The 144,179-nt window shown below is 36.2% G+C and overlaps 1 protein-coding gene across 1 annotated transcript; it reads left to right on the forward strand.

Moving 5' to 3' along the window:
* The first annotated feature begins 6,402 nt into the window (after positions 1-6,402).
* On the forward strand, positions 6,403-110,192 carry LOC147355118 (uncharacterized). The gene is made up of 3 exons (XM_086349364.1): positions 6,403-6,685; positions 94,556-94,631; positions 104,164-110,192. Exons 1-2 carry the CDS (start codon positions 6,403-6,405, stop codon positions 94,624-94,626), a joined length of 354 nt encoding a protein of 117 aa, XP_086205490.1. The 3' UTR covers positions 94,627-94,631; positions 104,164-110,192.
* The last annotated feature ends 33,987 nt before the right edge of the window (positions 110,193-144,179 follow it).

The following is a 144,179-nucleotide window of genomic DNA, read 5'->3' on the forward strand; positions in this document are numbered from 1 at the left end:
TTGTGTATCTGCTCAAGAATATAATGTACACTTGAGAAATTTCCAGAAAATCCTAATGCAGATATTTAATCACATATTTTTCAAGGAAACACTGGTCTTTTTAGTTTTCTCTCTCTCTCCCTTTTTTTCCATCTTTCATGCCTTCCTTCCCTCTGTCTGTCTTTCTCTCTTTCAGTCTACACAAACATGGCTAATTAATTTTGGACAAAGAATCAACAGAAATTTAAAGTAAAAAGAATAGTATTTTAAACAATCCTGAAGTATCTGGACTTTCATTTGAAAAAATAAAAAGAAACTCAACCTGTGTCTCAAACCTACATTTCAAACTTTATACAAAATCAGTTCAAGTAAGATTATAAATCTAAATGCAGAACACATAATTATAAAACTTATGGCAGAAAACACACCAGGAAAATCTTTGTGACACTGGTTATATTAATACAAAGTGCTTTAAGGTACAACTAAAGAATGCTATACATAAAATAAAAACTGAGAAACTGCTCTGTAAAAGAATCTGAGAGGACTAAAATATTAAAACACATATTACAAAGAAATATTTGCTAATCACATCTTATAAATGACTTGTATCTAGAATATATAATGAACTCTCAAAACTCAACAATAAGAAAAAAAAAGTTGTCACACTTGACCAAAAACTTCATGAGAGAAGATATACAGATGGCAAATAAGCATATAAAAAGATGCTCAATATCATTAGTCTTTAGGTAAGTAAGTTACAACCATGCCAAAATTCCACTTAACATCCACTTAGAACGAGGGTGAAAAACTCACTGTACCAAGAACAAAGAGCTAGAAAATAATTCAAAACTGGAAATATCACATATAACTGGACTTCACAGGTGTTTAGTGGTAAGGAATCTGCCTGTTAGTGCAGGAGTCATGGGTTTAATCCCTGGGTCAGGATGACCTCCTTGAAAAGGGAATGGCAACACACTCCAGAATTCTTGCCAGGGAAATCCTCCATAGACAAGAGAAGTCTGGTGGGCCACAAAGATTTGGACATGATTGAGCAACTGAGCACACATATGGTGGTGGCTTAGTCATTAAGTCATGTTCGACTCTTGGGACTCCATGGACTATAGCCTGCAAGGCTCCTCTGTCCATGGGATTCTCCAGGCAAGAATACTGGAGTGGGTTGCCATTTCCTTCTTCAGGGGATCTTTCCCACCCAGGAATCAAAGCCAGGTATCCTGCATTGCAGGCAGATTCTTTACTGACTGAGCTACAAGCACACATATAATTGGCTAATACATGAAATGATACAGCCATTGGGAATAAACTGTGGTAGTTTCTTATAAAGTTACACATGCACTTCCTATACTTTTCATCCACCTTACTCCTATAAATTTATCCAAGGGAAATAAAATTCTATATTCACAACGATATTTATATCTGTATTATAGCTTTGGTTAAATCACCAACATCTGAAAACAATCCAAATGCTTTTCATCCAGAGAATGGATAAACAAACAGTGGTAAATCAATAAAGAAATGCTACTCAGTAATAGAAAGAAACAAACTGTTCATACACAAAAATTATCCATAGTCATAGATTGCAGGTGTACTTAAGAAAAGATAAGAGTGATTTTCAAAACTCATCATAGGTTCAAAGATATTAACTGCTATGGGAATGGAATTGTATAACATCAATTAATGAATATAAAGGGTCACAATACACTCAATAATATATAACTCTATGGTAAGGTAATAATCCTTTTAACCCCTAATTTAAAAATTCAGAAAGAGATATTTCAATTTTCATAATTCTCCAGAATGGAGATCATAGAAAAAGCAAAAGAATTTCAGAAAACCATCTACTTCTGCTTCATTAAAACCTTTGACTGTGCAGATCATAACAAACTGAAAAATTCTTAAAGAGATGGGAATACCAGACCACCTTACCTCTCTCCTGAGAAATCTGTATGCAGGTCAAGAAGCTACCGAGAAAACCAGACACGGAGTAATGGACTGGTTCCAAATTGGGAAAGGAGTATGCCAAAGCTGTATATTGTCACCCTGCTTATTTAACGTATATGCAGAATACATCATGCAAAATGCCAGGCTGGATGAAGCACAAAATCAAGACTGCTGGGAGAAATATCAATAACCTCAGATATGCAGATGACATCACCCTTATGACAGAAAATGAAGAAGAACTAAAGAGCCTCTTGATGAAAGTAAAAGAGGAGAGTGAAAAATCTGGCTTGAAACTCAACATTCAAAAAACAAAGATCACGGCATCTGGTTTATCACTTCATGGTAAATAGATGAGGAAACAATTAAAACAGTGACAGACTTTATTTTCTTGGGCTCCAAAATCACTGCAGATGGTGGCTGCAGCCATGAAATTAAAAGATGCTTGCTCCTTGGAAGAAAAGCTATGACCAACCTAGACAGCATATTAAAAATCAGAGACATTACTTTGCCAACAAAGGTGCATCTAGTCAAAGTTATGATTTTTCCAGTAGCCATGTATGGATGTGAGAGTTGGACCATAAAGAAAGCTGAGCGCCGTAATTGATGTTTTTGAACTGTGGTATTGGAGAAGACTCTTGAGAGTCCCTTGGGCTGTAAAGAGATCAAAGCAGTCCATCCTAACGGAAATCGGTCCTGAATATTCATTGCAAGGACTGATGCTGAAGATGAAGCTACAATACTGTGGCCATCTGATGAGTAGAACTGACTCACTAGAAAAGACCCTGATGCTGGGAAAGATTGAGGGCAGGAAGAGAAGGGGATGACAGAGGATGAGATGGTTGGATTACATCACTAAATCGATGGACATGAGCTTGAGCAAGCTCTGGGAGTTGGTGAAGGACAAGGAGGCTTGCGTGCTACACTGTATCAGGTTGCAAAGAGTCGGACACAACTGAGTAATTGAACTGAACCGATAACGTTAAACGACAGCATAGCTAAACATGAAAACTAAGCACTTCATCCATGTCCCACATCAGAAGTGGCAGATACTCCTGGTTAATCTCCAATTATCACTCAGAATATAATCAACACCATAATAGTCATAATATCCACCCTAAAAATCCCTAAATTGCTACCCTCTTAGACGTAGACTTACTTGTACCCTCATTAACAGAACAGTAGGAAACATATAGTACTATGTATAAGGTTCTGTGAAAAAGGCATTAACATTATCCAATGTAATATATATATTGTCTTTGTGCACAAAATGTATTTTCTATTTTTAAAATGCAAAAGATGAGGTTCAGATTTTATCTCAGTCAAAACCACATAGCTAGTAATTGCTAGAGCTTAAAACCTCCTTTTTTTTTTTTTTTGGTCTATATCTCAGAGACTATCTCCCTCCAATTTGAAGACTCTTAAGAAGTATCTGCATAATGACCAAGCAGATAGATTTTTGTCAAGGTCATGTAACCTAGTGGGGGGGAGCAGCAGAGAGGGATGAAGAAACTTCTGACAATCTATAATAGGAATAAATTTATAACAACACAATCATTTTAGAACTGTTTAGCTAAATTATACTGGTAAATTTAGGCACAGCCAATGTAATCTACAAGAAAAAAACATGTAAATACGTAAATATATTTTTAAGATCAAACACTCAAACACTATATTTTCAAGCCAACTCTTCTTCAATTCATTGGATGAATTTCAACAAAAAAATTGGAGTAATTATGAGTAATCAACACTAAAACTATCTTACTTAATTTTAGAGTATTCTATTTTTTAAATCTTGTTTCACCACATATTGCTGATGTCTGTCTCTTTTTCATAGTGAGAGACTGAACTGGCTGCCAAGACAGAGAAGACAGATTACAGAAAAAAAAGAGTCTTTATAGTCTTATAAACAGCATTTATAAGCCTGAATTTTAACATTACAATAGAGTAATTACCTATTGGGAATGGAAAGGAGTAATAAAATATGTCAAGTGATAATTCTAAGCTATTACATCTCCTTTTTAGAGTTTATATAATATAGTTTAGCTAGTTTAATTTTTTATGTAACTATTCACGATTAAAGGTTAAATCAGCCTCTACTTGTGGATGTCGTTTAAAGCGCATTTAAGAAGGCTGTTTGGAATTCAGGCACAGTGAGACACCTAATATTGTTAGGTCCACCACACAATTGAAATATTTTCATTCACCAAGCTTAAACTTAGCTCTTTTCTTAAGCAACAAAAGTGACAGGGAAGATTCCAACATGGAAACTCTGCAGGGAAAGTGAACAGATATTTGCTCCATGAGGACAAAAGGAAGAAAGTTTCAGCTCAAGGCTTGATAAGCAAGTGTAAGGTAATGATGAAATACTAAAGATACCTGAGCACTGAGATATTCCCTTCAGGTAACTGCAGAACTTCAACAGCGAACAGGAAGATTAGAAGGTTTTTTCTTTTTTCTTGAAAAACTCTTTTGCAATTACCACAGAATTCTAAACTCCGTCAAACACAGCTAGCTTTACTTGAATTTGGCAATTCAATCCACAGTGCAGTTAGAATAGAAGCCAAATTTTGCATACCAAGATTGGCACTACTTATTTTGAAATAAAATTCATACCTTATGGCAAGACAAGCACAATTTAAACATAAACTTTTTTTTTTGCCTCTGTCCTTTGGCCTCTTCTCTCTTCTCTACTGTGCATTGTGTATCAGCTTTATGCATCAACCAAACCTCCTCATCCTCAGAAATACTATTTAAATATAAAGAGCAACATTCTCCTAGCACCAACAAGACAACTCCTTAAAAGATAACATTCTTGTTTAATCTTATAAGAGGCCAGGATGACCCATTACCCACTACTTGCCAGGCTGTGTCAATAGTACATCATTTAATGGACAGTTGAAAAAAAAAAAACAAAAAACTTTCGTAAAACTGTGTTTTGACTTCTAATGGGTGGAACAGTTCTCAGAGCTTTCTGAGATGCTATTCCTAGAGTTATAATCCTCAGTTATAACTGGTTTATTATATATTTGGTATATTATATATAACTGGTATATTATATTATTGGTTTATTCTTAGATCAATCGATTAATTTTTCACCAAAACTATCAGCTGGCTGTCTTCATGAAAAATACTTCTGTAGTCAATTGATTTATCTAAGGATTTTTTTTTAAACAATTAAGAGTTGGACATGACTTAGTAACTAAACCACCACCACCACCACCACCACCACCATTAATTGAATCTGTTCCCCAACATACTTTTGGAGGTTTGACTTCTGTAAAACCTAGGTTAGAAGGAATGTTCATCCTGACTTGAAGCTACCTTTAAAAAAAAAATCATTTTCAGATAAATGTTGCTTTTGCTATGGACGTGGCAGCTTGAAAGAGGACATAGTCCACTTTATTCCATTCTTTATTTTTTAACCTAGTGACTGACTCTAAAGCCATAAAGATGTTTATTCCTCGCCAAAGACGCAGGTGGCAGCTAATTACCGATCACAATTTTCATAAACTTTTCCCACCTGTATTCAACTATGACTTCCATAGAACCAAGTAAAGAACCCAAATATACTTGCAAACTTCAAATGGTGATGTTGATTTCCTATATAAATACTACATGCTCTGCACACTGGAGTTGTCCAATAGCAAACAGGGAAGGTGGTGCCATCATAACTCTGCCCACTTTCTCCAGCTGAGCCATCACTTCTGGGGGCCCCAGTGTATACAGATAGGGTAGGGGGTGTCCATAGGAAAAGAACTGCTGCTGCTGCTGCTAAGTCACTTCAGTCGTGTCCGATTCTGTGCGACCCCATAGACGGCAGCCCACCAGGCTCCCCGGTCCCTGAGATTCGGAAAAGAACTAGATACAGTTTTTTGACACATGAGAAGAGGTAAGCAATTACATTTGTGATCCAAACCCAGACACAATGCTTGCCCTTGAACAGATCCTACGATAATAACCTTAAGAAAACAATAAAAATAATTTCATCAGGCAAGAGAAGTAACAATAGCAAAGATATTAAGTTTTAAGGACCCCCCAGTTCCGGTTTAGCCTGAAACACTTTATTGACATATTTTGCCGAATTTAAAACCCCTTAAGCTCTCAACCACCGGATCAACCAGAACTAAAGAGAAGATGGTGAAGACTTTTCTGACCCTCCTCACTCAATGAACTAAAGCTTGGATTCTGTCAACTTCTGTCCCAATTTGGTGTTGAATTCTCCTCACCTCAAGCCCCTTCACAAACACACATATACCTTTAGCTTAAAACATCCACAGTTTTGCTATTCGAGGAGACACTGCTTTAGGAAAGATCCCGCGTGTTCTCCTTACTTACTGCAAGTAATAAATCCTTCCTTCTCCAGCTCTTTGTCTTAGTTGTATGTTTTGACTTGACAGCCTTTGAGCCGCGAACCCTGTATTGGGGTAAAAACAATGCCACTGCCTCAAGGGGTTCGCTTTAAGGATGCACATGCACATGCGCAGCACCAGCACCGCGCTGCATTATGGGAACAAACACAGTGGCCTGCCAATCACTAAGGCAGCATTCTCTGAGGGGCCAGCATACCTGCAGTGGAAGGTGTTACAGCCATATGGGGCTGGCTTGGCCTGGGTGGGCCACCAGATTCATGGCGACATGGAAGGAGACAGCAAGGGCCGGCCGGCTGCTTCCCTGGGCAAGGGAGCCCTCCATCCTGTGAAAGCCAGACCAAGCGACTGGCCTAGATTGTCGGCCCAAACAGCAACAGGTGTGTACTCCTTGTTATCAGTTTATTTCTAAGTAAATCAAATATTATATGAACTCTGTTGCTCTGGGGAATATGTATTCACACTTGAATTCACGTGTGAGATTTGCTTGATTCCAGCATCTTGGTTTCTCAATTCTGTTCTTCAAATATAATCCAGCGGACCTCCTGACACTTTTTACGTTTTTAAGTTTTTTTTTTTTTTAATTGAAGAATAATTGTTTTACAATGTTGTGTTGATTTCTTCCCTACAACTATGTAAATCAGCCTTTAGTATAAATCCACTCCCTCTTGAGTCATTATCCCACCCTCCCCGCCATTCCACCCCTCTAGGTCGTTTCAGAGATCAAACTGAACTCCGTGTGCTATATGGCAGCTTCTCATTAGCTATCTACTTTACACATGAAATGGCAACCCACTCCAGTATCCTTGCCTGGAAAATCTCATGGACAGAGGAGCCTGGTGGGCTGCAATCCATGGGATCGCAAAGAGTCCTGCACGACTGAGCACTTACTTAGGCTCCCCTGGTGGCTAAGCTGTAAAGAATCCACCAATTATAATGCAGCAGACAGCAGGTTCCATCCCTGGATAAGGAAAATCCCCTGGAGTGGAAATAGCAACCCATTTTAGTATTCTTGACTTCCCTGATGGCTCAGGCGGTAAAGCGCCTGTCTACAATGTGGGATACCTGGGTTCACTCCCTGAGTCAGGAAGATCTCCTGAAGAAGGAAATGGCAACCAACTCCAGTATTCTTACCTGGAAAATCCCATGGACAAAGGAGCCTGGTAGGGTACAGTCCATGGAGTTGCAAAGAGTTGGACACGACTGAGTGACTTCACTTTTCTTTCTTTTAGTATTCTTGCTTGGGAAATCCCATGGACAGAGAAGCCATGGGCTATAGGGTCCATAGGATCACAAAGAGTCAGACACGACTGAAGCAACTGAGCATGTAGTGTGTATATTTCAGTGCTACTCTAGAGACACAGACATAGAGAATGGATTTGCAGCCACTTTTCAATGTAAGATTCTCAAAAGTTTCTTCAGATGCCTCTCTTCAGATCAGATCAGATCAGTCGCTCAGTCGTGTCCGACTCTTTGCGACCCCATGAATCACAGCAGGCCAGGCCTCCCTGTCCATCACCAACTCCCGGAGTCCACTCAGACTCACATCCATTGAGTCAGTGATGCCATCCAGCCATCTCTTACATTAAGCTATATTTTCTAAATGTGTAAGTTTTTATTTCATAGAGAGTATTTTAAAGGTTAGCAATGACTCCACACTTAATTGGATGAACAAATCTCTTCCCATCTCATAATTATACTGCTAAGGCAACTTATAGCTCTAAAAGAAATTTGGATTATATTCCACATTCACACAGTTTATCATGGAAGCCAGTTTGAATCTGAACTTCTTGCCTCAATGGGCCCTTTTCCAGTTAACATTATTAATGAACAACAACAGCGACAATACCACAAATATAGATAAACATAAGAAAGCATGCTACTTTTTTTAAAGATGATTCTTTAAGTGGAAACAGTTAAGTGGATGATAGATAGCTCTACGAGAAAAGTGCTCCACAGCTTATGACACTAGAAGAGACGCAGAAAACAGCATTAGTGTGGTTCAGTGAAGTAACCTTACCTGGCCCTCTTGACCACCGCAACCGGCTGCACGGGTCAGTGTCTCAGCACATCTCAGCACACCTAGAACCAGTATGATACAGATTCAGCATGCTTTTTATACAGGCATACCATTTATTAAAGTATTAAAATTTCCTACCCCTGTGGTAAATAACCAGTTTCCCAAATGGCTTTGAGTGTCCTCCCTACCACATAGGTGTCTCCCGTACAAAGCATCTCGATTTCCCTTCCGTACAGCAACAAGAAGTAAAGCCTAGGTAGGAGGATGCCTCCAGGGCCCTGTTTCCTTGCTGATCCTCTGCCTGTGACCCAGCATTGTGTCCACATGCACTGGCTAGACATAGCAGTCTTAGAGATTTTACTTTAACTGTTTTAATTTTTTTCTATAAACATTTAATTACTTATTTGCTTTGAATTTCGAGTAGATATTCCAAGATAATTAAATGCTCCTGGAAGTTGTTAGCTAACCACTGAGTTTCTCTTAATAATATAGTAATAAGTTATGAAGTATGATGGATGTGATTTTTTTAGTCAAGTATTATAATAAATTACTATGTGTGTGAGCATTGTTGGGAGGTACAGTATGGATTTTCAAATCACAGGCTATAGACCTGGACAGATACAAGTTTGAATATTACTTCTATACCAATCTAACTATGTGGGATGAAAAGTCTTCTAAACTTTCATTGCTTTACTTATGAAATTGAGGTTATATTCTTAAATGCCCCTTTCCTCATCCCCATGTTATGTCACCTAATGGATCCAACACCACAGAATTTATAGGTGACATCTGACCCTTTAAATTTGAATAGAATTTTACTGTACATTTTGTTTTCATTTTTGATTTAAGAATTTTTTAACATTTAAAATTCCTCTCAATAAAAGTATATTACTCTTAAATCTTTCTGGAAAAAATTTGGCTGACAGTGTTCTTTATTGAACATTTCAGGAGAAACTTTGTCATCTTAAAAAACAAAAAAAAAACCCTCAAAGCCCTAAGACTATGAGCTTGAAATATTTAGAAGACAAAGTATTTCATTCGTTCATTCTTCCTTAAATTAAATCTATTGTACTAAATAAAAACAGAAAAGTATGCATGTTGGATTAGTTGTGAATAGTGTCCTATTGTTACTTTTTTTCTGAATGCTTTTCATGAACGATTGTTCTAAATTGTTAAATAAATAAAACAACTGCTATTATATCCAGTGAGGAAAATAATAAATAGGTTGTTTTACATTGCTATGTCATCTATTTCTATCAGTACCAATAATAAAATATAATGCCAGTATATTCTGGGTTTTTTCAGTATATTTTTGGGAAAAAGCTGACATTCATGAAATGTCTCTTTTTATTTAAAATTATGTTAATATATATCACAGAAAAGGAAACCTTTTTTTAAACTAAGATGTTTTTGTTTAAATGTTATGGGGTCAAAAATGTCTTTCAATAAGGTATGATAAACATTTGGCATTTTCAGGGTATGAGCTGATAAATCTGCTTACACACTAGAAAAAACTTGTTTAAATTTTTAAAGCATGTCTTTAAACAATTAAAAATCACAAACAAGAAGACAAAAAGCAGAAAGCAGAGATGGCAACACAAACTACAAATGAGAAAAGATTAAATTTGTAGAGAATACATTAAAATGAAAGGGAGGAAAGGGATTTTAAAAATCATTTTAAAATGGACTTAAGTTTAATGTGGACTTAAAGTTTGGAGAAGGCAATGGCACCCCACTCCAGTACTCTTGCCTGGAAAACGCCATGGACGGAGGAGCCTGCTGGGCTGCGGTCCATGGGGCTGCTGAGAGTCGGACACGACTGAGCGTCTTCACTTTCACTTTTTACTTTCATGCATTGGAGAAGGAAATGGCAACCCACTCCAGTGTTCTTGCCTGGAGAATCCCAGGGACGGGGGAGCCTGGTGGGCTGCTGTCTATGGGGTCGCACAGGGTCAGACACGACTGAAGTGACTTAGCATAGCATAGCATAAAGTTTAATACAATTTTAAAATTAGCACTTTATTTATGTTAAATAGGAATTTAAAAAATTATCGACTGAAATGTGTTTTTTGTTTATTTTTTAATTGAAGGATTATTACTTTACAGAATGTTTTTGTTTTCTATCAAACATCAACATGAATCAGCGATAAGTATACATGTATTTCCTCCCTCTTATACCTCCCTCCCATCTCTCTTCCCATCTCATTCCTCTAGGTTGATACAGAGCCTCTGTTTGAGTTCCTGTGTCATATAGAAAATTCCCATTGGCTGTATATTTTACATGTGGTAATGTAAGTTTCCATGTTACTCTCTCCATACATCTCACTCTCTCCTTCCCTCTCCCCTATGTCTGTAAGTCTGTTCTCTATGTCAGTTTCTTCATTGCTGCCTTGCAAATAAATTCATCAGTACCATCTTTCTAGATTCCATATATATGTGTTAGTATACGGTATTTATCTTTCTCTTTCTGATTTACTTCACTCTGTATAATAGTCTCTGGGTTCATCCACCTCATTAGAACTGACTCACATGTCTTCCTTTTTATAGCTGAGTAATATTCCATTGTGTATGTGTGCCACAACTTCCTTATCCATTCATCTGTCGATGGACATCTAGATTGCTTCCCTGTCCTAGCAATTGTAAATATTGGCAAGAACAGCAAGACTATCCAATGGGGAAAAACTAGTATTTTCAGCTGATGTTGCTGGTACACTGGATTTATGTGTGTAAGAATGACATTGGACCTTTACTTTACCCACAAACCAAAAAAAAAGAAAAAGCTCAAAAGGAATCAAATACCTAAATATAATAACAAAGAGTAAAAGATTTTGAAGCACATTTATAGGAAAAAAATTACATGACTCAAAAAAAAAATTACATGACTCATGGTAAATTAGTGAATAGTAATTGAATATTCTGGTTACTGTTTTGTAGTAATTTATACAAATAAATAAAAAATAGTCTTTCTTTGATATTTTCATTACATTTTTAACATGATTTAGTTTTATGTTCATATTAAATGTTCTTATTCTAAAGAAATAAATATTGTAGTTTTACATAGTTGAATGTCATATGTTTTGTATGCATACTAAACTCACAGTAGATACTTTTCTTGGGTTTTTATGTGAAATAAATTATTTGGACACATAAATTTAAAGATAATTTAAAAACTGTAACTGTTGTGTCAATTATCTCATGAACATCTTTCCAATATTTGAAAGACTGGAAGAATGTGCTGCTAAGATGAAATAATATCTTTTTAAAAAAATATTATGTATTAAGGAACATCATCTAAAGGTCAATGACATGCAAATAATTTCACTTATTTCCTTTTAATTATTAGTATATGAGGGAGTTTTGCTTGTTTTCTACACAGTTGTGACCATCCTACATAAAGAATTACATCTTGTTTCCTTAAACCAGCATTTCTCTTTACATCAGCAACAATTTACTTATTAATTTATATTTCTTCCAGATTCCATTGTAAGGTTTTTCATACTAATATTGGCATGTTAAAATTCTTTTATGGTTAGCAAACAAAAATTAACGTGTTTAAGGCAATATAAAGAAAATCATTAGCTTAAGACCTTCAGAGTTAGGCACAAGAAATATTTTCTCTATCCTTTGTAGTGACAGCCTCATTCACAGGTTCTCCCATTGATTCATCAACTTTCCACAGGTGACTTGTAACTAAAATGGATGTCTGACTACCTAATGTGAAAAAATAACCCCAACTGCATCATAAACTTAAATATAAAACTAGGAAAAAAAATAAAGGAAAAATAAAAGGAACTTAAGAATCTAGGGGTAGATAAAGAATTCTTAGACTTGATATAAAAACTGTGATTCATAAAAAGAATAATTGTGATAAGTTGTGCTTCATCAAAATTAACTGATCTGCTCGGTTGAAGACCCTATATGAAATCACAAATTAGGCCCTGGGAGAAAATATTTGCAAACCACTTATCCAAAAAAAAGACTAGTATCTAGAAAATATACAATGCTCAACTCAATAGTAAAAAGAATGAAGGAAAGGAAGGAAGCAAGCAAGAAAAATGAAAGAGGAATCCAAACAGAAGATAGGCAGAAGACATTTCACTAAAAAGAATATAAATGGTAAATAACCACAAGAACAGATGAATAAGGTCATAACCTAACAGGGAAACATAAACTAAAATTTCAGTAAAATAACACTGCTGCTGCTGCTAAGTCACTTCAGTCGTGTCCGACTCTGTGCGACTCTATAGACGGCAGCCCACCAGGCTCCACCGTCCCTGGGATTCTCCAGGCAAGAACACTGGAGTGGGTTGCCATTTCCTTCTCCGATGCAGGAAAGTGAAAAGTGAAAGTGAAGTCGCTCTGTCGTGTCCGACTGTGTGCGACCCCATAGACAGCAGCCTACCAGGCTCCGCCGTCCCTGGGATTCTCTAGGCAAGAACACTGGAGTGGGTTGCCATTTCCTAGATACCTTTATAGAAAGGCTAAGATATAAAATAGTGCACTACTAAATGCTGTTAAGGTGCAAAGAATATTGATTATTCACACATTGCTGGTATAAATGTGAAATGATATAGCCACTCTGAAAAACAGTTTGGCAGTTTCTTAATCAAACTATGTTACTACCATAAAAAATCAGCAATTGTACTTTTCAGCATAATGCCAGAGAAATAAAAAAATTATGTTCATCCAGAAGCTTGCATTTGAATATATATAGTAGCCTTAGTTTATTTTTAAATTTTTATTGGAATATATTTAATTTACAATGTTGTGTTGTTTCTACTGTATAGCAAAGTGAATCAGATATACATCACTCTTTTTTAAATCCTTTCCCATGGAAGTCATTACTGAGTATTGTAAAATTCACTGTGCTATACAGTCAGTACTTACTAGTTATACATTTTATATATAGTAGTGTATATATGTCAAAACAGCCATAGAGTAGAACCACCTCAGATGTCCTTTAATGGATGAATATATAACACAAACTATGGTACATCTATAATATGGAATACTATTCACCAATAAAAATGAATGGACTACTGATATGTACAGCAACTTGAGTGAATCTTCACAGAATTATGCTGTGGAAAGACCAATCTAAAAGGTTATAAACTTTATGATTCAATTTATGTAATTCTTAGGTTGACAAAATTACAGAAATGGAGAGCATTTTAGTTAATGGTTGCCAGGGGTCAGGATTGGTGTCAGAGAGCTTGGATAAGAGGGAAGTTGGTGTGTTATAATAGGATGTCAAAAAGCTTTGTAAAATGGAACTGATTAATAATTTAACTCTGTCAATGTCAATTTCTTGGTTGTGATATGGTCTTTTTGTAAGATATTGGGGGAAATTAGATAAAAGGGATGCAGTGTTATGAACTGAATGTTTGTGTCCACCCCCTCAAATTTGTATGTTGAAACTCTAACTCCCATGTGATGGTATTAGGAGGTTAAGCTTTGGGGAGGTAATAGAATTAGGTCATGGGGGTGGGGCCGTACTGAATGGGGTTAGTGCTGTGTAAGAGTCACAAGAGAGCTTGCTTCCTGTCTCTGCGCTTTGTCACATGAGGATAAAACCAGAAGGTGGCAGTCTGTAACCTGATAGAGGAGTCTCACCAGAACTCAACTGTGCTGCCACTGTAATCTTGAGCTTCAGCTTTTAGAATTGTGACAAATAAATTTCTTTTGTTTATAAGCACCCAGCATATGATACTTTGTTATTGCTAAGACACACGGGATCTATTATTTCTTATATATGCATATGAACCTACAATTATCTTATTAAAATTTTAATTAAAAATGTCTCTCTATCAGACCTCATATCTTTTAACTATAACGGCATTCAGTCCTGTCTAGTGGAAAAGGAAAATGACTTTTCCTTCTTTTGAAGCCCTAGTAATTATCTTTCAGAGCTATATTGGCTCTAGATGGCTTCTTAGTTAATTTGTGAGCTAATTACTGGTTCAAGAAGAATGGAATATGCTGATTAGTTTAAGCTGATGAAGGTCCACTCCTTGAGAGGGGGGCCTATTCCTTATAAACCATGATGGTAAAAAGGGAAAAATGTTTTCAGGAGAATACATTTTGAAAGTAAACACAAATAGCAAATGACTAGTGCTGCCCTAATGCATTTACCTGATATCCTATATTTAAACTTGTAGAATAGTGTTACTATAAATACTATTATGTACCTATATTTTCTACTCTTGGGATTACATATTTTAGATAGGGTTCTAGAATTAATAATATTGTGCCAAATATTGCACATTCCATGAATTTTGATTGACTCATTTTTTTCAATAATCAAGTATAGTTGTACTTCAGATACCCAAATGAAGAAACTTCATTTGGAAAAAACAACTGCCTGTCTGCAGTGCAGTGCTGTAATTGGGTAATTATAAGTTGCTCTGGAAACTAGCCAGATGTTTGGCTATCTATCAGTAATGATAGAGTGATTGCTGTCAAAACTGAGTCCATGTCTAGGATGCTTGGAGGTCAGTCACATGAAAGGAAGCATGTTTTGCGAAGAGAATACCTAGGCCAAGGTTAAGAGGTAAGTGAGAACATGGGCAGATGGAAGGTTCTGGAACTATAGAAAGGGAGATGGGTTGAAGGACAGGGAAAAGGGAAAATGAAGTTGGATAAGTAATTGAACAGCAACATAAAAGTGAATGAAGTGTCTGGAAAACATATTAATCAATTTGACTTTAAGTAAGGGCAAAGAGATGGCTATAACAATAGTTTTAAATAGAGGAGTGACATGATCAAAATTGCTTTGTGGCTGAAAGAAGAGAATGCATTAAGGGAAATAAGACTGGGGCCTGAAGGACAAAATAGAAGGTAATGGTGGGAATTCAGGTACCTATGATGTTAAAACTAAACTGAAGTGGCAGCTGTGGGCGTTGGAGAAGAGTAGAGATTAGAGAGAATGGCAGAATGAATTCTATTTAACTACTGCCCAGTATTCTTGCCTGGAGAATCCCATGGACAGAGGAACCTCGCGGGCTACAGTCCATGGGGTCGCAAGAGTCGGACATGACTGAGTGACTTTCACTTTCACTACTACTACTGTTTAAAGGGGAGACCTAAGGGTAAGGAATAAAAAAGGATTCTTAAATTTTTAAAATTCTTTCAAAACAATGTTGTCCTTTAGTTATCATCATTCAAGATTTTATTGTAAAAAGTGTTTAAAAATGGCAATCTCATTGTTGGCTTAATTTGCATTTCCTTATTTTGACATTGATAGAACATCAGAGAACATAAAATACTTTCCAATACGTTTGTCAGTTTTTTCTATTTTTTTTAATATAACACAAAATACACTTCCTGCTTATTAGTGAATGTCTGAAATGGGAAAATGTTATATAATCATGTATTGTTGAAGATATTTTCTCTTAAATATGCTTATGACTATTTTCTCAATACTATTACTTGTCTTACAAATTTATATTTTCATTTTGATCTTATTTTCCTTAGATAATAAAATTAATCTTTTGTTTCAGATATTTTTGATTATGTCACACCAAAGAAAATCCTATAAGGCTTAATTTGTATTAACTCTTTAATTTACACAATCAGAAATTATTTAATTAGCATCCATTGTGTGACGGGAACTGTGCTAGGCCTTTGGAAAGACTTTCTCTACTCCTAAATAAGAACTCTTATGCACAAAGTAGTCCATCATTCCACTGTCATAGCAATATTAATGATCCTTTCATTTTGACATTAGTCTGTTTAATTAAAATAATCACCTTACTTTTCTACCCACTGCTTTGGGGAAATAGAAAGCTGGTGATAAAGTAGCTTTTACTCGCTCAATAACTATAGTAGAATTGTAGTTTGTATCTGAAGCTCTGTGTTTATTTCAGTCTTTTCAATTGTTTTCAGTGTTCATGACCAAAATTTCCCCATCATAATGACTGCTCTCAGTAACATCAAATTTTAATTTATCTTCCAATGAAATATAAAAAAAAAACTTACAATGAGACTTGTATACTTGATCTGTTTTTTTTTTTTTTTTTTTGCTTTTCTAAATATTTGAAAAACTAATTTTTGTTAAAAGTGTTGGTTGAAAAATGCTAAACTCAAATTTCTGTGGATGCTGCTCTAATTTGGTAGCTCTAATTGTTTAGTTGCAATATTGACAATTACCAAAGAAAGACTAACTTAAATAAATAAACAAAGAATTTTTATAAAGGAGAGTAGTATTGCCAAATTCAGACTCAAATTGAAGAAAGTGGGGAAAACCACTAGGTATGACCTAAATCAAATCCCTTCTGATTATACAGTGGAACTGAGAAATAGATTTAAGGAACTAGATCTGATAGACAGAATTCCTGATGAACTATGGATGGAGGTTTGTGACATTGTACAGGAGACAGGGATCAGGGCCATCCCCATGAAAAAGAAATGCAAAAAAGCAAAATGGCTGTCTGGGAAGGCCTTACAAATAGCTGTGAAAAGAAGAGAAGTGAAAAGCAAAGGAGAAAAGGAAAGATATTCCCATCTGAATGCAGAGTTCCAAAGAATAGCAAGGAGAGATAAGAAAGCCTTCCTTAGCAATCAATGCAAAGAAATAGAGGAAAACAACAGAATGGGAAAGACTAGAGATCTCTTCAAGAAAATTAGAGATACCAAGGGAACATTTCATGTAAAGATGGGCTCGATAAAGAACAGAAATGGCATGGACCTAACAGAAACAGAAGATATTAAGAAGAGGTGGCAAGAATACACAGAAGAACTGTACAAAAAAGAGCTTCATGACCCAGATAATCACAATGGTATGATCACTCAGCTAGAGCCAGACATCCTGGAATGTGAAGTCAAGTGGGCCTTTGAAAGCATCACTAGGAACAAAGGTAGTGGAGGTGATGGAATTCCAGTTGAGCTATTTCAAATCCTGAAAGATGATTCTGTGGAAGCGCTACACTCAATATGCCAGCCAATTTGGAAAACTCAGCAGGGGCCACAGGACTGGAAAAGGTCAGTTTTCATTCCAGTCCCAAAGAAAGGCAATGCCAAAGAATGCTCAAACTACCGCACAATTGCACTCATCTCACACACTAGTAAAGTAATGCTCAAAATTCTCCAAGCCAGGCTTCAGCAATATGTGAACTTCCAGATGTTCAAGCTGGTTTTAGAAAAGGCAGAGGAACCAGAGATAAAATTGCCAACATCTGCTGGGTCATCGAAAAAGCAAGAGAGTTCCAGAAAAACATCTATTTCTGCTTTATGGACTATGCCAAAGCCTTTAACTGTGTGGATGACAATAAACTGTGGAAAATTCTGAAAGAGATGGGAATACCAGACCACCTGACCTGCCTCTTGAGAAACCTGTATGCAGGTCAGGAAGCAACAGTTAGAACTGGACTGGTTCCAAATAGGAAAAGGAGTACGTCATCCTCAGCAGTCCATGGTGTCTCCAAGAGTCGAACATGACTGAGCGACTTCACTTTCACTTTTCACTTTCATGCATTGGAGAAGGAAATGGGAACCCATGCCAGTGTTCTTGCCTGGAGATTCCCAGGGTCAGGGAAGCCTGGTGGGCTGCCATCTGTGGGGGTCTTACAGAGTCGGACATGACTGAAGCAACTTAGCAGCAGCAGCAGCATTAGGTGTAAGAGTAAGAAGTACCAAAATCACCTTCTACCCCTTTTTTTTTCTGGATTCATCTGTTCAAAGACTTAGCATTGTGGCTAAAGTAAGGAGAGCAACATATATTGTCATGAGTATAGGTTATATATATGATAATTGTGCAGAAAAACCAACTTCATGGGATGTTGTCTCTCTTGGAGCTAGAGCTGAATCTACATTATTTTTTAAAAATCAATTACTTCTATCATTGGGGCAGCAAAATTAATGGTTGTCAATGCATTGTTTCTTTTACTTCAGGGAAAATTCTTAATTGGAGGCAGTGCATGTTGAATAGTATGTTAATTTATGAGGCATTTAGGTAATCCAAGGTTAGTGGTCCCTGACCAAGCACAATTAGTTTTTTTTTTTTTTTTTTTATGATTAAAATTTTTTTTAAATTTTATTTTATTTTTAAACTTTAAAAATTGTATTAGTTTTGCCAAATATAAAAATGAATACGCCACAGGTATACATGTGTTCCCCATCCTGAACCCTCCTCCCTCCTCCCTCCCCATACCATCCCTCTGGGTCGTCCCAGTGCACTAGCCCCAAGCATCTAGTATCGTGCATCGAACCTGGACTGGCAACTCGTTTCATACATGATATTATCCATGTTTCAATGCTATTCTCCCAAATCTTACCACCCTCTCCCTCTGCAACAGAGTCCATAAGACTGTTCTATACATCAGTGTCTCTTTTGCTGTCTCGTACACAGGGTTATTGTTACCATCTTTCTAAATTCCGTATATATGTGTTAGTATACTGTATTGGTGTTTTTCTTTCTGACTTACTTCACTCTGTATAATAGGCTCCAGTTTCATTCACCTCATTAGAACTGATTCAAATGTATTCTTTTTAATGGCTGAGTAATACTCCATTGTGTGTATGTACCACAGCTTTCTTATCCATTCATCTGCTGATGGGCATCTAGGTTGCTTCCATGTCCTGGCTATTATAAACAGTGCTGCGATGAACATTGGGGTACACGTGATCTTTCCCTTCTGCTTTCTTCAGTGTGTATGCCCAGCAGTGGGATTGCTGGATCATAAGGCAGTTCTATTTCCAGTTTTTTAAGGAATCTCCACACTGTTCTCCATAGTGGCTGTACTAGTTTGCATTCCCACCAACAGTGTAAGAGGGTTCCCTTTTCTCCACACCCTCTCCAGCATTTATTGCTTGTAGACTTTTGGATCGCAGCCATATGATTATCTCAATAGATGCAGAGAAAGCCTTTGACAAAATTTAACATCCATTTATGATAAAAACTCTCCAGAAGCAGGAATAGAAGGAACATAACTCAACATAATAAAAGCTATATATGACAAACCCACAGCAAACATTATCCTCAATGGTGAAAAATTGAAAGCATTCCCTCTATAGTCAGAAACAAGACAAGGGTGCCCACTTTCACCATTACTATTCAACATAGTTTTGGAAGTTTTGGCCACAGCAATCAGAGCAGAAAAAGAAATAAAAGGAATCCAAATTGGAAAAGAAGAAGTAAAACTCTCACTGTTTGCAGGTGACATGATCCTCTACACAGAAAACCCTAAAGACTCCACCAGAAAATTACTAGAACTAATCAATGATTATAGTAAAGTTGCAGGATATAAAATCAACACACAGAAATCCCTTGCATTCCTATACACTAATAATGAGAAAAAAGAAAGAGAAATTAAGGAAACAATTCCATTCACCATTGCAATGGAAAGAATAAAATACTTAGGAATATATCTACCTAAAGAAACTAAAGACCTATATATAGAAAACTATAAAACACTGGTGAAAGAAATCAAAGAGGACAACTAATAGATGGAGAAATATACCATGTTCATGGATTGGAAGAATCAATATAGTGAAAATGAGTATACTACCCAAAGCAATTTATAGATTCAATGCAATCCCTATTAAGCTACTAACAGTATTCTTCACAGAGCTAGAACAAATAATTTCACAATTTGTATGGAAATACAAAAAACTTAGAATAGCCAAAGCTATCTTGAAAAAGAAGAATGGAACTGGAGGAATCAACCTACCTGACTTCAGGCTCTACTACAAAGCCACAGTTATCAAGACAGTATGGTACTGGCACAAAGACAGAAATATAGATCAATGGAACAAAATAGAAAGCCCAGAGATAAATCCATGCACATATGGACACCTTATCTTTGACAAAGGAGGCAAGAATATACAATGGATTAAAGACAATCTCTTTAACAAGTGGTGCTGGGAAATCTGGTCAACCACTTGTAAAAGAATGAAACTAGAACACTTTCTAACACCATACACAAAAATAAACTCAAAATGGATTAAAAGTCTAAACATAAGACTGGAAACTATAAAACTCCTAGAGGAGAACATAGGCAAAACACTCTCTGACATACATCACAGCAGGATCCTCTATGACCCACCTCCCAGAATATTGGAAATAAAAGCAAAAATAAACAAATGGGACCTAATTAAAAGCTTCTGCACATCAAAGGAAACTATTAGCAAGGTTAAAAGGCAGCCTTCAGAATGGGAGAAAATAATAGCAAATGAAGCAACTGACAAACAACTAATCTCAAAAATATACGAGCAACTCCTCCAGCCCAACTCCAGAAAAATAAATGACCCAATCAAAAAATGGGCCAAAGAGCTAAATAGACATTTTTCCAAAGAAGACATACAGATGGCTAACAAACACATGAAAAGATGATCAACATCACTCATTATCAGAGAAATGCAAATCAAAACCACTACGAAGTACAATTAGTCTTAAAAGAAAATCCACATCTTGAATAAATTTCTGTCTGTTAAAGAAAATTCTTTACCATATTCCTCACCCAGGGAAAAATTCTAATGTAAATATCTTGAAGCCACCTTGTTGCTGGCTAGCTGTATTGAGGAATAATAATTATATATTTTTGTTGGAAATTGCACATTTATATGGACAGAGGAGCCTGGTAGGCTACAGTCCATGAGGTTGCGAAGAGTCGGACACAACTGAGCAACTTCATTTTCACTTTTCACTTTCATGCATTGGAGAAGAAAATAGCAACCCACTCCAGTGTTCTTGCCTGGAGAATCCCAGGGACGGGGAAGCCTGGTGGGCTGCCATTCATTGGGTTGCACAGAGTTGGACACGACTGAAGCGACTTAGCAGCAACAGCACATTTACAACTATCTGTTGCTTGATCACCTTGAGGAGAGGAAAACTATATTTTTAAAGTTCCTCTCTGCCATCATGTACAGTTTGATTGTGAATTCATTATGCAAGTTGTGGGCTACCTGGGAAAACATTTAGCTGACATCTAAGAATTCTATTATCTTATATGCCTGATTATTAGTGTATCTTTTCTACATTGGGGAGAAAATATTTTCATGTTCTGGGCCAATTCCCAGAGTTCCAACTACAGGAACTATAGGTTTCTTGAAAAAAAAATTCTCAGGATAAGTTATTTATTTAAATTATTTGACTTTTTATTTAATAATAACATACATTTAGGATACTACAGACCATCTGGGCACAGCTCAATGCATTTTCACAAATTGGACACATCTGCACAGACAGTAATGAGATCAAGAAATAAAATATTACACATATTTTAGAAGACACCCAGTATGCTTTCTTCTAGTCTCTATAAACACAAGAGTAATAACCCATCTGATTCCTGTTGCCATAGATTGATTTTGCATGGTTTTGAACCTTATATAAATTTAATCAAATAACAGCTTCCCTTTCATGCCGGACTTGTTTAATTCAACAGTATCTTTGTGATATTCCTCCATATTATATTCAGTGACCCATTATTTAAACATTTTCTCTTCAAGTTTTCCAGCTAAACCATTATCTCGGAATCAACATGGATTTTTACCATTGGCATGACTTCATCTAGACCTAGTGAATATAGAGTTCAGAGTTCTGCCTCTTATAAGAAGTTCCCTTCTCCATTCATGGTCACAGCCACTCCCAAGAGTGATAGTTTCCTGACTGTAGATAGTGCTGGTGTATGTAATATAAACACACAACATTATGTATTATATTTGCAAGTTTTCATTCTTCATTGTCTGGTTATTGATAATCAGACAATGAAGTTTGAGGGAGGAAAGATATTCTAACAGAATATGGTACCATGAAAGTGCAAGAAACCTATTTACATTACTCACTTGCTCCTTTGGGTCATGTGGACTGTTTTGTATATATTGCTACCATATAATATTGGAGTACCTGGGCATGCCTAAGTTTACAGTTAGGCAGATCAAAAAACACTGAGAACACCATATAAACTTATATCCACAGGTTACTTATTATCCCAAGTACACATACTAAGTTCTTCTGATAGGTCAAAGTATTATTTTTGCTTTCATTTTGTTTCTAAATATCCCTTATTAAATTAAAAATATTCTTATTAAAGAGATATTTTAAAAATAAAAGCCTCAGGATTACTTGCCATGATTCTTTCTTTAAGAGAAATATAGTTGACTTATAGCATCTTAGTTTCAGGTATCGGAGAGGGCAATGGCACCCCACTCCAGTACTCTTGCCTGGAAAATCCCATGGACAGAGCAGCCTGGGGTGCTGCAGTCCATGGGGTCGCTAGGAGTCAGACACGACTGAACGACTTCACTTTCACTTTTCACTTTCCTGCATTGGAGAAGGAAATGGCAACCCACTCCAGTGTTCTTGCCTGGAGAATCCTAGGGACGGGGGAGCCTGGTGGGCTGCCGTCTATGGGGTCGTACAAAGTCGGACACGACTGAAGTGACTTAGCAGCAGCAGCAGCAGTTTCAGGTATACAACATGGCACCTGAAAATTTGTATAGCTTTTACTCCATTTGAAATCACCACAAAATAATGGCTATATTTCTTTGTGCTTTACAATACATCATGTAGCCTATCCATTTTATATATACAAGTTTGTAGTTCTCAGTCCTCTACCCTTTCTCTACCCACTGGAAACCACCGATCTGTTTTTGTTTTTGTTTTTTTTTTTTATATATATACCTGTGAGTCTGTTTCTCTTTTACTATATTCATTCATTTCATTTTTTAGATTCGACACATAAGTGTTAACAGCATTTTTCTTTCTCTGTCTGACTTATTCACCATAACATCTAGGTCCATCTGTCTTGTTGCAAATGGCAGAATTTCATTTTTTCTGATTGAGTAATATTCCATTGTATATATCACCACAACTTTATCCATTCATCTGTTGGTGGACACTTCAGTTGCTTCCATATCTTTGGAGTCTTATAAAGAAGTCTTATAAATAAGACTACTGTGAACATTGAGATGCAGTTATCTTTTTCAGTTAGTGTTTTTGTTTTCTTCAGACATAGGCTCCAAACTAGAATTGCTAGATCATAAGATAATTTTATTTTTAGTATTTGAGGAAACTCTGTACTGTTTTCTATATTGGCTGAAACAATTTACATTCCTACCAACAGTGTACAAGGCTTTCTTTTTCTCCACAACCTTGCCAAAACTTATTTGTAGACATTTTAATGATAGCCATTTTGACAGGTATGAGGTGATACCTCATTATGGTTTTGATTTCCATTTCTCTGAAAATTTAGCGATGTTGAGCATCTCTTCTCATGTCTATTGGCCATCTGTATATCCTTTTTGAAAAAAGACTATTCAGGTCTTCACCCATTTTTAAATTGGGTTGTTTGTTTGTTTTTTGCTGTTGAGTTGTATGAGCTGCTCATGTATCTTGGGTATTAACCCCTTATCAGTCATATCATTTGCAAATATTTTCTCCTATTCAGTAGACAGGCTTTTTGTTTTATTGATGGTTACCTTTGCTGTGCAAAAGCTTTTAATCTTAATGATGTACCATTTGTTTATTTTTGCTTTCTTTTTTCTTTTGCCTTAGGAGACAGGTCTAAAAATATTGCTGCAATTTATGTCAGAGCAGTCCACCCATGTGCCAGGAGGTCTATGATTGTGATTTTAGCTCTTTAATCCATCTTGAGTTTATTTTTGTATATAGTGTAAGAACATGTTTTAATTTCATTTTACATGTAGCTGTCCAATATTCCCACTTTAGCACTTACTGAAGAGATTGGCTTTTCCCCTTTGTTTATAATTTCCTCCTTTGTCATAGATTAATTGACTGTAAGTATTTTGATTTATTTCTGGGTTCTCTATTCTGTTCTGTTCATCTGTGTGTCTGTTTTTGTGCCAAGATAATGCTGTTTTGACTATTGTAGCATTTGACTAAATACTGTATTTAGACTCTTGTAGCTTTATGTGAAGTTGCTCAGTCGTGTCCAACCCTCAGCGACCCCATGGACCGCAGCCTACCAGGCTCCTCCATCCATGGGATTTTCCAGGTGACAGTACTGGAGTGGGGTGCCATTGCTAGCTTTATAGTATAGTCTGAAGTCAGAGAGCATATTACCTCCATCTTTGTTATTTTTTCACAAGATTACTTTGGCAATTCAAGGTCATTTGTGATTCCATATAAGTTTTAGGTTTATATGTTCTAGTTCTATGAAAAATGTCTAAGATATTTTGATAAGAATTGCATTAATCTGTAAATTGTTTTGGATAATATGATCATTTTAATGATATAATTTCCAATCTATGAGTATATAATACCTTCCCATTTATTTTTATCATCCTCAGCTTCCTTAATCAGTGCTTTTTAGTTTTCAGTGCATAGTTTTCAGTTTTTGATGAAGTTTATTCCTAGGTATTTTATTTTTTTGTTTGGATTTTAAATAGGATTGTTTTCTTGCTTTTTCTTTCTAATAGTTAATTATTAGTGTATAGAAAAGCAACAGATTTCTGTATGCTAATTTTGTATCCTGAAAATTTACTGAATTCATTGATGAGCTCAATTTTTTTGGTAGCATCTTCAGGATTTCCTATGTATCTTATATATCTTCTGCAAACAGTGACAGTTTTATGTTTTCCTTTTCAATTTTGATTTCATTTATTTTTATTTTTCTTATCTCATTGCTGTAGCTAGAACTTCTAATACTATATTAAATAAAATTGTGAAATTCGGGATCCTTGTCTTGTTCTTGACCTTAGAGGAAGTGCTTTCAGCTTTTCACCACTGAGTATGTCATTAGCTGTGAGCTTGTCATATATGGCCTTTATTAGGTTGAGATGTGTTCCCTTTGTGACCACTTACAGTGGCGTTTTCATCATAAATGAATATTGAATTTTGTCAAAAGCCTTTTTTTTGCATCTTTTGAGGTGATCATGTGGTTTTTATTCTTCAAAATGTTAATATGATGTTTCACATTGATTGACTTGTGCTTTCTATTCTTCTACATTCAAGTGGTTGTTTTCTTCAATTCTGATTGGTTCATTTTTCTGTTTTTAGTTCTTTTTTTCTTAATTCCTGCTTTGTTCACCTACTCTTTTCCCTAATTTCTAATTATTTAGATTTCTAAATATTTAATATTTAGATTTCTAAATATTTAAATTTCTATTTATTCTAATTTTCCCTAATTTCCCTAATTTCTAATGCTTTGAACACATTACTTAGCAAATTTTCACTTCTGTTTCATTAGTTGTTTCAGGACTTTTTCTTATTCTTTCAATTGAAGCAAATTAGTCTGTCTTCCTATTTCCCTTAACTTTCTCTGTCCCTATGAAATCAGGTGGAACAGTTACCTATCCTAGTCTTGAAGTGGTGTCCTTGGGTGGGAGCATCCCTATATAATCTATATTTGCTCAAAGACTTTGATCGGGATTCTTATGCTTAGGAGTCACATCTTCCCCCACTATGTGCTGGCCGCTATCACCTTGGCAAGAGGTGGGGCTGGAGGTGGGGGGTCTAGAGCCAGATCCAGGTGTGAGTCATGGCTTCTCCTCTGCTCTTTGACCAACACCACCCTACTGGGAGTATATCCCAAGTTGCTGGTGCAGAAGACTTGAGGGTTGGGTCTGAGTTGACTTTTGCTCTAAGAGTGTGATCTCCTGGCTCCCATTACTAAAACCCTCACACCCAGAGGATAAGAGCCCTGGTGCAAGAGGGGCTGGATTGGACACTCTGTGTATCAGGATGTAGGCTTTGGAAGTCCCAGCCCTAGTCAGGGTGTTGGACCACTCTAGATGTGCTGTTTCTGTAGGTGCCAGTAATGGCTGACCACACCCCTTTCAGATATGCTTCCAGATCTGAGTTGGCTCTGTCCATAACAACAGAGCCTTCCTACTGGCTGTGGCAGTCCTAACCCTAGTGTCACAGAGCAAGTGGAGACAGAGTGGGCACGCCAGGGTGATCTCTACAAACTAGACAGAGTCCTGTGCAGTTTCAGTCTACTTCCTTTAAGGAGTGAGCAAGTGTGTGCATGCTCTTCATGAGTGGAGTCTAGGTTTCTTACTACCCCCAGGTTAATTCCACTGGTTTTCAGATCAGGTATGGGTTCTCAACTTCTCAGTGCTGGACTAGACAACTGGGGCAGTGCTATACAGTAGGTACTTGTTGGTTTTCTACTGTATAATAGTAATGTGTCTATATAAATGCATTTTTTATGTGTTCATGGGGGAGGTGAGCTCCAAGTCCTCCTACTTCACCATATTGATCTCTTCTACTTGCTATTATACTCTTATCAGTGTGTTCCTCATGGTATTGATCTGCCATCAACATTTTCAGCTGTTTCTGTGGACGGAAATTGTAAGTGTGAGATATCACTGTCATTCTGTGGCAAAAGTGTGAGCATAACCTAATCAGATGAGACATTTAAAAGTAGTTTTCTCTGGCTGAATACAGGGAAACAGTCTGAGAGATGTTTTCCTTATAGCCTTAAGGAAAGCAGTAGCCAGGTTGTGAACTGCTGATGGGGGCCATGTGGCAAAGAAGTACAGGTGGCCTATAGGATCTATTAACAGTAATATCTAGCAAAAAAAAACAGAAACATCAATTATATATAAGGAGATGATTTCTTCTGAAAACTGGTGAGTTTAGAAGAGGACCCTGAGGTTCTGATGAAAATGACATACTCTCTAGACACCTTCCTTTCACCCTGATAAGATTTCAAGCAGAAGACCCAGAAAAGCCATTCCCAGACTTCTGACCCATGGAAATGGTTACATCCTATATGTGTGTTGTTTTAAGCTTCTGGGTTTGTAGTAATTTGTCACACAGCATCAGAAAAGTAGTACACATCACTAGACCACTGAGAGTACTTACATTTTCAAGAAATATATCTTCCTTTTTCCCTCATGTGTGTATTTGTCAAGGCATGAAGAGAGTTTGCTAACCATGCTTCCACTATTAGTTATCACAGTGAGTAAGTGTCTAGCTTGGTTTCAGACTATCTGAGGCTAAATCCCACTCAGCTCCTCCTTAGCTGTGACTGGGGGCAAATTAAGAGTGCTGTGACTCTCCTGTATTATAAAATGAAAAATATAATCATAGCTCTTTTATAAGATTTATGCTGAGAATTGGCAGTAGTAAACAATTTGTATTAATTGGTGTCACTGTTAAAGCTTTAGATTCTGTCAACATGATATTAACAATATAGTAGAATAGTATGACATCCTACAGAATGATGAATCAGGTAAAATTCCTATAAACTCAATTATGGCACAGAAATAGAAGCCTGGTATATCCTAGAGGTAGAATATTCCTGAGGTGGTTCCTATCAGGTGCAGGCAAGTTACTGTTTTAATTTGTGTTCCATTGCCAATGTAATTTCTAGATCAGTAAAAGCAAACCACTTGCCAAGTGATATATTTGTATTCTCTAATAAGAAGACATCTGAGTGTTTTATGCACAGTTGGATATATAAAATGATAACTTTATAGTAATTATTAAAATTTATCAGTTTTCTTACAGTAATCAAGGTAGTCAAAAGAATAGGGGCATGCTACAAATCATAGGCCATCTCTCAAGTTTTTGAAGTTTACACAAAGCTTCAAGTCCCTCAGGGATAAAAAATGGCAAAAATTTGTTTATATTATTATGAGCATGAGTGGATTCATCCTATCATATTGACTAGACTCCTAATCAAGTAGCCAAAGTCTAAGTCCTTTTATGTGTCAAATATCCCATTCCACTTATAAACTCAGGGATTGATAAAAATATCACATTGGATTTAGAAACTCAATGTAATTAATGCAAGACAAATTTTGTTAGAATATAAATTTTCACCTTACTCCTCACAATGCCCATTTTATACAGTGAGCTTCACTTAAATTTTGTCTTCCTAGGAATTTGTATTAACTTAAAGCTTAGCTATAACTGTCCTTTTATGGTTTTCCTTTTTTAATTACATGGGATAAAGATCCCTTGTTTTATTTTGTTTTTGAGAAAGATACAAGGTAGACTAAAGAGGGACTGAGAATATGCATGCATGTGTTCTTAAATTTTATTTATTTTTTAAATTTTTGCTGTTTTCTGTTTATTCATTTGTCTTTCTCAAAGTTTGTGTCCTCATACTATTTGTCAAATTCTCCTTTAAAAGTATAAAAATTTTGTGACGGTGACTCTTACGAATACTCAAATTAGGGCTTTATGGTATTTGAGCCAAAGTCTGTAGGAGGAAATGAAGTAAGCCACAGGCAGCTGAGATGGTAAAGAATCTCCTTGCAATTCAGGAGACCTGTATTTGATCCCTGAGTTGGGAAAATCCCTTGGAGAAGAGACTGGCAGCCCACTTCAATAATCCTGCCTGAAAAATCCAATGGACAGAGGATCCTGGAGGGTTACAGTCCATGCGGTTGCAAAGAGTTGGACATGACTGAACAACTAACACTTTCACATGGATAGCTGCAGATAAAAACTGTCTGGATTATCTGACTGATACCTAGATTATCTTTGCTCACTTACAATCAGTCTTATTGACAAAAGAGTCCTAACAGGTATTAATAAATTGCTAGTCTGTTTTATAGAAAACATACCTACAGAGTCAGTAAAGCAGATTTTGGCAATTAACAGTTTCCTTGCCTAGTGCTATCAGTATTGGCTTATTATTATATACTCCCGGATTCTGTTTATGGTCAGTTTCTATTTTTTGATCTCAAGATTGATAAAAAAAATATTTTCACTGTTTATAAAATTTTCTGGGAATTATAAGGTAATTTCAGAGAATGGGCTTTAAAAACTTGCCTGCAAATTGTCTTTATTTCTCTTAAGGTAAGAGAAACTGAGAATTGTAAATTGGCTCAATATGTTTGTTGAATAGTATAGTAAATGCCCTAAAGATTTATGTACAACCACTGGTTTAACTTCTAGAGACAGATGGTATCATTCTTTCTCGGAAATACAGGTAGAAAAACATGGACAAATATACTAAAAAGCATGTGCAAGTCAGGACAAGAGGAACCAGAGTCCCAAAGAGTAAGGAAACAGACTGACAGAAGCTCAATATTTTTTGGTAATTTCCCTCAAGATATTTGCCAGTTAAATGTGGCATGGAATCAGTGACTAAAAGGTTGAGCAGAATGTAGCATACAAGAGACTGAGAAAATTTGTTGAACTCTTAGCAGCAACGTAGGTCTGAGCCAAACTTAGTGTTTATATCTACTGAGGCAGCTAGCACTTCAAAGACCATGATTCTTGAGAGAGAGTGCATTAAAGTGATTCCAACCTTCTCTACTACCATCAACTTCAAAACATCATCCAATCATAAGCATCCAAGAAAATAAGAATCAGAAAAGAAAGAACCACCAATATGGCACATGAATCTGGTTAGATGAAAATCAGAAGTCAAGCCAAGGAAGAAAAGTTATATTAAAATGCCCAAATAGAGCCTTAGAGAAACATAGTAGGAACAATCACAAATTAGAAATAGAAAAAATTTCAAAATAATTTTACTCTGAACTCTAAAAAAGAATTAAGTGATGTTTCTAAAACTAGAAAACAAAATATTACCTAAAATTAAATGTTGAAGAAAAGGCTGAAGAGGATATTGGAAGCAATAGAAAAGAGGATCTTAGAATACATAATGATGAAAAATTTTCAGATGGAGGCATGGATAAAAAATATGAATCAAAAGAAGTTGAATATAAAAAGCAGTTAGTGTTAATATTTATTTGGAAACCCAGAAGGGCAGTAGTAAGAATGTGTAAAAGTGGCAATGTGAGAAGAGAGACCTGCCCAAATTCTCTGAAAATGATGAAAAATGTTAATCCACAGATTCAAAAAGCTCAATATATCCTCAGGTAGAAGAAATACAAAGAAAAATGTCTAGATGCATTATAATAAAACTGTAAAAACCACCAAAGACAGGAAAACTATCTTAAAAGCAGGCAGATTACAAAAAGGACATAGTATCTTATCAGAGCACAAAGAAGACTTAAGGGTATGAGTTCAGCAGAAACAATGGAGGAATAAAACAAAACAAAATAGATGTCTTTAAAGAGATAATATTAAGGGTGCTCATGAAATTACATTACCTGTGAAGTAAAAGCCATACTATGTTAAACTCCTTTAATTCAAAGACTTGTGTTAAAATTTCTGAAATAACCACTAAAAGAATAACACTCACAAACTAAAAGAGAATACAGATTTGAAAAAGTACTTCAATAAAACAAAAGATGGCACTAAAAGAAAAGAGACATAGAATGGGTGGTGCAAATAGAAAACAATAGTAAGGTGGTAAATTCAAATCCTTACTTAAATATATCATTGTCTACATTAAATGCAAAACCAGTACTGAATTGCAATATGGTAAGGAGTAAAAACTCAAGTAACTTTCAAAATGTATTTCACAAAAAGTCCAACTACATGCTGCTTACAGGGGAAGGCAATGGCACCCCACTCCAGTACTCTTGCCTGGAAAATCCCATGGACGGAGGAGCCTGGTAGGCTGCAGATCATGGGGTCTTGAAGAGTCAGACACGACTGAGCGACTTCACTTTCACTTTTCCCTTTCATGCATTGGAGAAGGAAATGGAAACTCACTCCAGTGGTCTTGCCTGGAGAATCCCAGGGACAGGGGAGCCTGGTGGGCCACTGTCTATGGGGTCGCACAGAGTCAGACACGATTGAAGCGACTTAGCAGCAGCATGCTGCTTACAAAGTAATATGAAATATGAATACAAAAAGACTAAAAATAAAAATATAGAAAAATATTCCATAAAATAAACAGATAAAATGATACAAAAATATTCTTTAAAATGTTAACCAAAAGGAAGGTGATGTAGCTATAGTAATACCAGATCAGTACAATATAACCCAAAAAGCATTAAAGACAACCAGAAACATTTTTAATGGTAAAGGAATAACCCAGTGGAATATATAAGAAACCTACTACATTTTTTATGTATATTTAATATAACCTTAAAATGTATGATGTAAATCTGACAAAGCAGAAATAGATACATCAAAAACCATAATAAAAACTTTAAGTCAGCTTCTGTAGTACATTACAAAACAGAAGAAAAGTAGGTAAGGCTAAATAAGCTAATGGTTGGCAGATTGCAAACTATGGGTCAAATCTGGCCAACCATCTGTGTTTATGTGACCCACAAATTCAGAATGGCATCACAACATTTTAAAGCAATTTTCCTCCAATTAAAAAATAAATTAAAATACTAAAAATATTGAAAGAGTAATAGTACATTGTGAAAAATAAAAATCATGAAACTCCAATAGCACTGTCCATAAATAAAGCTTTATTGGGGCAGTCACCTGACTTATTTACCTAATATCTATGCTGACTTTCACACTGCAATGACAGAGTTAACTAGTTATGACAAAGACAATACGGGTTATTCTCATCACTTCAAACATCCATGGAGAGCACTATAATTACAGTGATAAGGGTTGTAATTAATATTTAATTCTTGACACTCAAAGTCTTATTGCTTGAATATTAAGCTCAAAAGCATGTTTCCTGTATTTTTCCCAAATCTAAAGTAAATTTTAATAATTTTATATTGAAATCTTACAGACTATGCCATTGTATCATTGTGAAATTGAACTAGAAAAAATGCAAAATGACAATTTTTTTAAAAGTTTGTAAATTAAGCTATGCATTTCTAAGTATCTCTTAGATCAAGGAAATAGTTACATCAATTAGTAAATGTGATTAAACTATGCTTTAACAGAAATTTGTGCCCTTAAATACATATAAGAAGAAAGTGTAAAACCTCACATACCGAGAATCTAGCTGAATAAGTTAAAGTACAAATGATAATTGAAATTAAAAAAAAGAAGAAAAAAATAATAAAGTATAAGCAGAAATGTATAAAATAGAAGATAAGTATATAGCAAAGATAATGAATATAGTAGTCTCCCTTTATTTTCTGAAATTTTAATTACCTGTGGTCAACCTCAGTCTGGAAACATTAAATAGAAAATTCCAGGAATAAACAATTTGTAAGTTTTGAATTGTGTACCATTTTGAATAGTATGATGTGGTTGTGCTAAGCCCACTCCATCCCAGTTGCAATGTGAATCATGCCTTTATCTAGCATATACTGCCCATTAGTCACCTTGTAGGCTTCTGCTTACACCATTGACTGTCACAGGATGCAGTGCTTATATTCAAGTAATCTTTATTTTACTTAATAATGTCCCCAAAGCACAGAAATAGTGATGCTGGCAATTCAGATAAAGAAAAGCTGTAGAGTGCTTCCTTTAAGTGAAAAGGTGAAAGCTCTTGGTTTGATAAAAAAAAAAAAATTTTTTTTATGCTGAGATTGCTACAATCTGAAGTAAAAATGAACCTTCTATTTGAAATTGTGAAGAAGGAAAAATAAATTTGTGCTAGTTTTGCTATGGATCTTCCAACAAAGATAGCTGGAAAAGCTATAACCACAGTATGTGTGGTAAGTGCTTAGTTAAGATGTAAAATATATTTGTACAGCAAGATATTTTGAGGGAAAAAGAGAGATGACATTCACATAATTTTTATTATAATATGTTATTGTTCTATTTTACTGTTAATCTTACCGTGTCTAATTTATAAATTAAACTTTATCATAGTTATGTTTGTATAGCACAACACATAGTGTATATAGAGTTTGGTATTATATCTGAGGTTTTAGGGATTCCCTGGAGTTCTTAGATCATATTCTCTATGGATAACGGGGGACTACTATACTACTAAAATTAGTTATTTTAAATACTGAAAAAAATGTAAACTGCTGTCGAGTGATTAAATATTACGGGGAAAAAAAAGCATCGCTACAGCTACTATAGTCATTAAAATTGTAAGCATAATATTTATATAACTTTTTGGCTACCTCATGCGAAGAGTTGACTCATTGGAAAAGACTCTGATGCTGGGAGGGATTGGGGGCAGGAGGAGAAGGGGATGACAGAGGATGAGATGGCTGGATGGCATCACTGACTCAATGGATGTGGGTCTGAGTGAACTCCGAGAGTTGGTGATGGACAAGGAGGCCTGGCGTGCTGAGATTCATGGGGTCGCAAAGAGTCGGACACGACTGAGCCACTGATCTGATCTGATCTGATAGTGATAAATTTTCGGAGAAGGCAATGGCACCCCACTCCAGTACTCTTGCCTGGTAGGCTCCTCAGTCCATGGGGTCCCTAAGAGTCAGACACAACTGAGCGACTTCACTTTCATTTTTCACTTTCATACACTGGAGAAGGAAAGAGCAACCCACTCCAGTGTTCTTGCCTGGAGAATCCCAGGGACTGGGGAGCCTGGTGGGCTGCCATCTATGGAGTCTCACAGAGTTGGACACGACTGAAGGGACTTAGCAGCAGCAGCATAGTGATAAATTTTTAAATTTATATAAAATTAGCTTTTCCTAGAAAAACAGAACTAACAAAGAAAAAAATAATATGGCTAATCCAATATTAAAGAAATTGAAGTTCTTAAAAATCTCATAACAATAACCCGGTGTACGAGACAGCAAAAGAGACACTGATGTATAGAACAGTCTTATGGACTCTGTGGGAGAGGGAGAGGGTGGGAAGATTTGGGAGAATGGCAATGAAACATGTAAAATATCATGTAGGAAACGAGTTGCCAGTCCAGGTTCGATGCACGATGCTGAATGCTTGGGGCTGGTGCACTGGGACGGCCCAGAGGGATGGTATGGGGAGGGAGGAGGGAGGAGGGTTCAGGATGGGGAACACATGTATACCTGTGGCGTATTCATTTTGATATTTGGCAAAACTAATACAATTATGTAAAGTTTAAAAATAAAATAAAATTAGAAAAAAAAAAAAACGAAAAAAAAAAATCTCATAAATAAAACTCAAGACTCATATAGGTTTACTCATGATTTCAAACAAACATTTAAGAAATAGTAACTTCAATCACATAAACTCCTTTATAGAAGAGAAAAAAAAATACTTTCAATGCATTTTATCAAACCACAATTTAGTAGCAAAACTGACATTGATATAAATGATATTTATTTATAGAGATTCACAATTAATTTAAAAATTAGCAAAACAAATTTATCAGTATATAAAAAGATCATATACGATGTCAAAATTGAGATTTTTCCAGAAATTTTAAAGATAGCAATGAAATTCATCACATTAATAGATTTTAAAAAATCATGTTATTTTTAATAAATGCTTTAAAATGATTTAATTATTGTAGTTTAAACTAACAGAGAATAAATATTAAAATATAATAAATATAAAAATCCTTAGCAAATAACTAGTTTAATCATAAAATATTGAAAACTTTTTTAATTGCCATACTTATTTCTATTCAAAATTCTACTGAAATGTGACATTGTGTTTCTTAATAGAAATTTATATTTGATCTTCATCCCAATTTTTGGTACAGAGCTCCTAAAACCTTTGGAATTGAATCTCCTAGTAAGAAGAACAATAAAGATGGTTTTTGTTATGTTAATGAGGTGACTTGGACTCACCTAAATATGGAGGCTGTTGATACTTTCCTTCCCAGCCCCTCACCTCCAGGGAAAAGAAGTGGGCCTGTAGGTTGTAAAGGTTGAATCAGTTATCAAAAGCCAGTTTTCAATCAATCATGCCTGTGTAATGAAGTCTCCTTAGAAAACCAAAAAGATAGAGGTTCATAGAGCATCCCAGTTGGTGAATTTGGGGACAGTGGTATACTCAGAGGGCATGGAAGTTCCATGCCTTTTCCAGAAATCATGACCTATGCATCTCTTTTATCTGGCTATTCTTGAGTTATACCCTTTCATATAGCTAACAAATTAATTGAACTCAAGGAGAAGGTCCTTAGAACCTTTGATCTATAGCCTGATCTAGAGTTGGTCAGAAACACAGGTGATAACATGGATTTGCCACTGGCATCTGAAGTGGGGAGTGGAGGAAGAGCAGATAGCCTTTGGAATCTGAGGTAGTATGAGTAGAATTGAATTGTTCTACAATTCAATTTGGAGAAGGAAATGGCAACCCACTCCAGTATTCTTGCTTCAGGAATCCCATGGACAGAGGAGCCTGGCATGCTGCAGTCCATGGGGTCAAAAAGAGTCAGTCACAACTTAGCAATTTAACAACAAAAGTGGAAAGAAATAAAGACATTCAAGAAGAAGAAAAAGAGGAGAGGAATAGGGAAAAGAGAAGGGGAAAGGAAGGGAGAAGTAAAGAAAGGGAAGAAGTGAGAGAAGGAGAAGGAAATTTGAGACATACACCACCACATATAACATATTTTTAAGAAACTGTTGTAATTAAGATAGTGTCATTGGTATAGACTTTGAAAAATAGAGAAATGATAAAAATTTAGAGTCCAAAGACAGGCATCCTCTAGTACACAGACACTTGATCTAAGACAAAGGTGAAACTTACAGAAGTGGAGAAAGTATGGCCAACTCAGTAAGTGATTGGGTATATCTACACAGGGAAACCAAAGTTATCTGGACAAAGAATAAAATCTAGATTTTACAAAAAGCTGCCTTATGAGAGCTGAAAAGCAGAACTTTAGGATTTCTGAATAGCAACATTATTTACATTTTGGACTGGATAATTATTTTGTGCGACAGCCCTGTGCATTGTAAGACATTAACTGAGAGCACAGACAGCCAGTGTGACAGTCAAAAATGTCTCCAGACCTTGCCAAGTGTACTTGAGGTTGTGTTGAGAACCACTGTTCTAGAAAATAAGAAATGGGAATTTGATCCTGATTTAGAGCAGGTAAAGATGTCTCCTGGAATATGGGGGGGGGGGGGAAGATAATGGAAAAGATTAGATATAGTACATTAAATTTTAAGAAATGGTCATCAAAAATCTCCATTGAGTCAGTGACCAAGCAAGCTACAAAATAAAGGAATTTTTAAGAATACATATATATGTATATATTTCCAATATTCAAAGCTATAGTTCTTCTAGTAGGCATGTATTGATGTGAGAGTTGGACCATTAAGAGGGTTGAGCACCTAATTGATGCCTTTGAACTGTGGATTTGGAAAAGACTTGAGAGTTCCTTAGACTGCAAGGAGATCAAACAAGTCAATCCTAAAGGAAATCAACCCTGAATATTCATTGGAAGGACTCATACTGAAGCTTCAGTACTTTGGCCACCTGACTCATTAGAAAAGATCTTTTTTTGTTTTTTTTTTGTTTTTTTTCAGATTTCTTCTTTTTTTTTTAAATTTTATTTTTAAACTTTGCAGTATTGTATTAGTTTTGCCAAATATCGAAATGAATCTGCCACAGGTATACCCGCGTTCCCCATCCTGAACCCTCCTCCCTCCTCCCTCCCCTCCCCTCCCTCTGGGTCGTCCCAGTGCACCAGCCCCAAGCATCCAGTACCATGCATCGAACCTGGACTGGCAACTCGTTTCATACATGATATTATACATGTTTCAATGCTATTCTCTCAAATCTCCCCACCCTCTCCCTCTCCCACAGAGTCCAAAGACTGATCTATACATCAGTGTCTCTTTTGCTGTCTCGTACACAGGGTTATTGTTACCATCTTTCTAAATTCCATATATATGCGTTAGTATACTGTATTGGTGTTTTTCTTTCTGGCTTACTTCACTCTGTATAATAGGTTCCAGTTTCATCCATCTCATTAGAACTGATTCAAATGTATTCTTTTTAATGGCTGAGTAATACTCCATTGTGTGTATGTACCACAGCTTTCTTATCCATTCATCTGCTGATGGGCATCTAGGTTGCTTCCATGTCCTGGCTATTATAAACAGTGCTGCGATGAACATTGGGGTACACGTGTCTCTTTCCCTTCTGGTTTAGTCAGTGTGTATGCCCAGCAGTGGGATTGCTGGATCATAAGGCAGTTCTATTTCCAGTTTTTTAAGGAATCTCCACACTGTTCTCCATAGTGGCTGTACTACTTTGCATTCCCACCAACAGTGTAAGAGAGTTCCCTTTTCTCCACACTCTCTCCAGCATTTATTGCTTGTAGACTTATGGATTGCAGCCATTCTGACTGGTGTGAAATGGTACCTCATAGTGGTTTTGATTTGCATTTCTCTGATAATGAGTGATGTTGAGCATCTTTTCATGTGTTTGTTAGCCATCTGTATGTCTTCTTTGGAGAAATGTCTATTAAAGACCTATATATAGAAAACTATAAAACACTGGTGAAAGAAATCAAAGAGGACACTAATAGATGGAGAAATATACCGTGTTCATGGATTGGAAGAATCAATATAGTGAAAATGAGTATACTACCCAAAGCAATTTATAGATTCAGTGCAATCCCTATCAAGCTACCAACGGTATTCTTCACAGAGCTAGAACAAATAATTTCACAATTTGTATGGAAATACAAAAAACCTTGAATAGCCAAAGCTATCTTGAGAAAGAAGAATGGAACTGGAGGAATCAACCTACCTGACTCCAGGCTCTATTACAAAGCCACAGTTATCAAGACAGTATGGTACTGGCACAAAGACAGAAATATTGATCAATGGTACAAAATAGAAAGCCCAGAGATAAATCCACACACCTATGGACACCTTATCTTTGACAAAGGAGGCAAGAATATACAATGGATTAAAGACAATCTCTTTAACAAGTGGTGCTGGGAAATCTGGTCAACAACTTGTAAAAGAATGAAACTAGAACACTTTCTTACACCATACACAAAAATAAACTCAAAATGGATTAAAGATCTCAACATAAGACCAGAAACTATAAAACTCCTAGAGGAGAACATAGGCAAAACACTCTCTGACATACATCACAGCAGGATCCTCTATGACCCACCTCCCCAAATATTGGAAATAAAAGCAAAAATAAACAAATGGGACCTAATTAAACTTAAAAGCTTCTGCACAACTAAGGAAACTATTAGCAAAGTGAAAAGGCAGCCTTCAGAATGGGAGAAAATAATAGCAAATGAAGCAACTGACAAACAACTAATCTCAAAAATATACAAGCAACTCCTACAGGTCAACTCCAGAAAAATAAATGACCCAATCAAAAAATAGAAAATATCTTGATTCTGGGAAAGATTGAGGGCAGGAAGAGAAGAGGGCGACAGAGGACAAGATGTTTGGATGGCATCACCTACTCAATGGATAAGAGTTTATGCAAATTCTGGGAGATTGTGAAAGACAGGGAAGCCTGGCATGCTGCATTCCATGGGGTTGCTAAGAGTTGGACATGACTGAGCAACTGGACAACAACATAATATATATTTCCAATACTTACAAATTGAATAAAGAATTTCTACGGATCATTGCTTGTAAGAGTATGTGTGTTAGTCACTCAGTCATGTCCAGCTCTTTGCAACCCCGTGATCTATAGCCTGTCAGTCTCCTCTGTCTATGAAATTCTACAGGTAAGAATACTGGAGTGGATTGCCATACTCTTCTCCAGTGGACTTCCCCACTTAGAGATTGAACCCAGGTCTCCTACATTGCAGGCAGAATCTTCACCATCTGAGCCACTAGGAAGGTGAGAAAATAAATTGATAAAATGACTTTGGAAATCTCTTTGGAAATATCTATTTAATCTGACCTTATAGCTTAGCGATTTTACTTGTGTATGGATATATACAGAACTGAACACTTACAAATAGGCAAGAAAGTTCATGTACAAGAATTTTTGCAGCAGCATTACTCAGATAGAAACTAGAGAAAGCAGAAAATCCCTTCAACGATAAAATGGCTAAATAAATAGGTATATATTTATGTAATGGAATACACGAGCAATTAAGATAAATTCTAATAAATTTAATGACAAGTAAATCTCACGAATACAATGTCAGTCAAAAAACCTAACATAATAGAACACAATAGTATAATTATATCTATATCAATTTTGATAACATATTACCTATCTAAGAGATCAGAAATGTGTTTACCTTGGGTGGGAAGTTGTGTAGTAACTATAATGGGACAGGAGGGTGAATTCTGAAAAGCTGAAAATGTTATGTATTTTGATACATATGGGTCATTCCATGAATATATTCGGTTTGTATAAATTTGCTTAAGATTTTTTTCACTTTCTATATGTATATTGATTCAGCAAGTTCATTAAAAATGGCCCTGGAACATCATGCAGACTTTGAGATAAAATGAGATATTTTACAGAAAGGTCATCAAGAAATTTTGTTTGAAAAAATAATGACAGATAAATATATAATAAAACCTATTTTGCATATAAAGAGTTTTGTACATGCACATACAAATGTAAATAAATGCAATGGTAATGACTTAAAATGCATAATAAGTAAATAGTTTCTGGGGAAGTTTGCAAAGGTGAAAGAAAACTGTTAAGTCCTTTAGAATTTATTTGTTATGCTTTTGATTAAATATATATAATCTTTTATGAAAGTGTTTTAATTTATTGTATTTTGAAAAGGGGCTGGGGTAAATATTCAACAAAACCAAAATTATTACATTATCATGGCAGGAGATTTGCCATTGTTTGTGAATTAAACTGCTAAGAGGACATGATACAGAAACATATGTTACCTAGATAAATCTCTAAAAAATTGTGAAAAGCATAATTTAATGCCCAAAGTAATGTCTCAGTAGCACCAAATACCCACTGACTATAAAATAATTATCATCAGCTCACTTTGGGCTGATCTGGATAAAAACAACATTCTTATTGACCTGTCTTCAAAACCTATTAGACATGTTGCTTCTATTTCACATGCTGCCATTCATATAACTTTGACAACTTAATTAAACCGATGAAAATAGAAAATATAAAGGCTACAGCATTCTTTTAAAACCTCATTTCCTTTTGTTTATATTTCTTTAAATTTCACTATTGGAATGGTTAAAATCAACCTTTTAGACTTTTGCTAAATATCCAATTGCATTACAAAGTGTAATACCAAGAGATAAATTTTATAAGAAAAATAATGTTTTAAAGTCAGATTTCCTGGTTAACTCTTTTTGATTTTAAATTTCAAATTCATTTCTATCATTCTGACTTTAACAATTATAGTCATACTTAAATAAAATAGTATAAGCCATCAAATTGTAATTGCTCTACTTCTTCCAAATTCATGGCTACAGAAGTATTTGAGGATTTAGTATTCTTAATTTGTTTCTATCAGTAACATGTGTACTAGGTCTAATTGTTCTCAGGCAATATAGTCTTTTAAAAAATAATGAATATTTTAATTCATTAATTACTGTAATTTGATGAAATAATAAAGTTAACTATTTTACCTTATACTGCTTTGTTTGGGAATTTTTCCTTTAGGTTAAAATCAGTATATAATAAATATTATTAATATTTAAAAGCATATGTTTCTTGAAGTAGTTGCTATTTGCCTTGGTATTCAATTGGCTTATTTGGGGTCAACAATGTGTCTCTGGATTATTTTAAGTTTAAAATATAAAACATTAAAAAATTTTGGTAATATTACACATTGCCTTATGCAGAATATTTACATAATAAAAAATTAAATCAGAGTCTAACTGGCTATATATTATTCCTTTCATTAGAAACTTGCTGAGTTCCCAATATGTAATTTACTTGTAAAGCACTTCAGTAGAAAATACATTAAAATTATGTCTATGTCAATATTTTACTTTGTGGTCAAAATATAAATACTCAAAATGCTTTTCATATAACTGTATTACAATAAACTTATATTTTACAAAATATATTATAGAGCTCTGTGGGTCAATTCAAATGTTTTAGCTAAATGGTTGCAATGTGAACTTAATTTTAGGTTTTTCATAAATACATTAGGAGGAGCGATTTAAAGCAATTATGAATGATGTTAAATAATTTTCTGAGGAAAAAGTCAATCTAATCTTCCATATGTATAACTTATTTTTCCTATATTCCTTTCTTCTTGATTCATGCATAAATGAAATGCATAAGTTTGGTCATAAAAACATTTTAGCATTAAATATTCAAATACCTTAAAGATGTTTAAATAGTATGTAATTATTTAGCAAAGAAGTTAGCAAAGTTAGGCATAGAAATAGCAAAGAAGGCATAGAAAAATGTTTTTTTCTTTAATGCTAAACAGAATAATAAATACAAGAGATATTATTAAGAGATAATATACTGTGTAAGAGATTATCTACAATAAAGTAAGCAACAATTTGATGTCATACAGACTGGTGATATAACTATGTGACTGCATGATAGCTCTCAATTCACAGTGCTAATAAGCCAAAATAGAGCTATTACATGAAACTCAATGTAATGCTGAATTATTAGAATTTATATTTTGTGATATGCACACATTTGTTTGAATTTATTTTTGTAGGAGAAAACTGGTGCACAAATTCCCAAATTCATAAATCAAATGGATTTTTATATTATATATTTTACAATTTTGAATAAACACTATTTTGAGTTATTCCTGTATACTAATAGAACAGCAGCAGTCTAAAGGTAATATACTTAAAATCTTTTCATGTGAAATATTAACTGATTTCTTCATTCCTTACTTAAAAAAGGTACAAAGTATTCTTTTCCAAATGGTCATTATTACTAAACTAAATTTAGAAATTTTAAATATTCAAGAAGTATTGTCCCACTACAAATATATAAATATAACACAGAGCCCATTTGTTTTTATAGTATTTTTAAAAATAAAGTAGTAAAAATATGAAATTCTTCAAGAACAAAGTATGTACATAAAGATGAAAACTTCTCATTAAAATAGAAATAATTGAATTAATATACAATTACCAGAATTTTAAGCCACTATTTAAATGATTAAAATTTGTATTTTACATAAAATCTATATGAATAATTACAATTGTAACTACAAAGTAGATGTATTATTTTAACTGCTTTCAACATTCACTACCAAATATTTTATTTGAAACCAATCACAATTTTGAGTCCATTATGGGACCTTGTTTTAGTTATCTATTACTGAGTAGCAAGTTATTCCAAAATTTTATAGCTTAAACCACTGAACATTTATTATCTCACATGTGTGAACAAAGAATCTAGGTGCAGCTGGGCTAAGTACATCTCACTCAAGATTTCTCATCATGTCTGCAGTCAAATTGTTGGCCAGAGTTTTAGCTATTGGAAGATCGACAAGAGCTGAAAAATTAGCTCCCAAAGTCTTTCACATGGGGCACATATTTGTTCCTTTCAGGCTTTTGGACTGAGCCTCATTTTTTCACTGTACCACCTGGGCTTCTCCATAGCCAGAGATCTACTCACAGAATGACATTTGTTTCATTTAGCATAAAGGATTCAAGTAGAGAAGGCATAGTCTTTCTTAGCCTAATCTTGGTAATGATATAACATCATAACTGCAAGATTTTTTTCACTCAATGTGTGTAAATCCTGTGTACACTTGATGGGAGGAGGTTATACAGGAGTAGCAGGAGGCAAACAATTGAGACTTTCTAAGAGACTGTCTTCAGTCTCCTTTGCCTCCCAGTCTCTAGGATTTTAACATTTTTCTAAAGCATAGAAAAATTGCATAGTTCTCTTGACCTTAAGTATCTGAATGTGTGATTTAGTGGCTTTCAAACGATAAGAAAAATTTAGATATAAAAATTTTAGTGACATCATTTTCCAAGAAAAATCTTAAAAATATTCTTTATAATATTCTGTCCATTCTGGGAGACATTCTAAAATTTGTATTTTTCAGCACTGTATCAGTTCTAATTATCATTGTTTCGACAGTCTTGATTTTTGCTAGTCCCCCATTTTTTATAATGTTTATAGCCTTTTGGCCTACTTTCACTACATTCTACCATTTGAAGTGACAAAATCTCTAATCTTTTCTTAGACTTAAAATCAAATTCTGACTTACAGAGCATAAATTCTTTAACTATCATTTTTGGCATGTCAGTCTTACATTCAGTGAAAATACTTTTCCAGATTCTGATATTAGGTGCATTGTCAGGATAGTTTGTACTGATATATTTTGATATATTCTTCTTCCTGTTGTTTATACATAATTAGTAAGTATTTTAGAGTGTCATTTCAGACAGTATTTTTAACAATAACTATTTTTTTTATTCTTTGTAACAAATGTTTCTTCCATAAGAAAAGGAAGTGTAAATCAGTGTTTTCTGTGTATTTGTTTCTATGCTGTAAGAACTGGAAAATTTTGAATTCATTTATTCCCATTCCCTATGTCTCTCTATTAATGTAATTTTAAATAGTTATATTCACATTTACTTTGTCAAAGTGTTACTATTGCACTTTAATGAGTTATTAACTTCTTAGAATTTTAATTATTAATAACACCATCTCTGCCTTAATAAGTACATAAAGAACTTTATTTCACATAAAAACACATATTTTCTCATGAAATAAAACAAAAGGATACCATGGAAAAGGAAGTATATATTTGTATACACTTTCATCTTAATTCATGGTATTGTTTCTCCTTACCACATCCCTGACATATCCATTGCCCCTGAGGTCAACTGTTCAAGAGGCTTATCTCACATCAGATATAGGAGAAGCTGAAGCAGAAAAGGTTTAATACTTTTTACTTTATTTAATTTATTTAATACTATTTACTTTATTTAATACTAAAATACTTAAGAAAAACATAATTTATAGTTGCACTGCAGGATGATTTTTTAAAATCTTAAAAATAAAAAATATATGTATAAACATGGATCTTAACACAATTTGAACATTATGCCTTCTCACTGTGTTTACTGTGTTAGTTGCTCAGTTGTGTCTGACTCTTTGTGACCCCATGGACTGTAGCCCTGCCAGGCTCCGCTGTCCATGGGATTCTCCAGGCAAGAACACTGGAGTGGATTGCCATTTCCTTCTCCAGGGGATCTTCCCGATCCAGGGACTGAACCCAGGTCTCTGGCACTGCAAGCAATTTCTTTACCCTCTGAGCCACCAGGGAAGCCCAAGCTTGGGGTCAAGCTTGGTCACACTGTGTTTAGTTTGTTTCATTAAACCTGATACTGAACTATCTTAAAAAGAGGTTTCAGAATGCTATTCTACTGTGAATAATTTTTAAGGAGAAGTCAATAGCATTCTGGCTTGTTACCTGACCAGAGAAGCATCAGACATAAGTACATTGTCAGGAAAAACAGCTGAAGTAGGGGAACCACTAGGATGCACATATAGTCCCATTAACGTCCCAGAGGGGTAATAAACTTTACTCTGAAAAGTGATAGAATAACCAAGATAATGCTGTATCAGCAAAAAAATTGTGTAATTTAAGTCACAGTTGTCTTTGGTAACTGGAAATGTGCAAATATCCTACAAAAACTTAGTTAATCATGCCAAAATACTTTATATCACTCCACATATTTTACTCATGTTATAATTAGATCTGTGGATTAAAAAAATATCTTTCTCACATTTTTATTGTGGCAAATAGAAAACTATATTAAAGGTGTTTTTTTTTTTTAATGTAACATATTCAAATATATTTTAATATTATTTTCAGTTCAGTTCAGTAGCTTAGTAGTGTCCAACTCTTTGCGACCCCATGAATCGCAGCACCCAAGGCCTCCCTGTCCATCACCAACTCCTGGAGTTTACCCAAACTCATGTCCATCAAGTTGGTGATGCCATCCAGCCATCTCATCCTCTGTCGTCCCCTTCTCCTCCTGCCCTCAATCCCTCCCAGCATCAGAGTCTTTTCCAATGAGTCAGCTCTTCGCATGAGGTGGCCAAAGTATTGGTTTTAATTTGTACCAAATAACATTTTTCTTCACTTTATGCCTGCAACTTATAATTCCTTAATAATTGTAGTGGATGTAAAAGCAATGATATTTTGTGAATCATCTACACTTTGCCAGACACTAGGGCAGGTGCCAGTGTTTTATAACATCTTCATGAAAACTTTATATTATTGCTGTCTTAGTTCATTTTCCAAAGAAGGAAATTGACGCTCACAGACAGTATGCAAGCTGACAAAATGAAATATGTAATAAGTGGCTGGGCTGAAATTTAAATCTCAATTTAGATTTAATGGGGATTATGGAGGTTATGAACTACTTATATAAATAGAAGTTATGACCACTTTTATAGAAGTGGTCAAATGGAAATATCGACCATTTCTATAAACTTCCTACAAACAAATGTGTATACTTATCACATGATTTCCAACCCTGCATGGAAAAACCTGTCATTTATCTTTCTGTGGTTTGGAGGTGTTATAAAAAGACTCTGCTGTTCAATGTATCATAACTATTTAGTGTATGATAACTTCATTATTGGTACAAAGGATGGATGCTGCAGTAGATCACAAAACCAAGGGAGTTTGCATAGAGGTTGGGAATGATGACAAGGGATAGTTGGGGAGAGGACTTCAAAAGTTCATCCAACTGGTGTTTTTAAGAGTCATCATAAACATACAAAAATGTTATTTAAGCAATTGCAATTGCCTTCAATGGTCATGTGAATTAGGAAGGGCAATGAAGACTAAGGGATAGCAATAAACTGTATGCTTTGTCAGTGATTACAATATTTACAAGCTGGTCAGTTACCATGGTTTCTTTTGTTAAATAATGATTCTGAAAATTCAAAATTATTTAAGCATAAATGACATATCTATCTATTGAATTGTCAACAGTTCAAAAACCATGCCATATATTATCTGCTTTATGTTTCGACCATCGCTTGATAATATGATATTTCTTTTTGTCCTACTGTGGAATTTCAGTTGACTTTTTCTTTGTTAAGAAAAGAGATGTTTTATTCACCATATTATGAAAATTTTCCAGAACTTGACTTTAGTATATCTAGTCAGTACAATTATTTTATTGTACATTTAAAAAACAAAATTATCTATCAGTTACTTTCTTGTTCTAATTTAGAAAGATTACTTTAAGGATTATTTCAAAGCTGTCATCCTCAGATTTTGTTTCATTGTATTCCAGATCAGGTGCTCTATCTTTGTAATACATGTGTTCTGCTTTCCAGTTTTCTCGCTTTATGAAATGCATCCTATAGAACTTAATTACCCAAGCCTTATGTCTAAAGATATCTTCATTGGGACATATTTGATTGTTAATTTTGACTACGTTTATTGACCTGCAAGTTCAAAATAACTTTCTCTTAAATCATTAGTTCATTTTTTTTCCTGTTTGATTTGTCTGGTATCAGGTCTGATGCCATTCCAATTATCATTTCTTTTCTATATATATGTATATGTATATATATTTCCATCTCTGAGGATGTGATGATGTTTTTAGTTATGTATATTTGGAAATTTAGATTTCAGTATGTAGAAAATATTGATATTGTTTAATTCATCATGATAGATACCAGGCTGTATTGTTTTCCTACATATTCAAATCTTTCTGTGACTTGGAAAATATTTTTTCATTGTTTGCTTGATGATTTTGTCTCAGTTCAATTCAGTTGCTCAGTCGTGTCCAACTCTTTGAGACCCCATGGAACTGCAGCACGCTAGTATTCCCTGTCCATCACCAACTCCCAGAGCCTATCCAAACTCACGTCCGTAGCACTGGGGATGCCATCCAACCATCTCATCCTGTGTCGTCTGCTTCTCCTCCTGCCTTCAGTCTTTCCCAGCATCAGGGTCTTTTCCAAAGAGTAGGTTCTTCGCATCAGATGGCCAAAGTACTGGAGTTTCAGCTTCAGCATCAATCCCTCTAATGAATTATCAGGACTGATTTACTTTAGGATTGACTGGTTGGATCTCCTTGCAGTCCAAGGGACTCTCAAGAGTCTTTTCCAACACCACAGTTCAAAAGCATCAATTCTTCTGTGCTCAGCTTTCTTTATAGTCCAACTCTCACATCCATACATGACTACTGGAAAAACCATACCTTTGACTAGAGGACCTTTGTTGGTAAAGTAATGTCTCTGCTTTTTAATATGCTGTCTAGGTTGGGCATAGGTTTGCTTCCAAGGAGCAGTCACCATCTGCAGTGATTTTGGAGCCCCCCAAAATAAAGTCCCTCCCTGTTTCCATTGTTTCCCTATCTATTTGCCATAAAGTGATAGGACTGGATGCCATGATATTAGTTTTCTGAATGTTGAGGTTTAAGCCAAATTTTTCACTCTCCTCTTTCACTTTCATCAAGAAGCTGTTTATTCTTCTTCACTTTCTGCAATAAGGGTGATGTCATCTGTGTATCTGAGGTTATTGATATTTCTCCTGGCCGTCTTGACTCCAGCTTGTGCTTTGTTCAGCCTGGCATTTCACATGATGTTCTCTGCATATAATTTAAATAAGCAGCATGACAGTATACAGCCTTGTTGTACTTCTTTCCCTTTTTGGAAATAGTTTGTTGTTCCATGTCCAGTTCTAAATGTTGCTTCCTGACCTGCATACAGATTTCTCAGGTGGCAGGTCAAGTGGTCTGGTATTCCCATCTCTTTCAGAATTATCCACAGTTTGTTGTGATCCACACAGTCAAAGGCTTTGGCATAGTCAATAAGGCAGAAGTAGATGTTTTCTGAAACTCTATTGCTTTTTTAATGATCCAACAGATGTTGCCATTTGATCTCTGGTTCCTCTGTCCTTTATAAATCCAGTTTGAACATCTGGAAGTTCATGGTTCACGTACTGTTGAAGCCTGGCTTAGAGAATTTTGAGCATTACTTTGCTAGCGTGTGAGATGAGTGCAATTGTGTGGTAATCTGAACATTCTTTGGCATTGCCCTTCTTTGGGATTGGACCTTTGTGATTGGACCACAGGACCTTTTCCAGTCCTGTGGCCATTGCTGAGTTTTTCAAATTTGCTGGCATATTGAATACAGCACTTTGACAGCATCATCTTTTAGAATTTGAAATAGCTCAACTGGAATCCCATCACCTCCACTAGCTTTGTTTGTAGTGATGCTTCCTATGGCCCACTTGACTTTGCATTCCAGGATGTCTGGCTCTAGGTGAGGGATCACACCATCGTGGTTATCTGGGTCATGAAGATCTTTTTTGTACAGTTCTTCTGTGTATTTTTGCCACCTCTTCTTAATATCTTCTGCTTCTGTTAGGTCCATACTATTTCTGTCCTTTATTGTACTCATCTTTGCATGAAATGTTCCCTTGGTGTCTCTAATTTTCTTGAAGAGATCTCTAATCCTTCCCATCCTCTTTTTTTCCTCTATTTGCATTGATCATTGAGGAAGGCTTTCTTTTGTCTCCTTGCTATTCTTTGAAACTCTGAATTCAAATGGGTATATATATCTTTCCTTTTTTCCTTTGCCTTTAGCTTCTCTTCTTTTCTCAGCTATTTTTAAGGCCTCGTCAGTCATGTCTGACTCTTTGAGACCCCCTTGGAATTCCTTAGGCAAGAATACTAGAATGGATAGCTTATCCCTTCTCCAGGAGATCTTTCTCATCCAGGAATCAAACCGGGGTCTCCCACATTGTAGGCAGATTCTTTACCAACTGAACCATCAGGGAAGCCCTTGATTTTGTCTAGTGTACACTTCCTGTCTTCTCTGGGACTTCTTTTAACTATATGTCAGATTTTATAGCTTTATTCTCTATTTTACGTATTTGCTGATATGCTATTTATTTTCCATTTACTCAGCATTCTTGGAGATATATATAATATCTCAGGCTTTCTCTTGCTATTTTTATTATTGTTTATTCTTTTTTTAATGTAACATATTTACAAAAATTATAACATCATTCAACTGATAAATAAACCTCAAAATGAACTCTTGAAATACCTAATTGAAAATAGAAATTATTTCCTAGTGTACCTGTTAATGTGTGCAAATTTTAGGTTAGATTTTACAGATGATAACATAATATATTTTAAAAGTTATTCAAGTTTTAGAAGTAACACATTTTAGAATTATCAAACCAGACTACAAAGAACAATTACATGAGATTTATCAATGAAAAAGTAATCTTGTGGGCAAAAGTGTTTTGGAAATGTGACCCCAGTATACCCCTTTTGTAGATATTCATAGTTGATACTATAATTTAAATATGAAAAATATTTTGGCAAATAATCCATTTGTTGTGGTTAAATATTTTGCAAAAATTATTTGGTTCCGGATTATTTTTCAATACTTGCTAATATTTCTGATCTACTGGATTGAACAATTTGAATACTATTCCCCCAAAGTAAGAGTTGTAAAGAGTGAATACAAATCCAAGTAAAATTGTATTGTAAGAGTATATGTGATATTGTAAAAGATAATAATAAAATAGAAGCATTTGTGAATAAAATGATTTATTTTTAAAAGTGTTTGTTAAGCTTCATCATACTTTCTAGAAGCATTTAGAAAAGTAATTTTATCCCGTGTTTTAAAATATAGAACTTTGTTTCCTCTCTTGGCAATAGAAAATATTTAACATATTTCAGAATAAACAATAAGATATGAAGTTATTTGACAGAGATATTAAATATTGAGTACTTTGTCTCACTGAAAACTTAATGAAAGAGAGTGCAGGTCAGTAATTCTCAGAAAAACAAGCATAGTTGTGACCTATGAGACAGAGTTCAGGATGAAAGGAAGAATTCTCTATTGAAGAGTTGATTTTGTAAGTTAAATATATATTTATGCTAGCAATCAGCAAGTGTAGTGTGTTGTATTCACTCTTCTTCATGAAGTAGTGCTCCATAATCATTCACTATCAATAGGCAATAATCTGTTTAGAATCAAAGATATGACCAAGTTTAGTCATATGTATTGATTTTTGTATAATGGAAACAAGTTACTCTAATTGCCTCATAAATTCTTTCAGTGAACATGCAACAAAGTAATCAGAGCAATGTGAATTTGCATATCTGAAGTCCGTATTTGCTCTTCAGGAAAAAAAAAATGTATGTTAGCATGTTAGATTGTACAGTTTTACCTAATTTCTCCTGATGAGATTTTTAATTTTATGCAAGTGTTTGCACTTGTGTATTTTATGAGCTAAATGTAGACTGTTAGTTTATAAGGCTAAATTTGATGCAGTTGCTTATTATTATTGTCAAATTTACATCTGTTTGTTTATAAATCTGATTGTGTATGATATTAGCTCAATAATTCAAATGATTTTTATTCTCTTACATATATTGTGTAAAAACAAAGCAAAATATTTGAAATATTTATTTTTTGTTTTTCATGAAAGTATTTATTGAAAATATTAATTGTCCAGAAGAAAAAAGCATTAAAGGATGTGAATATAACACTTTCGTCCCTGGATTTTTACCAACTCACTTCCTTAATGTTTAATTTTCTCAAGCCACACTTCTCTCTCTGTGTTAGCTCTGAATTTTCTGAATTTGGTATATGTACAGTTGATGACATTTAATAATTGTGTTTTTGCTGAGCAGCCATTATAAAAAACTTGAAATTGTCTGCATATATATGAAGTTAGCCATAGTATTTTCATTCTTTTTTTCACTTCAGGTACCTTACATGCAATTTTTACTACATAATTTTGGATTTAATTGCTCTTTAAATGTCTTATGGAAAATGATTGGGCATTCAAACCAATAGTGGGTATACATAAAGTGTTAGTCATTCAGTAGTGTCCAATTCTTTATGACCCCATGGACTGTAGCCCACCAGGCTCCTCTGTCCATGGAATTCTACAATCAAGAATACCGGAGTGGGTTGCCATTTCCTTCTCCAGGGTATACATTAAGTAATGGGGAAAAAAGCAACACTATATAATTTGATATATTAGTAAAGAAAATATCAATACATGCCAATGGATAATAAATACAATTCCATATTTACTTGCAAAGCAACAGTATGGTTTATAGAACTTAAAAAGGACAATATTAAGAAGTAGTTGAAACCATTGTATGTTTTGTTACTGACATGCCTCTAAAGAGATTGGACAGAACATGCCAGGCAATCAAATTGAAGGCAAAAAGATAGACAAATTCTCAAAAATCTTTCGCAAGTAAATTTGAAACAACATTAGTCTGGAGTGAGATATCTTGAGAGTTTAGGCGTTCTGTCATTGCTTAATTGGCAATGTGTGTGTGTGTTCATATATGCAAGAGTGATGCATTTTTCAATTGAGGTTGTCTTGCTTCTATTGCTAAGTCGCTTCAGTCGTGTCCAACTTTGTGCAACCCCAGGGACTGCAGCCTACCAGGCTCCTCCGTCCATGGGATTTTCCAGGCAAGAGTACTGGAGTGGGTTGCCATTGCCTTCTCCTAAGGTTGTCTTAGATTTGATCAAAAAAATGTGATAGTCCCTTATACATTGCATTTCTAAGAGCCTCCATTTATTGCTTTCATCTTGCAAATATTTGTGGCATGTACATTTTAAAATACAATGATTTAATATCTCTTTTTAATGTCTATTTAACTGTGCTTATCCCTCACATCATGAATTACTTTAAGTGAAACACCATCTCTAGTCATACTTTGTAACAAAAAAAATAATTTTAACCATATACATAGGCATAAAAGAAATTAGGTTACATATACTAGAAATTTAATATAATCTAATGTTTTGACTTTATTAGGTTAACATTTGTTAGGTAGAGCCCCGGGCGTCGGATGGTAAGCCATTTTAACATAAAAGTGCAAGGCAAAGGAAATAGAGACCTTTGTTATTCACACCTCCTGTAGGAAGAACACTGGCACAGCACCCACAGTGAAGTAAGGGCAGAATTCAGGCAGAGAGAGAGAGAGTTCCAGGACCTGGGGTACATGCCTTGATTAGGGCCCAAGTGTGGAGTGCTTTGGCATTTCCAGGCTAAGGCTGGATTGGTTAATTCAAACCAAATAGAACGGTGCTTGGTAAATTGGAGGGTTTGGTAATCTGAGGCGGGCAGAAAGGGAAGGTCCTGTGCCTTAGGGGTAGGATGCATATGACAAGGGCAGTGGGAAGTTAGTTTAAGGGATCCTTGGCAACAGCTTGGCCGCACAGAATGGATGCCAAGGTGCGTGTGATATTATGGAGTAGTTTAGCTGCCTTCTCATATCTCTCTTCCAATTTATTTGTAGAAATGTAAACTTGGTTTCCCTGGTGGCATAGGTAGTAAAGAATCTACCTGCAATGCAAGAAACCTAGGTTCTATTCCTGAGTCAGAAAGATCCCCTGGAGATGGGAATGGCTGGCCCCTCCAGTATTCTTGCCTGGGAAATTCCATGAACTGTATAGTGCTGCACTCAATATTCCAGCAAATTTGGAAAACTCAGCAGCAGCCACAGGAGAGCCTGATGGGCTACAGTCCATGGATTCAAAAGAGGTGGACATGAGTAAGTGACTATCATACATATATAAACTTGAGAAAGTGAACATTGAACATCTTTTTCCTCTACACTTAAACTGTAGCAGTCAGTTCAATTTAATAACCAATGAATACAGCCTAGTTTTTAAACTGATATAAAAATTTCATTTTAGTATCTTTTAATCTTTTGAAAATATTTTTTTTCAGTATTAAATGAGCTATTTCAAATCGTAAAAGATGATGATGTTAAAGTGCTGCACTCAATATGCCAGCAAATTTGGAAATCTCAAGCAATGGCTACAGGACTGGAAAAGGTCAGTTTTCATTTCAATCCCAAAGAGCAATGCCAAAGAATGTTCAGAGTACCACATAATTGCACTCATCTCACATGCTAGCAAAGTAATACCCAAAATTCTCCAAGCCAGGCTTCAACAGTACATGAAGCATGAACTTTCAGATGTTCAAGCTGGATTTAGAAAAGGCAGAGGAACCAGAGATCAAATTGGCAACATCTATTGGATCATTAAAAAAGGAAGAGAGTTCCAGAAAAACATCTACTTCTGCCTTATTGACTACGCCAAAGCCTTTGACTGTGTAGATTACGACAAACCGTGGAAAATTCTTAAAGAGATGGGAATACCAGACCACCTAACCTATCAGCCTTAGAGTTTCAGATGAATTATGGCAGGAAGGGAAAACGTGGACATGGAATGCTCTGAAATGGTTACTGAATGAGAGCAATGTGATTGGAGGACCAAGAGGAAGAATGGAAAGCAGGCAAGGTTCAGATATACTTAAGAGCTAGCCTAAGTAATTAGAATTTTTATTCATTGGACAATGGAAAGCTACTGAAGGGTTTTAAGCAGAAGATTCATACTGTGTAATTTGCATTTAAAAAATAATTCACATGACACAGTGATTGTAATGGAATGCCAGTCTGAAGTGGGTTTTTCCAATACAAAATAAAAAAACTTTGGTGTCAGTAAAGGGCAGTTGAAAAGAACAGCCATGCCAATGTAAAAGGATTTAAATTGAAAAGCAAACAAAATGCCCAAAGCTTATTTTTTAAAAAAATTCCAGTTGTTTAAATGAAACATTATCCCTAGTTTTAAATGACAATGAGTATATCTAATGGAAAAATTAGGAAAAGCAGTTGGAACTCTTCCTTATTTTAATATATGTTTATTTATTCTTATTTATCACTGAAATGTTTACATTTTATTCCCTTCTCTTTTAAAATGACTGAGTCACGTGGTCATGTTATAAGATTCTAAGGGTGCTTCAGATTTTGTTTCATGGAGTGATTTATAAAAGGCCCAGGGCTATCTCAGGCATTTGGAAGTATCCTAAAATGTTTGTTAATGGCCTCATAAACTATGCTCATCCTGTTTTGCTGCTGAATACTTGGCAGTTGGATAAAAGACACTCCGTTCATTACTAGATGAGATCACAAAATATTCTGTAAGGTTCTGAGGGTCAATTCCTAGGCAGGTTGATAAGAAGTCCAGGGGTCCCCAAGGAGATAGGGGTCTGGAATTCTCAAGGAGAAGGAAAGGACAAATGTTTGTTTTTTTTCCTCTACATTCCTTAGGATTATATAACAATAATGTATCCTGCTTGAGGGCAGTTTCTGGCAAAAACCTTCTGGCTAATCCTGTTATCTTAAAATGTAAATTATGGGAGTGGGTCTAGTAAGCTCTTTACAACCTCCAGACTTTCTTTTGATTCATTGTAATAGCTAATTAAAAGTATATAACTCCATTGCTAACACTAGTGAATGGGACACTCTTTCTGTCCCCTTGTGATGTCTATGTCAGAAGCTTTCTCTACCCCTTTTATACTTTAATAAAACTTTATTACACAAAAGCTCTGAGCGATCAAGCCTCGTCTCTGGCCCTGGATTGAATTCTTCTCCTCTGGAGGCCAAGAATCCCGGCATCTTTTGTGGTTCAGCAACTAACTTACAGTTCTACTTACTAATTTCTGATATATGTATTTCTGATATGTATATATATGTGTATATAATAAGTTTTTTAGTCATCAACAAACTTTAATGTATACAGAAAATCACTTGAGTCTGGGACGGAGAAGGCATTATTTTCATGTGTCTGTGCAAAGTTGCTTCAGTTGTGTCAAGCTCTGCATCAGTTATGTCAAGCTCTTTGCAACCCCAGGGACTATAGCCCACCAGGCTCCTCTGTCCTTGGGATTCTGCAGGCAGAAATACTGGAGTGGGTTGCCATGTCCTTGGCCAGGGGATCTTCCCCACCCAGGGATCAAACCCAGGTCTCTTATGTCTCCTGTGTTGGCAGTGGGGTTCTTTGACAGTAATGCCACCTGGGAAGCCCATTATTTTTATATCTACAGGTTAAGATAATTGTTAAAGACAGTCATTGGCTATTTTCAAATACATTTTCAGCATTTGTTTATTTAGTAAGTGAAAATCAATTTTATATAACCATCGTCCTCTTATTTCAATAAAATGAACTTTTTATAATTTTGCTCAACTAAATCTATAGATATGTATATATGGAAATAATTTTGATACTTTATTTTTGTCCTATTGTTGGTTGTCTGGATAGCTATATCATAGATAGGCAATTAATTAAGCAAAACAAATGAGTTAGTCCATTTTTAATACTTTAAGCTAGTAGGCAATATACCATGGATACAACATTATGCAAAAGTTAGTCTCTCACATCATTGTTAGGTCTGCACCTAATAGTGCAGCAGATTTAGAGAAGACTTTGGAAAACTTTTCAATTAATCAGAAGTACTATCTAAATGATAGATATATTTAGAATCACAGGGGACTCAGAAACATCATAAAAATAGTGATATGTTAATTCAAGTTCTAAAAAGTGGTTTTTGTTTTCTGTATCTAATTTCTACTTTATGGATTTTGGACATACATAATATAATAGGGAAAAATGTAGAAGCATTAAAGAATGTTGCAACCAATGTTGTTTTTTGTTGGATAGAGAACAACTATCCAATTACCATAATCGATACATATTTTAAGTTGGTATTATCAAAATATATATTCTAAATTTTCTGAGCATATTTTTCCAAGAATCCTGTTAGGTTTTTCAAACTATTAGTCTGTCTAGTATATTGGAATTATTTTTTAAAATATTCAGCCTGAGATAAATGAAACTATTAGCTTGAAAATTAACTTATTCCTAATGCTTATAATGAAGATAATGGTGGCCTCCCTCAAAAGATCCCATGCATGTACTCAGTGCCCCCAACCCTGAAGCAGGCCACGACTGACCCACGCCTCCACTGGAGACTCTAGGACACTCGTGGGCAAGTCTGGGTCAATCTCTTCTGTGGTCACTGCTGCTTTCTTATGGGTCCCGGTGCACACACGGTTCTGTCTGTGCCCTCCAAGAGTCTGTTTCCCAGTCCTGTGTAAGTTCTGGCAGCTCTGTGGTGGGGTTAATCACGACCTCATCCAAGAAGGCTTATGCCATACCCATGTCTGCTACACCCAGAGCCGCTGTTCCAGTGGCAGTCCACTGTTGCCCATACTGCCACAGGAGATGCTCAAACACAGTCTGTCTCAGTCTCTGTGGAGTCCCTGGGTCCTGGTGCACACAAGGTTTGTTTGAGCCCTATGAGTGTCTCTGGTGGGTATGAGGTTTGATTCTGAATGCAAATTCGCCCCTCCTACCATCTTGCTGGGGTTTCTCTGAACGTGGACATGGAGTATCTCCTTAGCACAGATAAATAGCAGGAAAGGAACACAGTTCCACCCATCAGCAGAAAATTGGATTAAAGATATACTGAGCATAGCCCCGCCCATTAGAACAAGACTCAGTTTTCCTTATTCAATCTCTCCCATCAGAAAGCTTCCATAAGCCTCTTATCCTTCTCCATCATAGGGCAGACAGACCGAAATCCACAATCACAGAAAACAAACCAATCTGATCACATGGACCACAGCCTTGTCTAACTCAATGAAACCATGAGCCATGCCATGTAGCACCACCCAAAATGGATGTCTCATGGTGTGGAGTCCTGACAAAATGTGGTTCACTGGAGAAGGGAATGGCAAACCACTTCAGTGTTCATGCTTTGAGAACCCCATAAACAGTATGAAAAGGTGAAAAGATAGGGCACTGAGAGATGAACTCCCCAGGTTGTTACGTGCCCAATATACTATTAGAGATCAGTGGAGAAATAACTCCAGAAAGAATGAAGAGATGGAATCAAAGCAAAAACAACACCTAGTTGTGGATGTGACTGGTGATAGAAGCAAAGTCCAAAGCTATAGAGAGCAATATTGCATAGGAACCTGGAATGTTAGGTCCAAAAATCAAGTCAAATTGAAAGTGGTCAAATAGGAGATGGCAAGATTGAACATCGATATTTTAGGAATCAGCAAACTAAAATGGATTAGAATGGGTGAATTTAACTCAGATGACCATTATATCTACTACTGTGGGCAAGAATCCCTTAGAAGAAGTGGAGTAGCCATCATAGTCAATGAAAGAGTCTGAAATGCAGTACTTGGATGCAGTCTCAAAAACGACAGAATGATCTCTGTTTGTTTCCAAGGAACCATGCAATATCACAGTAGTCCAAGTCTATGCCCCGACCAGTAACGCTGAAGAAGCTGAAGTTGAAAGGTTCTCTCAAGACCTAGAAGACCTTCAGGAACTAACACCCCCAAACGATGTCCTTTTCCTTAGAGGGGAATGGAATGCAAATTAGGAAGTCAAGAAACACCTGGAGTAACAGGCAAATTTGGCCTTGGTGTACAGAATGAAGTAGGGCAAAGGCTAACAGAGTTTTGCCAAGAGAATGCCCTGGTCATAGCAAACACCCTCTTCCAATAACACAAGAGACTGTACACATGAACATCACCAGATGGTCAATACGGAAATCAGATTGATTATATTCTTGCAGCCAAAGATGGAGAAGTTCTATACAGTCAGCAAAAACAAGACTGGAAGCTAACTATGGCTCAGATCATGAACTCCTTATTGCCAAATTCAGACTTAAAGTGAAGAAAATAGGGTAACCACTAAACCATTCAGGTATGAACTATATCACATCTGTTGTGATTATAGAGTGGAAGTGAGAAATAGATTCAAGGGATTAGGTCTGATAGAGTGCCTGATGAACTATGGATGGAGGTTTGTGACATTGTACAGGAGACAGTGATCAAAACCATCCCCAAGAAAAAGAAATGCAAAAAAGCAAAATGGCTGTCTGAGGAGGCCTTACAAATAGCTGTGAAAAGAAGAGAAGTAAAAAACAAAGGAGAAAAGGATAGATATACCCATTTGAATGCAGAGTTCCAAAGAATAGCAAAGAGAGATAAGTAAGCCCTCCTCAATGATCAGTACAAAGAAATAGAGGAAAACAAGAGAATGGGAAATACTAGAGAAATACTAGCTCTTCAAGAAAATTAGAGATACCAAGGGAACTTTTCACACAAAGATGGGCCCAATAAAGGATAGAAATGGTATGGACCTAATAGAAACAGAAGTTATTAAGAAGAGATGGAAAGAATATACAAAGGAACTGTACAAAAAATATCTTCACTACCCAGATGATCATGATGGTGTGATCACTCACCTGGAGCCAGACATACTGGAATGCAAAGTCAAGTGGACCTTAGGAAGCATCACTACAAACAAAGCTAGTAGAGGTGATGGAATTCCATTTGAGCTATTTCAAATCCTAAAAGATGATACCGTGAAAATTCTGCACTTAATATGCCAGCAAATTTGGAAAACTCAGCAGTGGCACAGGACTGGAAAAGGTCAGACTTCCTGGATCATCGAAAAAGGAAGAGAGTTCCAGAAAGCATCTATTTCTACTTTATTGACTATGCCAAAGACTTTGCCTGTGTGGATGACAAAAAATTATGGAAAATTCTTAAAAAGATGGGAATACCAGACCACCTCACCTGCCTCTTGAGAAATCTGTATACAGATCAAGAAGCAACAGTTAGAACTGGATATGGAACAGACTGGTTCCATATTGGGAAAGGAGTACATCAAGGCTGTATATTGTCACCTGCTTATTTAACGTATATGCAGTGTACATCATGAGAAATGCTGGGGTGAATAAGCACAAGCTGGAATCCAGATTACTGGAAGAAATATCAATAACCTCAGATATGCAGATGACACCACCCTTAGGGCAGAAAGTGAAGAACTAAAGAGCTTTCTTGATGAAAGTGAAAGAGGAGAGTGAAAAAGTTGGCCTAAAGTTCAACATTCAGAAAACAAAGATCATGGCATCTTGTCCCATCACTTCATGGGAAATAGACGGGGAAACAGTGGAAACAGTGACAGATTTTATTTTGGGGGACTCCAAAATCACTGCAGATGGTTACTGCAACCATGAAATTAAAGATACTTACTGCTTGGGAGAAAAGTTATGACCAACCTAGACAGCATATTATAAAGCAGAGACAGTACTTTGCCAACAAAGGTCCATCTAATCAAGACTATGGTTTTTCCAGTAGTCGTGTATGGATGTGAGAGTTGGACTATAAAGAAAGCTGAGCACCCAATAATTGATGCTTTTGAACTATGGTATTTGAGAAGGTTCTTGACAGTTTTGGGGCCATAAAGAGATCCAACCAGTCCATCCTAAAGGAAATCAGTCCTGAATATTCATTGGAAGGACTGATGTTGAAGATAATACTCCAGTACTTTGGCCATCTGATGCAAAGAACTGACTGATTTGAAAAGACCCTGATGTTGGAAAAGATTGAAGGCGGGAGGAGAAGTGGACAACAGAGGATGAGATGTTTGGATGGCATCACCAACTCAATGGACATGAGTGGGTAAACTCCGGGAGTTGGTAATGGACAGGGAGGCCTGGCATGCTGCAGTCCATAGAGTCGCAAATAGTCGAACACGACTGAATGATTCAACTGACTGAATGCTTATAAACACAGGATTGTAGTACTTTAAAAATAGTTAAGGAACCTTTAAAGCTCCCAAATTGGAAAAACATAAATGGTTCAAAAGTCCTTTTGTTCATTTAGACAGCTAAGTTTTATGAAGTAGCACAACTAGCTCAGATTTTTTTTTAAGAAATCTAATCTCTTAATTGCATCTAGTTTTGTTCATTTAAGTAATCTAGAAATCATTTTACTTGTTTACCTAAAGACCAAAGGATGTAATTATAAAAGTAACATTCATTTTATTTCTATTGTAAGAGTCTGCCTTCAATTAGATGAAGTAGATATTTTTTCAAGTAAATAGGAAAAATAGTATGTTATACATATGTAACCAAACCCAACAATCTAACATTTAAAGACTATAAGATAAATAAAACTGGGTAATTGAACAAAAAATAAAGGACTAGAGATTATTTCATAACTGTTTCCTCAGTGAAAAAAGTTAGTGCTACCACGATGTAACTCACTACAATAATTTCTTGTCAGAATATCAAAAATATCTTTTCAAACTATTTTGCAGCTACACTGAGACTCTTTCATTCATATTTAAATGACCATGTACTCCTTATTTACTCCTTTTTCTCTCTTTAGAAAATGCATGTAGAAACTGAAATGATTTGATGAAACTGTACTGGGTCATGTTTTATGTTATATGTTTTTTTTATTGTGGTATAGTTGGTTTAGTGTTGTGTTAATTTCTTCTGTATAGCCAAGTGATTCAGCTATACATATTCTTTTTTATATTCTTTTCCATTATGGTTTGCCACAGAATATTGACATTGCTCCCTGTGCTATACAGTAGGATCTTATTTATCCATCCTATATATAATATTTTGCATCTGTTAATCCCAAAACCCCAGTGCCTCCCTGCCCCAACCCCTGCCCCACTGGAAACTAAAAGTCTGTCCTCTATGTCTATATATCTGTTTCTCTTTCATAGCTGTGTTTATTTGTGTCATATTTTAGATTCCACATATAAGTGGTATCATATGGTATTTGTTTTTCTCTTTCTGATTTACTTAGTATGATAATCTCTTAAGTCCATACATGCTGCTGTAAATGACATTATTTCATTCTTTTCATGGCTGAACAATACACCGTTTTATATATATACACACACACACACACACACACACATATATATATATACATGTATATATTACTATGTGTGTGTGTGTGTGTGTGTGTGTGTATATATATATGTATATAATATAAATTCTTGGCTGGGAAACCCCATGGACAGAGGAGCCTGGGAGGCTAAATCCTTAGGGTCTCAAGAGTTGGACACAACTCAGTGACTAAACCACCACATATATATATTATACCAGATCTTTTATACACATTTGTCTGCTGATGGACATTTAGATTGTTTCCATGTCTTAGCTACTGTAAATAGTTGGGCCATAATTTTATGGAAGTTAGTGGAATGACTTACCTAGAAAAATGTACAGAAATCCCTGCAAGGGAAGACGACTGCTACATGGAAAGCACTGAAAGCAGTATTGATGGAACACAGAAGGAGCATGCAACAAGATAAGGTGGGCACTACAGGTGAGGGCCAGAGCATGAAAGGCCCAGGTACTACACTTGAGCAATGAACAATGCCAGTTAAGTGTAGCATTTAGAGTGACAGAGTCAAAATTATGATTTATAGGGTCTCATTTTTGTATAAACATATATTTTGGAGACTATGGAGCTATATTTAGAAAAGGAGAAAAGAGTAGAAATTATAAGCATGTGAGACTATTTATGGAGACTGGCATAGATATATTATTGATTTGAATGGAGAGACAGAGAGAAGTTGGTATCTTTGGGGGAAATTGGAGGTTATAAGACCAGGATTTTTCAATAGGATAGAGATTGTTGCGAAGGAGACTATGATTCTAAGCTATATATAACAGCTTTCTGACAGTGGTTCTCCATGGACAGTAACAACTATGAGGATTCTAACATTTTTATTTCGAGGTCAAAACACTGTTCACACTTCCAATTTCTGTATGTAACTGATTACTCAACATCTACACTTAACTCTCTCCGAGTTATCTTGAATTCATTAAATGTATATCTGAGTTATCTTGAATTCATTAAATATATACTGATCTCATGGGCTTCCCTGGTACCTCAGCAGATAAATAATCCTCCTGCAATGTGGGAGACCTGGATTTGATCCCTGGGTTGGGAAGATCCCCTGGAGAAGGGCATGGCAACCTACTCCAGTATTCTTGCCTGGAGAATCCCCATGGACAGAGGAGCCTGGTGGGCTACAGTCCATAGGGTCATAGTCAGGCATGACTGAGCACAGCACAGTGGCGTACCAATCTCATAGTCTTTAACATGTTGCTATTTCCCTCTTTTTCTTTTCTGAGTAGTAAGTGATATTTATTTGTATTTAACACAGACTGAATACCTCTTCTCCTTGATTTACTGTGATCAAGTACAGTTGTCTCTCTGTATCCCTGAGAAATTTGTTCCAGGACCCCCTCAGATACCAAAATTCAAAGATGCTCAAGTTCCTCAGATGGAATGTTGTGGTATTTGCATATAATCCACACACATCATCCTGTATATATATATTTTTAATTATAGTTTGCTGTACAGTATTATATGTTATGGGTGTACAATATGGTTTTTTGCAGTTTTAAAGATTACATTCTGTTTATCATGATAAAATATTGACTGCATTCCCTTTGATGCACAGTATATACGTAGCTTATTTGTATATAAAGTTTGTACTTTTTAATTACCTTCTTCTAAATTGCCCCTCCTTGAGTCCCATTCCCCAGTGGTAACTACTAGTCTGTTCTCTGTATCTGTTAGTCTGCTTCTTTCCTGTTATGTTCACTAGTTTGTCTTATTTTTTAGATTTCACATATAAGTGATATCATACCTAAATGTAAGCCCAGAAACCATGCAACTCCTAGAGGACAAAATAGGCAGAACACTCTTTGACATAAATTGTAACGATATTTTTTCCAGCTTAATCAGTGATCCCTATTTCAGTACAATATTCCCTCTCCAACACACACCACTCTTGACTGCCTTCACTTGTAATATGTGAGAATGGGGAAAATATAAAATTATTATTTTTTTCTATTAAAGTCCTCAAGGACACTTAGCATTAAGCACATTTCTTAGATCAGACAAAAGGAGTGGAGCCTACCTTGGACATGATGGGCATAATGCATAGGAATAAACTGTATGGTGCTGACATTTAATCTGTTTTTCAGACATTATCAAATGTTAATCTTTTCTGTAAAGTTACTAAGGGCTCATAGAAAAATGCTCATTGTATATTTTTTCATGTGTGATTATATTGAGTCTTTTCAATTAGTTAATGATTTTTGTCCTTTCAGCAGGTTAATAATTTTACCAAAAAAGAATTTCAAGTAGATCCCTTTTGCCCTACAAAAATATTCTTGAAACAACAAATTACATTGTAGATTGGGGCTTGATTTATCCCAACATCTTAACAGAAAGACTGATTTTATATGTAAACAGTGGGAAGCCACAAATGAGACTTTACTGACTTGTTGATAAATGCCATAACCTACTTTCCACTGTGTCTGCACTAATGATAACTATGGTGGATGGTGTGCAGTAAATATAGAATTAATATCCAATGGTATTAATATCCAGTGAGTTCAGTATATAAAGTATCAATGTGCAGTTAACAAGAATTAGATTTTGGAGAGTAGGAATGTTTTTATTATTAAAAGATGTTTACTAACACACAGTTTCTCTAATAAGTGACATTTTAAATCCCCTGCTAAACTTACATTTTCCTGCAAAATAGGCATTAATGCTGAAAGATGAAGAAAATGTATCTTTATTTTGAAGAACTAATCGAAAATCCTTTTTTGTTTTGGGATTGTTAACTAAATTGTGTTGAATTTGAGAGACTTTAAAAGAGGGTGTAGAATTGAGTATGCTTTCAACAGGAGGTATGTGATCTAAAATGTTGAGGAATGTTAATGTAGACAGCAAACCTCTATAGTAACAGCCCAACATCTATAAACAGGACAGTTCTTCAGAGGAAAAGGTTTGGGGATTAATATGAGTTTAAGGCTGTTTTCACTAATCACTTTAGTCATACAATCATTCAAGTCAGACAACCAGTTTGACTGACTTTTTGACCTTATTAACATGATATTTGACCAAATTGATTCAACTGTTCAGTTGAGGTGGCAGGATCACAAACAGTCTTAGGCTCTGTAAATGCTATCCGTAATTTCAAGTCAATTGGACAACATTCACTGTGTGCAGAGGGTGTATATAATCCAATAATTATTTTAAACTTCTTCTCCTCTCCTAAACCTGCTAGTCCTGCTCTTCCCCCTTTTCTCTCAAGAGATCACCTTGCTTTGTACTTCAAGAGAAAACATACCACAAAAGTATATGACTACATGCCACTTGCACAAATCTCAACTGACAATTATGGTCTCTTTTGATGAATACCTCTGCCTTTCAGAGACCTCAATATGGTCACACCCTGATAACTTTATTCTTTGTTGTTACTGTTGTGATTGCTTTCATTTGAAACATGATATGTGAATTTTACTCAGCAGAACATTCTTTTGAGGAAAAATATTTCGGTATTTCCAAGCTCATTGCACTACAGTAAAATTTTTCTTTTCTGAATCCAGTTCTCTTCTGGACAATATGTCTTTTTATTATGATTTTTTAAGAGAACTTTTTATTAAGCAAAAACATTTAAGTGAGGTTAGCAAAACTGGGCAATATTTTCTTATGTGTACACAGTCTTTTAGTTTCAGTTGTTGTTTCGTCGCTAAGTTGTGTCTGACCCTTTTGTGACCCTGTGTCTCCCCATGGGATTTATCAGGCAAGAATACTGGATTGGGTTGCCATTTCCTTCTTCATCTTTTTATTAATCATTAATAAACATTTATCCAGTATTTCTTAGGTCCCTGACTTAGTGACTGCATGATTATAGAATGATATTCCTAATTCTGTTTATTCTAATTTTAACAAAAATAGAAAGATAGGAAAAGACAAAAAATTTAAAACAAAAAATTATTTTGTAATTTTTTATGCTAGATTTCTTAACAGGTAATTTAGCATCTGTGTAAGGAGTAAGTAACGTTAAAAATGTAGTAGGTACTCTTATGGACAAAACTTCTAACATGCCAGTTTCTAACTTTAAGTTTCTTATTTCAGTAAAGAATAGGCTATAATTCCCAGTTTATTTATAGAATAAATTGGTAACTAATTCCACATTTGCGTGATTTCAGCACAATTTTTGGATTCTTTCATGGAAATACTTCTTTATTCTTGACAGAAAATAATATGCAAGAAAACCTATTTGAATATAATATATTAGGTAGAGAGATAGGATAGTTACAATTTGTAATCTGGAAAAAAATAAAATTGTAGCTATAGTCATAGCATCTTTGTTCTGGGAAAAGCCAGCTACTTCTAGAATAAAGAGAACAATGGTGTTCATCAGATTATTCTAACAACACAAAATGAGCTGTTCTATGAAATTCTCTCGATAGAATTCACTCAGCCAATCAAAGACATATTTATTTTGCATTTGAAAATGTTAATACTTTAATAGGAATGTCTCATGAAAGGCATGAAAAGTAAATACACATAAAAATGTTTATTGCCTGCATATTTGAATAAATCATGCTATTCAGTTAATGGAGGAAAAGTAGTCCTGTCAACTTTGATTTAATTGCCTCCTTGTGTTTTTCAGAAGAATGAAAGTCAATAAAAACAGTAGAATTACTCACTAAATACCAAATTAAACAAATCTTCAACCATAAACCAAAACAAAACTTAAAAATATATAGTACATTTTCCCTAAATAGTAGCTGGTTTTATTCAATGCTTCACATCTTTAAAAATGTTAGTGATGTTTGTTTATTAATATGGAAAAGGGAAAAAATTCCCTTTGCCTCTTTTCCTCAAACACAGACAACTGTTTTTATTCTTGGCCCTGAAAAAATGGTGGTGTTACCAGTAGCCTTCTACCAGGATACACTAACAGGCCTAGAACTGGGACTTGGGGTCATGATGTGCAACTCTACTTCTGCACAATACTCTCTAGGAATTAATTTATTTTTCTCTCTCACTCTCTCATTTATAAATGAAGAATGAAAAGGTCCAACTATCTGATTTGAAGATAAAATATATATAACATATTTTTATAAAATGAAACCATCAAAATATAGATAGTCATAACACTTTTCCCTTTCAGTTCAGTTCAGTTCAGTCGCTCAGTCGTGTCTGACTCTTTGCGACCCCATGAATCACAGCATGCCAGGCCTCCCTGTCCATCACCAACTCCTAGAGTTCACTCAGGCTCACGTCCATCGAGTCGGTGATGCCATCCAGGCATCTCATCCTCTGTCGTCCCATTCTCCTCCTGCCCCCAATCCCTCCCAGCATCAGAGTCTTTTCCAATGAGTCAACTCTTCGCATGAGGTGGCCAAAGTATTGGAGTTTCAGCTTTAGCATCATTCCTTCCAAAGAACACCCAGGGCTGAACTCCTTCAGAATGGACTGATTGGATCTCCTTGCAGTCCAAGGGACTCTCAAGAGTCTTCTCCAACACCACAGCTCAAAAGCATCAATTCTTTGGTGCTCAACTTTCTTCACAGTCCAAATCTCACATCCATACATGACCACTGGAAAAACCATAGCCTTGACTAGATGGACCTTTGTTGGCAAAGTAATGTCTCTGCTTTTGAATATGCTACCTAGGTTGGTCATAACTTTCCTTCCAAGGAGTAAGTGTCTTTTAATTTCATGGCTGCAATCACAATCTACAACGATTTTGGAGCCCCCCGAAAATGAAGTCTGACACTGTTTCCCCATCTATTTCCCATGAAGTGATGGGACCAGATGCCATTATCTTCGTTTTCTGAATGTTGAGCTTTAAGCCAACTTTTTCACTCTCCTCTTTCACTTTCATCAAGAGGCTTTTTAGTTCCTCTTCACTTTCTGCTATAAGGGTAGTGTCATCTGCGTATATTTCTCCTGGCAATCTTGGTTCCAGCTTGTGCTTCTTCCAGCCCAGCGTTTCTTATAATGTACTCTGCATATAAGTTAAATAAGCAGGGTGACAATATACAGCTTGACATACTCCTTTTCCTATTTGGAACAGTCTGTTGTTCCCTGACCAGTTTTAACTGTTGCTTCCTGACCTGTATATAGGTTTCTCAAGAGGCAGGTCAGGTGGTCTGGTATTCCCATCTCTTTCAGAATTTTCCACAGTTTATTGTGATCCACACAGTCAAAGGCTTTGGCATAGTCAATAAAGCAGAAATAGATGTTTTCTGGCACTCTCTTGCTTTTTCGATGATCCAGCAGATGTTGGCAATTTTATCTCTGGTTCCTCTGCCTTTTCTAAAACCGGCTTGAACATCTGAAGTTCACAGTTCACATATTGCTGAAGCCTGGCTTGGAGAATTTTGAGCATTACTTTACTAGCGTGTGAGATGAGTGCAATTGTGTGGTAGTTTGAGCATTCTTTGACATTGCCTTTCTTTGGGATTGGAATGAAAACCTTTTCCAGTCCTGTGGCCACTGCTGAGTTTTCCACATTTGCTGGCATATTGAGTGTAGCACTTTGACGGCATCTTCTTTCAGGATTTGAAATAGCTCAACTGGGGTTCCATCACCTGCACCAGCTTTGTTCATAATGATGCTTTCTAAGCCCACTTGGCTTCACATTCCAGGATGTCCAATTATTAAGACAGAAAGGGTTTAAAAGGTATTTACAAATTAATGAATTACTTTCTTTTGTCACTTTTTTGAAGTGGTTTTATGGTTGTTGCATGTAGGGACTTAAATAGAAAAAAAAACACACTGGGAGGGACTTTATCCTGCATTGCAATGGTATTGATAGAATCCACAAACCAGGACAGTGACCAGAGAGGGTTTAAATTTGACCCTTTCCTTTGTGTTCTTTTGTCATTTAGACCAATCGTATACACTCAGACCTGTGCTGTGCTGTGCTTAATCTCTCAGTTGTGTCTGACACTTTGCAACCCCATGGACTGTGTAGCCCGCCAGTCACCTCAGTCCATGGGCATTCTCCAGGCAAGAATACTGGAGTGGGTTCCCGTGGGCTCCTACAGGGGATCTTCCCGACAGAGGGATTAAACCCAGGGCTCCCGCATTGCAGACAGATTCTTTGCCATCTGAGCCACCAGGGAAGCCTATACTCAAACCTGTGATGATTATCAAATCAAATTCATGACATTGTACAGTAATGTTAGAAATATCTTCACATGAATATTGTCACACTGAAGCCTATAGTTTGCTTCACTCACTGGTTCAACTTCACCTTTGATTGTACTAAATAATGTGCTATTTTTAATTATTCCTCAGGGAAATAAATATCCTGAGTTTGGCAACTGTTGTAAGGAATACTGTTACAACTTTAAGACATGTGAGTTGTTACTGGCTGCTTCTACCTAACATGGTAATTTGACATACAAAATAATTAAAGTTCAGGCAAATTAATTTCTTAAAGGACTTCTTTAACCTAAGAGTGGAAAAACTTTCCCTGATTCCTTTTGTGTATCCCATATTATTGTCCTTTGTGTTTAGTATACTGGTATATTTTTATACCATTCTTAAATGAACTGTTTTAGAAAATTGCCCACTTTCTTATTTCATTGGAAGAATATTTGTGTTATTATGCACAATGAATCCTGTAACACAAACACTGATTTTCAGCTGATTCTTGCTCTTGAGAGACAGTAAAAGAGGAAAGGAAATGAGCCTTGGTCCTCAGTCCTAAAATCCCTACCCAGTTTTTATGTAACAAAACTTAGAGCCTGTCTTAGAAGTGAAATGTTACCTGTATAGAATGAAGAAATGATGACTTGATGCTGAAATGTCAGAGGACCTTGCAGGGACTTCTGAAAGGCTAATGTGTTCCCACACAGGGATTAAGGGGCCAGCACCTGGACTGAAGAAACGTAGATTCTAGTCGTAGCTCTACCAATCCATGCAATTTTATAAATGATTAAACTCTTTAAACTTGTCATTACTCACAAAGAATGGCAATGCCAAAGAATGCTCAAACTACCGCACAATAGCACTCATCTCACACTCTAGTAAAGTAATGCTCAAAATTCTCCAAGCCAGGCTTCAGCAGTATGTGAACCGTGAATTCCAGATGTTCAAGCTGGTTTTAGAAAAGGCAGAGGAACCAGAGATAAAATTGCCAACATCTGCTGGATCATCGAAAAAGCAAGAGAGTGCCAGAAAACATCTATTTCTGCTTTATTGACTATGCCAAAGCCTTTGACTGTGTGGATCACAATAAACTGTGGAAAATTCTGAAAGAGATGGGAATACCAGACCACCTGACCTGCCTATTGAGAAATCTGTATGCAGGTCAGGAACCAACAGTTAGGACTGGACATGGAACAACAGACTGGTTCCAAATAGGAACAGGAGTACATCAAGGCTGTATATTGTCACCCTGCTTATTTAACTTATATGCAGAGTACATCATGAGAAATGCTGGACCGGAAGAAACACAAGCTGGAATCAAGGTTGCTGGGAGAAATATCAATAACGTCAGATACGCAGATGACACCACTCTTATGGCAGAAAGTGAAGAGGAACTAAAAAGCCTCTTGATGAAAGTGAAAGTGGAGAGTGAAAAAGTTGGCTTAGAGCTCAGCATTCAGAAAACAAAAATCATGGCATCCTGTCCCATCACTTCATGGGGAATAGATGGGGAAACAGTGGAAACAGTGTCGGACTTTATTTTTTTGGGCTCCAAAATCACTGCAGATGGTGACTGCAGCCATGAAATTAGAAGAGGCTTACTCCTTGGAGGGAAAGTTATGACCAACCTAGATAGCATATTCAAAAGCAGAGACATTACTTTGCCAACAAAGGTTAGTCTAGTCAAGGCTATGGTTTTCCCTGTGGTCATGTATGGATGTGAGATTTGGACTGTGAAGAAGGCTGAGCACCGAAGAATTGATGCTTTTGAGCTGTGGTGTTGGAGAAGACTCTTGAGAGTCCCTTGGACTGCAAGGAGATCCAACCAGTCCATTCTGAAGGAGATCAGTCCTGGGATTTCTTTGGAAGGAATGATGCTAAAGCTGAAACTCCAGTACTTTGGCCACCTCATGCAAAGAGTTGACTCATTGGAAAAGACTCTGATGCTGGGAGGGACTGGGGGCAGGAGAAGAAGGGGACGACAGAGGATGAGGTGGTTGGATGACATCACTGACTCAATGGACGTGAGTCTGAGTGAACTCTAGGAGTTGGTGATGGACTGGGAGGCCTGGCATGCTGCATTTCATGGGATTGGGAAGAGTCGGACACGACTGAGCAACTGATCTGAACTGAACTGAAGAAACAACTGATCAACTAACCAATAGAAATTTTGATGTATAAAATGATCATATAAAATAATATATGATCATATATGTGATTTATATATGATCATATAAAATAATGTTTTGAAGTTATAAAATATAAATCTCTTCTTGCTGTCTCTTGGGATTTACCAATAGAGACAATTTAAAAATAGGAAATTAAATGACATTCAAAATATTAAATGGTTAAGTTTATGTTTTATGAAATTATAAATGCAAGTGTTCTTTAGATGTAAAGCCTAAACCTCTCATTCTCTCCCCACATTTGTTTTGGTCCCTGCAGGCAGTCTACAGATCTAATTTTGTTGATGCTGGACTAAAGGCCCTCTACCATCAGGCAGAGAAAGAGAGATTATCAGGGGGTGGAAGGGTAGAGACAGGCAGGAGATGACAAGTACTTGAAGACTGGTAAAAATGAAGAAAAAAAAAAAAAAAAGGTAATGGGAGCCAACTGTGTCATGTGGAGGAAAGAGCAAAAAAACAAAAAAACAAAAAAAACAAAAAAAAAACAGGAGACTGACATCCTCCAGAAGATGTGGCTCAATATCAGCGCCTTTGTTAGCTGAAATATGCTGCCATTCTTGAGAAACAGAATGTCCTATAGGACAGATGTACCAAGTTCCTTTCTCTATAGTTTGAGGTAAGTGAGAGAAGAAAGTGAAGTTGCTCAGTCGTGTCCGACTCTTCCAATCCCATGGACTGTAGCCTACCAGGCTCCTCCATCCATGGAATTTTCCAGGCAAGAGTACTGGAGTGGGTTGTCAATTACTTCTCCAGGGGATCTTCCTAACCCAGGGATTGAGCCTGGGTCTCCTGGACTGCAGGCAGATGCTTTACCATCTAAGCCACCAGGGAAGCAAGCAATGAAAGAAAAACCAGTATTCCTCACTACAGGGAACAAATTTAATTCATTGATTCATTGTCATCCGGTTCTGTAAATCTGTATTGAAAACTACTATCTTAGAATTTATTTTCCTTTGTGATTCTGTACTACTGGCACTGCTACAATAGAAAATAAATTAGAAGAGGATCCAATATGCATAAAATCTAAGTACCTTCCTGGAGGTAACCAAATAGAATTCTCTGCTAGATCATTGGGAATCAAAGTCAGGAGACATGTACTGGTGGACAGGTTGGCCCAGAACATAAAAGCACAACAAGAATCCTAATGCTGGTTACTTGAAGGCAGTGAGTCAAGAGCTGAATTAATCTCAAGACAAGGAATACAGCTTCTGTGGAGGTTAGCTACCATCTTCTTTGCATGAAGCTAGTACCAGAAGACCTAATGCATAGCTTGAATTCTAAGAATAAAGACTGAGACTAGGTAAATAAACAGAGAGAGGCAGGAGGCCAGTACAGAGAAACTTAATTGTATTTGCCCTGTAAAGAATTGAGATCTCTTTGCTATGTTAGCAGTTTGTGCTAAGTCTCAGACAAGAAAAATGTTTGTTATGAAGTGGAGGAGCTACGGCTATTGTCTTTGGAGGACTGAAATTCAACAGGGGCACCATGTGACACCAGGAAGTGAAAGCAATACAGGAAAGTTCCATTATTTTTATTCTTTTTTTTTAATAATCTGATATATATTTATTTTTTAATATAAATTTATTTGTTTTAATTGGTGGCTAATTGTTTTACAATACTGTATTGGTTTTGCCATACATCAATATGAATCCTCCGTGGGTGTACACACATTCCCCATCCTGAACCCCCCTCCCCATACCATCCTTCTGGGTCATCCCAGTGCACCAGCCCTGAGCATCGTGTGTCATGCATCAAACCTGGACTGGTGATTCATTTCACATATGATATTACACATGTTTCAATGCCATTCTCCCAAATCATCCCACCCTCACCCTCTCTCGCAGAGTCCAAAAAACTGTTCTATACATCTGTCTCTTTTGCTGTCTTGCATACAGGGTTATCATTACCATAAATTCCATATATATGTGCTAGTATACTGTCTTGGTGTTTTTCTTTCTGGCTTAATTCACTCTGCATAATAGTCTCCAGTTTCATCCACCTCATTAGAACTGATTCAAATGTATTCTTTTTAATGGCTGAGTAATACTCCATTGTGTATATGTACCACAGCTTTCTTATCCATTCATCTGCTGATGGACATCTAGGTTACTTCCATGTCTTAGCTATTATAAACAGTGCTGCGATGAACATTGGGGTACATGTGTCTCTTTCAATTCTGGTTTCCTTGGTGTGTATGCCCAGCAGTGGGATTGCTGGCTCATAAGGCAGTTCTATTTCCAGTCTTTTAAGGACTCTCCACACTCTTCTCCATAGTGGCTGTACTAGTTTGCATTCCCACCAACAGTGTAAGAGGGTTCCCTTTTCTCCACACCCTCCCCAGCATTTATTCCTTGTAGACTTTTGGATTGCAGCCATTCTGACTGGCGTGAAAGGGTATTTCCAATTTAAGTGTGAAAGTCATCCAAACGACCATTATGGATTCCATAACTCTCCATAGTTTTGGAAAAATCTGTAAAGCATGACAAAACTAGATACTTGACTTCATCCCAATTTGATATGTGAAAACTTTATTATGTTTTATTTGAAAAAGAAAAGAGAGCCATGGAAATCACGCTCTGAATTTGCATAGTAGGCTATTCATTACATAGCTTGACATATGTTAAATACTTAATAAAACCTACTAATCCATCAGTAATATGTATATAAAGAATCATTGTGAGGCAAAAGCATTTAGTTTTAGATCTCATAGAGAAAACAATAAATAGAGTATGAAAGTGATTCCAGGTTTACATAAAACTATGGTAACAATTAAACACCTCATATTCTTATGTTAGGACAAGGGTAATATGAGTGAAACAGTTGCCTCAGGGTAGAAAAGTCAAGGCAGTACAAGGTAGGTACATAATCAATATCAATATTTTAATGCAGTATATAAAAAATAAGAATAACACAAAACCCATGATAAAAAATTGCAAAAATTTAAGTAAGGACAAAATTTGACCCTGCACTTGCATAGATATGTGTAACTCACAGTGCTTATTTCAATAAAACTTTATTTAACATAAAGAGATGAGTAGCCATTGATTTAAAAAAATACTGCTTGAAAATATTATATATTTTGATTACTGAGTTTTCCTGTCCTCTTAAATACTGTGCCCCAAGGCTGAAGCTTCTTTGAATTTCATTTCTGCTTGGTAAACATCAGATTTTTAAAAAATAAATATGATTAATTAAAAAACATAAAATACAGCCAGTGACTAAGCACAGCACATAGTTAATTTACAGTGTTGTTTCAGGTGTACAGTAATTCAGTTATATATATGTGTGTGTGTGTGTGTGTGAGTATATATACTCTTTTACAAATTATTTTCCCACTTAAGGTTATTACACAACAGGTTAAATATAGTAGTGCATATATGTCAATTTTTAAACTTTTTCTTTTCAGGTTACTCATCTCTAAAATGGGGTTAATAATAGTATTTATTTATATAAAATTATAATTAATATTAAATGAATTAAAGGATGTAGCACTTTTATCTGGCACTTAAGTAATAAGTAATTTAATAAACTGCATTATATTTATAATAAATCATTGTTATTATGAAGATTGTTAAAATGGGATATAATTTTAATTGCAAGAAAATATATACTTTTTATAGTATAAGAATGTTTTTGCTAATTACCAAGCAGTGGGCTAGGAATGGCTGTTGTTGTTGAGCAAGGCTATACTTTGAACAACTACAGCCAGAGATGTTTAACAGATACATTTTTTTCTGATAGTAAGTTCATCTTTTAGCTTGTAAACAATTTGGATTTACTCTTTTTGCCCAAAGGAATGAACATACAACATAAAACCATTAAAGCAGTGTTGGCAGAAGACAAAACACAGAAGTATTAGACTTGAGGGAGAGGAAAAGAGAAAAAAACATGTATTGAAGGCAGACATTATACATGACAGTTTTTGGGTTTTTTTCTACAACTCAGAGTAGGAAAATATTCTACATTGTAACTAAGGCAGCATTATACATGACAGTTTTGGGTTTTTTTTTCTACAACCCAGAGTAGGAAAATATTCTGTGTTGTAACTCAGTACTGCTGCTGCTGCTGTTGCTTCAGTCGTGTCCGACTCTGTGCGACCCCATTGACGGCAGCCCACCAGGCCCCCCTGTCCCTGGGATTCTCCAGGCAAGAACACTGGAGTGGGTTGCCATTTCCTTCTCCAATGCATGAAAGTGAAAAGTGAAAGTGAATCCGACTCTTCGAGACCCCATGGACTGCAGCCTAGCAGGCTCCTCCGTCCATGGGAGTTTCCAGGCAAGAGTACTGGAGTGGGATGCCATTGCCTTCTCCAGAGACACACAAAAATCATTTCCTTAAGTAACTTTTATTACTTTTGTTCTCTGCTCTTCTACCCTTTACTTTTGTCTTCAGTGCTGTTCTAAGAGAAACTGTTCTCTAAATGGAATTAAATACAAATATATGAAGACATTCTGTGCAGTTGCAATAGTGTCCCAAAGCACTATTTTAAAAAAGCTAACATATGGAAATAGATTTAATGGACTAGATCTGATAGAGTATCTGATGAACTATAGACGGAGGTTCATGACATTATATAGAAGACAGGGATCAAGACCATCCATCCCCAAGAAAAAGAAATGCAAAAAACCAAAATGGCTCTCTGAGGAGGCCTTACAGATAGCTGTGAAAAGAAGAGAAGCAAAAATAAAAGGAGAAAAGGAAAGATATACCCATTTGAATGCAGAGTTCCAAAAAATAGCAAGGAGAGATAAGAAAGTCCTCCTCAATGATCAGTGCAAAGAAATAGAGGAAAATAATAGAATGGGAAAGACTAGAGATCTCTTCAAGAAAATTAGAGATACCAAGGGAACATTTCCTGCAAAGATGGGGTCAATAAAGGACAGAAATGGTATGGACCTAACAGAAACAGAAGATATTAGAAGAGGTGGCAAGAATACACAGAACTATACAAAAAAGATCTTCATTACCCAGATGATCACGATGGTGTGATCACTCACCTAGAGCCAGACATCCTGGAATGTGAAGTCAAGTGGACCTTAGGAAGCATCACTACAAACAAAGTTAATGGAGGTGATGGAATTCCATTTGACCTATGTAAAACCCTAAAAGATGATACTGTGAAAATGCTGCACTCAATATGCCAGCAAATTTGGAAAACTCACCAGTGTCTACAGGACTGGAAAAGGTCGGTTTTCATTCCAATCCCAAAGAAAGGCAATGCCAAGATTGTTCAAACTACCACACAATCACACTTACTTCACATGCTAGCAAAGAAATGCTCAAAATTCTCCACTCCAGGCTTCAACAGTATGTGAACCAAGAACTTCCAGATGTTTAAGCTGGTTTTCGAAAAGACAGATGAACCAGAGAACAAATTGCCAACATCCACTGGATCATGATAAAAACAAGAGAGTTTCAGAAAAATATCTACTTTTGCTTTATTGACTATGCCAAAGCCTTTGACTGTGTGGATTGCAATAAACTGTGGAAAATTCTGAAACAGATGGGAATACCAGACCACCTGATCTGCCTCTTGAAAAATCTGTATGCAGGTCAGGAAGCAACAGTTAGAACTGGACATGGAACAACAGACTGGTTCCAAATAGGAAAAAGAGTATGTCATGGCTGTATATTGTCACCCTGCTTATTTAACTTCTATGCAGAGTACATCATGAGAAATGCTGGACTGGAAGAAGCACAAGCTGGAATCAGGATTGCTGGGAGAAATATCAATAACCTCAGATATGGAGATGACATCACCCTTAGGGCAGAAAGTAAAGAAGAACTAAAGAGCCTCTTGATGAAAGTGAAAGAGGAGAGTGAAAAAGTTGGTTTAAAGCTCAAAATTCTGAAAACTAAGATCATGGCATCTGGTCTTAACCCTTCATGGCAAATAGATGGGGAAACAGTGGAAACAGTGAGAGACTTTATTTTGGGGGGCTCCAAAATCACTGCAGATGGTGATTGCAGCCATGAAATTAAAAGATGCTTGCTCTTTGGAAGGAAAGTTATGACCAACCTGCTAAGTCACTTCAGTCGTGTCCGACTCTGTGCGACCCCATAGATGGCAGCCCACCAGGCTTCCCTGTCCCTGGGACTCTCCAGGCAAAAATACTGGAGTGGGTTGCCATTTCCTTTTCCAAATATGTGAAAGTGAAAAGTGAAAGTGAAGTCACTCAGTCATGTCCGACTCTTAGCAACCCCATGGACTGCAGATTACCAGGCTCCTCCGTCCATGGGATTTTCCAGGCAAGAGTACTGGAGTGGGGTTCCATTGCCTTCTCTGATGACCAACCTAGACAGCATATTAAAAAGCAGAGACATTACTTTGCCAAGAAAGGTTTGTCTAGTCAAGGCTATGGTTTTTCCAGTAGTCATGTATGGATGTGAGACTTGGACTATAAAGAAAGCTGAGCACAGAAGAATTGCTGCTTTTGAACTGTGGTGTTGGAGAAGATTCTTGATAGTCCCTTGGATTGCAAGGAGATCCAACCAGTCCATCCTAAAGGAGATCAGCCTGAGTTTTCATTGGAAGGACTGATGTTGAAGCTGAAACTCCAATACTTTGGCCACCTTATGTGAAGATCTGACTCACTGGAGAAGACCCTCATGCTGGGAAAGATTGAGGGCAGGAGGAGAAGGGGACGACAGAGGATGAGAGGGTTGGATGGCATCACCGACTCAATGGACATGAGTTTGGGTAAACTCCCGGAGTTGGTGATGGACAGTGAGGGTTGGCGTTCTGTAGTCTGTAGGGTTGGAAAGAGTCAGACACGACCCAGCAACTGAACTGAACTGAACATGTTAGAGGATGATAAAATGATATTTATGAAAGAAAGATAGAGGGAAAGAGAGAAAGGCAGAAATTTAGACAGAAAAAAAAGAAAAAAGAGAAGAGAGGAGGGGAAGAAAAAAGTCACTAGAATTTGAGCATATATAAACAGAAATAAAAATTGGAGCAAATAGTGTTATTTTCTAAATTCTAATGGTATTTCCTAATTCTAAATGTGATGTATGATGATTTCCTCTTACTATATTTACATGAATTTTAAAACTAATATGAAAATAGATATCTACATGAGTTATATTGTGCTTTATATAATTATGTTTAAAACCATGTCTGGAGATTTTTATTACATATTAGATATTTAATAATGCATGTCATAAAGCCATGTATGAAAGACCTGTGTCTTTATCAGTGACTCTTTGACAAATCATTAAATACAATTCACATGCTGCTGCTAAGTCACTTCAGTCATGTCCGACTCTGTGTGACCCCATAGATAGCAGCCCACCAGGCTCCCCCATCCCTGGGATTCTCCAGGCAAGAACACTGGAGTGGGTTGCCATTTCCTTCTCCAGTGCATAAAAGTCAAGAGTGAAAGTGAAGTCGCTCAGTCATGTCTGACTCTTTGCGACCCCATGGACTGCAGCCTACCAGGCTCCTCTGTCCATAGGATTTTCCAGGCAAGAGTACTGGAGTGGGGTGCCATTGCCTTCTCTGTACAATTCACATGGAGTTTCCCAAAGACTATAGCAGGCAAGACTGATGCCAAGTGGAAAGACAAGTAGGATTCAATATACTGCTGTTTCTCAAACTTAACTAAGCATAAGAATTACCTGCAGGGCTTGTTAAAACAGATTCCTAGTCTCTATCCCTGGAGTTTCTAATTTAGTAAATCTGGAATGGGATTTAATTGCTTCGTATTTCTAACAAGTTCTCTGTTATTCTGATGTTATTCCTTCCAGGACAAAACTTTGAGAACCACTTCTTACACAGTGGGTCTTAAACAGTAATTTATTCACAACAGGCTGCCCATAAAACTTCAATGTTCATGTTCACATTCTTTTTTCCACAGAGTTGTTGTGAGTTCGGTACTATTTTGGGCTTCCCAGGTGGCTAGTGGTAAAGAACCCGCATACCAGTGCAGGAGATGTAATGTAAGAGACTATGCGTTCAATCCCTGGGTTGGGAAAATCCACTGGAGAAGGGCACAGCAACCCACTCCAGTATTCTTGCCTGGAGAATCCCCATGGACAGAGGAGCCTGGAGGGCTATAGCCCCTAGAATCGTCAAGATTCAGACATGACTGAAGCAATTTGGCATGTACACACAGCTACTATTTTTATTTATGAGTGAGAACAGAGAGACACAGTGCTATGACTTAAATCAACACAGCTAATGAAATCTTAATTTCAAACTGATTTTCTGATATCAAATTGTATAATCTCTCCTCTACTTTAAATTTTGTAGGGCATTGAAAAGGGAAGAGAGAAAATCCCATGTGGTGAATTAGCTAGGGAACCAAAAACAAATTAATGATAGGCTTGATAAATAGCATCAAGAACACAATTGAAATTGAATGGAATTGAATTTGTAATTATCAATTTTGCACTGTTTTTCAACATTTTCGAGCAATAAATGCAGTGTCACCATGGGCGACTGATACTTCCAACAGATCTATGCCTTTTTGGATTAGAATCAAATTCTTTAATTACTAGCAGAAACTTGGTATATATCTACTGTATCTATGTATCACTGATGGATACATAAAAGTTAACTATATATAGCTTTTTGGTACCTAAATCAGAACATATCACAATTGAAGTATAAAAACATTATTTTGAACACTGATATTTTGAAAAGAATTTGACAGATTTAAAAAGAAATGTGGCACTTTAAATGCGTTAAGTTTTAACATCTATATCTCAATATGTATCAAAATTAACGAAAATTAAGTGTTGGCATATGTGGTTGCATAAAATACTGTAATTCTGGTTTTGACTTTTAGTCAAGTTCAGTTTCTTTATCAGCTGGCAATACAGTTTGGAAAGACTGGATTATACATAGTTCTGATTGTTACTACATAGATTGCACTCTTAATCAATTTAAATGAGGAAGTTATGGCCAAAGATATTTTCTAAATTGTTCTGTCATTTAGTGAGCAGACATAGCCAATCTCCTGTGAAAATCTGCAAAACCAAAACAGTGGGCATCTGTTCTTCCAGAATAAACTGAAATGCCACTATAACAGCATTAGGAACATACAATTCAGTATTAGGCAAATGGATTTTGGACCCTGTCCAAGGGGTTTTATTACTATAAACACCAGAAGTTCCATTCGTTGCATTGTTTCATCCATTACTGTGAGAACAGCATTGTATTAGAACTTTCTTGTTCCTATAAGTGAACAATTTTATAGCAGCTACAGAAATATTTTTCAGATCCTTTCTAGGGGGTTAGAGGGGAAGGAAGTGGACTCTGCTGGTTATAGCTATAAACATCTATCATTGAGGACAAATTATCAACCTATGGAACAGTTCCTCTGACCAGTATTTCTGACTACATCTCAGAAGAGAATGTGATACCTAGGTTTTTAAAGTTAACAATTATTCGCTTTCATATTCCTTTTTTTGACAATGAGTACAGGAGACAGGGATCAAGACCATTCCCATAGAAAAGAAATGCAAAAAAGCAAAATGGCTGTCTGGTGAGGCCTTACAAATAGCTGTGAAAAGAAGAGAAGCGAAAAGCAAAGGAGAAAAGGAAAGATATAAACATCTGAATGCAGAGTTCCAAAGAATAGCAAGAAAAGATAAGAAAGCCTTGGGAAAACAACAGAATAGGAAAGACTAGGGATCTCTTCAAGAAAATTAGAGATACCAAGGGAACATTTCATGCAAAGATGGGCTCAATAAAGAACAGAAATGGTATGGACCTAACAGAGCAGAAGATATTAAGAAGAGGTGGCAACAATACACAGAAGAACTGTACAAAAAAGATCTTCACGACCCAGATAATCATGATGGTGTGATCACTGACCCAGAGCCAGACATCCTGGAATGTGAAGTCAAGTGGGCCTTAGAAAGCATCACTACGAAGAAAGCTAGTGGAGGTGATGGAATTCCAATTGAGCTATTCCAAATCCTGAAAGATGATGCTGTGAAAGTGCTGCACTCAATATGCCAGCAAATTTGGAAAACTCAGCAGTGGCCACAGGACTGGAAAGGTCAGTTTTCATTCCAATCCCAAAGAAAGGCAATGCCAAAGAATGCTCAAACTACCACACAATTGCACTCATCTCACATGCTAGTAAAGTAATGCTCAAAATTCTCCAAGCCGTGCTTCAGCAATACGTGAACCGTGAACTTCCTGATGTTCAAGCTGGTTTTAGAAAAGGCAGAGGAACCAGAGATCAAATTGCCAACATCCGCTGGATCATAAAAAAAAGCAAGAGAGTTCCAGACAAACATCTATTTCTGCTTTTTTGACTATGCCAAAGCCTTTGACTGTGTGGATCACAAAAAACTGGAAAATTCTGAAATGATGGGAATACCAGACCACCTGATCTGCCTCTTGAGAAATTTGTATGCAGGTCAGGAAGCAAGAGTTAGAATTGGACATGGAACAACAGACTGGGTCCAAATAGGAAAAGGAGTATGTCAAGGCTGTATATTGTCACCCTGTTTATTTAACTTATATGCAGAGTACATCATGAGAAACGCTGGACTGGAAGAAACACAAACTGGAATCAAGATTGCCGGGAGAAATATCAATAACCTCAGATATGCAGATGACACCACCCTTATGGCAGAAAGTGAAGAGGAACTCAAAAGCCTCTTGATGAAAGTGAAAGTGGAGAGTGAAAAAGTTGGCTTAAAGCTCAACATTCAGAAAACGAAGATCATGGCATCCGGTCCCATCACTTCATGGGAAATGGATGGGGAAACAGTGGAAACAGTATCATACTTTATTTTTGTGGGCTCCGAAATCACTGCAGATGGTGACTGCAGCCATGAAATTAAAAGACGCTTCCTCCTTGGAAGGAATGTTATGACCAACCTAGATAGTATATTCAAAAACAGAGACATAACTTTGCCAACAAAGGTTCATCTAATCAAGGCTATGGTTTTTCCTGTGGTCACATATGGATGTGAGAGTTGGACTGTGAAGAAGGAGGCTGAGCGCCGAAGAATTGATGCTTTTGAACTGTGGTGTTGGAGAAGACTCTTGAGAGTCCCTTGGACTGCAAGGAGATCCAACCAGTCCATTCTGAAGGAGATTAGCCCTGGGATTTCTTTGGAAGGAATGATGCTAAAGCTGAAACTCCAATACTTTGGCCACCTCATGCGAAGAGGTGACTCACTGGAAAAGACTCTGATGCTGGGAGGGATTGGGGACAGGAGGAGAAGGGGACGACAGAGGATGAGATGGCTGGATGGCATCACTGACTCTATGGACGTGAGTTTGAGTGAACTCCGGGAGTTGGTGATGGACAGAGAGGCCTGGCGTGCTGCAATTCATGGGGTCGCAAAGAGTTGGACACGACTGAACGACTGATCTCATCTGATCTGATCTAAGTTGATATTTTTATAAAGGCTGGAGTTTTATAATGCTTTTTAATCAGCCTGAAGTGATTAATTCATGAAATCTTGCTGTTGCTCGTGTGAAGGACCGAATAGGAACAATTAGATGTTTTTTGTTGTGTATACAATTATGGCCATTAAATATTTTATGAGATATTAATTCTTCTCACCCAGATTGTTGTTGTTCAGTGGCTGTCATGTTCACCTCTTTGCATCTAATGAACTGCAGTACACCAGGCTAACCTGTCCTTCACTATCTCCTCGAATTTGCTCAAACTCATATCCATTGAGTAGGTGATGTCATCCAACCATCATATCCTCTGTTGCCCCGTTTTCCTCCTATCCTCAGTTTTCGCAGCATCAGGATCTTTTCCAGTGAGTCAGCTCTTTGCATCACGTATCTGAAGTATTGGAACTTCAGCTTCAACGTCAGTCCTTCCAAAGAATATTAAGGGTTGATTTCCTTTAGGATTGACTGGTTTGATCTCTTTGCTGTCCAAGGGACTCTTAAGAGTCTTCTCCAGAACCACAGTTCGAAAGCATCAATTCTTTGGTGCTCCAGCTTCTTTATTGCCCATCTCTCACATCCATACTGGAAAAACCATAGCTTTGACTAGATGGACCTTTGTCAGCAAAGTTGTGTCTTTGCTTTTTAATACGCAGTCTAGGTTTGTCATAACTTTTCTTCCAAATAGCAAGTGCCTTTTAATTTCATGGCTGCAGTCACTGTCCATAGTGATTTGGGAGCCCAAGAAAATAAAGTCTGTCACTGTTTACATCTTTACCTAGCTATTTGCCATGCAGTGATGGTACTGAATGACACGATCTTAGTTTTCTGAATGTTGAGTTTTAAATCAGCTTGTTCACTCTCCTCTTTCACCCTCATCAAGAGGCTCTTTAGTTCCTCTTTCTGCCATTAGTGTAGCAGGGTATATTTTATAATGTCCATGAGATATTTTAAAATTACTAATAAAAGAAATCCTAAATTTTATGTACTTATCTTACATTGCTACATTTCTGAGCAAGCCACAATATTCATGTTTAATTATAGTCAACTCCTCTTCCTTTTGCAAGTTTACAGTGCTGTCTGGTTCTATGTCATTTGATAGATGTTTAGTCAAAGATACATTATTCATCCAGAGGTAGCCAGACCATTTATTAAGATGGGTATAAAACAATCATAAAGTAATATTCACATTTCTAGTTGATTGGAAATATAATTATTTATTCAAATATCACAATACCTTAACTAACTTTCTCTAAGAAATGAAATTGTATATAGTATAAAAAGAAAACAAGTAAGTGTTAACTTTGCTATATTAAAGAAAATAACAAAATATTTTATTACTCATCCACACATCTTTCAGAACAGCAGTAAGTATATGAGTTTTCCCTTAGTTTATATATGTTCAGGTTAGGGGGTAATGAAAATATGCGGACCAGCTTTAGCAACATTTAAAGTCAAGCTCTTCATACAAGTAAGAATTTTTCATATAACTTTTAGAAGTAAAATAATTTTTATAGAAGTTTCCCAAGTATATTTAAACTTATTTTCTATAACAAAAACTGACAAATTAATATAACATTTACCTCAGTGATTTTGTTATCTTTGAAATGGTCTCTTAAAATGCTGAGTTTCTCTGAGATTCAACAGGGTAAATGAATTCAGTTGTTTGCAGCTATTCTTCTCAAAAGCTTCTGTGTTAAACACTTCCTTACCCTTTAAATTAGTTAATGATTCTCCTGCTTTGTATAATTCAAAAAAAAAATCATTGAAACCTTTGCTTTTCCCTTCTCTCCTATAGACATTTGTACTTTTTATATTGTTGCACCATATTTTTCCTGTATGAGCCACCAGGGGAGCCCGACCATATTTTAGTGGGATGTTGGGGAAAAAAATAAAGTGGTTAATGCCTGTGCATAAGCCACCTGTTTTTAATCCCTATTTCATTATTTTAAAATACTTCTTAACAATCCACCTCTTAGATATGTAGTACCTGCATAACTCTCTTGCCTTTCAGAAAAATTCTTTCTCTCATGTTCATGCTTGTTTTCTCATTTCCATCCACTGTTAATCCCTATTTTTGAAACAAAACAGATACCCAGAAGTGAATATATTTATATGTTCTGTTAATCAGTGTTTATTGCAAGTACTATAAAGTAATAGCTGGTATGCAGCTTGTCTTGCCATACAAACAGCTAGAAATCTGGACAAATACATGAAACAATGTTTTCACTAATTGCAGTGATGGAAATTACATCATTATGGTTCATGAGAGAATGAGGTGAGTCCCACAATTGCTCTGCTTTTTTGTATGAAGGGGACGCAAGTTCTGGATTACTGTGTAAGAAAGAGAAACAAAGTAGAACCTGAGGTCAATAGAAGAGACACATTGGAATTTGAGAGACTAAGGCTGATGTAATTTACAGGGTAGATTATCAGAAAGAAGGGAGTTTGGAAAAAATGCATACAGTGGTTCTCTTTTTTTTTTTTTCTTGGCTGAATGTTAATCTGCATCTACATATGGTGAATCTCCCAAAGCCAAGCAAAACCAACTGCAAGAATGCTTTTGAACTATGGTGTTGGAGAAGACTCTTGAGAGTCCCTTGGACAGCAAGGAGATCCAACCAATCCATCCTAAAGGAAATCAGTGCTGAATATTCATTGGAGGGACCGATGCTGAAGCTGAAACTCCAATACTTTGGTCACCTGATACAAAGAACTGACTCATTTGAAAAGACTCTGATGCTGGGAATGATTGAAGGCAGGAGGAGAACGGGACGACAGAGGATGAGATGGATGGCATCATTGACTCAATGGACATGAGTTTGAGTAAGTTCCAGGAGTTGGTGATGGACAGGGAAGCCTGGCATGCTGCAGTCCATGGGGTAAAACAAAGTGTTGGCCACAACTGAGCAACTGAACTGAACTGAACTGGACTAATTCCCAGGCCACACATAGAGATAGAAGTTGTTCAAATTTTACCCAGAGAGAGTAAAGAAACCTTGTTTAACTCTTGTACAATCAATAGAAACCTCAAAGAGACAACTGAGTAGTAAGTCTCTATTAACACTTGAGAGAAGAGTATTCCATTCCTACCTTAACAAAAAACAATTTTTAAAGCCTCACAATATAACTTAACTGCATCCCAGAGCAAACATCAATACTCTTTAAAGAAAGTTAACAAAATATGAACACTCGAAAACATGGCATATGCAATGTCTTGGATCTTACAAAACAATCACTAAACATGCAGAGAAGTAGAATTGTGAACCACATAAGAAAAATCTTGACTATTCAAGATTTTAGAGGAAAGCATAATACAAAAAAGTAGAAGATATATAGGTAAGAACCACATGGAACTTCTAGAGATTAAAAAATGCATCTAAATTAATATATATATATATATATATATTATCCACTGGGTGAAGTTAGCAGCTGATATGGTACTGAAGGTCACAATAGTAGTAAATGCCAAGAAATAACTATTGAGAATATCTGTGTTAGTCAGTTCAAGCTTCCATAACAGTATACTCTAGACTGGGTGGCTTAGACAACTAAAATTTATTTTCCTATGGTTATGGAGGCCAGAAATCAGAGATCAGGATGCCAGCGCAGGCAGGTTCTGGGGAGAGCTCTCTTTCTGGCTTACAGGCAGCTACTTCTTGCTATGTCCTCAGATTGTTTTTCTTCTGTGCTTACATGGAGAGAGGGTTAAGGAACTCTCTGGTGTTTCTTCTTAAAAGGACAGTGATTCTAATCAGGGCCCCACCCTTATGGCCTCGTTTAACCTTAATTATCTCTATATAGGCCCAGTCTCAAAATTTAGTCACACTGAAGGTTAGAGCTTCAACAGATGAGTTTTGAGGAGACACAGTTCAGTCTATAGCAATGCCTGAACTGAAGCACATAAATAATTAAACTGAAAAAAAGATAGAAAAATGAATCAACAAACTTTCAGTTACCTAGGACAATAGCAAGGTGCTAATATGCATGTGTGTGTGCTCAGTAACTCAGTCGTTTCTGACTCTTAGTGACCCAATGGACTGCTGCTTGTCAGGGTCTCCTGTCCATGGAATTTTCCAGGCAAGAATACTAGAGTGGGTTGCCATTTCAGATTCCAAGGGATCTTCCCCCACTCAGGGATCAAACTTGTGACTCTTGTGTCTTTTGCATTGGCAGGTGGATTATTTACACTGTGCAACCTGGGAAGTTTTAAGGTTCTAATGCAAGTGTATATACATTTGGGAAAAAAAATCTAAATTTGTACCTCACAACAAAGTCAGAAATTAATTTAAAATTGAATATAAGCCTGAACATATAAGCTAAAAGTGTAACACATAGAAGAAAATATATAAGAAAATGATACTTTAGAACAGTTTCTAAGAGTCCATAGATTTCTTAGAACACAAAAAGCATATAACATGAAAAAAATTCATAAATTGAACTTCATCGAATTTCTAGTTTCTGAAAGACAGCAGTTAGCATTAGGCACATAAAAAACAAACCATAAACTGGGGGAAAACATTAGCAATATGCATATATGTATTTGGTAAGAAACTTATATCTAGAAATTATAAAGGAACAGCCCAGTTAAGAAAATGGACAAGCTATTTGAACAGATATATCCCCAAACAACACCTTAAATGATTAATAAATAAGTGAAGGGATCATTAACATCTTTAATCACTGTGGATTACCACTATAAACCCAATAGAATAGCTAACATTATAAAGGCTGACCATATCAAGAGATGCCAGGGATATGGAACAACTAGAATAATACATGACTCTTTGTTTTATAAAATGGTTCAACCACTTTAGAGAACAGATTCCACTTTGAAAAATGCAACATGTTCCAGAAATACCATGGCAATATATTTTCCCAAAAGAAATAAAAGTGTACATCCACAAAAAGGACTAGTACAAGAACGTCTTTAGTAGGTTTATTCATAATAGCCTAAGCCTGGATACAACACACATGTTCAATAGCAGGTAAACAAATTGTGATGTTTTCATACACTGAAAGATTATTCAGCATTATAATGTTACTACATGTAATTTAGAGGGAATCTCATAAAGCATTAGGCTGAGAAAAGTAAGCTAGAAAGAAAGAATATATAATACATAATTTCATGTATCTATAACTCTGCATCAGGCATATTAATCTTTAGTGACAGAAGACATATAGGTGGTTGTCTGGACTCAGGGAGGAAGGTAACTGGAAGGATACACAAAAGAAGTTTTTAGGGTGATAAAAAATTTTTATATTCATTGTGGTTTGGGTTACCTGCCTTTAAATGTTGGTTAAATATCATAAAACTGTACTCTTTGCATGATGCATTTTCTAAGTATGCATTTATTTATAAGTATAAATACATTTATATTTTATAGTGTATTTATAGTAATATAAATATAGTGAAGTATATAACTTTCAACTTATCAAAACAAATACATGTGATTGTGAGAGAAGTTGTGAAATTAAAATTTAGACGTATGTAAATAAAATAGATAACTTCATGAAGTAGAGCTTGGCTGCCCAATTGGGTAGTCACTAGCCATAACTGGCTCTGAAAACCTTGATATCCATTTTGATGTGCTTTAGGTATAAAAATACCAGATATCTAAGACCTAGTATGAAAAAAAATTGTAAATATGTCATTAAAATTACATTATATTGATTTCACATTTAAATGATAATATTTGGGTATAGTAGGTAAATTATATCATTCAATCATTATTCAGTATCATTCATATTCAATATGTTAAAGATATTATATGTTTTATAAATTATTTCATCTTTTTCTTTTGGATTTTATTTGGAGTACCATTTGACTTGTATTTTTAACCAAGCAACTAGCTATACATTTAGAGAAAGTAAATAATTCCTCTAAAACTATAGCTGTGCTATTCTCAAATATACTTTCTACAAGAAGGGCCTGAAATATTTGCAGAAATTATATTGTATTTTAAGTTGCATTTCCTAAAGTGTTTGTTACAGATTAAGGCATGAGGAAATTTTTAGAAAATTTTTATAAAATGAGGTTGGGAGATGTTGGATTAAATAACATTTAAAGATTTCTAAACAACATGTCTTATAAGGACTTTATCATGCTAGTGTGTTCTGTGAATGTTCAGAGAAGGCTCCTTAATATATTCCTTTCTTTTTCCTTGACACAAGTTAGAAGAGTCCTGTTTAAGATTTTCAACAATAAGCATGATTCCCCTACAACAAACTGTATATCCGAGTTATTTCAGAATAAGTGCCTCATACAAATTATGGGAATTCGCATTCTGATGGTCTAGAATTACTTCTGTAATGGCTTGGATGAATATTAATCACTGATTTGATTGAATACTTATGCTTTTATTTTACTAATCATTGACTTGATTGAATTCCTGTGCTTTTACTTTCTGCTTAGATTATTTTCCAAATGTCAAAACAATTTTGTAAGAAAAAGAATAGAGAATGACTTCAAGTTCATTGTATGTCTTTGGATCCCAGATGTTTATGTCTAACCAGAAGCAGTTTTTAATTTCTGAAAGAGATTAAATATCATCTCTGATTGAAAATTTAAAAATTATTTTTATATTTACTCAAATTATAAAATATACAAGGAAATTAACTTTCTCTAAATAGCAATGTTTTCATTTATGTCATATATTTCTATAAACTATCAATGAGAGATTAACTTCAAGAGAAATTCATAATTAAAGTATACTCTTAGAAGACAGTTTCAAAATATATTTTTGTTATAATAGTAATGATGTAGTACTAGTAAAATTGCACTCATTGAACACTGAGTAAAATGATAAGCAATAAAATATGTGACAAATATTTTATGACTTGAAGATAATCATGTTTAACATACATCTAGTTAAAACTGTTCACATATAACAATTTCTATATTTACTATGAATTATTTTAATTCTAAATAGCCATACAACTGATTAATTCATAAGGTCCCATAGGGACCTATCTGGGTGTTTTTAAAAACAGAACAAACCCAAAATAATCTAGAAGGGAATGAAACTGAGAATAGATTACTGATATTGCTACCATATTACTAGCCAGTTGGGAGACAGGAAAATCCTTGTAACTTCTTTACAATTGACAGCTTTTATATATCTTTCTGTGGACATAGTTTGGAATCATTATATCTTGAAAGAATAAGTAAAAAGGCAGTAGTGCAGATTTTAAGCCTAGACTGATGAGATTGAATCCCAGGTATACATCTTACTAGCTTTATAAGTTTAAGAAATTTGTCTCAATACTTCTGTGCCTCAGTTTCTTTATCTATAAAAGAAGAATGATAATAGAGCCCTTCTTGGAGAATTAAATAACTTTAAAAATAACACTTAACACATTGCCTGTTTTTTTCCCATTATCCTAAAATAATAGCAATTACTATTTCATAATTATTAAAGGCAATATGATTAATTATCAACATCTTCAAGAAATTGTATCATATATTTTCTAGTGTGCAGGGCCTCACTTTCAGGACTATATATGTAATTTTATTGCTAAATTATAATAGAAACTATGATACATATTCATTGTTTTCCCTAAGCCAAATATTGCAGTACATAGAAATGAGACTTAAGAAGTTGAATAATGTAAGCCATCAATGTCTTTGGCAATGTTGCTGTGGAATAATAACAATGGTAAAGGATTTTTTCTCCTACTTCCCATAGAGGAGTGAATCTCTTCCCCTTCTTTTGAATTTGGACTGATCTGGAATTTCTTTGATTAATATGGCAGAAGTAGCATCATGGCAGTGTCAGCATTAGTCTCAAAGAACCACCATATATAAATAGTCACCCATGTGGAGGAATCATGAGAGAGGCCCTAAGATGTATGGAGAAGGGAAGAATGCTAGTTAAGCTCAGTTTCTAGTCTTTCTACCAGGGCACGAGGCATGAGCGTGAAGCTCTGTTGGATCTTTCAGACCAGTGCACATGTCAGCTGAATACCACTGACTCTAGGCAATGTAATTTTGAGCAGAAGAATCATGAGACTGAAATCTGTTCAAATTCTCAACCCTCCAAAATGTGAAATATAATATAACGGTAGCTGTTTTAAAGCACTAAGCTTTGGCACACTTTGTTCAGTTCAGTTCAGTCGCTCAGTCGTGTCGGACTCTTTGCGACCCCATGAATCGCAGGACACCAGGCCTCCCTGTCCATCACCAACTCCCAGAGTTCACTCAGACTCATATCCAATGAGTCAGTGATGCCATCCAGCCATCTCATCCTCTGTCGTCCCCTTCTCCTCCTGCCCCCAATCCCTCCCAGCATCAGAGTCTTTTCCAATGAGTCAGCTCTTCAGATGAGGTGGCCAAAGTACTAGTGTTTCGGCTTTAGCATCATTCCTTCCAAAGAAATCCCAGGGCTGATCTCCTTCAGAATGGACTGGTTGGATATCCTTGAAGTCTAAGGGACTCTCAAGAGTCTTCTCCAACACCACAGTTCAAAAGCATCAATTCTTCAGCGCTCGGCCTTCTTCACAGTCCAACTCTCACATCCATACATGACCACAGGAAAAACCATAGCCTTGACTAGATGGACCTTTGTTGGCAAAGTAATGTCTCTGCTTTTGAATATGCTGTCTAGGTTGGTCATAACTTTCCTTCCAAGGAGAAAGTGTCTTTTAATTTCATGGCTGCAGTCACGATCTGCAGTGATTTTGGAGCCCAAAAAATACAGTCTGACACTGTTTCCACTGTTTCCCCATCTATTTCCCATGAAGTGATGGGACCAGATGCCATGATCTTCGTTTTCTGAATGTTGAGCTTTAAGCTAACTTTTTCACTCTCCACTTTCACTTTTATCAAGAGGCTTTTTAGTTCCTCTTCACTTTCTGCCTTAAGGGTGGTGTCATCTGCATATCTGAGGTGATTGATATTTCTCCCAGCAATCTTGATTCCAGCTTGTGTTTCTTCCAGTCCAGCATTTTTCATGATGTACTCTGCATATAAGTTAAATAAACGGGGTGACAATATACAGCCTTGATGTACTCCTTTTCGTATTTGGAACCAGTCTGTTGTTCCATGTCCAGTTCTAACTGTTGCTTCCTGACCTGCGTACAGGTTTCTCAAGAGGCAGGTGAGGTGGTCTGATATTCCCATCTCTTTCAGAATTTTCCACAGTTTTTTGTGATCCACACAGTCAAAGGCTTTGTCATAGTCAGTAAAGCAGAAATAGATGTTTTTCTGGAACTCTCTTGCTTTTTCAATGATCCATTGGATGTTGGCAATTTGATCTCTGGTTCCTCTGCCTTTTCTAAAACCAGCTTGAACATCAGGAAGTTCATGGTTCACGTATTGCTGAAGCACGGCTTGGAGAATTTTGAGCATTACTTTACTAGCACGTGAGATGAGTGCAATTGTGTGGTAGTTTGAGCATTCTTTGGCATTGCCTTTCTTTGGGATTGGAATGAAAACTGACCTTTCCAATCCTATGGCCACTGCTGAGTTTTCCAAATTTGCTGGCGTATTGAGTGCAGCACTTTCACAGCATCATCTTTGAGGATTTGAAATAGGTTAACTGGAATTCCATCACCTCCACTAGCTTTGTTTGTAGTGATGCTTTCTAAGGCCAACTTGACTTCACATTCCAGGATGTCTGGCTCTAGGTGAGTGATTACACCATCATGATTATCGGGGTCATGAAGATCGTTTTTGTACAGTTCTTCTGTGTATTCTTGCCACCTCTTCTTAATATCTTCTGCTTCTGTTAGGTCCATACCATTTCTGTCCTTTATCGAGCCCATATTTGCATGAAATATTCCCTTGGTATCTCTAATTTTCTTGAAGAGATCTCTAATCTTTCCCATTCTGTTGTTTTCTGTTGTTACACAATAACAAACAGTTAAAGTAAGTTTTGTATTGTCCAGTTTTAATAGTCTAACTGATCCAGGTAGTAGGATCCAGATATATATTAGACCCATTAAAAAAAAAAGAACATATTAGGGCAAAAATTTATAGTAGAAGGAAAGATGAACCCAGTTGGACTATATGCTATGAAAGGTAGTAAAAATCAATATAATAAAGAATATTATCTTGAGACAACCTTAAAATTTTAGTACTTTAAAAGTATCACAGAACATATACTAATAACAATGAAAAGTAAATTTCTTTTTAAGTTACCTCTAAAATATCATTAAAAATGCTGTGTATTATCTCATAAGCAATGTAACATGTTCAGGTAATCTTGATAAAACTTAAATCAATTGAGACATGAAATGAAAATATGAACAAATGACTTTATTATCTAAATATTATTTAAATATAAGTGTGTCGTACATGCTATATAATACACAACATATATCTCATATAGTGACATATATTAAAAAGTCTGTCTCTTGGCCTTGGAATAATCATAAAAATGGATAACATTTTAAAAACAATATATGTATTTTAAAATGTGCAAAATATTTTATAATTATTAAAATCACATTATTATGACTTAAAAAACTTTTTAAAGATTTTTTGTTGTATAAAGGAAATGATCAATACATTTCAAAGGACTATAGTTAATTCTGTTACATCTTTTGGGTGATTATTAGCATAAAATATCCAAAAGAAGTTTTGTCTTTAACAATATACGTCTGCTTGCTTCAATATTAATCAATAAAACTTTAGCGCCAGTTTTCATACCTTTAATCAATAAAATGAGGAATAAATGAAAAGAGATTAACACTATTAGTTTTTAACTTTTTTACTTGAATCAAAAAGAAAAAAAAACTGCTTGATTCATTTATTTCTTCTCATTTACTCATTAATTTTTTAACAATGTATTTTGGGAAATGTGTGATAGCAAACATCTAAGCCTTAATTTAAGCCCAAACTTTTTACATACAAATACTGATCCCTCAACTATAGAACAAAGTCTGGTTATTTAAGTTAGATTTAGATAAGGTAATCGCCATTTAGATATCCTAATGTTAGAGTAAAATGTTATTATAGGCCAACACAGAAAGAGACAAGAAAGAAGACTATTCATATCTATTTACAGAAATGCATACTTGCACAAACATATACACACACAAGTGTCAAATCCATGTCTGTAGATTAATGTGTAGTTGTGCACCTATGTGTATCTATTATTAATAAGAGCCCCAAAAGCACAATTTTTACTTTGCCAGAAAAATAAATCATTAAATTTCAAAATAGAGGCAATTCCATTTTTGTTTAAAACAAATAAAATGCTGATTTAACCATATTTTTACTTATTCATAAATGTTGACAATAAAAATGGTATTTTGACAAATAATTCTGAAGAATTCTAAGAGGAATGTTTTGTAATTTCAGTATAGACTGTCTGGAAGCTTTAGAAAACAGGAAGTAAAGATTGAAAGTTCAGCAACACAACAAATTAACTGTAAATACCAGTTAATATTTCATTAGTATATCTTGAGGTAATGTCAGATCATTCTGGTTAAGATTTTCTGGGGCAAAGGAGTTACTTTGCTTGTCTCTTTGCCTTGCATTTCTTTCCAGAAATTATTAAATTATCTTGCAGTTGTTATTGCCAATACATTTTTTTTTTTTTTTGCCATGGACATTTCTAAGAAGTATGTAAATATACTTGCATGTGAAGTATACTTTACTCTCAGACCATTAAGCTATGTATGGACACCAGAGGTTCTCAACTTTGTCTTCTCAATAATACTGAGGACTGTCAATATTATGTGGAGAAAAACCATCTCTCAGTCATGCCAATGAATGCCCTGAAGACTGCACAGTTTACAAGTTAGATATAACTTCAGTCATTTCTCTTCAGATTAAGATATTAAGATATAGAAATGAAAACAAGAGGAAAACCTAAAATCTGCTTTACCTGTGTTTAATGTAAATTATTCACAGCCTTTTTTTTTTAAAGCACCAACAGTGGAAGACTTCCTGCAACTTTATAATTGTACTGACTTAGGACTCAGTGAGAAAGACGTCAGAGAAATCTGCTTAAAAAATACAGTTGGGTATACATGTGGATACCTATGGTTGATTCATGTTGATGTATGACAACACAATACTGTAAAGCAATTATCCTTCAATTAAAAATAAATTAAAAAATACAATTGGGATAGGTAAGTGTTAGAGTAGGTTGTTTTGAAGGCAGATTAATTTGAAAAATATTTTGTTGAACACTGGTTTCTAAGTGTCTAACACGCTCTTCTGAACAAATTTTTGGTTTTAGCATTCTAATATGCTTTGTAAATTGCCAAGAGATACTATTTGCAGTTTCCAACACTACTTTTGCCTGGAAAATTCCATGGATGGATGAGCCCAGTAGGCTACAGCCCATGGGATTGCAAGGAGTCGGACACGACTGAGCAGCTTCACTTTTTTCACTTTTCAAAACATATTCAACCATATAACTCCCCTAGCCATGACCATCATTATTTTTCTATAGAGTATTTTGCAGAACAGATACTCTGAGATGTGTTTTTGGAAATGATACAAGGTTTCCTAAAGACTTCTGAGTCAAAAATATTCAGCATTGCTAATGGCTTCTATAAGAATGTGATGAAGGTTTTATAATTGTTTATTGATCAGAAAAAAACAAATTCTGCCTTAAGACAAAATGCATCTATTGTTTGTTTTCAGAATGGCCATGTGATAAAGCTAGTTTCATCATATACAGAGTGTGGAAGTAATTTCAAATTCTGAAAAAGTGTGCTTGGTAAACCCCAAAAGGAAGTATTTAACTCAAGAGTTCTAGGTTTCCAGTCAAGTGAATAGTTTTGAACTAATGGTTTGTTCTATTTTCTGTTGCCCTACTTTCTTCTTAAAACATGCCTTTAACTTTAAAATTTCAGTTGTATGTGATAATAAGAGGTTACATGTATTCTCTATGAGAATTTTCCCTAATACTAAAAATTTTAATCTATTTTTAAAGTGCATTTATTAAAATAGGAAAGATCTTCAACTTCTCTTTCTGATGATTTCATCTTATATGATGACAGAGGAATGCCCACACTACCCTAGGCACAGATACATTCCAACAGATCAATGTTTATTATTATTTCAGCTTGGAAATTTAAAACATACTAAATATATTAATATTGAGATGCCAGTATGTTTTGGTAGTGAGTTGTTAGAATTAATTTCATAACAGGTAGAGTTTTCTGGTTATAAAAACATTTTTAAATTTTAGAATTACTTAACATCTTTAAGGATTTTGAATATTTTGAATAGAAATCTTAGTTTACACACACATAAAAGACACATGCAAGCATCCATACAGTCTGCTTCTCTGAATAAATAAGCCAAAGAGAAGTTGGTTTGGTCTCCTGTGTAGGTAATAGCACCTGGGAATATGAACCAGTGAGGTCAGTGCCTTAGTCTGACAGACAGGAGAACAACTCTATAAGAGGGCTGAGCTCTGGCCAGGAAATAGAGAGCTGTGGGGTGCAGCATGTAAACTTTGATGGCAAAAGTCAATCTAACTCAGTCACTGCACAGCCAACTCATGAAAAATGGGATTCCAGAAGCAAAACGTATACTTCAAGATATGACATTAACTTAACATTGTTAATACCTCATTGTTTTCCACAGATCTTGGTTCTGAGGAACACTGCAGTCAAGTCTGGGGCTCTCTTGCCTTTGGATCAAGAAATCAAGAATGAAAGATGTAGGTAAATGTTTAAACTTTTACCTTTTCTGTATTCAAGTGTAAGCTAGAGTTTATTTGTTAAGGTCTAGCATTGAGTATTCAATTTGACCTGTGTAGATGGGATAAGAAAAGTGGGATAAACTGCATCACATATTCTGAATTCCTTTAGCCAATGAATGATCATTGTAGGATTATTTATTTGTTGAGTTAAAGAATCTGTCATTTCTGCCAAATAAGTTCATGCATTTTGTTTACTGTCAGTATTTCATAACTATTTAGTTGTTTGCTTGATATTTATGTTGGTATGATGGCTTTGTTTGAGCAACAAATTCCATGAAACTTTTCTAGTTAACTCTCTGGGTCTGGTATTTCAATAGATTATATTTTATTCTATTCTCCTGGGAGCTGATATTTACAGGATCTAGGGCCTAGACAGAAATGATTTTTGTGGAATAACCCTGGGTCCCCTTTTAACACCTGTGAAGTGAAGTGAAGTGAAAGTCACTCAGTCGTGTCTGACTCTTTGCTACCCCATGGACTATACAGTCAGTGAAATTCTCCAGGCCAGAGTACTGGAGTGGGGGTAGCTGTTCCCTTCTCCAGGGGATCTTTAACAACTGTGGGAGGACTTAAATTTATAAAGACTCATTTGTTTCTTGTTTAGAAGTTAGTAGCTGTAAATGTTTTTCAAAGTAGTAAACATTTAAAATATACTTTTTAAATGATTGTATTTAAAATATAAATATGTAGAAATATTATGAATAATATATAAATATATAATCTGTTTTACATTAATGTAGCAAAGCTACATATTCAAAAAAATTTTCAAAGTTGCTAATTTTATTTCAATGTTATATGATCTATTTTGTATATAATATTCAAAGTAACCATCCTTTTGTCATGCTCCTTGTTTATATTTCTCTCTTCTCACACATATCCGTACTTTAAACAGAGATGTAACTCTTAAATATAGATTCTTTTTCATTACCTTTTTTTAAAGATAAAAATACAAAAATTAAATAGGCTTGCTTTCAAACATTACTTCTTTAAAGTGCACCTTGCTAATTATATTGCTTAAGATAAATCATTGCATTGAAAGGATTCTGAAAAGTTTTCCAAATTGTGAGTTGAATTAGTCAAAATTACACATACAGAGAAGATTCTCTGGAAAGTCAATTATATAATGATGGGATGAGACTAATGGCTGAAACTATAGTTAATGACATTTACCCCAGGGTGTAATGTAACATAAAAGCAATGTAGGGAAAATTGTTGCTAGTCTAAATAGGAACCAACATATGGAGAGATTTGATCTGGGTTAAAAGGAAAAAGAAAATAAATTGAAAGAGAAAACTGAGGTAGAGAAGTTAGTGCACTCAGCATTTGATTTAATCCCAAATTCAGTTCCATATGTTCACTTGAGAGGATCTCAAGAGCCAAGAATACAAAATGCCATTTTTCCCTCTAATCACTTAGGCATGGTGTTCAAAGCAGAAGGTATTTTCCCACCAATTTGAATCAGAATATTGGCATTTATTTCTTTAGAAATCTCCACCATCCTCTAATAACTGAATAGTTAGAAAATAACTTTGTTCTAAGCAGTGTAGCATTAGAAGTATTTTATTAAATTCTTCAATTTCAAAGAACTTACAGTTTCACTAAAAATTGGACTTGTTTTAAGTATTTAAAACAATTGTTGGGAGAAATATCAATCACCTCAGATATGCAGATGACACCACCCTTATGGCAGAAAGTGAAGAAGAACTAAAGAGCTTCTTGAGGAAAGTGAAAGAGGAGAGTTAAAAGGTTGGCTTAAAACTCAACATTCAGAAAACTAAGGTCTTGGCATATGGTCCCATCACTTCATGGCAAATAGATGGGGAAACAATGGAAACAGTGAGAGATTTTATTTTGGGGGGCTCCAAAATCACTGCAGATGTTAACTGCAGCCATGAAATTAAAAGGCGCTTGCTCCTTAGAAGAAAAGCTATGACCAACCTAGACAGCATACTAAAAAGCAGAGATATTACTTTGTCAACAAAGGTCTGTCTGGTCAAAGTTTGTTTTTTCCAGTAGTCATGTATGGATGTGAGAGTTGAACTATAAAGAAAGCTGAGCACTTTTGAACTGTGGTGTTGGAGAAGACTCTTGAGAGCCCCTTGAACCATAAGGAGTTCAAACCAGTCAACCCTAAAGGAAATCAGTCCTGAATATTCATTGGAGGGACAGATTCTGAAAATGAAGCTCCAATACTTTGGCCACCTGATGCAAAGAACTGACTCATTAGAAAAGACCTTGATGCTGGAAAGATTGAAGGCAGGAGGAGAAGGGGACAACAGAGGATGAGATGGTTGGATTATGTCATTGACTCAATAGACATGAGTTTGAGCAGGTTCTAGGAGTTGGTGATGGACAGGGAAGCCTGGCATGCTGCAGTCCATGGGGTGCAAAGAATCAGACACAACTGAATGACTGAACTGAAAAAAATATATAAAGTGATTTAAGTCAATATTTTTAATGTTTATTGGGTATTACATATGGTTAAACATTTTAGCTATGGCCATTCTGACCTGTGTGAGGCAGTACTTCATTGTAGTTTTGATTCGCATTTCTCTAATAATTAGCAATGATGAACGTTTCTGGATGTGCCTATCTTTATTTCCACTTTGGAGAAATGTCTATTTAGGTCTTCTGCCCATTTTTCAATTGGGTTGCTTTTTCCTTTTGTTATTGAATTGTAAGAGCTGTTTATATATTTTGGAAATTAAGCCTTTGTCGGTCACATTATTTGCAAACATTTTCTCCCAGTCCATAGGATATCTTTTTGTTTTGTTTATGGTTTCCTTTGCTGTGAAAAAGTTTTGAGTTTGATTAGGTCCCATTTGTTTATTTTTACTTTTCTATCTATTGCCTTGGGAGACTGACCTAAGAAAACATTGGTATAGTTTGTGTCAGAGAATATTTTGGCTATGTCCTCTTCTAGGAGTTTTAGGTGTCTTGTTTTAAGTCTTTAAACCATTTTGAGTTTAGTTTTGTGTAGATTGTGGAGAAAAGTCAGCCCTCCTACACTGTTAGTGGGAATGTGAATTGGTATAGTCACTATTGAGAACAGTACGAAGGTTCATAAAAAAAACTAAAAATAGTGTTGCAAAAAGCAATCCCACTCCTGGGCATATACCCAGAAAAACCATAATTCAAAGAGTTCCATGCACCCTTATGTTCATAACAGCACTATTTACAATAGCCAAGACATGGAAACAAACTAAATGTCCTTTAACAGATGAATGCATAAAGAATATATGGCATACAGATTCAATATTTTTCAACCTTAAAAAATAATGAAATATTGCCATTTACAGTAACATGGATGGACCTAGAATTTATTACACAAAATTAAGGTAGTCAGAGAAATATCATATGATATCTTTTATATATGGAATCTAAAACATGACACAGATGAACATATTTATGAAACAAAAACATACTTACAGATATAGAGAGAAGTCCTGTGATTACCAAGGGGGAGGCCATAGGGGAGAGAAGTACTGAGAGTTTGGAATTAGCAGATGTGATATATTACATATAGGATGGATAAATAGCAAGGTCCTGCTGTATAGCACAGAGAAATACATTCAGTCTCCTGTGCAAAAACCACAGTCAGAAAAAATAAGAATATATATATATATATATACATTAAACTCAGTCATGTTTCTCTGCAACAGAAATTAAACACAACATTGAAGACCAACTGTATTTCTATAAGATTTAAAAAATAAAAAATAAGTAAAATACTAAAACAGATCCTAATATAGGTGAGTAGGCATGCATTACCTTTTTGCTGAACATGATTATTTTAATTAAATATTTTTTTATTATAAAAGATCAACAAATCATTACTTATATGCTGAGATTCTTAAAAGAAACAAGGGTACATTATATATGAGGATCAACTAGGAGGGTCTAAGGAAAGCTTTAATATCCTTGACTTAGTTTATTGCTTTATAGAAATAACTCTGGGTGTGTCATTTACAGAAAGACATGTCTATATGCTAATAAGGCATAAAGAGGAATACTCAATTTTCCCAATAATGTATATATCACAATATATATGTATATAACAGTATCACAATTATGTATATTTATATGGGAACATTTCATGCAAAGATGGGCTCAATAAAGGACAGAAATGGTATGGACTTAACAGAAGCAAAAGATATTAAGAAGAGGTGGAAAGAATACACAGAAGAACTGTACAAAAAAGATCTTCATGACCAAGATAATCAGGATGGTGTAATCACTCACCTAGAGCAAGACATACTGGAATGTGAAGTCAAGTGAGCCTTAGAAAACATCACTACAAACAAAGCTAGTGGAGGTGATGGAATTCCAGTTGAGCTATTTCAAATCCTGTAAGATGATGCTGTGAAAGTGCTACATTCAATATGCCAGCAAATTTGGAAAACTCAGCAGTGGCCACAGGACTGGAAAAGGTCAGTTTTCATTCCAATCTCAAAGAAAGGCAATACCAAAAAATGCTCAAACTACCGCACAATTGCACTCATCTCACACGCTAGTAAAGTAATGCTCAAAATTCTCCAAGCCAGGCTTCAGCAATACGTGAACTGTGAACTTCCAGATGTTCAAGCTGATTTTAGACAAGGCAGAAGAACCAGAGATCAAATTGCCAACATCCACTGGATCATGGAAAAAGCAATAGAAAGGAGTACGTCAAGGCTGTATATTGTCACCCTACACATGAGTCTGGATGAACTGAGCTGAACTGATATATAATAAGTAATAAATATCAGCCAGTCAGTCAGTTCAGTTACTCAGTCATGTCTGACTCTTTGCGACCCCATGAATCGCAGGACACCAGGCTTCCCTGTCCATCACAAACTCCCGGAGTTCTCCCAAACTCATGTGCATTGAGTCGGTGATGCCATCCAGCCATCTCATCCTCTGTCGTCCCCTTCTCCTCCTGCCCCCAATCCCTCCCAGCATCAGGGTCTTTTCCAATGAGTCAACTCTTCGCATGAGGTGGCCAAGTGTTGGAGTTTCATCTTCAGCATCAGTCCTTCAAATGAACACCCAGAACTGGTCTCCTTTAGAATGGACTGGTTGAATCTCCTTGCAGTCCAAGGGACTCTCAAGAGTCTTCTCCAACACCACAGTTTAAAAGCATCAATTCTTCGGTGCTCAGCTTTCTTTACAGTCCAACTCCCACATCCATACATGACCACTGGAAAAACCATAGCCTTGATGAGACAGACCTTTGTTGGCAAAGTAATGTCTCTGCTTTTGAATATGCTATCTAGGTTGGTCATAACTTTCATTCCAAGGAGTAAGCGTCTTTTAATTTCATGGCTGCAGTCACCATCTGCAGTGATTTTGGAGCCCCCCAAAATAAAGTCTGACACTGTTTCCACTGTTTCCCCATCTATTTCCCATGAAGTGATGGGACCAGATGCCATGATCTTTGTTTTCTGAATGTTGAGCTTTAAGCCAACTTTTCACTCTCCTCTTTCACTTTCATCAAGAGGCTTTTTAGTTCCTCTTCACTTTCTGCCATAAGGGTGGTGTCATGTGCATATCTGAGGTTATCAATATTTCTCCCGGCAATCTTGATTCCAGCTTGTGCTTCTTCCAGCACAGCGTTTCTCATGATGTACTCTGCATAGAAGTTAAATAAGCAGGGTGACAACATACAGCCATGACATATTCCTTTTCCTATTTGGAACCAGTCTGTTGTTCCGTGTCCAGTTCTAACTGTTGCTTCCTGACCTGCATATAGGTTTCTCAAGAGGTAAGCCAGGTGGTCTGGTATTCCCATCTCTTTGAGAATTTTCCACAGTTTATTGTGACCCACACAGTCAAAGGCTTTGGCATAGTCAATAAAGCAGAAGTAGATATTTTTCTGAAACTCTCTTGTTTTTTTGAGGACCCAGTGGATGTTGGCAATTTGATCTCTGGTTCCTCTGCCTTTTCTAAAACCAGCTTGAACAACTGGAAGTTCACGGTTCACATATTGCTGAAGCCTGGCTTGGAGAATTTTGAGCATTACTTTACTAGAGTGTTAGATGAGTACAACTGTGCAGTAGTTTGAGCATTCTTTGGCATTGCCTTTCTTTGGGATTGGAATGAAAACTGACCTTTTCCAGTCCTGTGGCCACTGCTGAGTTTTCCAAATTTGCTGGCATATTGACTGCAGCAATTTCACAGCATCATCTTTCAGAATTTGAAATAGCTCAACTATATATATAATATCAAATTTGGACAGAAGCACTATTTTTTTTCAAACTGGCATGATATTCCTATTTTTACTGTATCTATTACTGCTGAATATACTCAATTCTTCTGACCATGTTGACATTATCATACACTCTGTTAATTTACAACTTGCCAGAAAATATCCAGTGTACATATGTATTGATGACTGTACTGGACACTATATGAAATCCAGACAGAAAGATTTCCTATGGTCATGAAATTGATAAATCAAGGTAAAGAGAGAAAGCTAAAAAAAAATGATTGAAAGAACACAGACTAAAGTTAGAAAAAAAAAAAAAAACTATTCTTCTAACTCAGAGTTCCCATAAGATTATTTTGGCTTTCCTTTTTTTTTCCTTTCATTTATAAAATAATTGACTCAAACCATACAGCTTTAAGGTGATTTTTGGTGCTAGAATAAAATGATGATATATATTATAAAATAAATAAATGATAAAATCATATTCCCTGGATGTACATAGTAGTTTATCTTGAAAAGAAAACTAATATTGAGTGCTTTCTATGTGTCAAGCATAAGTTAGATGTTTTCGCTTATATCATGAGCTATCCAAAAGAACCCTAGGAGGTAGTACTTTAAAACCTTTTGGAAAAAAAATAATTTCATTCCTTTTTCTGAGTTACATCCAAATGGGTTACATTTTTTTTTAAAGAATGAGATAAAAGTTTCTTGTTATGAAGAGACCTTTGAAGATGTTATTCTGACATCCCTTTTATTTTCTACCTGAGACAGTGTTAAACAATTTCAAATATTACCTGCAGCCTCCTGCTTATGAAGTTTTATTTTCATTCCAAATGTCCCAAATGTCTAATTACTTAGGACCCATGAGTGCTTTTCACAGCCAAACACCATGACAGCTGCTCTGGAATACTTAAAAGCAAGGAGGGTGATCTGACTTCTTTTATTACCTTCACTGAGGGAGAAAGGTCTGGTCACAGTGATAAGTATTAAGCACTTTTTCACTTCATTCAAGGCACTAAGGATCCTTATTTTCCCATCTTCCCTATTTATTAAAAATAATAAAATTGCAAGCTAGCATACGTATTGCACAAAGTTCTCATGAGTATTTCAGTAGTGATGACATTTTGAAAAGGAATGGGAAAGATCTTAGTATACATGGCTTTAGAAAGAGTAATTAAAATTTACTAGTTCCACATTTTCAAAAACATGATTGATTGTATAATGGCAAATATTTTACAAATCCTAATATAATAGGAGTATTTTGTTTTTTTATAAAGACAGACATTAATTTTCCTACACACCAAGTAACGTAGTTAAGCTTAGTCAACATCATGCTATTATGTCTGAGGTGGACAAATTGAAATCAAGTGGAGACATAACAATCTCACTTTCCTCATTTGCTATAAAACAGATGCCTAAGAGTAAGATTTTCATAAATGAAGAAGAAGAAATAAGAAAGGAAAGGAATATATGAATAGGCTTTTATAAAGTGTTTTTAAATATAAAATATTTGCATGCAGAGAACTGGACTAACCTGCATTTTGTTGCATTAAAAAAAAATGAAAGCTAATTTTATATAATTTTAAAAACTCAAAATGCACTCTTGTTTTATTTCATAGATTAAAAAAGGGGGTTAATAAAGTTCCACAGTCTATAAGTAAAATATACATGCTAATTTCTGTTGCTTTGATGTTAGAACCCATCTAACCCACCTCAGTAAGCCACAGAGATGTTAGAGACACAGTGCTCCCCTCTCCTAGGGCAGTTTGCTGACTGCTGCTTCTCTTTAGAACAGTAGCATCATTCAAATGACAGAACTTTGCCAATATTTGATGAAAACTGGAATGACTATTTCATACACTTATAATTGAACTTTCAAAGTCTAATTTCTAGAAAACATGTCCACTTAAATTTGATAGTATATAATTAGATTGCTTTAGCTCCAGTTATAAACTATAGGGGAGTGTGTGTGTGTTTGTGTGTGTGAATACATGATTTAAGTGTCAAAATTCAAACTGTACAATAGAGGTAATAGAAAACACTAATGGAGAGATTAGGCATTAAGTTTCTACCATTGGGTTTGTTTGTGTTTGTCATAAATTTACAAGAAAGATTGTGCTCATAAAAATTAGAATAAGTTAAAAAAAAGTCTGTAAAGTTATTTCCCTGATAACTTAATCTTCCAAAGGCAGAACAATTTTTTAAATGCATACTTTTTTGAGTAATAGCAAAAGTTCATTCAAAGAAGATAGTTGAGTCTGAACATTTATTTAATTTAATAATTACATATTTAAAATATTAAATAATATATTGGCATTAGGCATTGAATTAAAAATTTTGACATGAAATATGAATATTTTTGTTAAAAGTAAATATTTTGGCAGGGAAGGATGAATGAAATATATTCTTTGAAATGAAACAAAGAAATGAAATATATTTGTGTATATTTGGTAATAAAGGTAAGATAGCAATTTATAGGAATTATTTATCATAATTAAAAAAATGCTTTAATGAAGATGTCAATTCCTCCACTTCAGCCTAACAACTTCAGGAGCACATCAGTTTCAAAGCCTAGTTGGAAGCCTTTAAAATCTAGTACTGAGAAGAATGGGTAATTTAAGCAACAAATATTCCAAAGATGAAAGACTTTTTAAATGCTCCCTTTATGTTCATTCTTTTCTCCCCAAAGACAGGCTCTTTATTTACTTCAAAGTAAGACTTAGTGGTTCTACTAACTCAGCTGGAAACTGATTAATATTTTGTTCTGCCCCTTCATCCTTGAAATTTTATTTTTAATTTTCTAGTCTCCTTCCATTTACAACAATTGAAAAGGAGAAGTTACACATGGCTCTTTTGTGGACAACCACTTTGATAAATACTGTTGTAATTATTACCTTTGGCACAGCAATATGGCCTGGACATTCCACAAACATGTGGTCTCTATTTGGAAGGAGGCCTGCACTTAATCCATGGAAATACAATGTAATATTAAGGAATCAATGCACGATGAATAAAGACCAGCATTCACCTAAGTTAAATTCAGAGTTCTCTTTTCTATATAAAACTGCTGTTTGACTCAGTATAGAACTGAATGAAGAAAGAATGATTGTTGTAATAACATATATTTTTAAAGCACATTATAAAACATAAATTTAACATTTCATGTATTCCTGTTTTTCTGGCATATATACCCATGAAATCTGAGATTTCTCTCTTTAGAGATCTTTATGTCAGTGACTAAGTTAATACCAACCTAGATAGCATATTCAAAGGTCCATCTCATCAAGGCTATGGTATTTCCAGTGGTCATATATGGATGTGAAAACTGGACTGTGAAGAAGGCTGAGCGCTGAAGAATTGATGCTTTTGAAGTGTGGTGTTGGAGAAGACTCTTGAGAATCCCTTGGACTACAAAGAGATCCAACCAGTCCATTCTGAAGGAGATCAGCCCTGGGAGTTCTTTGGAAGGAATGATGCTAAAGCTGAAACTCCAGTACCTTGGCCACCTCATGCAAAGAGTTGACTCATTGGAAAAGACTCTAATGCTGGGAGGGATTGGGGGCAGGAGGAGAAGGGGACGACAGAGGCTCATGAGATGGCTGGATGGCATCACCGACTCGATGGACATGAGTTTGGGTGAACTCCGCAAGTTGGTGATGGACAGGGAGGCCTGGCATGCTGCGATTCATGGGGTTGCAAAGGGCCGGATATGACTGAGCAACTGAACTGAACTGAACTGAACTGAACATGCTTTTGCCTGAATATAATAAATTGTTTCTTATTTCAATTTTTAAACTTAATGTTCAGTTGTATTTAGAGCTTTACACAAAGGTTTTACATAAAAACTTTATACTTTTTTTATTGCTTTGTTTTTTATACATATTATTATTATTATTTTTTTTTACGTATTTCTTCCATTGTACCAACTGATGGGTAGTGGTAGCTCAATGGTTAAAAAATGTGTCTGCAGTGCAGGAAACAAGGATTTGATCTCTGGCAACCCATTCAAGTATTCTTACCTTGAGAATCAAATGAATAGAGAAGCTTGTCAGATTACAGAGCATGGGGTCTCAAAGAGTTGGACACAACTTAGTGACTGAGCATACATGCACATAAATCATTACATGTGGAAATAACACTTTTCAAAAACATATCAGAAAAAATGGTGGATAACTTTGGTAGAAATTAATTAAATGAGACCATCATGAACATTTCTGTTTAGCTGTCATTTTATATGGCAATTGTCAAATCTTACAGTAGAAAATTTTTAAGTAACATTGGATAGTGGGAAAATCAGAAAGTCCTTTCACAAAAATTCACTTGTGTTTGTATATGTGTATACATGCATGTGATTTTCTTTCTAATATGTGCCCTGTAAGGCCTAGAAAACAAAATAAAATGGCTAGAGGCTATCATGAAAATTGTTGGGGTAGATGAAGCACAAGCTGGAATCAAGATTGCCAAGAGAAATATCAATAATCTCATATATGCAGATGATGAAGGAGCCTTGCGGGCTACAGTCCATGGGGTCACAAAAAGTCAGACACGACTGAGCAACTGACACATGCAGTTGACACTACCCTTATGGCATAAAGCAAAGAGAAACTATGGAGCCTCTTGATGAAGCTGAAAGGGGAGAGTGAAAAAACTGGCTTAAATTTCAACATTCAGATAACTAAGATCATGACATCCGGTACCATTGCTGCTAAGTCACTTCAGTCATGTCTGACTGTGTGTGACCCCACAGACGACAGCCACCAGGCTCCCCCGTCCCTGGGATTCTCCAGGCAAGAACACTGGAGTGGGTTGCCATTTCCTTCTCCAATGCATGAAAGTGAAAAGTGAAAGTGAAGTCGCTCAGTCGTGTCCGACCCCCAGCAAGCCCATGGACTGCAGCCCACCAGGCTTCTCCATCCATGGGATTTTCCAGGCAAAGTACTGGAGTGGGTGCCATTGCCTTCTGCGATACCTTCTCCGATACATTGCCTTCTCTGGTATCATTACTTCATGGCAAATAGATGGGGAAACAATGGAAACAGTGACACACTTTATATTCATAGGCTCCAATATCACTGCAGATGGTGACTGCAGCCATGAAATTAAAAGATGCTCCTTGGAAGGAAAGTTATGACCAATCTAGACAGCATATTAAAAAGCAGAGACATTACTTTTGCCGACAAAAGTCTGTATAGTCAAAACTATGGTTTTTCCAGTAGTCATGTGTAGATGTGAGAGTTGGACCACGATGAGAGCTGAATGCATAAGAATTTATCTTTTTGAACTGTGGTGTTGGAGAAGACTCTTGAGAGTCACTTCAACAGCAAGGAAATCAAACTAGTCAATCCTAAAATAAAGCAATCCTGAATATTCATTGGAAGGACTGATGTTGAAGCTGAAGCTATGATACTTTGGCCACCTGATGGGAAAAGCCAACCCGTGGGAAAAGATCTTGATGCTGAGAAAAACTGAAGGCAGGAGGAGAAGGGGATGACAGAGGACAAGATGGTTGGATGGCATCACTGACTTGATGGACACGAGTTTGAGTAAGGTGCAGGAGATGGGGAAGTAGGAAATAGCAAGATATAAAGTCAGAAAATTAGTAGATGAAGGGCATTTTGAGAAGCAGGAAAAGTCTACAGCATTGCAGGGCGTGTAGGGAAAGAAAGGCTGAGATAACATATACATACACACAGGCAAAATATTAGAGGCTTTTTATAGAGAGAGGTCTGTAATTTTCCAAATTAAGAGGGCAGGGATTCAGAGCAAAGGAGACCAAGAAGGAGCAACTAATGAGGTAAAAAGAGAAACTAAGTGAAGAAAATACTTTAAGGAAAGGAATCTTATCACCTGTATCAAATGCACTTAATAAGTCCAGGAAGATAGGGACAAAACATGAATACCTAAAAAAGTGGATATCACTGGTGCCCTTGGCATGAACAGAAACTGTGGAATGGAAGGTAAGAACAAAGTCTGAATACACAAAATTCAAGCCAAAATAACAAAAAAGGAATTAGAGACACATTTCAGCAATCCTTTTCTAAGAGTTTTGTTGTAGAAAGGATTAAGAAAATATTAAAGCAGGTATGAAGTCAATGGAAACGATCTAGTAGAGAGGAGAAAAATGATACAAGAAATATAAAACAGATGAGACAATTATTCAAGTGATGTTCTTCATAAGTAGAAGGAGTAACCATAGTCATGGGCACAAGTGGAGGGTTTGGTGTTAGATTGGAACATAAATGGTTAATCCAAAATAATCAGTAAATTAATTAATTCACCATATTTGCCAGGTACTATTGTTTGTGATATTATTTTGTAAGATAATACAGATATAAAAATGAATAAAATAGAGATTTCATCATGGGGATTAAAGTCCCATCATGGAGCTAGTAGTGAGCAAAATCCATTTTACTAAATTTTAGTTTAAAAAGATTCAATTTTAGTGTTAAAAGTTTCAAAGTACAGTGCTATCATGATGGAGAAAATGACTGAATAAGAGAATGAGTGCATAATGATGAAGGAGGGTTCAGAAAAAGACATTGTAGTAAAGTCCAGGTTTTAATGATGACTCAGAATGAAAGATGGAGAAAGACTGTTTTAGACACAAGACACAGTAAGTTCCATAAAAATATGGATTTTTACAGATTTAATGTTCTACAGGTTTAGTAGTTCTGTAAATAATGTTAATGGATTATGGTGCATGTATGGTAGGTGAGCAGGACAGGCCAGTGGTGGTCACATTCAAGATTTTGTTTACCACGCTTAAAATGAATTTCATTCTGTGTTTTGGGGGCTGAAATATGCAGGAGATTAAGGATGCCTGACACGTTCATACTTGGATGGCTAGCCGAGTGAAAATTAGGTTACTAATATAGGGATTAACAGTGAAGAATGTTAGAATATAGGTATAAATTTAGATGTATATATACTGTTTGGTATGAAAATTATTTTCTGTTGGAAAGCATATGTAAGTGGACATAGCTAAAGGAAATCACAGATGCATCTGGGTCTCAGATCAGGTGTATACAGTCAAGAGCAGGGAGTTATGCTAGTTTTACATGCAGGAAACTGGTACAATTTTTGGAGATCTTTTAAAATGTATAAATTATGTAATACAGTGTTTGGTACAGTGTCTTTAAATACAGCCATGAGAAATGATTTCTAAAGCTTAAACTTTATTAATTCAATAGTAAATTTATTGATGTGGAGGAGTTTGGGAGGTAAAAAACAAAGCTATGGGCTTAGATACAAATACTGAGATTCTAGAAAGATGGGAGAGGGAAAGGACACAAACATCTCAGGAGTATAAAGGAGCTGAAGAAAAATACCAGGAAAAACAGTTAAAGAAGAAATAAAACAACTAATTCAATTAAGGAGAGAATTTCATAGGCGTGAAATGATGAGTGTTCATAATGTATTAAATATTATAGAGCTTGAAAGCTATGGAAGTAGTTTCTTTAGTGGAAATTAATTTCTTAAATATGTTTTGCTTGTATATAAGTAAGTTGTTGCAAGAAGATGAGGTAACGATTAGTTATTTTAAAATAAAAATAAAAATCTCTCTGACAGATTAACTTTATTCTGGGGAAAGACAGGAGAATTTCCTAGACAAAGAATCACAAAAAGTCTTTAAATTTTTTGTTTAAATGTCTTTAAATACATTGTCACTATACCCTAACTTTATAGCTAAAATTTTGAGAATTTTAATAGACTTGGACAGTAACAACTTTAGCAATATTCCTTTCTCTTTTTAAACCTTAACACAGATTAATATAAATAGGCTTCTAATGGTAATTGATTGTTTTCAGTTGAGTGCAGTGAAAATACTAGTGCTACTGAGATGAGGTTTTTAAAATACTACATTCATAGCATTTATATAAAAAAATCATGTCTTTGGATGTCGCAAAAACAGTGTCAAATGCTAAAATTATGTAATTAGATAAAGATATTTTTAATTCAAAAATGTTATTTCTATTCTGTCAGTTTACCTATCATCAATTAATACATCAAAATGCTTTAGTAGATAGAATGTGAAACAGGATAAAAATTATTCTAACCTCTTGAAATTTGTGGCAGTGTGTGTGTATATGCACTCACAAATATATAAATATGTGTGTAATTCTGCAAACGATGAAAGGTTTTCTTGAAAGTATTGGGGCAGCTGAGCTCTTTTCATCCTGCTTCCTTTTTCATGAATACAAAAGTAGCATTTAACTTACCATTGTTCTCAAGGGTTGATTTTATAAGCAGTAGAAAAGCAGCTAGGAAAATGATTTTGTTACTTTTAGCGTAGCTGGGTAATTAAAATGTTCTGGATTACAGATATTTGAGTGTTTTCCATGTTGCTGATGATAGTTCTTACTAATGATATTAGCGCAGTAATTTTCTAATTCCAAATGTTAAGTATTTTTGTGTGGTTAAGTGATTTTGTTGAGTCATATAGATAAATTAAGTATGAAATTGAAGCTGTGAACATTTGCAGAAATTGTGTTCTTGTTTCCAGCTGCTCAATATTCTATAGTATTGCCCCAACCCCTTCAGCTTTTATTTTTCTTCAGAAGTAGTATATGGGAAGGTATAAGGACTCCACGTTGTATCTTTCTCCTCTTACGATAGAAAAAAGAAAGGGACATAATACCAAAAAGAATAAAGCTATCAAGGTAATAGGTGAGAAATACAGTTGGATCATAGAGACTGATGTTATGGCTGAAAGGAACACTGAAAAGTAAAATATCTCATTTCTTCTTGGTCAGGAAATATTTCATTTAAGTCTCCCATAAAAACAAAAAAAATGCTACTTTTGTCTTTGATGATTTCCAGAACTTCCACATTGCTCCCCGCAGCCATTTATTCAAGTGTATGATTACTATATTTGGGCAGATTATTAAAACTTATTACTGTGAAAGTTAACTTGAATTCTTTGTAGTGTTCTTTAATATGTCTTTGATGTAACAGTTGTTTTGAAAATCCCCATTTTTCTCAACAAAGAAAGAGTTGTTTCTTTCCATTTATACATAGTTGTTTCTTTTTGCTTGTTACTATTCTTTTGAATTCTTTAGATTCATAGACTATAAGTTCCAAGTTTTGTTTATTTAAAATTGGATATGATCTTTAATAAGCCACAGTAATGTCCTCCCAGTCTTTCAACAAATTTTTTATCTATATCAATATTTATTGGTAGGAGGAAGGACTAACAATACTACATTGAGAGGCAGTTTTAACTATCCTGGTGATTATGGAAATCGACAAATTTCTCTACATGTTCTTAACCAAAAACAAAACAAAAAAAAAAAAAGAAAGAAAAAATGCCCACATATAAGTTCAAACAGAAAACAAATACAATCAAACCACCCATAGCCTATACTCCTATAGCCTATACTTATCAGCAAAGCATACAACAAACTGTAGCTTCTGTGTATATGGGGAAATACAGATATCTGACGAGCAGAGTTTTCTGTTAAGTCTAAGAAAGAGTGTAGAACTAGGTAGGGATTGGGAAGGAGAGAGAGGAGTAGAATCCTCATGGTGGAGAACAGAAAGCAATAACAAGGGTTATCCTAAGAGAAGGCTTCCCAGACTGTGCTAGTGGTAAAGAATCTTCCTGCCAATGCAAGAGATGCAAGAGACGGGAGTTCTATTCCTCATCAGGAAGAACCCCTAGAGTAGGAAATGGCACCCCACTCTTGTATTCTTGCCTGGAAAATTCCATTGGCAGAGGAGCCTGATGGATTATTGTTGTTATATAGCTGCAAAGTGACTATAGCTGCAAAGTGTCAGACACAACTGAGCTATGGAGCACATACACACACACACACACACACATCCCAGGAGAGAGTTTTTACATTGATTCAGTTCAGTTCAGTCACTCAGTCATGTCCAGCTGTTTGCAACCCCATGGACTGCAGCTCTCCAGGCTTCCCTGTCTGTCCATCACCAGCTCCCAGAGTTTGCTCAAACTCATGTCCATTGAGTCAGTGATGCAATTTACATTGATTATAAAATAGCCAAAATAGTTCTGAGATCCAGTGGATCAAAGAATAAACTATTGTCATTCTTGGATAGACATTACTTCTGGGAAAGGAAAAAGGAACACAGAGGGGAAGGTGTTCCTCATAAGTATGGTAGCAGTAAAGTATGAATGCTACTAAAGAATGATGATATCAGAGATTCAGAGGAAATGTACATAGAACACAATATACTACCAAAGTGAAGGTGTATTTTCATTAAATATACCGAGGGGTGAAAGCAGAATAAGACATGCACAAACTGAATCCAAATTAATTACCCAAAACATCTATACTTACCCCATTTTGAATTGTCTACTGTTTTAAGACATTTCAATGTAAATAATAATACAGCTCTCATTTAAAAATAGTGTAAAAAAAGAAAAATAATTAAAACATTTTACTAAGTTAACATTAGTATATCCCTGCTCCAGCATACATAGATTCATACAGAAAGACATGAAAGAAAGTAAAGTGGGATCTTCACCCCAGCTTGAATTCAAAGGAATTTAACCAATACCAAAGATAGGAAATAACACTGAAATCAGAAGTTCATAATTTCAAAATAGATATGATAATATCTATGAGAGATAGCTGATGGGTCACACAAAAGGAATGGATGAAAAAGACAGAATTGTCTCCAAAAAGGAATATGAATTATATGGTATCCACTAGAGAAGAGTTTAATGAGTGAAATTACAGTGGAGAATATATGATACAGAACTGAAGGACAGGTTCCTTCCTGGCACTTTGTTAAAACCTCTCCAGTAAGCCTGTGCCCCTCCTCTTTTCAACAAAACAGGTCTTTTGAAGAGCACCATTAAACTTGTTCCTTGCTGTTCAGTGATGAAGTCATGTCTGACTCTTTGAGACCCCAAGGACTGCAGCACATCAGGCTCCTCTGTCCTTCAGTATCTCCTGGAGTTTTCCCAAATTTATGTCCATTGCACATTGGTAAATCCACTGGATAGTGTTCATCCCTTGTAGAAAATCAATATTTCATACAAGAGGTCTCTCACTTCTCCTTAAGACTCTTTTCATTTTTAACTTGGCTTTAAGTATACTACACTTTGTCCTAATTCTGTTGTTTGTTCCACTTCTGTTACTGCTGCTTCTCCATCTCACTGCTGAGTTTTCTCATTTCCCCAACATATAAAATCTTGGTTGCTGCAGAATTCTGTCCTCAGATATCATATTCTATATGCACTTGATCCATTTGCCTATTTCTTATAGTCTGTGGTTTTCAATAACATTTACTCTTTGACAAATATCAAATGTGTAAATCCAATCTCAACTGTCCCTTAAACTATACTCATAAAAAACTTCTTTAAACAACACTTAAATTTTTTATATCTCCTCCTATTCCTGGAACTTTATGTCCACTGTTACGGTTTTATCTTTCTCTATGAAACTGATCACTTTTACATATTATATGTTTAATTATGTATTTTTTATTGTATGTATTTTCTATAGTGTAAGCTCTACATCTCCAGTACCTAGAATTGTGTCTAGTGCATAATATGTGTTTTAAAAATATTTCTTCAATATAAAATGAATGAGTGATCAATAAATCATTCAACTGTGGGCTCAAAACTCATATTTGTTAAGTAGGTATCCCTTGGACTGCAGGGAGATCCAACCAGTCTATTCTGAAGGAGATCAGCCCTGGGATTTCTTTGGAAGGAATGATGCTAAAGCTGAAACTCCAGTACTTTGGCCACCTCATGTGAAGAGTTGACTCATTGGAAAAGACTCTGATGCTGGGAGGGATTGGAGAAGGGGAGGACAGAGGATGAGATGGCTGGATGGCATCACTGACTCAATGGACATAAGTCTGAGTGAACTCTGGGAGTTGGTGATGGACAGCGAGGCCTGGCATGCTGTGATTCATGGGGTCGCAAAGAGTCGGACATGACTGAGAGACTGAAATGAACTGAACAGAATTTACTGCAGCATAAAGACCAATTTAATATTTAAAATATTATTTGTGTGAAATTGGTAACTTAATTTCTTTCTGTGAGGCACTTTTTGAGAAGGTTAATATTAAAGCAATCTGATTTTAGGTTCATGTTTTGATAAGGTGTACATGATGATATGTTTGGCCAATCTTTGAATGTTTAAATTTCAGATAGATTATTCAGTTTTACTAAGGATAATACTTCACTTTTCCCTTTAGATTGCTAATTTCAAAAAGAATTATTTGGCTTACTTTAGTGCATCATATTTCAAAGATGTGTGTAAGCAACACTAAAACAAATAAGCAGTTCTTAATTTCATTGCGTTTTTTAGTTCACTCACCATGAGTAAACACGGATTTGAAACCTCTGTAGATGCTATCAGTGTCCTGTTTACATCCTCTTAATTGTGCTTCCGTGCACAACAGGTAGACTTCCAGGCATCAGCACTGCAGTGCTTTGCCCATGGGTTCTCTCTGGCCGCTAGACTCTGCTTTATTGGCCCACATTGCAGTCCAGAAGTGACAGGAAACTAATACTTTCAGAATTAGCCCTAAAAAGATGACTGATGGAAATTTGTATATAAAATCCCCAGATTTTTCATATTTTGGTGAGGAGTAGAGAATTTCAGAGGTATCTATATATTCCACACCATTCTCAAATTTATCCAAAAGACTATATATGTATATATATATTTAATTGATGATGATACTGATTTTTCCTCTTTTCCTATCTCAATTCCCCACTCACTGTTCTAAGATCACCTGCCTATATTAGTTTCTTATTGCTACTATAACAAATTAAAACACATTTAGTAGCTTAAAACAATAAAAATTTATTATCTTTATAGTTTAGGAAGTCAGAAATCCAAAATCAATTTTACTTGACTAAACTCAAGGTGTTAGATGGTCTGTTCCATCTGGAGGCTTTAGGGGGAGATGTGTTTCCTTGCCTTTGTTGGTGTTTAGAAGTCATCTTCAGTCCTTGACTGGTGATACTCTAGTTAGCATCACTCTATCCCTTTGATTCCACTGTCATATTTTATTCTACTGACCCCGACTTGTAAGGATATTTGTGACTGAGTTTGACCCACTCAGATAGTTTAGGATAATCTCTTTAACCTGTGATATTTAATTTATTCAAAGCTGCCAGTCTCTTTTACCACTTAAGGTAACATAGTCACCTACGAGTAAGTCCTAGACATTTTTGAGGAATTATTCAGCTTACCATATAACACAAATAAGTTACATAACCTGAGACTTTGCTGCAGATTCATCTCGATAGTTGCCCTTGGTCTAGAACAGTTTATAACATAGTGTTCATAAATGTATCTGAATTTGCCAAGTTAGGAACAGAAAGTACCTTCACTTTTTACTACACTTTATGCTGAAACATCTTTTATTTTGTATGACAAGAGTAATTCTGTAATTTTAATAGTACTTCTGATAACTTTGAGTAGAAAATGTACATGCATAAACAGTTTTTCTTATATTCTAATATTTAGGGAATGGTGTTCAAGATTGCTGTCTTAACACTTGTTCCAACAAAATTTCAAAGGTTGTTTTATCTCACTAAGCTTCATTAGCTATCAGAATCCAAAGAAGAGGCAATCATTATAAGAAAAATTTTAAGAAGAAATAATAATGATATTAAATGGAATAAAAATTTTAACATAAAATCCAATATTTATGGAGTAATTACTGTATGCAACATAAAGTATTGGTGATGTGTATGAATTATATCATTCAATATTCTTAACAAAACTTTGATTTAGATTTTATTACCTCCATTCTTCAGATGAGAAAAATAATGTTGAGGAAATTTGATAAAATCATATGGCTTAGAAAAGAATATATACTTAAATGTCTAAACCCTCCTGGGCAGGCTCTCTGCTAGCATATGTCTAGTGATGACTGCTAGTGATGACTTTGTTTAAAAAAAGAAAAAATAGAAAATAATTAGAATTAGGAAAAAAAAAACACCCAATCTGGCAGACTAATTGGAAAATGTACCCCTGCTTGCTGGAAAAATTAATTAGTTAAAATGTCATTTCTTCCTCCAAAATGACAGTACATTCTGGGCTGGATTTTAGCCCCATTGGCCAGAGGCCCTTGTTGTGGACACAATCTGTACAACTGTTCACAGAAAAAGCCTCTTCAAGTTATTAAGGGGCCTCTTCAACTTAGTGTAACCAATGTCTCATTTTTGTCAATTGTGTCTACTCTTCGGATTAAGACACATACTGGCATATGGATTACCAGAATATGTTTGCATGAGAGACTGAGTAACTTTCTGGAGAAAACAAAAATCATCCAAAGAAAACACAGACTGAATTGTAAAACGTATACCCCAGTTACTGGTAACAAATACCTGGTGATCTGGGGAAAGGAAAATTCATGCACTTATTCCCCAAGTTATTCATATTTTCATTGATTGAGTAATAATTTCATGGCAATAATATTTAACCTTTATTTTTGTTGTTCAGTCTGTAAGTTAGGTCTGACCCTTTGTGACCCCCTGGACTGCAGCACTGTAGACTTCCCTGGCCTTCACTATCTCCCAGAGTTTGTTCAAATTCATGTCCACTGAGTCATGCCATCTCATCCTCTGCCACACTCTTCTCCTTTTGCCTTCAGTCTTTCCCAGCATCAGAGTCTTTTCCAATGAGGCAGCTTTTCATATCAGGTGGCCAAAGTATTGGAGCTTCAGCATCAGTCCTTCCAATGAATATTTAAGGTTGATTTCCTTTAGGAGTGACTGGTTTGATATCCTTGCTGTTCAAGGGACTCTCAAGTCTTCTCCAATACCACAGTTCAAAAGCATCGATTCTTAGCTTTACCAGTTTATAACTGTTTGATCTTTCGTAGTTTCTTAACTTTTCTCAGCTTCAGTTTTCTCATCCATGAAATTACAATAATAATGCCACCTAAATCATAGTATTTTTATGAAGATTAATTTATTATACCTGAAGCATAAAAATCACCATACTAACTTTTTAAGTTAACAAAAAGCGAATGTGTCAGGTAATGTACGAGAACTATACATATGTACATTTTCCGCTTGCTTTGTCAGTTTAGAGAAAGAACACATTTCATATAGTGATTATAATTAATGTGAAAAGTGATGTCAACAATAAACACAGTGTGATACAGTAGTATAAAGAAGAAAAACTCACTTAGATTTCACAATTAATACAAAGTCTAATCTAAGACGTGAAGGTAAATGTGTAAATTCAATGAAAATATGGGTGGAGAGTACCAGGGGAGATTTTATATGTTGAGGAAAATATATCACATAAGAGGCAAGATTATGTGCTAAGGACCAGAGTTAAGAGTGAAGAAATCTGTTATATCCAGGAATCTGCAAGCAGTTCAGAGAAGGCAATGGCACCCCACTCCATTACTCTTGCCTGGAAAATCCCATGTATGGAAGAGCCTGGAACGCTGCAGTCCATGGGGTCGCTGAGGGTCGGACACAACTGAGCGACTTCACTTTCACTTTTCACTTTCCTGCATTGGAGAAGGAAATGGCAACCCACTCCAGTGTTCTTGCCTGGAGAATCCCAGGGGTGGTGGAGCCTGGTGGGCTGCCGTCTCTGTGGTGGCACAGAGTCGGACATGACTGAAGTGACTTAGTAGCAGCAGCAGCAGCAAATAGTTCAGAATGAGAGAAACACTGTAAGGAGGAGTATAGGTAATTAAGAAAAATGAGACTTGAAACTGAAGCAGAGAACTGATTCTAATCTAAATGATCCTTTACATTACACCAACTGGGGAATATGGAGTCACTAAAAGAAAGGTAATGCCAAAGAATGCTCAAACTACTGCACAATTGCACACATCTCGCGTGCTAGTAAAGTAATGCTCAAAATTCTCCAAGCCAGGCTTCAGCAATACGTGAACCGTGAACTTCCAGATGTTCAAGCTGGTTTTAGAAAAGGCAGAGGAACCAGAGATCAAATTGCCAACATCTGCTGGATCATGGAAAAAGCAAGAGAGTTCCATAAAAACATCTATTTCTGCTTTATTGACTATGACAAAGCCTTTGACTGTGTGGATCACAATAAACTGTGGAAAATTCTGAAAGAGATGGGAATACCAGAGCACCTGACCTGCCTCTTGAGAAACCTGTATGCAGGTCAGGAAGCAACAGTTAGAACTAGACATGGAACAACAGACTGGTTCCAAATAGGAAAAGGAGTACGTCAAGACTGTATATTGTCACCCTGCTTATTTAACTTCTATGCAGAGTACATCATGAGAAACGCTGAGCTGGAAGAAGCACAAGCTGGAATCAAGATTGCTGGGAGAAATATCAATAACCTCAGATATGTAGATGACACCACCCTTATGGCAGAAAGTAAAGAGGAACTAAAAAGCCTCTTGATGAAAGTGAAAGTGGAGAGTGAAAAAGTTGGCTTAAAGCTCAACATTCAGAAAACTAAGATCATAGCATCTGGTCTCAGTTCAGTTCAGTTCAGTTCAGTCGCTCAGTCGTGTCTGACTCTGAAATCCCATGAATCGCGGCATGCCAGGCCTCCCTGTCCATCACCAACTCCCAGAGTTCACTCAAACTCACATCCATCGAGTCAGTGATGCCATCCAGCCATCTCATCCTCTGTCGTCCCCTTCTCCTCCTGCCCCCAATCCCTCCCAGCATCAGAGTCTTTTCCAATGAGTCAACTCTTTACATGAGGTGGCCAAAGTACTGGAGTTTCAGCTTTAGCATCATTCCTTCCAAAGAAATCCCAGGGCTGATCTCCTTCAGAATGGACTGGTTGGATCTCCTTGCAGTCCAAAGGACTCTCAAGAGTCTTCTCCAACACCGCAATTCAAAGGCATCAATTCTTCGGTGCTCAGCCTTCTTCACAATCCAACTCTCACATCCATACATACCACTGGAAAAACCATAGCCTTGACTAGACGGACCTTTGTTGGCAAAGTAATGTATCTGCTTTTCAATATGCTATCTAGGTTGGTCATAACTTTTCTTCCAAGGAGTTAGCGTCTTTTAAGTTTATGGCTGCAGTCACCAGCTGCAGTGATTTTGGAGCCCCCAAAAATAAAGTCTGACACTGTTTCCACTGTTCCCCCATCTATTTCCCATGAAGTGATGGGACCAGATGCCATGATCTTCATTTTCTGAATGTTGAGTTTTAAGCCAACTTTTTCACTCTCCTCTTTCACCTTCATCAAGAGGCTTTTTAGTTCCTCTTCACTTTTGCCATAAGGGTGGTGTCAGTTCCATCACTTCATGGGAAATAGATGGGGAAACAGTGGAAACAGTGTCAGACTTTATCTTTTTTGGCTCCAAAATCTCTGCAGATTGTGACTGCAGCCATGAACTTAAAAGACGCTTACTCCTTGGAAGAAAAGTTATGACCAATCTAGATAGCATATTGAAAAGCAGAGACATTACTTGGCCAACAAAGGTCCATTTATTCAAGGCTATGGTCTTTCCAGTGGTCATGTATGGATGCGAGAGTTGGACTGTGAAGAAAGCTGAGCACCAAAGAATTGATGCTTGCGAACTGTGGTGTTGGAGAAGACTCTTGAGAGTCCCTTGGACTGCAAGGAGATCCAGCCAGTCCATTCTAAAGGAGATCAGCCCTGGGTGTTCTTTGGAAGGAATGATGCTAAAGGTGAAACTCCAATACTTTGGCCACCTCATATGAAGAGTTAACTCATTGGAAAAGACTCTGATGCTGAGGGGGATTGTGGGCAGGGGGAAAAGGGAACGACAGAGGATGAGATGGGTGGATGACATCACCGACTCAATGGACGTGAGTTTGAGTGAACTCTGGGAGTTGGTGATGGACAGGGAGGCCTGGCGTGCTGCAATCCATGGGGTTTCAAAGAGTTGGACACGACTGAAAAACTGAACTGAAAATAATTTAACTGGAGAATATAGTGATAAGTTTTGATTGTTTAAGACAACTCTTTATAGAATTGTATCATGACTTATAGTGAGAAAAAAAAAATTATCCAATAAGGAAATGATAGTCACAGAGAAAGATAGTGGTAATGGTCACAAGGTAATTAAAGATGTAGAGGTGACAGTTCTCACTGATTTAACATTAGAGCTCATGATTGGTTATATGGTATATTATGATAGGAAATATAGAGGAAAGAGCAGAGGCTTGTAGAGAAGATGAATATTTAGTTTTAACATGTTTTAGACAGCTTTGGTGCATTTATGTGGAAAATGTGGTCCCCAGACTTCAGGAGAGAGGGAGATATGAATTCAGAAGGTGTTAGTATCTGGTACAGTTGAAGATATGGGGTGGACAAGATATCTAGGGAGAAAGTGAAGAGTGATTATGTGCGAGGGTCTAGAGCAGATTTCTGGAAGGCTCAAATACTAATAGTGTAGTGTAGAAAGCTTCCCCTGAAATGGATGGGAGTGTGATAGGAAACTCAAGAACTTTTGGTTTAGAAATCATGGTAAAAAGTGTTCCAGATAAATATGAAGAGGTTCAATTCAAGTAGTGGGAATAGAGGTTTAAGTATGAGGAAATGGAGTCAACAGTTATTGATATTTCTCTAAAGAATTTTGATATCATCGTATAGGATAATGCTAATACTGAAGATAAAGTTGGCTTAAGGTAAAAGCTGAGTTATTTTTAAGCTTATGAACACTTGAGCTGTAAATGGCTATGAGAATGAACACAAAGGGAGAAGTAGAAGATACAGAATGGAACAGATACAAAATTTAGTACAAAATTTAACACAATCAGTGGGTGATAAGATACATGGGATTGTGAGCAAATGTAGAGGGATAGATTTTACTAATTAATTCATTATGTCATCAGCTATTTAAGTATTATTTTATCAGGGTCTGTTCTAGGCTTTTCAGATATAAAAGTTAAAAACAGAAGTTTTATTATATTGGTTAAGTGGAAAAGAGAAAAATAAAATTGATAGTAGCATAATAAACTAGTAATAGCATAATAAACCAGTGTGTTATAAATAACACAATAATATGGAAAAATAAAACATATAAGGGGGATCAAGAAAACTGAACATGGGTTTGTACTTAAAAATTAGGTCATTGGGCAACAAATAAAATAGAGAGGAGAAATCAAGATGGCAGAGTAGGAATACCCTGAGCCCATCAGCTCTCATGGACACACAAAAACTACAACAACATAGAGAATGACCCTCTCTGAGAATGACTTGAAGGCTAGCTGAACAGCTCTACCACAATTAAGGATATAAAACAGTATCATGTTATCCAGACCCACATCCTGGATGGATGACCTAAAAGAAGGGAATAACATGGGCTTGGAGGTTCTCCCTAAGGAACATGGGCCCAAGCCCCACATTGAACAACCCAGCTCTGGGTCCTGGCATTAATATCACTCATCATCACAGAGTGCATATCAAAACCATAGTGAGATACTACCTCACACCTGTTATATTGGCTGTCATTGCAAAGACAAGAATTGACAACAAGAGTTGTCAAGGATGAGGAGAAAGGTGTACCCCTGTGTACTGTTAGTGGGAATGTAAATTAGTACAACTACTATGGCAAACAACATGGAGGTTCCTCTAAAAATTAAAATTAAAAATAGAATTACCTTATAATATAGTATTGGTTTTACCATATATACAATATTGTAAAGTTAAAAATATATAATTACCATATTATCCAGCAGCAGCCATTAATTCTACTTCTAGGTATTTTTCTGAAGAAAACACAGTCACTTATTTGAAGAGATATATGAATCCCAGTGTTCATTGTAATTTACAGTAGCCAAGATATGGAAGCAATCTAAGTACTCACTGACAAGTGAATGTATAAAGAAGTGATGTGTATATATGTGTGTGTATATGTATATATGTGTGTGTGTGTGTATATATATATATATATATATATATATATGTAGTATTTTGTTTTCATTTAAGGAGTAACTAAAAAAAATAACATGATGGAGCAAAATATCATAATATTGATTGCCTTATTTTAAACCAATTGAGCACATAGAGAAAAGAGTTTCAGGGAGCTTTGCCTTAACAGCAGAGGCATAAAAAGAGTGCTTTCACATATATATGGTGGTATGTATGTGTGTGTGTGTGCATAAAATGAAGTATTACCCAGCGATAAAAATAATGAAATCTTTCCATTTGCAAGTACATTGATAGAACCAAAGAGTATTAGGCTAAATGAAATAAGTCAGACAGGGAAGGACAAATACTGTGTTCTTACCTATATGTGAAATCTAACAAAACAAAACAAAAAAATATTAAAAAAATGAGACAGATTCATAAGTACCGTGAACAAACTAGTTGTTGCCAGTAGGAAGGTGAGTGGGGAGATGGGTAAAATAGGTGAAGATTATTAAGACATATGAACTACCAGCTATAAAATAAGTCACAGAAATGTACAGCACAGGAAATAGAGTAAACAATATAATAACTTAGTATGGTACAAAATGTATAAAGATATAGAATCACTTTGCTGTACACCTGAAACTAATATAATATTGTAAGTCTACTCCAAATTAAAAAGAAATTGTTACTGTATAGCCTTTCATGAAAAGATAAGGTGAGAAATTTAGCCACTAAAATACCTGAAGGAAGATAATCTCAAGTATAGAAAGTAACTATGGCAGAGATCCTTCGAAAGGGACCTAGTATGGCTGGAACAGAGAGAACAAAACTCAGAGTAGAGAGAGGCCAAAAAATAAAGATTCATCCAATTATATAGAGTCTTGTAGACTGTCAAAAGACTTTGGAATTTACCCCATTTAGTAGAGAAACATTAAATGGATTAATAGGAATAAGATTTATATTTATTATTTATATTTTTATGTTATAGTAATATCTTCTGGGTTGAAAAAAGATATTTGGGAGAGAAATTGATGTCTTAGTGTGCTTAGGTTTCTATAACAAAATATCATAGACAGGGTAGCTTATACATAACAGAAACATTGCTCACAGTTCTGAGGCTGGAAGCCCACAATCACATCCCAGCATGATTGATAGCAGAGCCCTTTTCGTAGTGGTAGACTTCCAACTTCTCATTATATCCTCACATGCCAGAAGGATCAAGGGAGCTCTCTTAGGCATCTTTTATGAGGGAACTAATGACCTAATTCCCTCCCAAAGGGCCCACCTCCTCCTCTTAATGACTTCACAATGGGTGTGAAGTTTCACCATATGAACTTTAGGGAACACAAACATTCAGAGCATAGCAGTTGGAAAGAAGTATGAGGTTACAACAGTATCCAGATGAGAGATGGTGTGTCCTAGACCAAAGTGATAGAAGTCAAAGTGAGAAGAATTTATATTCTGAATAAATTTAGAAAGGGGATTTGAGAAAGGAGGAAAATAGCAAAATACTTATTGGGAGCAAATAATTATCAAGAATGGGAGAGTGACTAGATTAAATAAATTTGGTATGATTTGTCGGGGGAGTTGATAATTTCCTCAGTTCTGTCTCATTGCAACAAAAATTTGAAGTGATGGATGGACCAGTGTTACAGCCCTTGCACAGACTAGTGTTACAGCTCTGTATTACAGCTCAGTTTTATTTAGAAAGCAAAGGAAAATACATCCTTGAGGCATGAAGGCATGCCAGCCCAAAAGACCTTGAAATGAAGAGAAGCCCTGCCCCAATTTTGGCTCCTCTTTTTATATGTTTTTTCTCTTCCCCCTGAGCCCGCCCTATGTAAACTGGGCTAGCCAGGAGGGCTGTTTGTTTTCCCTGAGGTTCTCACTCCAGTCCTCGGATCTTTCTTTGTTCTATTTTCACGGGGTTTTCCCTTCTTTGTGTTTTAGCCGCTGCCATTCAGGACTCCCTTTCCCTATTCTAACTATCTAACATTCCCCCCTCAAGAGATGGGAGGCTCAATTCTTTGGGAGTAGGGGCTTTGAGGTCCCTCTGGCTACTTCCTGCTGACCTGGGACTGTGAGAGGCATTGGGCCTCCCCCTCTTGCTAGTCTCAAGCCTCTCAGTCCTTATAGCGGTGTCCATCTAAGGGTGAGTGATATTTTCTGTGGTTGGCTGTAGTTTTATATATCGTTGTTGAACTGGCACATGTTGTAGCTTGTTGACCTCGGCAGAGACAAAATGGGTTAGACTATTGATAATACATAGAGCAATCATAAGCAGCATTAATATGGTAATGACAGAAACTAGTAGGGCATTAAAGCAAAGCAAAGTTGCTCAGTCGTGTCCGACTCTATGTGACCCCATGGACTGTAGACCACCAGGCTCCTCCATCCATGGAATTTTCTAGGCAAGAGTACTGGAGTGGGTTGCCATTTCCTTCTCCAGGGGATCTTCCTGACTCGGGGATCGAACCCGGGTCACCCACATTGCAGGCAGATGTTTTACAATCTGAGCATTAGCCAACTACAAATTTCCCATCACCAGGAGGATGCCCAAAGAGAGATTGTAGCCACCCCAAGAACACTCCAGCTCATTCTTTGAGATCCTGTAGGATCTGAATGTTTTTCTTGAGGACTGTGAGACTTTTTTAACTTAACTGGAGGTAGTTACCCAGAAACAGCACGTCTCATCCAAGTGGCTCAAATCCCTCCTTGTTCTGGAATCAGAAAATCTAGCTCTTGTCTGTTTTGGAGTACAACCCCTGCCAAGCTGTGCTAGCTCTTTTGAGCTATCCTGAGAAACCTTATCCAGTGAAATTTAATTTTGAGGGTGTTTATTAGAATGACATTTTTTTGTAGTTCTGAATAGGTGTCTGAGATCTCCCAGGGGCTCATAGGTGTATTGAGTGTCCTCTTCTGTTTACTTCCACGTCTTGACTTGTGAGTAGTAAATCCAGGAGTTGTTTTCTAGTACTTTGACTGCTGTGGGGTTGGGGTGGGGGCGGGGGGTAGAAAGTATTACAGAGTGGGGCCTTTCCATGTTGGCTGAAGTTGAGCCTTTGGGGATCCATCTTTCCAGACTTTAATTAGGACTTGAGTTCCTGAAGCATATAGCAGTAACTCTTTAGAATCTTTTGGGTCTAGGTTGACAAACCAAAAGCCTATATCCTGTTGGAATTGTCCTATGGTCATGATATAAGACCAGAGGATCTGAGCCCCTGGATCTAGGAAAAGGTCATTGGCATAAACAAAATGTCTCCCATATACCATCTCATAAGGACTAAGACCAACCTGTCCCTTAGGGGCAATGCGGGTGCAGAGGATAGCTATTGGTAAAGCCTCCATCTATCCCAGGGAGCTCTCCTGGATTATCTTTTTTATCCCTGATTTTAAGAATTGGTTGGCTCTTTCTACTTCTCTTGAAGACTGAGGCTTCCAGGCACAATGGAGATAATAAGTATGCTCAATGCTTTAGAGACCCCTTGGGTAACCTTATAAGTAAATGATGTCCCATCGTCACTTTGTAATGACCTGGGCAGATGAAATCTTGAAATGATTTCATGGAGCAGGTTTTTTTGTTGTTGTTGTTCTTGTTGTTGTTTTTTACCACCTCCTCGGCCTTCTCAGTCTGGGTGGGAAAGCCTTCAATCTATCCTGTGAATGTATCTGTCATGACTAATAGGTATTTATGCCCTTGAGAAACTGGCATCTGGGTGAAGTCCATCTGCCAGTCCTCTCCTGGGTAGGTCCCACGTCATTGGACAGGCTGGGCCAGCTGGGGTCTTCGAGCTCCTTGGGGGTTATTTAATTGGCAAATGGGACAAGAAGAGACCACTTGGCTTATAGTCGTTTGGAGGCCTGTTCTTCTGAAGGACCTTTATAGTAATCTTTGGAGGGCCTTTTCACCTAAATGAGTGATGGCATGTAAGGAGCGAACCGACTTTATTGGAGGTTCCCAGGCAGAAAAAGGAGTCCCTCCTTGTGGAACCATCCCATATGATCTTATTGAAAGCCTGCACTTTTAGCTTTTAAGAATCTCACCTTCAGTATATGAAAAAGTTTCTGGCAAATTAGTCTGTGGAACTAAGATGGCAACCCCTATTAGGTAAATGTTCTGTAATGCTGCTCTCTTAGCTGCCCTCGGCTGCTTGGTTCCCTCATGCCACTTCTGTGCTCCCTTTTTGGTGTCCTTTACAGTGGGAGACTGAAACCTCAGTGGGCAGATGAACTGCCTCCACAAGCCTAAGGATTTTGTCACCATATTTGATTGGGGAACCTCGGGTGCTCAAGTGGCCTCTTTCTTTCCAAATAGCAGCTTGTGTATGTGGCACCAGAAAGGCATACTTGGAGTCAGTGTCAATGGCTACTCTTTTTCCTTTTCCCAGTTCTAAAGCTCAAATTAGGGCTATGAGCTCAGCTAATTGGGCTGAAGTACCTGGTGGCAAAAGTTTAACCTCTATGATCTCAAAATTGGAGACTACTGCATATCCAGCTCTTCTTTTCCCATCCAAGACAAAGCTGCTTCCATCCGTGTACCAGATTTCCTCAGAATTGGTCAGAGGATCTTCTGACAATCCCTTCCGGGTTTTTGCCCAGTGGTCCAAGGTTTCTAGGCAAGACTGAAAGGGGAGAGAGCCCTCGGGGGTAGGCAAGAGGGTGGCTAGATTAAAAACCTCACAAGGGATTATAGTCAGTCTTGGATTTTCCATCAGCACTACTTGATATCTGAGGATTCTTTGATCAGAAATCCATAAATGGCCTCTCCCATTTAGAAGTTGTTTCACTTGGTGGCTGATAAAAAGTAGCTTTCCCCCAAAAGAGAGTTTTAAAGCATCTTCTATCAGGATTGCAATAGCTGCAAGTTTTCAAAGGCAGGGAGGCCAGCCTAGGGTGGTTGGCTTGAGCCTCTTGGATAAGTAAGCTACAGGCTGGGGCTCAGATCCCAACCTTTGAATTAACACTCCCAATGCTATTGCTTCTTTTTCATCAACATAAATTTGGAATGCCTTTTCTGGGTCTCGCAACCTCTCCAGAGAGGGCTTCTGAGTTGGGCGTGCAATTTCATCAATGAGAAGAAAAGGATAGAGGAAAAGATCCCCTAAGAAAAAGGATGAAGATTTAATGCAGATTACTAATGTGGGCACAGGATTTCTAAGAGAGTAGAGAATAGTGGACGGAGAAAGCAATGGCAACCCACTCCAGTACTCTTGCCTGGAAAATCCCATGGATGGAGGAGCCTGGTAGGCTGCAGTCCATGGGGTCGCTAAGAGTCGGACACGACTGAGCGACTTCACTTTCACTTTTCACTTTCATGCATTGGAGAAGGAAATGGAAACCCACTCCAGTGTTCTTGCCTGGAGAATCCCAGGGACGGGGGAGCCTAGTGGGCTTCCGTCTATGGGGTCGCACAGAGTCGGACACGACTGACCTGACTTAGCAGCAGCAGCAGCAGAGAATAGTGGGAGGTTAATTCAGAGAGGACTGCACTTAGTCAGATAGCTCCATTCAGGAAAAAGATCCAGACATTTACTACATGAAGCTACATTGGTACCCTTTTCTCCTTTGTTTACATGTGTGATTGAACACAATACAAGCTTCCTGGCTGAGCATGCAGGGGTAGAGTGTATAATGGAAATTAGTATGCAAAGAGTCTGTGCAACTCCTTGGGCTCTGTGTGTGTGTGTGGAGTGGGGAGGGGCAGTGTGTGTGTAATCAGGGAGGGAATGGCCACTTCTTTTATATATTGCCTGACTAGCAAGCAAGAATTCTAATTTTGACTTTTCCTTTTCAGTGAATAAGAACTGGGCAACAATGCAAGTACATGTACTCAGGTAGTTTCACGAGCTCTTATATACTGCAGAAAGAAATGGAAAACCACTCAGTCTACTTGCCTGGGAAATCTCATGGACAGAGGATCTTACAAACTACCACAGATTTTTTTCATTTATCTATCAAATATTTATTGAGCACCTACTCTGCTCTTAAATAGAGTTAGGCACCTAGGAGATAGGTATATTAAGTTCAATCATATGGCATTGTCATTTTTAGTAGGTAAAAAATAGTTGAAAATTGGCTGAGTCATATAATTCACCATGATAAAAAGCATGATCCCTTACATCAGGAATCTTTTAATTTAGTGCAGAAAAGAAAAGAAACTCAGAAAAGAAAACAAATATTAACATGTGATAAATGTTATATTTATTAAATGTTTTTAGGGAATTTTTACATTGCAAAATGTAAACTGCATTGACTCCCTGGAACTTAAGTTCACAGATATAAATTATGGGATATTTTTAAAATTCATATTTTAAATGTGTGAGTTTTCATGATATGCTAATAGAAAAAAAAATGTAGCAAAAACCTTGGGGATCTATATAAAAACTGTAGTGAATTACTACTTATTAGACACCTGAATCATATTACAATATGCTAATACATCTAATTAACATCTACACCTTAGTTGGTATGTGATATGTCAAATATATTTCAGTTGAAAAAAGTTTGGCATAATTGACCTAACTATGCTTTAAAAGAGATAAATGTAAATAATATTAATATAATAAATATAGATAAATCTGTGTTTTGGGGGGATTTAAAGGGAAAAATACGAGATAAAATTTGTACATAAAGTATTTTACAAAGAAGGGCTCTGTGTTTGGCCACTGGACATTTAGAAGTCAGACCTATGCGTATAGGTGCCTCCTTTCCCAATAATGTATACAGTTCTGGTTTTTCTTTGTGTATTTATGTATCTTCTTTTATTTCATAACTTGTACTATTTCTTCCTTTTATTAATAGCAAATGAACTAGTGCGGATTTGTATGTGCTCAGAAAGGAAGAATTGGAATTAATGTCTGTAAAACAAGCATAGGAGAACTGCTATTTTCATTATATATAAAAATTCTTATCCTTAAAGTATAAAATAGAGTAAAAGGAAGAGGCTAATAAATGAGAGGTAGAAGTTAGAAACTAACAAGAACAGAACTGGAATCAAGAATATATATCCTTTGTGTTATTTGGTATTCTCGAATGTATATCTATAAGGCTTGTTAAATGCTACAGGTAGGACACACTTTTCTACTGTGTTTATTTTTAAAGTTGTATTCTAGAATGTATCTTCACTCCCCACGGAGCTGTCTCCTGGATTGTTTACGCCTCTTCTCTTTTTCGATAAAGGGAGCAATTTTACAGATGAGTAAAGAAACTTCATCTTATGAAATTATGATTTTGAATGTATTTCCTCTTCAAATTAATTGCTTCTTTCCACCTGAGGATAAATTCTACAAATAGAAGTTACGGAGGAATAACTGATGTAGCAAAACTCAGAACAAAATTATACATAAATGAAAGCTTAAAAAAAAAAATCTACATTACTTTCTTAAAACAATTTCCTGCTCTTGGAAGTGAAATAATAGGGATGGATTTTTTTCTCTTTCAAATCATTAGTTCAAGATGGATTTCCTATGACAAATTTATTGATGATATTTGCAGAGAAACAAGAAATATTGTAGTTTATAAATATTAATTTCTAATCTCATCCTTCTCTGTAATTAATTATGCATATACTAAATTATTTCAATATAGATGTTCAGATATTATTAAGTTAATATTCAAACATGAATAAATAATAATTCTATAGTGAGATTTAAATACTGAGCATCTTACTGTGCTTGATTTCACAGTGTCCTAATATTTGAGAACATCATTACAAACAATTCAGTGAACATGTACTAAAATTCACATGGTTCACATTACCAAAATCAATTCACAGATTTTCCTTTTTTTGCAAGTTGTTTTCTTGCTGCAGAATGAGTTAATCATGGGTCGGATGTGCTGTGAGATCAAAGCTCTTTGCAGTTTTCTGTAACATATAAATGTAATTTATTTGTGTAGCAATTACTCGAAATTCTTTTATGCATAAGGTGTGCATTGATAATGATACAAATACTGTGGAAATTATGGTTTGATGATGTATAAAACAAATAGGCCTGGATAACTCAAGTCAGGATAGAGAGAGAGAAAAGTGTTACAGAGGCTATTTAGGGCAAAAAATATCATGGAAAATTTTGTAGCAGAGTTTTTTTTTTCTTTTTTTTTAAAGACTTTGAAGATAGGATACAACATAGGAGAAAGGCAATGTAACAAGAGTAATAATCAGCAAAGATACAAGAAAGTGTTGTCAATACATAGAAAATGATAGATTATTTATATTGGACATATGAAGGAGAAAATTCTAAATAAAAGAATCTGAGAACTAGAACTTGGAAGTATTTAAGGTTAAACTAAGTTTGAAGGAGTAAGTACTTCAGTTAAATATAGAAACAGTTATATTTTTAAAATAAAATATTTTTATATGTTAGGCTCAATCATTTTACTTGTGTCATACTTAAAAATGAAATTTTTCAAAAAGCTATCAAAAATAAAAGAATTTTCATCAAAGTATTACTTATAATAGTAAAATTTGTAAGCAGTGTAACTCGAAGTAGGAAGACTCATAGTCCTCATTTCAAAAGTTATTACCAAAAAATGATAATCAAGTCAGGATGGTATTGGCACAAGGACAGAGATAAAGATTAACAGATTAGAATTAGGAATTAAAAAATAACATATATCTGCAGTCAATTGATTTTTTAAGAATTTATTAATTTTAATTGGAAGATAATCACTTTACAATATTGTGATGGGTTTTGCCATACATCAATATGAATCAGCCAAGGTATACATGTGTCTCCTCCATCCTGATCCCTCTGCCCACCTCCCTCCACACCTTATCCCTCCATGTTGTCACAGAGCACTGGCTTTGGGTTCCCCGCATCATACATCAAACTCGCACGGGTTATCAACGTTACATATGGTAATGTATGTTTCAATGCTATTCTCTCAAATCATCCACACTTTCCTTCTCCCACTGAGTCAAAAAGTCTATTCTTTACATCTGTGTCTCCTTTGTTGCCCTGCATGTAGGATCATCCATACCATCTTTCTAGATTCCATATATATATATTAATATACATTATTTGTCTTTCTCTTTCTAACTTGCTTTACTCTATATAGTAGTCTATATCTAGGCTCTCGGTTCATCCACCTCATTAGAACTGACTCAAATGTGTTCCTTATTATAGCTGAGCAATATTCCATTGTGTATATGTACCACAACTTCCTTGTCCATTCATCTGTCGATGGACATCTAGGTTGCTTCCATGTCCTAGCTATTGTAAATATTGACAAGAACACCAAGACTATCCAATGAAGAAAAATAGTATTTTCAATTAATGTTGCTGAGACACTGGGTTGATGTGTGAAGGAATGACATTGGTCCTTTTACCCCACATATAAAGAAAAAGGGCTCAAAAGGAATCAAATGCCTAATATAATAGCAGAGAGTATAAGGTTTTTAGAAATAAACAGGGATTATACTTATGACATTGATTTTGGCAAAAATATCCTTACTATGGGCCTTCCCTGCTGGCTCAGATGGTAAAGAATCTGCCCACAATGCAAGAAACCCGGGTTCAATCCCTGGGTGGGGAAGATCCCCTAGTGAAGGGGATGGCTACTCACTCCAATATTCTTGCCTGGAGAATTCCATAGACAGAGGGATCTGGTGGGTTATAGTCCATGGGGTTGCAAAGAGTTGAACAGAACTGAGGGACTAACACTTTCACTTTTCACATCCTGTCTATGACACCAAAAGAACTGGCAACAAATGGAAAGATAGATACATTGAATTTAGTCTTAAAAAAAATTAAGTTTTGTGCTTCAGAGGACACCATCACGAAAGTAAAAAGACAGCCCACATAATATGAGTGAATATTTTTCAATTGTATATATTATAAAGTATTTGCATCTAGGATATATAAAGAACTCTTAACAGCACAATAACACAAAGATAAATAACCCAATTAAAAAATAGGCAGCAGGATCTGAGTAAGCATCTTTCCATGGAAAATATGCACATGGTCAGTGTGCTTGGAAAGGGATAGTCATGATAATTGGTCATCAAGAAGGGCAAGAAAAATCACAGTGAAATGTCACTTCACATCCTGTAGGATGCTAGAATCAGAAAGTCACATAACAATAACATTGGCAAAAATGTGGCAAAATCAGAACCCTTGTGTTCTGCTAGCGGGAATGTACGATGGTACAACTGTTTTGGAATACAGTCTGTCAGATTCTCAAAGTATTAAACATAGATATAACTGTATGACTCAGTAATTCTACTGCTAGGCACACGCCCAGGAAAAATGAAACCATGTTTCCAAACAGAAACATGTGTGAATGTTTATGGTTGCAATATTCATGATAGCCAAGGGTGAAGACAACCAAAGTGTCCGTTGACAGAAGACTGGATACACAATGCCGCTTGTCCCTATGATGGAGTATTGTTTGTGCATAAAATGGAACAGAATACTGGTCATACTATGGCATGAATAAACCTTGAAAGCACTATGCATAGTGAAAGCCAGTCAGAAAAGACCACATAATATAGGATTCAGTTCATCTGAAATCTACATTACAGAAATTCACCAATTAGAGACAAAATGTCTGGGCATAAAATTTGAAACTGTAATCTAATCAATTCTGTGATTTTAAAGTTCCCAGTTGGTGGTGAGGGGATTCACCTTTCATGTTAATTCCTCTCTACAGATTTCTGAGCTTGTAAGGAACATTTTTGGACTTCCCTGGTGGCTCGAGAGTTGGACACAACTGAGTGACTAACACACATACATACACATAAAGTTGTGGCTGTCTCTGGCATCTTTCTCCATCTGCTTTCAAATGATCTCTGACAACTTTCTCTTGAACACGCTTTATTAATTCATCAGCCTTCCAAATTCCTGTCGCAAAAGCTAAACACCAGTAACCTGGCTAGAATTATGTTAACTTCTGCTCTTATAGCAATACACGATTCAAAATTTTTTCTTTGTTAAAAAATATGAAATTTTAAAAATGTAGTGATTATGCTATAAAAGTGAATAATTAAAATATATTTAAATAAAATATGTTAAAACTACTTGATTATTTTTACTTTGAAAACTTCTGGTTTCTTTAAGAAAGTATTCCCACACACACTGTAGAAACATATATTAAAGTCTCCCTTCACGGTTTTATCTTTTTATTCCTTTACTTGGCTAAATGAATTGTTTTCCTTAGTAGATGAGTTTATCATGAAGAACATGGATGGTTACCAGAAACAAGATGGAAAAGAATAAGGGGATGGGTAATAGAACTTGTTGAAAGAATAGCTTCTAGCTACCATCTATAATGTATTGATGTAGATCTAGATTTATCTATACCAATAGCAAAACCATGTATGAGAGAGTAGACCATTAGGCATATGGTGGTCTATATCTTAAAAGAATGTATATATTGCCTTGAATAGCTAATATCCTCTAAATATAAAGTTTTGATTTTGTAAAATGTAAATATTTTATGCACAGATGTTTTCCTTTGTAAGTTGGAAAATAGTTTAATTTCTGTTGTCATAATTTGTCTTTTGTTTATAGTGATGTATGTTAAATTATTGACTTCCTTGTATAATACAGATATGTTGTTCACAGCTAGAATTTATTTGAAATCTGTGTTATTTTACCCTATTTATGGGACCAGTTAAGTCTATTATAGTTCTGGCTGATGAGGTTGACTGTTCCTTCTCAGCATCCCAGATAGCTCTATCTCTTCCTCTATTTATGTCCTCAATACCTGTGTTTTCCAATTCTCTTTTCACATTATGAATTTTTTTCCTTTGTATTTAAAACATTTAAACAGCATGATGATTCAAAGTATTTATATCTGTAGCCAAACCTACTAAAATTAGAGTTCTGGAAGCTTGTATTGTGTTCAAGCAAGAAGAAATTGACATTTCTGGGGACAAAATGATAGAATCAACATTTTCGTATAGTTCACCCTAAAGATATCCATGCCCTTCCAAAGACCCTTGGAGACAATCCTCATTTGCTTCTTCTGCCTTCTGTGACTCCAGACCTTCTTTAGTTTATCACAGCATAGTTCCCATTTCTGCCTCCTCCTTGGTCTTCCCTTCCTCCTCTATCTGGGTCTTCTCTTCCCTTACAAAGACACGTGTTATCCAATGTAGGACCCACTCTGGTAATCTAGAATAATCTTATTTTGAGATTCTTAATGATATCTGCAAAGACAGTTTTTCCAAAAAAAAGTTGCATTTACAGATGCCATGTCCCTGAAACTTGTTGTTGTCCAGTCGCCATTGCCCTAAAACCTAGATAGAGCCAATAACAAAATAAGCACTGAATAAACCTGTATAGACTATATGAATGATACATGAGACTCAGAATAGAGGGGAAGTTATCAACAGCAAAAATCCTGATGAGATCTATAGCATAGATGGTGGAGGCTGCTTTGGAATGAAGTTTTACCTATTTATCTAATGTGGAACAGGGGAAAAAGAATAACCATGGAGTGTAGGCAGGTATTTATAGGTATGACACTGGAAAAACAGAAAGCTGAGGAAATAAGTACTTTAAAATTAAAAGTATTACCAAATGAAAAGTTTTCCCTAATATATATTAACAGTTCTAAGCTCAGAGACTAATATAACCTTTTTGTTTGTATTATTCCTTTTTGAGAACTGGAAGTGAGTGTTCGTGCATCATGACTTTTAAGAAGTGAAATACATATGCTTTCCAATTGTAACCATTCAACAGAGGTAATTATTTTTAGGTCACTTACTTTCTTTAGTTATGCCTCCTTTAAATGTGAAAAAGAAAAAGGAAAAAAAAAAAGATCCTTATTTTGCCTGATGTTGCACTGATACATTAATCGTTGTAGAAACCACCAACTCTGGCTCTAGTATCCAACCAAAAACCTGCCTTTCGTAGAGGCCTTTCCAATGTCTTATGTTTTGCTAAGTCCTGCTTTCTGTGATTTTGATTCAGCATTTATCTATTTGGTATCCATTCATCACATGGTCAATTACATTAACAACAAAATTTTCTCATTTTCTGTATTCTTGGTGCTTTGGCATTTGGGGACTCTACAGACCTGAGGAAGGAGTCCCCTCCTAAGGCTACCTAATTCCTAAAGATAATAACAACATGTCTATGAGCAAGTCTTTTGCATGCAAACCAATCAATCCTGAATCTATAGCCCCAAGAAACTTCTTACTGCTAAGTCGCTTCAGTCGTGTCCAACTCTGTATGACCCCATAGACGGCAGCCCATCAGGCTCCACCATCCCTGGGATTTTCCAGGCAAGAACACTGGAGTGGGTTGCCATTTCCTTCTCCAATGCATGAACGTGAAAAGTGAAAGTGAAGTCGCTCAGTCGTGTCCGACTCTTAGTGACCCCATGGACTGCAGCCTACCAGGCTCCTCCATCCATGAGATTTTCCAGGCAAGAGTACTGGAGTGGGGTGCCATTGCCTTCTCCGAAGAAACTTCTTACCTAACTTTAACACACAAATCAGTGTTCTATACCCAGCCCTGAATCATTCAAAGACAAGGCACCAGTCAACAAGAGCCCAGAGTTGAAAGGAATTATTGAAACTAGCCAACCCTAAACTGTATGCTCTGACTTGCATTTCCACAGAAACCCCAGTACTAGAAGTTCTGACCTCAGTTTCCTCCTTGCTCCTGTGTCTGCCTCCTGACTAGACTCAGTGGCTCTCTATATGACCCTGCATGGGGTAGCATGCTGTCTTTTCTCAGGAAATACAAGTGATAAATGAAAATCTGTCAATGGCATTGGCATCTCCCAGTCATCACTCAGTCATCTCCATAAATTAAAATCATAAGGGTACAGTCTGCAGCTTATTTCTTCCTAAAATGAAGTGATAATATCTGTAATTTCAAATAATAATAGGCAGGATTATATAAGATATTGGAAGAAGCGATAATCTGAGGTTACATGGAGGAATAAAAATTAGACTAAGGTTGGCTAGAATTGGATATTTTAGCCAAAACATGTATTGTTTTGATCTATGATATATTTTAAGCTATGAGAAGTGTGTTCAAGCTATTATTTAAATCTAACTCTTACCTTTCTCTCCCTCCCCTGTTCCACCACCTTCTCTGTCACTTGAATTGGTGACTGGCTTGGCTTGCTGTCAGGAGAGAAAATCAAGCAGCACTGTGAGGCTCTACTGGAACTGTCAGAAAGAGACATAGTGATGAGGATGTCAGAAACTTTTTTTTTTTCTCTTTCTTAGAATAAGGCAGTAAAGGGCTTATCACCTAGAAGATATATAATACAATCATAAGGAGCTATATTACATGAAATATTCTCAAACTTGTTTAGTAAGAACTGGGACAGCACTACACTTCAGAGTTTTTGAAAAACAATGTTTTGAAGGAAACAAAGTCTGTAAGAAATGATTTGAGAGGCCAATATTTCATGAGTATTGCCTCCACCTTCCTTATGTCCTATAGTAATGACAAGAAATGTAAATGCAGTTTTATTTTTTAGCTGCTAAGTTGTGTCCAACTCTTTCATGATCCCATGGACTCACCAGGGATCCTCTGTCCCACCAGGCTTCTCTGTCATAGGATTTCCCAGGCAAGAATACTGGAGTTCTGGTTGTCATTTTCTTCTCCAGGGGACCTTCCCATCCAGGTGGATTCTTTACCACTGCACCCATTACCTCAGTATATAAATAAATGTACTACATTTAAACCTTTGTTTCTCTTCAACTGTTTTGATTTGTCCTCTCTAAATTTCCTCTTTAATCCTTTATATTGCTCTTGGTAAACATTCTGATCATTAAAATACATGTTAGTTTCTTTTGTTATAGAAGTTGACTTAAACTGTAGTCGTTATAGGAAGCTTTCAAAATTCTCTCATAGGGTATTTATGTTGATCTTGAAAATGAAGAGTCTCTCTTACTCTTCTATTGAAGATAAGAAATGAAATCATTCTGTATCAATTTTAAACATAAATGTCAAAGTAGCAATCTAAAAAAAAAACAAAGTAGAAAACTGGATAATCATGAATAATTAAATAAATAACAACAGTAATAGAATAAGGTATTGATTAATGTTATTTCCACAGGTGTGTCACTTAGATGATTAGATGGAGTTGTCGCAGCTCAAGTAAAAATATGCCCAAAGCAACTGTTTTCTGTAAGTGATGTTTCAGTGTCAACTAGAGCTGAATGTCTGATGTTGTGACACCACTTCAGGCAATCTTTCATGAAAACTATAATAACATGGCAGCCTTGTGCAATCTTGAATCCCCTTAGGAAAAGCAAGTGTCAGGATGATATGCATACAAGTAGGAAGTCAGATTATTCTCATGTCCAAGCTCACCAATACTAGAAAAGTTTGTGCTAAAAATTCACCACAAAAATTGTAAAATCAATAAGAGGCATCTTAGGAGAATGTAATTTGACAGTCTCTTTCCTTAGTGAATGATCCCTAATCATGTCATGTGTAACTGTTATATTGTGAGAGTCAGACAATGTGTTAAGAACTATCTAATTCTGCAAGGTAGCTATTAAATGACCTAAAGAAAAAGAAAATGTTCATCATCTCTGGCAGTATGCTTTGGGATAAAATCATCTGTGCATCACAGGACATATAAATGTGAATGTCTAAAGATTGACCCTAGGAGAATTCACTCACTTAAATAAAAATAATTAAGCAACAATTGTGCTCAGTAGTAGAGAATAAATAACAGATACTGACCAATATCCTAAGGAAAGGAAGCAAACACAAAACAAACGCACATTGTTAAAGAACGTAGCCAGGCATTTAAATTTGCTTAGCCAAGCCACTTGAGACTTAATTCTTTCTGTCATTTTATTTTTCTCATTTATTCTACATTCCCTTGGGCTTTTTTTCCTCCCATGTATTCTACAAAAAATAAAAAGAAATAAGAGAGTTCTTTCCCCAGATGTAAAGGAAAATCTGCATGTTCACAGTTACTGCTATTTTCTAATCTTCTGCCTTTTCCTCATAATGCAGAAATACTGTGTGATCAGAATGCATTCTTTTATTTCCCTCCATCACTTGCACTCCCATCTCTACTGATAACTATTTTCAGCTTATGATATACAAATGCTGCAGTGTTGCCCTAACAATGCAGGCTATTGGTGTAATATCCTATCTCCATAATTCACTACACATGACTGTGCAGAGCATTCAAACTCTTAGGCTCTAGCTCATGATTGTCTGTATCTGTCATTCAGGAAATTGATCTATGATATCACCACCACCCCGATGATGACAATAACCTATATGTGTTTGAGGATATCAAACTAAACCACAACTTCCTTTGCCCTCGAGTCTGCTTCTCCTTTGTGTTAGAGCAGCACACAGTATTTGTCTTAGTATCTATTTCCTTTTACATATTATCACCATGATTATAGGTAATATTTACTTTGTTGGTGTTAGTAATTAGAGTCAGCTGCTTTTGAAAGCTTTTTAAAGCAGCAGTGTCTATGTGTGTTTAAATAATGTGTCATGCTGCCTAAAATTATTTTAGAATGCTCCCCAATGAGAGAGCTTTCTGAAGACAGTAGTAAGCTCAGAAGCCTAGGTGGTATTTTGTACTATAGGATTTAGTGCTCTTAAGGCCCGCAGGCAAAAATCTTCCCAAACTTCTCTTGAATGAAAGCACCTGAGAATTTGAAATTACTCAAGGAGCACTTTCTGTATGCGAGTAGGGGATTTGGAGGTTTCTAAAAGCTAAGAAAGAACTAAAATATGTTCTGAAATGTTTATATCTTCTCTCTCAGATAAATTATCCTCTAAGCTCTCAGTGATTTTTATTGCTTAGATCTTTTTTTTACTTTTATAGGTAAAAGTTGAGGTATTGTATGTATCTATATTAATTAACTCCACCATTAGAAATTTGTAAAGCTTACAATCTGTGTAGAATAGCTAATTGACCATATTCATTGAGTAATTGTCCTATGAATTTCCTAGTGGCAGTTCTTCACAAGATAACAAGAAATCAATGTTCACTTAATTTTTAATCTGTAAAATAGGCTATAGCCTAACAGCAAAAAAAAAAAAAAGGGGGGGGGCGGAAAACAGACTGAAATTATGAATTTTTCATTGCAACTAGGATACCTTGATATACACGTCCCCACGAACACACACATGTGGCTGAATAATGACCCCCAAAACTCCATGTCTTAATCTCCATAACCTGTGAATATATATTACATGGCAAAAGGATGTTGCATATATAACTAAATTAAGGATTTTGATTATCCTGGATTATTTGTATGAGCATACTGTGATCCAGAGTCTTTATGAAAGGAGGCACGAGTGTCAATTAAAGAAGGAGGTATGATAATGGAAGCAGAGTTAGAGGTTGAATATGCTATTCTGCTGGCTTCAAATATGGTAGAGGGAAGCACAAGCCAAGGAATTTAAGCAACCCCAGAAGCTAGAAATATGAGAAAATAGATTCTCTCCTAGGGCCTTCAGAGTGAATGGGTCCTTGCAGATTTACTTAGATTTCTGTCCTCAAGATAATAAATTTGTATTGTTTTAAGCCACTAAGTCTACAGTAGTTTGTTAAAGAAACTGCATCACAAACACACACACACATACATCTGTGTGTCTGTACATGTGTGTATTTATCAGCAGATTAAAGGTTCAAAAACAAAGAAGACAAAATAGTCCTTGAAGAGATTAGCATCCTGGTTTCTTGTCATTTGGGCTTTAAAGTATCTGGGTGGCCCAAGCAATCTCAAGATTTGGTTTAAGGGTGCAAAGACTGGTAGCGACATAATGCACAAAAATAATTTATTGAAATTTCTATAGAAGGAAGATATGACAAAAATAAGCATTTAATTAAGAATGAAAAATATGAGTTAAAGCTCAATACTTAAAAAACAAACAAAAAACTAAGGTCATGGTATCAGGTCTCATTACTTTATGGCAAATAGAAAGGAAACCTGGAATCAGTGACAGATTTTATATACTTAGGCTCTTGTGCACACTAGGACCCAGAAGAAAGGAGCAGTGACCCCACAAGAGACTGACCCAGACATGCCCATGAGTGTCCAGGAGTCTCCTGCAAAGGCGTGGGTCAGCGGTGGCCTGCTGCAGGGGCAGGGGCGCTGAGTGCAGCAGTGCATGCCTGGGACCTTTTGAAGGAGTTTCCATTATCTTCATTAACTCCACCATAGTTTCCCCTCAGGTCAAGCAACAGGGGGGAACACAGCCCCGCCTATCAACAGAAACTGGATTAAAGATTTGCTGGACATGGCCCCGCCCATGAGAACAAGACTCAGTTTCCCCCTCAGTCAGTCTCCCCATCAGGAAACTTCCACAAGCCTCTTATCATTATCCATCAGAGGGCAGACAGAATGAAAACCACAATCACAGAAAACTAACCAAAGTGATCACGTGCACCACAGCCTTGTATAACTCAATGAAACTATGAATCATGCCCGGGAGGGCCACACAAGACGGATGAGTCATGTCAGACAGTTCTGACAAAACGTGGCCCACTGGAGACGGGAATGGCAAACCACTTCAGTATTCTTGGCTTGAGAACCCCATGAACAGTATGAAAAGACAAAAAAGTAGGACACTGAAAAATGAACTCCCCCAGGTTGATAGGTGCCAAATATGACACTGGAGAAGAGTGGAGAAATAACTCCAGAAAGAATGAAGAGATGGAGGCAAAGCAAAAAAAAAAAAAAAAAAACAGTTGTGGATGTGACTGGTGAAGGAAATAAAGTCTGATGCTGTAAAGAATGATATTGCATAGGAACCTGGAATGTTAGGTCCATGAATCAAGGCACACTGGAAGTGGTCAGACAGGAGATGGCAAGAGTGAACATAGATATTTTAGGAATCAGTGAACTAAAATGGACTGCAATGGGTGAATTTAACTCAGATGACCATTATATCTACTACTGGGGGCAAGAATCCCTTAGAATAAATGGAGTAGCCATCATAAGCAACAAAAGGGTCCAAAATGCACTATTGGATGCAGTCTCAAAAGACCCAAAATGGTCTCTGTTCATTTCAAAGGCAAGCCATTCAATATCACAGTAATCCAAGGCTATGCCCTGACAAGTAATGCTGAGGAAGCTGAGTTGAACATTTCTATGAAGATCTACAAGGGCTTCTAGAACTAAAACCCAAAAAAGATGTCTTCTTCATTATAGGGGACTGGAAAGCAAAAGTAGGAGGTCAAGAGCTACCTGGAGTAACAGGCAAATTTGGCCTTGGAGTACAAAACGAAGCAGGTCAAAGGCTAACAGAGTTTTGCCAAGAGAATGCACTGGTGGTAGCAAATACCCTCTTCCAACAACACAAGAGACTGTACACATGGACATAACCAGATGGTCAACACAGAAACCAGATTGATTATATTCTTTGCAGCCAAAGATGGAGAAGCTCTATTCAGTCAACAAAAACAAGACCAGGAGCTGACTGTGGCTCAGATCATGAACTCCGTATTGCCAAATTCAGACTTAAGTTGAAGAAAGTAGGGAAAACCACTATACCATTCAGGAATAACCTAAATCAAATCCCTTATGATTATACAGTGGAAGTGACAAATAGATTCGGGGGATTAGATCTGATAGAGTGCCTAAAGAACTATGGATGGAGGTTCGTGACATTGTACAGGAGGCAGTGATCAAGACCATCCCCAAGAAAAAGAAATGCAAAAAGGAAAAATGGTTGCTGAGGAGGCCTTACAAATAGCTGTGAAAAGAAGAGAAATAAAAATCAAAGGAGAAAAAGAAAGATATACCCATTTGAATGCAGAGTTCCAGAGAATAGCAAAGAGAGACAAGAACGCCTTCCTCAGTGACCAATGTGAAGAAATAGAGGAAAACAATAGAACTGGAAGACTAAAGTTCTTTTCAAGACAATTAGAAATACCAAGGGAATATTTCTTGGAAAGATGAACATAATAAAGGACAGAAATGTTATGGTCTTAACAGAAACATAGGATATTAAGAAGAGGTGGCAAGAATACACAGAAGAACTGTATGAAAAAGATCTTCATGACCCAGATAACCACGATAGTGTGACCCCTCACCCAGAGCCAGACATCCTGGAATGGGAAGTCAAGTGGACCTTAGGAAGCCTCACTACAAACAAAGCTAGTGGAAGTGATGGAATTCCAGTTGAGCTAGTTCAAATTCTAAAGATGATGCTGTGAAAGTGCTCCACTCAATATGCCAGCAAATCTGGAAATCTCAGCAGTGGCCACAGGACTAGAAAAGGTCAGTTTTCATTCTGATCCCAAAGAAAGACAATGCCAAATAATGTTCAAACTACCACACAATCGCACTCATCTCACACACTAGCAAAGAAATGGTCAAAATTCTCCAAGTCAGGCTTCAACATGTGAACTGTGAACTTCCAGATGTTCAAGATGGGTTTAGAAAAGGCAGAGGAACCACAGATCATCTGCTGGATCATCAAAAAAGCAAGAGAATTGAAGAAAAAACATCTTTCTTCTTTATTGATTTGGCCAAAACCTTTGACTGTGTGGATCACATCAAACTGTGGAAAATTCTTAAAAAGATGGAAATACCAGACCACCTGACCTGCCTCCTGAGAAATCCATATGCAGGTCAAGAAGCAACAGTTAGATCTGGACATGGAACAACAGATTGGTTCCCAGTTGGGAAATGAGTATGTCAAGGCTGTATATTGTCACCCTGCTTATTTAACTTGTATGCAGAGTACATCATGAGAAACGCTGGGCTGGAAGAAGCACAAGCTGGAATCAAGATTGCCAAGAGAAATATCAATAACCTCAGATTCGCCGATGATACCACCCTTATGGCAGAAAGTGACGAAGCACTAAAGAGCCTCTTGATGAAAATGAAAGAGGAGAATGAAAATGTTGGCTTAAAGCTCAACATTCAGAGAACTAAGACCATGGCATCCAGTCCCATCACTTCATGGCAAATAAATGGGGAAACAATAGAAACATAGAGAGACTTTATTTTGGGGGGCTCCAAAATCACTGCAGATAATGACTGCAGCCATGAAATTAAAAGATACTTACTCCTTGGGAAAAAAGCTAAGACCAACCTAGGCAGAGTATTAAAAAGCAAAGACATTGATTTACCAACAAAGGTCCTGCTGGGGTCCAGCCCCAGCAGGATCCAGGGTTACCCTCAGGATGATGACCTAGGCGAAAGGATAGCAAAACAGAGAGCAAGGCTTGATCTTCCTTGATAAACACAGAAAGCCAATAAAGCTCCTGGCACAGAACTTGCTCTGTTCATGGAGGCCACAGGCACCCTCTCGGTGGGGTGAGGACGCAGGACGTCCCCTCCCTACTGAAGATGCAGGGCGCCTTCCCGATCGGGTCTTAGAAACCCAGGCAAAAAAGTGAACTCAGAGAGCCCTGTGCCCCAAGGAGTCATCCTGAAGGAAGAACAGGGAGAGAAAAGGAGAGAAAAGGGAAAAAAAGAACGACACGGGGAGACCAAGCTTCGGTGAGTGAGGCCCATAACTTTATTTTCAAAAGGAACTTTTATACCTTGACTTGTACATAGAGGGAAATGAAAGATGCAAAGTCATACAGAGTCAGCCCAAACATTACATCTGTTTTGTCTTTATCAAAACCAGGATTTTTTCTGCATACCTTTCCCATAAACAATGTTGTGTACATTATCTTCTGGCCTTGGAGGCCTGTGGACATTTTATGACCCTTTTTTGATAAAGGCTGCTCAACCAGAAAACTTGTTTTCTCTTAAAGTGTTTTGTCTTTATTTCTCCCAGCCTCAGAAAGTACTAGAGAGAGTTACATTCTCATGGAGCGAAGGTGCAGTGGGTCACAACAAAGAAAGAACCAATTAGCTCAAAGGTCTGATGTGGTTAATTCCAAGGCTGCTACTTGTTTTTCTTACATTCCAACTATGTTAACCAATGCACTCCCAGGTTCACAATGGATAAGGGATATGGGAACTTGGCAGCAAGCATTGGCCCAATAATGAAGCCCTTTACCAGTACTATCTATTCTAATAATTTTTCATCCCTTAAAGGACTCTATGCTCATTAGGACTTTTAGAATGCTTTGGCTTCCCGTGCCTTTCAAGTTTGGGGAGTTGTGAACAATCATGTGTGTTAATTGCAAGAGTATGGATAAACCTGTCAAGCAAGCTATGATTACCAACTATGATTGCCAAGCTATGATCAAGAAAGCCAACAGAGGGGTTAAAATAGAAATATTCCTTTCATGCCCAGGAGACTTATTAACTAAAGCCCTAAGTTGACATTTTCCAGAGAAATGTGGTCGGGGATAGCCCCCTGTTAATGTCAGAAAAGTTGGTAAAAGGCACAAAATAGTAAGACAGACAGATTCTGGTTTGGGGGTGGATGCTTGAGCACATTCAGGGGGTCCCTCGAGGCCTGATCTGCCTTTGCCTGTCCGGTCTTTTCCGCATGACCTTTGTCATGGGTGGGATCTCCCATGGTGGCTCCTGGCAAGGTCCATCTAGTCAAGGCTATGGTTTTTCCAGTAGTCACATATGGATGTCAGAGTTGTACTATAAAGAAAGCTGAGCACTGAATAATTGATGCTTTTGAACGTGGTGTTGGAGAATCTTGAGTCCCTTTCACTACAAGGAGATCTAGCCAGTCAATCCTAAAGGAAATCATTCCTGAATTCTCAATGGAAGGACCTATCCTGAAGCTGAAACTGCAATATTTTGGCCACCTGATGTGAAGAACCAACTCATTGGAAAAGACCCTGATGCTGGGAAAGATTGAAGGTGGGAGGAGAAGGGGATGGCAGGGGATGAGATACTTGGATGGCAATGCCAATGTGGTGCACATGAGTGTGAGTAGGCTTCAGGAGTTGGTGATGGACAGGGAAGCCTGGCGCGCTGCAGTCCATGCGGTCTCAAAGAGTCAGACATGACTGAGCGACTGAACTGTCTGACTGATGCTCCAAAATCACCGCAGATAGTGACTGCAGGCATGAAATTAAAGGACACTTGTTCCTTGGAAGAAAAGCTATAAGAAACATAGACAGCATATTAAAAAGCAGAGACATAAGTTTGCTGACGAAGGTCCATATAGTTAAAACCATAGTTTTTCCAGTAATATATAGATGTGAGAGTTGGAGTATAAAGAAGGCTGAGCAATGTAAAGCTTATGCTTTCAAATTGTGGTGTTTAAGAAAACTCTTGAGTGTCCCTTGGACAGCAAGGAGATCAAGCCAGTCAATGCTAAAGGAAATCAACCTTGAATATTCATTGGAAGGATTGATGCTGAAGCTGAATCTCCTATACTTTGGCCACCTGATGCCAAGAGCTTACTTGGAAAAGACCCTGATGCTGTGAAAGATTGAAGACAAAAGGAGAAGGGGATGACCGAGGATGAAATGGTTAATTAGCATAACCTGATTCAGGAGACAGTGGAGGACAGAAGAGCCTGGGGTGCTGCAGTCCATAAGGTTACAAAAAGTTGGAGAGGACTTAACGAGTGAACAACGACAATATTTTTTTTTCTTCAAGTAAAAAAATCAAAGAAAGACAGTTATAATCAGGAACTTAAGGAAATATTCCTCATAAATAAGTGCCACCAGAGAACCAAGTGGTGACAGAA

This window comes from Bos grunniens, chromosome 17, assembly GCF_055505025.1.
Source record: "Bos grunniens cultivar Pamir isolate PY7600 chromosome 17, Bosgru_T2T1.0, whole genome shotgun sequence".
In the NCBI taxonomy this organism is placed as follows: Eukaryota; Metazoa; Chordata; class Mammalia; order Artiodactyla; family Bovidae; genus Bos; species Bos grunniens.

Bases quoted from the DNA above. Each gene is read 5' to 3' on its own strand.
- LOC147355118 (XM_086349364.1), top strand. From the start codon at position 6,403: ATGCACATGCACATGCGCAGCACCAGCACCGCGCTGCATTATGGGAAC. The intron at 6,686-94,555 runs GTGTGTACTCCT...TGTTTTCCACAG, and splicing joins GTCGGCCCAAACAGCAACAG to ATCTTGGTTCTGAGGAACAC.